We start from the raw sequence: 144179 nt of genomic DNA on the forward strand, positions 1-144179 counted from the left end.
TACAGCCTTATATGTTAAGGAATGAGCTTGGAGTTGGGGAGACCAAGCCAGGAATGGCTTGGATTGGGGTGGGTATTTGCTTAACAATCTGTGATTCTCAGCGACAGAAATAAGTGCTCCACTAGATAAACTCTTGACCTAATCCAATAAGGCTCCTTAAGGCCATCATACATGTTGGTACTGCATAAGTAAATACTGTGCTACTGGCTACTACCCTATTTCTCCAAATTTGAGTATGACGACACACTGACTGGATGGTTGTCAGAGCGCTTTCCTGAGTACTCTGAGCTGTTTTTTCCAGAGAGAAAATTCACAAGTTGTAGAATTGTAAAAGCAGTTTAAGAAAATACATTTTAAACTAAAACAGCTTTCCTCTCTTTCTAATTCCATTAAATGTGTGGCTGTCTTCAAAGAGAAATGCAGATTTCAGAACTTCTGCAAAAGCAAGGAAATTCATCCTTCCCATTAAAAACATGTTTTAAAAATTAATTCAGCTTTTGCTTCCTCTAGTGTATTTTGTAAAGTTGTATTTTACTTTATAAAGTCAAGGTTATATCACTGTTTTATCTAATTATATATATATGTGTGTGTGTGTGTGTGTGTGTGTGTGTGTGTGTGTGTGTGTGTGTGTATATATATATATATATATATATATATATATATATATACATACATACATATACATACACATACACACACACACACACACATACATACATACATACATATATATATACACTACTAACTTTCTCACTCTGTTTGCCTGTTTGTATCTCATATTAGTTCAGATGGTCCATTATATGTTAAATTTAAAAAAGCTGGAACTCATTACTCCTATGAAATTGATAGCTCTGTGATGTTCACACCAGTATGATTTCAAAGTTGTGGCTGCTGCAGCATCCCTACAGTCATGTAATCATGATTTCCTACACTCCCTGCTAGCTTCCCACAAGCCAAGTCAATGGGATAACCAGCAGGAAGTTGGAAGTTGTCCCCACTCCCGCATCATTCTGTTTTTCTGTTTAGGTAATTAAATGCTGACTAAGTATTGTACTTTGTTTGCCAGTACAATTATTTTTCTATTTATGATATATACTCTTCTTAAATGATCATGGGTCAATACAGCAATGGCGTAAAAGAAATATTGTCAGCCTAAAATTTAATATTTATTCTGATCACATCAGACTTCACTGTCTCAAAGGACCCAATGGCTTCACAGGATTCTCTAGTATAGATTAAAATGTAACTAAAAATTAACAATTTAGAATGTAATATAATTCTTTTGCCCGTAAAAGAATTGACCCTAATATTAATGAAACCATTACTTTTATTGGTGGGGGAAGAATTTCATAATTTCATTTTCTTATTTTATTAAATCCCAGTACTGTTTCATAAAGTTTGAGAATTTCTGGCATATGAATAAATGCAATCCATACTTATTGGCAGATGTAACTATCTAAGCATTATGAAATATCAACAAGACAGTTTCAGAATATTTCAGTCCTGTGACACAATGATTGTATCATCTATCCATGAATGTGCTGTTTAAATTGTCTTTCTGGCATCCCCTTTAGATTTTTTTTAAAGATAATAGTTTGAATGGGGATTGTGTTTTCTGTAACAGCACATATGTAGCTCGGGGGTAGGTTTTTATATTGTTGGTCACATACTGGTGAACTCATATAGGCAACTCTAGTTGAGATAAACTATTTTTATAACAGCTATTAATTCTGAATGCCATTTACAATTTTCTTTTTAGCTTAATACTGTGTACAGGGCAAGAATGAGACATTTAGCAATAAGAACTGAATGGGTCTTTCTATACATTTAGTTACAAATAACTAAATCTCATTGAATTATAGAATAGAACTTTGAGAGCTTCAATGACATCTGCAAGTTTTTTTCATTAAAAAGAGCAAAATGTTTTTATGTAGTATTTCTGAAGCTGATGCAACTAGGAACAGAGTAGGTCATTTCACAAGCAGTGCGCTTGTACTAATATTTTACAAATTATCATATGTAACCATATTTTTAATTACAGAAAATATCCCAATTCTAGGATCAGCATTTGAACATGAAACTCAAAATTTGATACCAAAGGTCACTGTAAATTAAAAAGTCCATTTTCCACAACTCCAAAATAGCAGTCCATCAGGTTCAGGCAACACAAGAGGACTGATCCTTTGGAAAATTGCTATTGCTAATCACAGACTCGTGGAACTGTAGAATTGGAAGTTAATTTGGCCTAACTTTCTGCAGTGTGTAGGAGAAGCAATTAAATTATCCATGAGTTGTGGCTGTCCATCCACCACTAGAGTTCCAGTGGTTTTTCCAGGAGTTGGAAAAACCCACAAACTCTATATATTCCCTTGTTGTACAGGTCTTATTGTCAGAAAAGGTCTCTTCACATTTAAACAGTTAGCAGTTGAAAATTATATATATTATTTTTTACTCCGATTTCTGTGGCCATAGTTCTTGATCATCTTCCATGTAGCTTCCTTCATTGGATCAGAATAAAGCTATGTCTACCTTCAGTTTTCATTTCCTCAGACTGAACATCTAAATTCCTCATAGGGTATGTCCTCTAGTCCAACAGTCCCTAATTTTTCCCATTCCACAGACTGGCAGCAGTGTCTGTGGGGGGAATGGTTTTGCATTTGCACCACTTAATCACGTGCAAGCGCAAATGGAGCTTCGTGCACTCGACCGCTAATTGTGCAGCCTGAATCTCAATGGGCTGCAGACCGGTTATCGTCCATGGACCCTTGCTCTAGTACTTCGATTATCTACACTGCTGTCCTTGAAACCCTCGCTAAAATGTCAATAACCTTTTGAAAATTTGATGCCCAGAATTGTACATAGTACTTTAGATGTGATTTCACTAGTTCCATATAAAAAGAAATAATGAAAGACTTCACGCGTCTTTAATACATGGTTTCTTCTAATCAAGACCAGAACAGCACTAGCCCTACCAGCAGCTGACTGAAATTAATGACACATGTTCAGCTTGTTGTCTACCACATCCAAGGTCTTCTCAGATGTGTCTCCCAAGTCATGGAGTTTTATTCCTGTATGCATCTTATATTTTGTGACTAGCCAGCCAGTTGTAGATCCATCTTATTGTAATGCTATCCAAACCACACTTTAACTGCTTGTCATTTATAATTTGGTTAATATCAAAGTAAATTAGTGTCAGTATTTGTTTTCTTCAGTAGAATAGTTACCCTGTCATAGAAGGAGACAAAATTTGCCTCATGTGCTCTATTTTGACAAAGACATGTTGACTCTTAGCATAATAATCTGTACAGGAGGACTGTTAATTGGGAGTTGTTCTCACCATCGTCTGCGCATGTGGAAAGGAGGGGAGGTTCCTGCCAAGGCCAACTGTCTGGCATACCAACCTGATGATGATTTTTGAAGATATCTCCCACCTGACAGCTGTGGAGATATTGGATTGGACTATGGATCGGGGTTACCAAGGGGAGGGGAATGGGTCATGTATTGATATCTAATGCTCTCGCGCGCTTTTGCTCAGATCCGGCTTTGCTTAGCTTCTATTTACTTATAATCAGTAAAAGTACTTTTAGTTCTGCAAAATGGAGTTGAGTGGTTTCTTTCTTGGTTACTAAGTGAAGCAGCAATTGACATTAAGCTGGATCATCTTGCACCCATCCTGGAGCTGACACCTTCCGAGGGGGGTGCACCCAAAACCTGAAGGATGTCCCACCAGGGCAGTGATCAAGAAGAAGATATGGGAACAGCTGCATCCTCCTGCCCTTTGGAGACGGAGCGAATGGCTGGCCTGCACTTGGAAGAACGATCCGTTCGAGCCAGATGGACTTGGGGAGTGGGACGGAAAGAGGACCCCGAAGAACCTTTGACTGGGATTACTATGAGGAGACCCAGAAAACCAGTGGCTGACTGGCGGGACCCTGAGGAGGAGAACCTTATGATGTCCCAAGCGATGAAACCTTTTGAAGGGGCATGGGAGATGCGCCGAGCCCGAGAAGCCGATCTCCAGGAAACAGGAAAGGTATACAGAAACCTTGTCTGATCCGAGAGAAACTGGAGGGGCTGAAAGGGGAGCTGAACAAGATAACCCAGTGCCGACCCCAATCACAGCGGCTAGAAACATTCCAAGAGGGGTGGGCCCGCAGACGCCGGATGGCTAAGGTTCCTCCCTTAAGTGTAAAATATGGAGAACTGAAAGATCTAGGGTTCTTCATTGTTCAAGTATGGAACTATATGCAAATGTACGGTGATGAACTGATTACTGATGAAGCGAAGGTAAGAGTTATTATGATGGCTTTGGAAAATAAGGCAGCGGCATGGATGGTGGGCTTGCATAACGCTGATTCCCCACTATTGAGAGACTATAATGGATTTATGGCTGCTTTGAGAAAACGCTTTGATGATCCCCTCACAGAGTGTAAAGCTAGAATTAAGTTCAAAACTCTTACCCAGGGGAAACAGCCAGTAGCTGATTATATACAAGAATTTCGTGAGCTATCAGCTTTTATGAGGGGTTGGTCTGAAGAAGCATTGTTAGACTATTTCACTGATGGGTTAAACAAAGAGATTTACAAGCATTGTGTGAACCGGAGGCCTCCCCGTAGACTGCAGCCCTGGTATGAAGTAGCTGCTGATGTGGAAATTGACCTGGCCAGGCTGAATTACCAGGGGGAGAGTGAGGGCGAAAAATCCCCGCCTGCCAAACCCCCCTCCCCAGGAGCCCCGAAAGGAGGGAAAAGTGGATCTGCAAGCAAACCAAATCCCTTCGTGTGATTCCGCTGTGGGAAGGAGAGGCATTGTACCATTAATTGCCGTGTCAAAATGACCCAAAAGGGCCCCCTCGGAGAGAAAAAAGACTGGAAAAACCTCCCAGCAAGAGGAAAGAACCTGCCCTGAAGGGGAAGGAACCTCCTCAGTGTTTCAGCCCTGGTGAGAGGGGGGGAGGATACCCCTAGCTCTTCGGAAGAAACTGAATCTGACAATGAACGCTGGGTAAATTCCTGATCGGGACCCATGACATTCCAGTTGAGCTTAGGGTGCCTCTTCTGGTGCACAAGAGAAAATTCTAGCTCTTTTAGATTCCGGATGCACACGATGCATTATGAGCCCAGAAATAGTAGAAAGATTGGGTTTGAAGCTAAAAACTTTGAAAATCCCAATCGCTTTTTGCCAATTGGATGGTTCTATTGTGGGAGGGAGCCCTGCTCACTTTGTTACTGAGCCTATTCAGATGTGGACGGGAACCCACCAAGAGACAATAAGTTTTATTGTAGCCCCAGGAATGGACCGGCCCCTTATATTGGGATTGCCCTGGCTGTGTAAATGGAACTCACACATAAATTGGAGGAAGGGTTGGTTGCACATCTGGTCTGCTACACCCCCTGAAAAGGAAGAAGGGGTGCCGGAACCGAATAAGTCAGACCCCAATCTAGCAGCCAGAGGGCAAGAAAAGATTGAGGTGGAGGAAAAAATCCCGAGAGAATACTGGGACCTGAAAGATGTTTTCAGTGAAAAGTCTTCAGATAAATTACCCTCACACAGGCCCACCGACTGCAGCATTGATATTCTCCCTGGGGTGAAACTCCCTAAACCTCAGATTTATTCAATGACTCCTAGAGAAATGGACGAGAAAATTCATTGACAAAAATTTAGAAAGGGGGTTCACTGAACCAGCTAGACCCCGAGTGGCTGCTCCGGTCTTGTTCAGAGAAAAGAAAGATGGCTCCTTTCATTTGTGTGTGAATTTTAAAAAGCTGAATGGGGTATGTGTCCAAAATCGCTACCCTTTGCCGTTAATGAAGGACATGCTGGCCCAGCTGGGTAAAGGGAAGATTTTCACAAAGTTAGATCTACGAGAGGCCTCGTCAGAATTAAAGAAGGGGATGAGTGGAAAACTGCGTTCAACTGCCCTCTTGGTTGTTTTCAATTTCGCATTATGCCATTTGGACTACAGGGGGCGCCAGCCATTTTCATGCAGTTAATTAATGAAGTTTTGCATGACCACCTTTACAAAGGCGTGATGGTCTATCTTGATGATATCCTTATTGACACGGAAACACATGAAGAACACGTGAAACTAGTTCGCACAGTACTAAAAAAACTTCGTGCAGCGGAACTATATGCTAAATTGTCTAAATGCGAATTTCATCAGGAGAAGGTGGATTACCTGGGATATCGCTTCTCCCACGAAGGGATAGAGATGGACCCAGCAAAGGTCCAAGCAGTCACCAAATGGGCGGCTCCCCGCACCCGCAAACAGTTGCAAAGTTTCTTAGGCTTTGCTAATTTCTATCGTCAATTTATTCCTTCATTTGCCAAAATTGCCCTGCCCATTACGACCCTCCTAAAATCAAAGGGGAAGGCAAAACCTAGACCAGGTAAACCCTTAAACTGGACTACGGAATGTCAAGCGGCGTTCAAAAAGTTAAAACGACTTTTTGCAGCTGAACTAGTTTTGAAACACCCGGCCATGGATTCACCATTTGTGGTCCAGGCAGATGCTAGTGATGTTGCAGTAGGGGCGGTGCTGCTTCAGGCGAATGCTAATGGAAAGTTGCAACCCTGTGCTTAACACCTCTCGGAAACTAACAGAGACTGAGAGACAATGGGCTATTTGGGAAAAGGAGGCTTTTGCAGTCAGGTGGGCCTTGATGATCTGGCGTCATTTTTTGGAGGGGGCTAAACACCCTTTTGAGGTGTGGACTAATCACAAAGGTTTGGAGGCATTAAAGACCCCCTGGAAATTGTCCCCCAAACAAATGAGATGGGCACAACACTTCATTAGATTCAATTTTATGGCTGATGCTTTGTCCAGACTTCCTCAATATAACAGTTCAAAGCTTAGTGTCGTCCAACCAGTCATGCCAACGAGAAGCCTCGCCACTCCGGTCGTCACCAGAAACCAGACCAGTTCCAATTTGGAAGTCACACAGGATCTCGTTACAAAACTCAAGGAGGCCCTTGAAGTTGATGAGTGGTTTCGCCAACATACAGATTAGTGCACCATGAAGGATGGCCTGGCTTGGATTGGAGCTAAATTGTATGTTCCCGCAACTATTAGGAGCCTGGTTCTTCAACGTGCTCATGACTCACGCATGGCTGGACATTTTGGGTTTGTAAAAACCCTGCATCTCATTAAAAGACAATTTTGGTGGCCCTCATTGAAAAAGGACATTGAATCTTATGTAGCTAGCTGCCCCACATGTGCTACAGCAAAGCGGCCACCGGGGAAACCTCAAGGATTGCTCCAAGCAGTGGCCCGTCCTGAGGCACCGTGGAAGGAGATATCTATGGATTTCATTGTTGAATTGCCGGAAAGTCAAGGTAATACGGTCATTTGGGTCATTACCAACTTGTTTTCCAAGCAGGTTCATTTTATTCCTTGTTCCAAGATCCCGTCCGCTAAATCTTTAGCTAAGTTGTTCATTACACATGTATATCGTCTACGTGGAGTACCGGACCGCATCATCTCAGATAGGGGGATCCAATTTACCTCGGTGCATACTTGAGAGACCGCCTTCTGCCAATTACTTCCCTGCGACCTATAAGATCCCATAGACTGGGCCTCCTCCGCATTCCATCGGCCAGCCAGTGTCGGCTGGCAACTACAAGGAGGAGGGCCTTCTCAGCAGTAGCCCCGACCCTTTGGAACGAGCTCCCCGTGGAGATTCGTACCCTCTCCACCGTCCAAGCCTTCCGCATAGCCTTGAAGAACTGGCTCGCCCGTCAGGCCTGGGGATAAGGATAGTTACCCCGCCCGAATGATGAATGTATGTTGTCTATTATTTTACTATATGTTGTTATCTTAATGTCTGTATTTCCCCTTCCCGGTTTTGTGTGAGCCGCCCTGAGTCCCCTTAGGGAAAAGGGCGGCCTACAAATGCTAATAAACCTAAACCTATAAACCTATCCTTGTTTTGGAAAGAGTTTTTGAAGTTGATAGGCTCCACCCAGGACTTAAGCTCCACCCACCACCCTCAAACTAATGGGGCCTATGAGAGGACTAATTCTGTGCTGGAACAGTACCTCCGAAGTTTCATCAATTACCAGCAAGATAATTGGGTGGAATTATTGCCTCATGCTGAGGTGGCGTATAACAACTCGGTGCACAGCAGCACAGGATTTACGCCCTTCAAAATAGTGTACAGACATGATGTTGTGCCTATCCCCAAGGTACCTCGAGAAAACCCACAAGTGCTGTCCCTTTCCGAGTGGAGTGACCAACTCCGAGAGGTGTGGCCTTTGGCTTACTGGGCGTTGGATGCAGCATATCGAGCACATAAAAGACAAGCGGATAAAAAAAGAATGAGGCCAAAGGATTATAAAATTGGTGATCGTATATATTTATCCACCAAGTTTCTCCAGACCTTTCAAAAGTCTAAGAAATTGGGTCCCAAGTATGTTGGCCCGTTCCTGATTATCAAAGTCATAAACCCTGGAACTCCCTAAATATCTCAACCGTGTCTACCCGGTATTTCATGTCAATCTTCTGAAGCCGGAACGTACTTCTCCATTGCGTGGCCCTTTGGCGGCTCCACCCTGCCCCACTTCTGATTGAGGGTGAGCAGCATTTTGAAGTTAAAGAAATTTTGGACTCTAGAAAACATAGAAACCGCGTTCAGTATCTTGTTTAATGGAAACACTTTCCTCCCTCTAATGCTGAATGGGTCGATAATTTCATGTGCGGGGTCCTCGACTCCTCCGTAAATTCTACTCTACCTACCCAAACAAGCCTTGACCTCGATTGATTTCTCCTTTTTTTCCCCTTCCCTTTTTCTTTTATGTTATGTTGTTCATCTGTTTCTCTCTGTTCTTTCGTTTTTGCAGGGATGATGGTCCTTTTTCTGGAGGAGTGCCGGATGTCAGCCTTTTCGGCTGCCATTGAAATGGGGAGGGAGGGCATGGTATTTGGGTGAGGGAAATAATCTGTACAGGAGGACTGTTAATTGGGAGTTGTTCTCACCATCGTCTGCGCATGTGGAAAGGAGGGGAGGTTCCCGCCAAGGCCAACTGTCCGGCATACCAACCTGATGATGATTTTTGAAGATGTCTCCCACCTGACAGCTGTGGAAATATTGGATTGGACTATGGACTGGGGTTACCAAGGGGAGGGGAATGGGTCATGTATTGATATCTAATGCTTTCGTGTGCTTTTGCTCAAATCCAGCTTTGCTTAGCTTCTATTTACTTATAATCAGTAAAAGTACTCTTAATTCTACAAAATGGAGTTGAGTGGTTTCTTTCTTGGTTACTAAGTGAAGCAGCAATTGACACTGAGCTATAATTACTGCGATTATTTTTATGAGGGGGTCAACATTTGCTGTTTTTCACTTGTGTGTATGTGTGTGTTTATATACGTGTGTGTGTGTGTGTGCGTGTTGACACACCTAAGGCATCAATTGCAGTTTTTTTTCAGATGTGATCATCAGCCAGAGGAAACAGGAAGGAAATACAAGTTAATATTTATAACACTCCCTTGTTTCCCAATTACTATTTCTGATTTAAGATAGACTAGCTGTATAGTATGTGTTAGTAAGAGTTTTCCATCTGGAAATATTTTTATTTTTATACATTCAAAAAGAAGGAAGAAAATAAACTTTGCAAGCCAACTAGCAGAGTGTGTCATTTTAAATATAATAACATTTCCTTGGACTTCACTTACTAACCTTTTTACAAAGCCTGTTTTGTTTCTCTTGATAATTTGTAGATAATATTTTTCATTCTTATGAACAATGTCTGTTTACAGCCCAGTAATTTGTGGACGTGTACACTTAAAATTTCAGTCTAGTCTCAGTATAACCTATTCACATTGAAGTTCTAAACTGATGTTTGCAGGGCTTGCAAAGGTTTTGATTCTATGATTACCTGAGAATATTTGCTGCAGAAAGAAGCATCTGAAAAAGTAGTTTTTAAGGATTGCTAGCTGCCTGTACACAAAAACAAATAAACATACTTGAGTATCGAATATGATATATTAAATATTGAAAAAACCTTAACATATTTAAGGCACTTAAATTGACTTAATATTGTAATTGTCTCTAATGGTTTTTGGAAAGCTTATTTTTAAATAGCTTATATTTTTAAATAGTTAATGATCAAGAGTAGACATAATGTATCCTTAAAAACAAAAACAAAATCTCACTTAAATTTGAATGGTGATATTATTAAAAAGATTGTAAATGTTGACAATTTAATTTTAACAAAATCATTTTAATAATCTGATTCTTCTGTAAACTGTAAAACCTGTAAATATACTGAATTTGGTCATATTATTTGTGTAACAATTAAAATTCTATTTGGAGTTATGTTTCCTAATATTACTCTTACATAGTATTGATTTATGTAGTTAGTAAATTATAGTGAGTCATTTACATGACAGCTAAGTTTTTTAACGATACACATTAAAAAAGAAATCTATCTGTTTTTCAAGGTAGCAATTAGTCCACTAGATGGAGAACTTGCATTAAGTTACATTCAACACATGTACTGTAATATAATATTAAGTACTTTACATAACAAATGAATGTTCTCAGATATTATTTTTCATCTGTGTATCACAGAGTTGTAGTGAGATTCTGATACTTGATAAACCTAATTTCTGAACAGTATATTGTACATTAAAATAACCCCAATTAGCTTGAAAAAGTAAGCAGTATCCAGTCAATATAAAACTTTTTAAATATTATTGATTTAAATGAAACTTTTAAACCTATACTTAACATTCACATTGTAATCAGTGGACTTCAAAATGCTTTGCTTTGACTGGATCATATCAGTTATTAGTAGGTAATCAATTAGCAGAATTCTAATTATGAAGCATTCTTCTATTAGCCTGCTCCATTTTAATATTCAGATCATATAATTATTTGCTAAACTTTCAGTGTTAGCAAATAATTATATGATCTTTCTTATTGCATTTTTCATGTGCTAGAATCTTTGTACCGTATCAATTAGTATATCTGAATCATCTAAAAAATCATTCAGAGGGCACCTCGTTTGGCCCATGTCCTTAGACCAATTAGTAATAGAAGAAAATACGATACGCTTTCTGTGAAGTAGGATAGCCTTTGATGTTACACCCACAATGATATGAGCATGCAACCCAGGGGATAGCAGAATTTTGTCCTAAAGTCCTAAAGCATGTAAACATAGTACATGATAAAACAAAATGAAACAAGAATTATTTTTGATCTTTTGATAAAAGCCCCTTTGAATGGCATTTATGCTAATAAGAATCTCTGCCTTGGATAAGCTATGCATTTTCAGCTGGGTCATGGGTAAAAGCTTTTATCCACTTTCTTAAATCTTTTATGTTGAAATTTCAACTTCCACAATTGGCTAATTGGTTGACAATTCTGAGAATTGTATTCTGAATCACTTGGAAAAATAGGAGAAGAAAATTGCTGAGATTTATTTTTAGTTCACTAGGATTTTTGTTGTTTTGAAAGGAATACGTTTTACCAGACAAGACTGATACTAAATTAAATGTGGATTTAAAAATAACAGATTATAGGAATGATTTGGGGGAAAAAATCTACACTTACAGTAAAAGGAATAATACAAAAATCAAAAGAGTGACTTGGATAAATTTCTTATATTGGATTTACAATTGAAACATTAAACCTCTTAAAGCTTTTGTGAACAGGGACAAAAAAAAATCAAATTACAAATGAAGACAAATATAAGTGTCCCAATATAATAATGCAAAGTGTAATCTGGGCCGGTCACCAGGACCAGAGATTTACTCTTCCAAACTTTCAAATTCTGAAAAATCAAATTCTAGAATATTATTTGAAGAAATTAAAGATTAAGATTGTTAAAAACAAAAGGAATATAAAATTGATTTATTTGATCAAGGTTAAAATAGATCTGCAGTTATCACCGGTAATCACACTCAACATTCAGTCCTTAATGGAACTATGTAGCTGGAGGGAAGTTGGTTTCCTCAAGGTCCTGTCTTGGGCTCAGTATTCTTCAACATATTAATAACGGACCTAGATCAGAAGGTTGAAGGGACAGTCATCAAATTTATAAATGACACAAAGCTAGGGGGAATTGCTAATACTTCGATAGACTCAAGTTTCAGAAGAATCTTGACAGATTTGGGCCCTATCCGACATTCAGTGGCAAGAAACATAAGGTCCATAACTACAGAAAAAGCAAGCAAACAAACAAAAAAACAAAACCGATGCACTGGTACAGAATAGGCATTCCTGGATCAACAGTATTGCCTATGAGAAACATCACTGCTTAAATATGAGTCAGCTGTGTGCTGCAGTTGCCAAAAAAATGCAGTGCTGGTTTGCATCACTGGAGGGATAATAACAAGTTCATGTTAAATGATAGTACTGCTATATATTACACTGGAAAGGCCACATTTGGAATATTACATTCAGTTGTGGTCAACACAATACAAAAAGGATGCTGATGCCTTAGAAAGACCAGAGGATAGCAATGAAGATGATAAGGGTTCTATGAAAAAGGCTAAAGAAATTACTGTATTTTTGGGACTAAAAACGTACCGGACTATAAGACACACCTAAATTTACAGGAGGAAAACAAGAAAAAAATTGTTTTTGGCCTCTGCATATTGCATTTTCACCCTCCCCAGCCCCCAGAAGCCCTCTGCAGTGTTCCACTCATCCTGTTTTTTCTTCTCAAGCCCTCTGTGCATTTTGTTTTCGCCCTCCTAGGCCCCCAGAAGCACTCTGCAGTGCTCTACACATCACATTTTTGGCCTGCAGAGTGCTTCTGGGGGCCGGGCAGGTTTTCAAGACTGAACAATCCCATTGGTCCATTATGGTATGAGGACTCCTGCCTCGGGGAGTTGTACTAGAAGACCTCACATTCCTTCCAGCCCTATGATTCCATAATCCCTTAATGGAGTTTTGCTGACAAGAGTTTAAAGGCTCCTCTTTAAACCTTTTAGGATATCTTGATAGATGAGAAATGCAATATGGCTTGTACTTTAGAGAAGATGATAAGTTACTAAAATTGTTTACAGGTTGACTTATGACTTATGAAACTATGACAGACTCCCTGAGAGTACTTATGGCCTAGTTCTGAAGTGCTGATGGCAACCTTTTCGTCACATTTGAAGCACTTGCAGTTGACCTGCTTTTATGGTCGTTTGCAGATCCCCATGGTCATGTGACCATATTTTGCCAAAATTGCATTTCTGGTTTTCAGCAAAACCAGCCCATAGTGAACCATTGCAGCTTAACAACTATCATGACTTATGACTATGCCAGGGAGGCTTCATTATGATTGTAAGCCGAGGACTACCTATGTAGATGTGATGAACAGAGAAGTTGTTTTTTCATATATTTCCCTCCATCTAGATATAGTTCCATTAAGGACTGAATGTTGAGTGTGATTACCAGAGATAACTGCATATCTATTTTAACCTTGATCAAATAAAGCAATTTTATATTACATCCTTTTCTTACCATATTATTTTTTCTTTCTTTTCTATTTTCCTTTCTGCTTTTTTTCTGTACTATTAATTCTTTTTATTGTTTTATTTTTAGTTTGTATTGTTATTAATTATAATTTTTAATAAAATGATCATACAAAAAAGATCTGCAGTTTGTTTTTGAGAATCATCCCTATACATTTTCTTGTTAGTTTGGCAGTTTCTGAATATTGATACTAGTGCAACTTTTACACTTTGTTCTGCATTTTAAAACTAGCTCCCTTAGCATCACCAATTTGATTAACTTGTATTTCTGTATACAAGCTGGAGATATTTTTAACATGCAGTACAACTCTTCTTTGTATTATTTTATAGTCTTTGGAACAAGTTATCCCATTAAAGAGCTTTATTCCAGTCATAAGAATCAGTTTACCAGTTAACCTACTTTCTTACAAAATAATTATGGCTTAATTCCTTTCTTTCTGATACTTTGAACATTAGGATACAGACATCGGAGGCTATAGTCTTCATTAAAGTTCTTCCTAATTTTTTTTGAATGGTTTAATGGGAAAATTCAATTTATTCTGTCTTGAAATGCATAAAGTCCTGTCTGAAATTTTAGTTTCTGGATTTCTGTCTTCGGCTTCCACAGGTTTTAATTTGAAGTCCTGACTGAAACCAGAGTGCTGTAGCACAACACATTCTCAGTCTTTGTGAGACACGCTTTCAGGAGAAAATACCGGAAGAGTAAAAAATGGCTTAATTAAGTAATTTGTTCTTTTTACTAATGCAAGAAATTTTAACAATGAAGACGGCTGTTACAGGATGCAGCAATCTAGCTCTAGAATTTAAACATTGCATTTTACACAATAATTGAAATAGAGCCTTCCAAATTATGTCATAAATATGGGGTTTGGTCTGAGATGACATGCTGAGGAAAGACACTGGTTTCAGAAGATCAGGCAAATAAACAGATGGGCTATCTTAGTAGTGGAGTGAAGGATAATTAGCCATTTTAAAGAAAGGTCAACTTTATCAGAATACATCTATGCCTATGATCTGTGCTACACTACCAATAAAGTCCAAGGAAATTGTTTTCCAAAGCCACTGTAGGGAATGAATGCAGCAGTCTTAGATGCTGGATAGTCAGAAAATTTGTGTAGCAACAAATGTCTACTTTTACACAAGGCCAGAAAATTAGTTTTTTTAAATTATGGGTAGTCCTTGAGAAACACGAAGCTACTTTATAATGGTTCAAAGTTACAACCAATACCTCAAAACTACACACATCCCTGTTTCAAATGTATAATAGCTGCAATGGTCCCACAGCCTCCTAAGCAGCTCTAAGGAATCTCTCTCAATGTGGATTCCCTTTTGTGTGCTTGCTTACTCTCTTGTAATATTTCCCTCCAGTGAATGTAAATACAAACACTAATTTCCCTTTATCAATAATCCCAGAATTGAGATAGAATTCCAAAGAGTGGTAAAGTAGCAAAAAAGGCTTATAAAATTTATTCCTTTTTCCCAGCTTCTCATGAATTGTGTTCAGGAAATCTTCCCCACCATTTGGGCTCACCTGGCTGTTTGGGAGTGGTATTCTTCCAATGCAGTAAGTACTGTAAGTTCAGGGGAAATTTCTTAATAAACCTTTTTCAAAATTTAGTTCCATACTGGCATATCCCTTAATGGTCTTGTTATTTGGTACTTATCATGCAAATTCTAAATTAACCATCAATGCACAGTTTAAAGATAAGTCCACATTCAGAGCCTCTCATTACCTCAACCCTTCTCTTTCATTTTTTAAATCATAAATATTTTATTCATTTTATTCATTCATTCATTCTTTATTTTATTGATTAAATTTTTATGCTGCCCATCTCCCCTACAGTGCCACATGATGTTCATACAAATACACTTATACATAAACCTCATATTCCATTTTAGAAGGAGATATTCACCAATCACATTCTTATTCATTTTTGCATCTCCAAATGCCTAATCGTTTTTTCTGTACTGTCTTGTCTCAGTCCTGCCAATCCATTCATGTTACTTAAATATGATAATTTCCCCCTAAAATATATTCATTTGGAATTTATGCACAATTTTCCCCTCAACTAATTTATGGTTATTCCATTATCACTGTGCACTGAGGCATAACTGAAGAATGAATTTCCAGCTTTCAAATGATTCAAAGAACTGTTACATCAACAACCACTTGAAAAATTTCATCATCTACAATGAAGAGATAAACCTCTCAAAAGTTCATGAAAAAAGTAGTTAAAAAGAACCAAAAAAATTATGCTGTAGTGTATAAAGAAATATAATAGCTCTGAACTGAAACTAGTTCCATTCCTTTTGTTCATAATTAAATTTTCATTCTTCTCTCAGCTGGTACTGGGATTAGAAACCCTGCAGGCAGACACAATTCTAGGTAAGCTAAGTTTACTGCAAAACAAGGAAAGCTGCAAAGTAGAAATCCAGTAATTATTGAGTGTAAACTACAAGCCATATTTATCATGGAACCAGCAAGCAGACAGTGCACTCTTCCATCCTTGTATTATAGTGAGCTAAATGCTTTTGTGCAGGACAGCAATTAGCACTTGTTTCTTATTATTTGTTTATTCATTTATTTATTAATGTATTATTATTGTCCTGTTCCAGTCTAGTAGACTTGAAAATAAAAACATTACAAAGATGACCATAATATTCTTTACCTAATAATCATTTTGAGTTTTGGATGTTTTTCATTATAATATCTTCTTCATCTTTCAACTATCGCTATGCAAAGCTTTCCATTTCTTTTAACCTATCAAACATTTGTTTAGATGAAAATAATTGGGTTGCTTTTCGTGGACTCATATTTTGGACAAAAATGCTCTTCTACTGCAATTGTGTTTGTATGTGTATTCAAAAACAAGTCCGTTGATATGGTGTACAATGTGAAAATTACGTTACATTTTGTATATCTATCCAAGGAAATCCTCTTTATATTCATATATGAATTATTTTTATGAGATGGAGAATGGCAAGCATGTAAACTATTCCTCCAAGTGTTCTCTTGACTGTGCAAAGGATAGCCTTACAAAAACTCTTTCAAAGATAATCTAAAGCTAAATAAACTAAAGATATGCCTCAAATAAGGGTCTAACTGTAATAGAGCTTTGGGGTTATTGTGGAATAGTCATTCCTGTCAAATGGAGATAGTAAATCACAATCCTTGGATATTGGCCTTTCATCTTTCTCCTGAGGGATCAGATATTTTTATTTGTTCATTATCCTTTAGAGGCCATTGTTACCCTATGTGATCACATCTCCTTTAATTGGTCCTCTGCACATTCCTCAACATATTGCAGGTTATAGCGACATCATTTATAAGGAAACTTTATGCCTTCTATTCATGACCTGTATTTGTTTGCCTATAGCACTTGCTGTGCCCCAGCCAAGTTCCCTTCACTACCCCGTTCTTGTGAGGTGAGGGATGAGTGATTCTTTTGTAAGGTTGCTACAAAAAAACACCTCAATGTCAATTGTGTGCAAGATGTTTGTACTCAAACAATTCTAAGCACAAATATTTAAACATTATAAGGTGAGTTCACATGACATTTATTGAACAATATTCCCAAATAGGAATTGTACCTGAGAAGATAGAAAGACTGACAGATAGACAGAGAAATATATTTCAAATGTGCCAATCTATATCTATATATGTATCTTAAATGTAAATGCACAAAGATATGCATGCATGCATGCACAAAACATCAATCGCACATCATCTTAAGTATGAGACTTAATCCCATACATTCTGTTTTATTCCTTTCTAAATATACTGAGCTGTAATAAATCTTATTCTAGCATTTGCATGTCTTTCTTGATTCTGCAGTTTTTCTCACGTATATACAGTTTTTCAAAGGTAACAACAATTAAAGTCAAATGAATGAATGAGTTTCCCTAATTCTTTCAGGAATCCCATCTGGTCTTTGAATCAATTAAATTAGGTTGATAATCTTCCAATATCTCATGATGACAGTTTCATTATGATAAATCTTGATTTATGTTTTTCCATTTTATCTTCCTTTATAATTTGTTCTCTTTCTAGCCTATAAAGATATTGTTTTGTAGACATTCTGTCATCTCATATCTTTAATTATTGTCCTTTACTTCATTAATTCAGTATTATGAGGATCTCATCAGTTTTGGTCTTTTCTTTTTTTAAAAAACAGTCACTATACATATCTTGCTAAAATAAATTTGCCATAGTGATGCCATCAGGATCCCCCCCCCAGGTAATCTTTTTAATTCAGCTTTTAACTTTGTTATTATTTATGTTTTTACATTATATTTTTAATTGTAAACTGCCCAGAGTCCCTTAAATGAGAGGGTGATGCAGAAATGTGATGAATAAATAAACAAGTGCTACACTTTCTTCCTTTAAAAATCAGCTTTGGCAGGAAGAGATTGATCAGGTTCCAATATTACATGGAAGCACTGTTCCTGCTTGCAACTGATAGGAGTTGAGGTTGCTATTGTGTTAGTGGTCAACCAGATTAGCATAATTGCACTAAATTGTGTTAGTTCACTTTAAGTTTATGACTTTCTTGGTTTTATGCAAGTTTGAAAACATGCCTACAGTGGGACAAAGTTCTAAATAAAAATGTTTTTTCAAAAACTTGACTTTGATTTAGATCCGTGTGTGAATACTTTTTTTTAAAATAAAATAAAACCTTTAACCAAATTTGTGTCTTGACAGAATGGGTTGGACTGTCATTAACTGGATGGAGTCATGTTAGAGAGAGAGAGAAAGAGAAAGTGTTCCAAAGCCAGAAGATTAAACCAATTGTTTTGTCTCTTATGGGTAGCATCTGAAAAATCTAGAGAGCACTGATAGATGAGATAGAGAGAGAATAGATCCAAAAGAAAAAGGATAGGGAAGGGAGGCAGGCTATTTCATGCTGATATTATTTTATGATAACTCAGGGATGAACAGGTAGCACTTCTCTTGACAGATAGGTAGTTTTTGTTTAGTGACCACAAGTAGAACTGGCACCTGGTCATTAGCAAAGCATCCACTAAGTGAAAAATCACTGTGACTGTGCTTACAATTTTATTTCAGCTTTCCTTTGCTTTATAGCTTCAGAAAGCTATGACCCTGGAATAGTCTGGTGAGTCCAGATAGTGGGAAAGATCTTTGGGATTTGACTCACGAGGAAACCAGGTAAAAGAACAATCCTAAGCCCCCAAAACAAGAAGCTGGTTGTCTGAAACAAAAAGGTGCAATATTATATAATTACAGGCCCATGGCATGAGTATTCCTGACCACTTAAATTAGGACTGAAGACAGTCTGTAGTTTAAAAAACTAGTAATATTTGTGGGCTTGAAATAATTCTGCTCTGCTACAATGTAAGAATCAGCTATAAACATTCCTGGAATAGGGAAGACCAAGGGGAAAACAAGAGGCTTTAAAAAAACCTCTAGTTAATTCACTAGTGATCCAGGTCACACTTTCCAACTTCCTTTTCACCACATTTTCTAGGCTGCATCGATTTACCCTTTGGCCTTTCTGACATGGACATTTCTTTCCCTAACGCCGTTAACCTAAGCAACGGTGCAGACACAGCTAATTGCGCACAAGCACAAACCGTGCCGTCTCAAGAGAGGCACCGCCTTCTGAACACGTGTCTCTTTGCAGCCAGGTTGCCTGTCTTCACACTGTCCCAACCTAGCAGTTCGCAAAGAAAGCGCCGGCTCCTGCTTTCAGCCCAGGCACCCAACCAGGCGGAGAGCCGGCTTCCGCGCGGGGGTCTTTCTTGTCGAGAACGCCCGCGAAGCGCGGGAAAAGCCGGCAACTTCATGGAGGAACCGGGGCAAGTCGCCGAGAGAGAGGAGAGGGTGGATTGGGGCTACGAAGAAGGTAAGCAGGCGGCGGTCGGGGGGAGGGGAGCTGGGTTGAGTTTGTGGTCTGCGACCAGTCGGAGGAATGGGAGGGAGTAGGACAAGACTGAGGGTAAAGTAAAGCCCAGGCTGACTCTTGTACCCCATCAATATGTGCAGGTAATATTTGCCTTCGTTATCAGATGCTGTCTGGGGTGTTCGATAAAGCAATTTTCTTCCGACGAAAACGAAAGGTTGCCAGGTGAAGCCAGCTTTATCCCAAAGTGAGATATTTGTTTAGAGGTAAAACAAAAAGCTTCAGAATCGCTTTAACAACACGTTGCCGTGTGGCGTTCAAAGCTCAAATACCGAGGAGTTGGCTTGACAGAGTCTCCGCTGTCAACTGCTGTGGCTCCTGGAAGAGAGCTTTAATCTCTTGGTTTTTAAAAAAATAATTTGTGCGTTTCGAAAGGTGACAACACGCCTTTTAAGGCAGCATGCAGCCAGCGTTGCAGATGGGATATTGTGTACACTGATCTGGTGACACAGAACTAAGAAAACAAAATTGCAGGGAATGTGGATTTGCTAGGGACTTATATTATTTTTTCAGGCTTGATATTAAGTGAAAAACTGTGTGTGCATGCAGGAATGGGATGGGAATGGGATAGGATAGGGACCTTAGAGATCTTCTAGTCCAGCCCCCTGCTCAAGCAGAACCTATAACTGTGATTGCCTACCTATGGCACAAGTGCCACAGGTGGCACATGGAGTCATCTCTGTGGGCACGTGAGCCGTTGCCCAGGTCAGCTCTACTGCACATGCATGCACGCCTCCCGCCAGCCAGTCAATTTTCGGGTCTCTGCTGCGAGATGCAAACATGCGCGGGGGAGGGGGGTGCAGTGCCCCCCCCCTGTGCCCCATTTTTGGTCCCAGGAAGCCTTAGGGAGGCCTACTAGCACCAAAACGGGGGTTGCGCATGCATGCACAAGAGGTTTGCATATGCATACGTGGGCCGGTGCCTGCGGGGGGCATTGCATTATGGGTGTCAGCACCACACACATGCTATATCGCGCGCAAAGCGTGCTTTCGGCACCCAAGGAAAAAAAGGTTCGCCATCACTGACCTATACCATTTCAGACAAGTGACTATCCAGTCCAGGGGTCTCCAACCTTGGCAACTTTAAGACTTGTGGACTTCAACTCCCAGAGTTCCTCACCCAGCTTTGTTTTGCTGGTTGAGGAATTCTGGGAGTTGAAGTCCACAAGTCTTAAAGTTGTCATGGTTGGAGACCCCTGATCCAATCTCTTCTTAAAAACCTCCAGTAATGAAGTGCCCATGATTTCTGAAGGCAAGCTGTTCCACTGGTTGATTGTCCTCACTGTTCCGAAGTTTCTTCTTAATTCCAGGTTGCTTTTCTCTTTGAATGGATGCTGTTCTTGTGGTTGTGGTGAAAAATTAAAAATGTACATTTTCTGAGATGATGTGAAGGAAGCATTATACAAAATTAGAAAAGTTAGATTTTATTTGATGAAATCAAGTGATTAAACATCTATGGAAATTCTCAACATCCAGGTCCTGCAGGTCCCAAAGGTTATTTTCAAAAGACTTTCCTGTTTTTTTCATTGAAAAACTGAAGAAGCTTCTTGGATGAGAAGCGAAATGTTTTCATGGGGAGGGGGGGGGGACAAGAAAATATAGTGCCTTTTGAAAAACACACTTGAGAAGATGTTAAACAGGAATTTAATTCCTTTATTCTAAAAAACAGTTTTTATCAACTTAAATGTATTCCCTGTTTTGTGATGCTTTTATTTTTACTGTTTCTTTTATTCAGGCTAAGAAAACTTTATTTTAAAATCTTTATTTCCAGTTTTTATACCTGAATGAAATTTTTATGGCTTAAATATAGAAGGAATTAGTAGCTCATGTGTTATTACAATGTTATTTTAGGATTCTTTGGCTGGTTCCTGTTTAACATATCTGCTGGAATTTTACTTGTAGATCCCTGTCAGGTTATTGCATGTCAAAAATGACACTCTTCTGTAGTTAATTTATTCTATGTTCATCAAATGATGGTCATGTCAATCTAAAGTAGTCTTTGAACTGAATATAATTTTTATTTCTGATCAATGATTGTGATAATAGGAATTGAAAATGAGAACAGGAGCTGTTTTGTCACATAGTTTTATTTTCCCTAAAGAATTTTTTAGCATTTTTATATTATGGTACATTTAATATTCTTAAGAAGAAATCTTTGGCTTGACCTGCTGGCCCAAAGTGGAGGAGAGATTAAATGCATCTTTGCACTAGACAAGCATTTTTGAAAAAATGTCTTCACGAATATGTTTGTATACATTGTTTATTGCTGGTATTGAGCAGGTGGAAAATGCAATCTTTCTAAATATTGTAGCTCTTATGCAAACCATAACTTTGAAGCTGCTATTTGCATATAAAGAAGCAGTCCTCTGGATTTTATTGAATAGTTAATACTCTGACCCTGTTTTGGTCTTGAAATGTGATATGTATGAATAATTTTGGTTCATTTTCCTAGGGATTTTGTCCTACTTCTCTTGATAATGTGATCTAGAAAAGGTAGAAGCTAGTGAAGCTATATAAATCCAGTGACTCCTGCGCTTCAAATGCAAGGCCTATTGATAATGAAATCAAGGTTAAATTCTTGTGTTGCTTCCTTTTGCCTCTGTAGTCTAACTAATATAACTACTTTTATTGGGATGGGAGGGACAGTTTCCACCTGCTGTTGTTTGGACTAATCTGATGTCAGACTGTTTACTTCTGATCTTATGACAACTATCTTCAACAGACTTTGAAAAATGTATAGCAGAACAGGATAAATCTTGTCACAGTCCATTTTTATAATAGCGTACAGGAAAACGATTAATTTTTGTTTCAATGAAATGTGTTATTCTCTTTTCCAGGTGTTGAGTGGGGGCTAATCTTTCCTGATGCAAATGGGGAATATCAATCTCCTATTAATTTGAATTCAAGAGAGGCCAAATATGACCCATTGTTACTGGAAGTACACTTATCACCAAATTATGTTGTATGCCGTGATTGTGAGATCCTCAATGACGGACACTCAATTCAGATCCTCTTAAAGACCAAATCAAGTATGCTTTCTTTACTACTTCCTTCCTTTGTTTGCTTTAGAATAAACTTTATTTATTTATTTATTTATTTATTTATTTATTTATTGGGTTTGTATGGCGCCCACTCTAGAGAGACTCAGTGCGGCTTACAGATAAAAAGGAAAGGGAAACATACAAAAACTAAAAAAAACAACATTAAAATTCCACAACATTCATAGCTTGGGATGGGGCTGGAAAGATCAACAGCCCCAGGCCTGCCGGAACAGCCAGGTATTGGTCGCTTTGCGGAAAGCCGGAAGGGTAGTAAGGGTCCAGATCTCCACGGGAAGATCGTTCCATAGGGCCGGAGCAGCTAAGAGAAGGACCTCCCCCGGGGAGTCGCCAGCCAACATTGACCGGCAGATGTAATCCGGAGGAGGCCCAGTCTGTGGGATCTTATGGGTCTCTGGGAGGTAAATGGCAGGAGGCGGTCTCTCAGGTAGCCAGGTCCTATACCATGTAGGGCTTTACAAGTAACAACTAGCACCTTGAAGCGTGTCCGGAGACCAATGGGAAGCCAGTGCAGCTCGCGGAGGATAGGTGTAACGTGGGTGTACCTAGGTACACCCACTATCGCTCGCGTGGCTGCATTCTGGACTAACTGAAGTCTTCAAACACTCTTCAAGGGCAGCCCCATATAGAGCGCGTTACAGTAATCCAGTCTTGAGGTGACGAGGGTGTGAGTGACCATCCGAAGGGCCTCCCGGTCCAGATAGGGTCGCAACTGGTGCACCAGGCGAACCTGGGCAAAGGCCCCCCCTGGTCACAGCTGACAAGTGAGGTTCTAGCGTCAGCTGCAGATCCAGGAGGACTCCCAGATTGCGAGCCCTCTCTGAGGGGCGTATAGTTTCACACATCCCCGGCTAAGAGATGGAATAGCTGGACCATCCTTGGGAGGGAGCATCAATAGCCACTCAGTCTTGTCGGGATTGAGTGCAAGCTTGTTCGTTCCCATCCAGACCCTGACAGCCTCCAGGCACTGGCACATCACTTCTACTGCTTCGCTGAGTTGGCACAGGGCGGACAGATACAGTTGTGTATCATCCGCATATTGGTGGTATTTAATCCCGTGCCGACGTATAATCTCACCCAGCGGCTTCATGTAGATGTTAAATTGGAGGGGGGATTACCGAACCCTGCGGCATCCCATAATTGAGGGGCCTAGGGGTCAATCTCTGCCCTCCAACCAACACCAATTGCGACCTGTCCGAGAGGTAGCAGGAGAACCACCGTAGAACGGTTCCTCCCACTCCCACCTCTCGCAACTGTCGCAGAAGGATATCATGGTCGATGGTATCGAAGGCCGCTGAGAGGTCAAGAAGCACAAGGATAGAGGAGTAACCCCTATCCCTGACTCGCCAGAGATCATCAATCAGCCCGACCAAAGCAGTTTCCGTGCTGTAACTAGGCCTGAAACCCGACTGAAAGGAATCCAGATAATCAGTTTCATCCAAGGTCCGTTGGAGTTGAAAGGCCACCACCTTCTCAACAACCTTCCCTACAAAGGGGAGGTTGGAGACTGGACGATAGTTGTTCAAAATGGCTGGGTCCAGAGAAGGTTTCTTCAGGTGGGGTCTCACCACCGCATCCTTTAGGGAGTGCGGGAAGGATCCCTCCCGGAGAGAGGTGTTAACTATTGTCTGGAGCCAGCCACGTGTCACCTCCCTGCTGGTCAAGACCATCCAGGAGGGTCACGGGTCCAGTATGCAGATGGAGGCACTCACCGCTCCCATGGCCTTGTTCACTTTCTCAGGAGCGACAAGTTGAAACTCGCTCCATAAAATCCGCTCAAGACCTTCCCCCGGTACCTCGGCTGGTACCGTGCAATTGGAGTCCAGGTCCGTCCGAATCCGAGTGACTTTATCCGTCAGAAACTGGACAAATTCTTCACCTCTACTTTGTAAAGGGTCGTCCGCATCCCTCCCTTTCAAGAGGGAGCGGGCTATTCTAAACAAGGCGGCTGGGCGCGATTCTGCGGATGCAATAAGAGCGGAAAAATGCGAACATTTTGCCGCCCATATTGCCACGAAATAGGTCCTGATATAGGCTCTCATCAGTGCTCGGTCACATTCAGAGTTACTAGCCCTCCAGCGGCGCTCTAGGCGTCTCTTTTGGCGCTTCATCTCCCGGAGTTCCTCGGTGAACCAAGGAGCCCTCCTGGATCCACTACCTTGGAGAGGCCGTAAAGGCGCAACCCGGTTTAGAGCCCCCGCCGCCACTGTATTCCAAGCAGCGACTAAGGACTCCACTGGTCTGTGGATGAGAGCGTCAGGTATTTCTCTAAGTGCCATCTGAAATCCCATAGGGTCCATCAGGCGCCTGGGGCGGAGCCACCTAATTGGTTCCCCCTCCCTACAGTGGGGGATTGTTTTCCGAAAGTCAAGCCTCAGTAGGAAGTGATCAGACCATGACAAGGGCAAGATCTTAATGCCCTTCAAATCTAGATCACGTCTCCACTGCTCCGAGAGAAATACGAGGTCAAGTGTGTGACCCGCTGAGTGAGTCAGAACCCGGATTACTTGGATCAAGTCCATGACTGTCATGGAAGCCATGAACTCCTGCGCCCCATCATAGCGTTCACCGAGCGAAGGCAGGTTGAAATCCCCCAGCACCATAAGCCTGGGGAACTCTACCGCCAGCTCGGCTACTGACTTGAGGAGCGAGGGAAGGGCTGTTACAATGCTGTTGGGAAGTAGGTACGTTAACAACAAGCTCACTTGACCCTCAAGGTCCAACTTCACCAACAGGGACTCAAACCCGACAAGCTCCAGAGCAGGGATCCTACAAGGAACTAATGACCCTCGGATGATGACAGCCACTCCCCCACCCCTTTCCTGGGGTCGCGGCTGATGGAGCACCTGAAACCCTTCTGGGCACATTTCAGTGACGGAGACTCCTCCCTCCGGGCCCAGCTAGGTTTCAGTAATACATGCCAGGTCTGCCCCCTCGTCTAATATTAGGTCCCGGACGAGGGGAGCTTTGTGAACCACAGACCTGGCATTTAGCAACAACAGCCTCAGACCAGGGCCCTGACAACTCTCGCCATCTGGTCCTGGAGTGGAGCTAACAGGGCCGGAAGGAGGGATCACTGTGATGTAGCGGACCCTCCTTCCCCGGTAATGGCTAGCCCTGAAGCTCCAGTCGTACCTGCCCCTCTCAGTCATGACCGTAATGCTCCGGCCCACCCCCGCACCCATAGACCCATTTCCCCCCCCCCCCCGGTAGCCTCCGCTCTCTCCGGCAGGCCATTTATATCAATCATTCTAGGATGGGAGATAGGCCTGGGCCCCCTACCACTTCTGCAATAGCACTCAGTGGAGGAGGCACCAGGCTGTACTCCCAGTCCTCTCAGACATACACAGCCGCTCACCCATACAGTCCCCACATAAGTCAATTAAAAAATACAAACTACAATGATAATAGATTAATAAAGTGGGTACAAGCATCAGCAGTCACACCAAACTAATACCAGCACCCATTGTTTCATTTTAAAATTATGTTACTTATCATTACTATCAATAGTAGCAACATATTGAGAAATATTCTATTTGAATCAGAGAACTGAATGTAGACATTAAGTCCAATCTGCTGCTCATGGTAATAATTTAAAATAATCTGTCAGAATCCATCCTAGGAAGTAGAGGGCACTCCTGGTAATTGGTTAACTATGAACAATAGTTAAATATGTTTATAGAATGCCTGTTTAGAGAATATTGAATTCCTACTTCTCTACTTTCATGTATATAACCCAAGTGAACAGTATAGAGAAGGCATCCTGTGAACCTCATGGAGATATTAGCTACATATTGTTGTAACTCAAAGGTTGCTTGGAAAAGCAGATGATGGCTGATTGCTGGGAGTGAAAGGAATGAAACCTCACTTCACCAGGAAACATATGTTTAATGTGTGTGCAAATAGAAGATACGAATATACAACTTTTATATCTCTTTCAAACAGAAAAGAGCTCAGAAAATTATCCTCTCTAGTATACATTTTAAACAAACATTCCTTTGCCAGCATTCAGAGTTGATTATATCCAAAAAAGTAGTGTTTGTCATATTCTTGGCAATATTCTAAATGATACAAGGCAGCTGGGGTTAGACAAAAAGAAATCTCATTATGATTAGAAGAAAAACTGTCCTGGTAACTTGTAGCTTTGAGTCAGGAAAGTTTTTAAGTCCACTTTAGATATTCTCCAAAATTAGGAACAGAAATCAATGGAAAATTATATCCACCAGACCTCATCCAATTACAACCTGGAGAGAGGCATATGTTGTATATGTATGGATAACTGGATTTGTGTCAAAGGGGGGAATGTCAAACCTAGTGAAGCATAGAGATAAAGGTAAATCCTTTAAAAAAATTTTCCAGAATTGACGCATACTTTGGGTGGTTTGGCAGAAAAAAAACATTTCAAATTTAGGATTTCATCTCCCTCCCATTTTTTAAAGAGTGGTCTTATTACAATATGATAGATGAAGTAAATATACAGTAAATTTCTTGATCTCAAAATTTACAGATTCACCTTTAATTTAGCAGTCTGGTTTTTTGTTGTTGTTGTTGTTACCAAGGGGAAAAAGAGTCAAAACTGTGTGCCCTAAAGCCTATGTTTTTATGTACCAGATCCAAGGCTGACTGATGTTTTGCTTTGTCCATGACCCTTATCTTTTACAGGCTGAAGTAAGATTACGAAGTTCAACATTATATAAATCTATCAAACATGCTTTCCTTCTAAGACAGTTGTTTAGTTATGCAGAATATAATAAGCAAAACTCCACAGGCTTAAAATAAAATAAAAAATACTTACAAATTATATGTGTGTGGGTAATCTCCCCAGAAAAACCTCAAAATATACTGTTTTATAATGTCAGTGTCATTTTTCATCCACAATATTTATGAAAAATTGGTTTTAAAAAATTACTTTCCAAACTTCCAATGAATAGCTTGAGCAACATAAGAGCCGTGGTGGTGCAGTGGTTAGAGTTCAGTACTGCAGGCTTCTTCTGCTGATTGCCGGCTACCTGCAATTTGACAGTTTGAATCTCACCAGGCTCAAGGTTGACTCAGCCTTCCATCCTTCTGAGGTCAATAAAATGAGAACTCAGATTGTTGGGGGCAATATACTGATTCTTTAAATCGCTTAGAAGGTTGTAAAGTGTTGTGAAGTGGTATATAAATCTAAGTGCTATTGCTATTTCTGCGTCTGGCTGGAAAGAAGTAATTGAAGACTAATTTGTTTTTTGTAACATTTGCATACATTTACTATTATATAGTTTTAACACAGGAGAAACACGCAGCTTAAAATACTTATCCCTCAAGTATATTTATATGAAATGTCTACTGAGAGAGAGACCATCTAAACTAGTTTCTCATTTGATGGGGGTCTTCTAAAATTTAACATATTGTGGTTACTCAATACAGCTTTATAGAATGTATGCATCTGAGATTTACTTGCCTCTTGTTGCTTCTCTCTATCAAATAATTTTGAATAGCTGATCAATCTTCATTGTTATATATTAGCAGGACTCACACATGGAGCTCAAGTGTGATGTTTTGTTTACAATTGGTTGAATGAGCCTCAGTTGCTGAAATCAGACAGTATGTAAAGTTACAGCCAACAGATCACATTGTGGGTTACAGTAATGTGTGTTCAGCCACTGCTTGTTACTACTTATTTCATTTTTGTATTCAGATGGCCAAATGTAGTCTCAAGGCAAATGTCACACAGTAAAACACGGACCTCTTGTACAGTATAGTTTCTTTTCATAAACACAGTTCAACATATATTTTTCTCTAAGAAAAATGATGACATTGCAACAATAAAATAATGCAACCGGATACTATTTGCATAGTATAACTATTGCTCTATCAGCTGTATTAAGTGTGAACTCCACTGCAGTTTTCACTTTTGACCTTTGCCCAAAGAGAAGCAATTTTCCAACAGTTTGTTGAGAGGGGTTTTGGAACATTGCTAGCCATGAATATCACTTGCTATAATTTGTATTGTGCTCTTTTCCAGTGTTAGTGGGAGGCCCATTACCTCGGGGCCATGAATTTGAACTTCACAATGTTCGATTTCACTGGGGCAGAGAAAATCAGCGTGGCTCAGAACACACAGTTAATTTTAAAGCATTTCCCATGGAGGTAAGTGTGGTTTCACCTTACATAGCCTTAGGATTTATTCTCTTAATGTTAAATCATTACCTCAATACCAGTTGGTTTCATTCTAACCCAGCATCTTATTGATTTATAGCAACAATTAAAGACAGTTGAGAATCTAAATTTACATGCATAGGATTATGCCTCTGGTGCAAATTCTGTATGATTAATTGATCGTAAAATTAACAAACAGTAGTATAAACTTTGAAGTTAATAATATACTAAAAATACCTGCCACAATAATAATTTCTATGTCACCTTGAGTGACAAGTTGTTTTGCTTCCTCTTCTTAAACTGCACTTGTCTCCCATCTTGTGGTTTGAGGTGACTCTGAGCAGCTTATAATGAGATAAAACATGCAGGTGTCAAAATAATTATGAATATAAAACTACAAAACATTAAATATTTAAACTACAAAACATTAAAACAAACTTTAAAAAATCACAGGTTTGGACTAGAGAAGTGGTGATGCCTTCTCTGTTACTGCTCCAACCCTCTATTGCCATCAGGTTCTTTAGGGCCTCATGCTAGCCAGCATAGCCAAGTTTTAAGAGTTTTCCTGAAGCCCTAAAAAACATGGGAGCATACCTCACCCCCTGTGGCAAGATGTCTCAAAGGATGGGGGACATGGCAGAAATGGCTTTTCCTCTGGATCCACCAGCTGAAATTCCTTGCCTGATGGAGTCCACGCTAGGCCTTCTGCTACCACGAGTGGGGAAAGGGAAGTCAGTCCCATTGCAAAAAGATGGTTCCATAGATATCCTGGACTCATGCTATAGAGGGTTTTAAAAGTCATAATGAAAACTTTGTGTTGGACCCAGACGCTGATTAGCAACCAATGAAGCTCACATAACAGTGATGTTACATGTGCAACCCTAGGCGCCTCCAAAACTAGCTGTGCTGTTGCATTCTGGACCAATTGTATATATTTTCATAAAAGGCTATTTTTAACAAATGAAAAATAATAATGAAGAGTGATATTATTTTAAATTTTGCAAGTGTCTTCAATATCTGGCAAATGATTTTGATTACAGAGACCTCTGAGATGGTCTTGGGAGACCCCTTGGGGTTCTATGACCATATCTGAAGAAGCACTAATCTTGAAGATGGATCAAGTATTCATAATGCTTAGTCTGAGTAGATGAAATATCTCAAATCTGTTCTTGTTTCTGTGATGCTAGTTGCAATATTTAAGAGTTTCCTCATGCATTTAAGTTGATTTTTTTATATATTCAAAACACTTTCAGTACATTTTTGTTTGGCTTTAAATATCATGCTATTACCATATTTTTCAGAATATAAGATGCACCTTTTTCCCTCAAAAAAGAGGCTGAAAATCTGGGTGCGGCTTATACACCGAATACAGCATTTTTTGCCTCCTGAAACCCCACTCCTTCACCAAAATGGCTGTGCATAGGAGGCTTTCAGAGAACTCCTGGGGACTGGGGAGGGCAGAAAGGAGCTAAAAATGGGCTGCTTTTTGCTCAATTTTGCTGTCCCCCAGCCCCCAAGAGTACTCTATAAGCTTCCTAATGCCCTTTTATTGGACAAAAAACGGGCCCGTTTTTGCGAAAAAATGGGCCATTTTTTGCTCATTTTTGCCCCCACCCCGGAACACTCTACAAGCCTCCTAAGGGCTATTCATGCCCTTTTTAAAAAACAAAAAACGGGCCCGTTTTTGCAAAAAAACAGGACTTTTGGGGAGGTTTGCAGAGTGCAAAAACTTTTTTTTAAAAAATTTGCCTCTTCAAAATCTTGGTGTGTCATACTCCAGTGCATCTTATACTCTGAAAAATACAGTATATCTTCATCTATTTATAAATTGAAAAACAGCACATTTTTTCCTTTTTTAAATCTATTTTTTGTAAATAGTTTAAAATCTTCCTGCCCCCACCTAAGATGAGAAATATAGATTTCTTAATCTGATGTTATTGTGTCTCATATTAGCTGTTTTCTTGGCATTCCTTAGTGGTGTATAGTATGCTGACTGGGTAGACCAGTTTGTAATCAACAATTAAATTATGAGCCGTGATGGCGCAGTGGTTAGAGTGCAGTACTCCAACTACTTCTGCTGATCACTTGCTACCAGCAGTTTGGCAGTTTGGGCTCAAGAATGACTCAGCCTTCCATCCTTCTGAAGTCAGTAAAATGAGGATCTTGATTGTTGGGGGCAATATGCTGATTCTGTAAACCACTTAGAGAGGGCTGTAAAAGCACTGTAAAGCGGTATATAAATCTAAGTGCTATTACTATTAACAATACTATATTAATAAACTATATGAATACTATACTACATGAATAAACAATATGGACTATGACTTTTCTGTTCAAAGCTGCAAAACTTTCTGCTTATCTACAGAATTTCTTATCTCAAATCCCCTGTTTCTGGGATGCATATCCTTTCCCTCTACTGTTTCCTGTCAATCATTTCTCCTCTTTCTCTTCACACTTTTCTCTTAGGAATCTCTTAGCTTTCTGTACCTAAGGAGCAACCAAAAAAAAAATCAAGATGGTGGGTGTGACTGAACAAGCAAAGATCTGTTTATTTTAAAATATATGACGATATGCAATAAAAGGGGGCAGGGCTTCACTTACATGGCCATATTGACATTTCTGAACCCTTCTTGGATGGCTCTGTGCCAAAATAATTTGGGATCAAATTCAGGCTTGCAGAATTAGTTCCACTTTATTCTTAAAAACAAACAATAGACAGGTAAGAAAAACTGAAACAGTGAAGTGTCAATTAGATTCCTTTAAATTTTAAGGTCCTTTTTCGTCATTGGTCAATCATATAACAAAAATATACACTATAACATTAATATTAAAGAAGCTGTTCTACGAAAGCACCAGTAATGTACATTCCACTGTACAGTAACTGTTTTTTTATAATGGGTGAATCAGACCAGATAAATCTCTTGGTCTTATTTAGTATAACAAAGAGTCTACAGTCAAGATGTTAAAACCTCAAACTAGTTGTGGAGCATACTGTGGCGCATACTGTTACAATATATTTCTAAAATACACATTTTTCTCCTTAGAACCTGGAATATGTTTTAAAAGCGTAATAATACTGTGAAAAATTTCATGGATAAGATTAACTATGTGGTTTAAAAAAAAAGAGGTTAAAGTAGTCTGTGAATGGCCTTAAAATGAGAATTTACAGATTTAGTTGATGAACAATGTTAATAGATATTTAAACCAAGAATGAATCTGACAATCTGGTTGGCACATGTAGCTTGCTTTTTCTACTAATTATATTTTTCAGATGTTTGCAAACAACTAAAGTATTATCTGTATAGAAATTTTTACAATCAGATTTGTAAAAAAAAAACAGTTTATAAAGTTCAGTTTTTTTTTAAAAAAAGGCTGAAATTTATAGAACATTTGTTCCTTTTGTTACAGGAAGAAGCAACCTCCTATATTTTTAAACAAGACAATGATTAATGTACTGGCAAATCTTGAAAATCTTTGCTAGAAATTTATGATTTAGTATTTCAGGATTAGGATCTGAAAAGAACACATAGTAGAATTACAGATAGTCCTCAGTACCTCCGGCTTGGCAACTGACTCACATTTACAGTGGTTGCAGAGTCACATAACCGCACACAGTCACCATTTGCAACCTTCCTGTCAGCTCCCACCAAGCAAAGCCAAAGGGGAAGCTGGCAGAGAAAGTTGCATGTTCCGGTAAATTGTTTACATTCCAGTGGCTTTTTTTCCTGAGGACCCCGACTTCCTATGCCATCCCCCTGCCCATGGCTGGCACCTGTATACACTGAGGCACCTGGCAGCAGTCATGCCCTGGCACATCCCCCACTCAGTAGTTGCTACTTAACTATCTGCCAACTTGCTTGCAACTTCCCACTGGATTTCCCATTGACTGTAAATTTCACAATCCCATCAGCCAAACCCCAAAGGGTTAGGGTTATTGTATTTCAGGAACAAATCAAAAGGTAGATGCTGTCCTTTCAGCCTCAATCAGCAAAATTTAAGAAAAAATGATTGGGAGATTGTCCTGGCTTTGTTTCCCTTCCCATCAAGTATAAGTTTAATCTTTATTGTCATTGTACTTAAATACAACGAAATTATTGGCATCACCTATGGGAAGGAAAGCATCTTATATATTCTGAATGATGGTAGAAAAAATACCATATTTGTGCTCTCAATAGTGTGATACTTATTGACTGAAATGCGTAAGAGGCTAACTGCAGGGAGGGAAATTCTGCATACTGCATATCTCCTCAAACTTAAACAGTCTACTGTTGACCTCACCCCATTCTTAAGAGATCTGTAAGGGGCGTGCATAAGAGCACCAACGAGCCTACCATCCCTGTCTTACTCTCCCCACTTATTCATATGCATTTCCTGTATTCATAATCATGTTTATATTTATATCTGTTATCTTGACAAAATAAATAAAATAAAAATAAAATAAATGTTCTCCAGGAAAGAGCAAAAGCCGGTCCTCCAATTTAGATGAGGAATATGACAAGGGCAAGGAGAACACATTCTCTCTCCAATTTATAACATGGCATGTATTCAAAAACAAAGACCCATAGATTTAGTAATATAATTAATGCCCTTATCCTTAGAACAGTAGTGGTTGCTAAATGAAAAAATATCCTATAGCAGATATTTTTCAGTTTGGATTAGCTGATGCTAATATAATATTTGCAGACTACACAGATTAGTAAAATTGTTTGTTTTATAAAATTAAGCCACAGAATAAAAAGAAAAAAGTCAACAGATACTGGTACATCAAAGCTTCCCAATTGTATTATTTTCCAATGATAAATTGTTGAGAGAAGTACGTTTGCTTTGCCTGGTTTGTTTTACACAAATGTTCTGTTCATAGGACCTTGACTGCTTTATATGATGTGCTCTTAGAGATCTCAGCTGTGATTAGCTGTGTGGAGAGCTGTGTGTTCTAGCACTTTTTTGCTGCCCCTCTTGTGGCAAAAAAAACCTGTCCCTTTCCACTGTTAAAATAAGGTTCCATTAGCACATAAGTAGTTGAACTAGAGAGAAGCTGCCATTTTGTTATTTGCCTCAGCCCAATACAGAATAAACTGATCTGCTGTCTGAAAAAGGCAGCTGAGAAAGAGACCCAGTCCATGTAATAGGAAACATTATTAAAAGTATTCAGTGTTTATTGCTCTGTAAAACATACAGGGACACGGTGGCTCAGTGGCTAAGACACTGAGCTTGTCAATTGGAAAGGTTGGCAGTTTGGTGGTTCGAATCCCTAGTGCCGCGTAATGGAGTGAGCTCCCGTTACTTGTCCCAGATTCTGCCAACCTAGCAGTTCAAAAGTATGTAAAAATGTAAGTAGAAAAATAGAAACCTTTGGTGGGAAGGTAACAGCATTCCGTGTACCTTCAGCCACATGACCATGGATACATCTTCGGATAGCGCTGGCTCTTTGGCTTTGAAACGGAGATGAGCACCGCCCCCTAGAGTCGAGAATGACTAGCACATATGTGCGAGGGAACCTTTACCTTTAAAATGTATTTAGAATGCCATTTTGGCGTAGTAGTTAAGGCATCATGTTAGAAATTGGGAGAATGTGAGTTTTAATCCCGCCTTAGGCACATAATCAGCTAAATGATCTTGAGCTTCCTCTCAGGCCTAGGAAGGAGGCAATGGCAGACCACTTTTGAAAAACTTTATTAAGAAAACTGCAGGGATTTGTCCAAGTCATTCTGAGAATCAAACACAATTAATAGGAAAAAGAAGTATTTAGCATTAGTGCTAAAAAAGGAAGGAAATACTATCAAAAGCAAGCTAAAGCTTGTTGTAATCTGATGCAAAGTTCTTTATTCTGCTTATATGTAAATAAATATATCCTCCACCTTGGAAAACAAGAAGCATAGTTACCTAGAGACCTGTGCTTCTGAATTTTTCTGGATTATCTAGCAAGAATGCAGATTGCACTTTTCATAGAACCAATTAAATTGGTTATTGGACAAGGGAAAATAGCTCTGGGGCATAGTACACACTTCACATACAAAAGTTGCCAAGTTCATTCTCCAGTTAAAAGAAAGTAAATAACAAATATCGTGAAAAACCTCTGCTGTGGAAAAGTGTTGCCAACTAGACCAGACAATAAGAACTTAATGGACAAATTGCCTAACTTAGTGTACTTTTCTCATATAAATATCTGATCTCATGAAACATCTCCCTTTATTCTATATTCTATTCGATAATAAGGTTATTAAATGTTGTTGGAATGAATTTTCCCCCCTTTTTCAAAACCTTTTTCCCTGCGTGATAAAATCACAGATAAGCTCTTAGCAGCGACCCTTAACACAAAGCTCCAAATCCATTTAACATGGAAGGAAGTTTCATTGATTTCACAGCCTGGCAGTCTGATTTAATGCTGCCATGTCAGCTGCAACAGTACAAAAAGTGCTTTGTCCCAGGGCAGCCCATTTAGCATTCTATCTTATGTGTTGGGCAGATACCATGCAGTTCTTTTTCACTTTTGTCTTAAAAATTCTGTGCTGTTATGTCCTTGGATTTGTACAATTCACAAAAGTTGCTATGCAGCAATTATGTATATCACACCTACAAGAATAAAGAAGGCACCTGCAGAGGGCTAATTATCTTTGTCCAGCTATAGAAGTGATTAGCCATTTTAATCCTCAAAAAGCACTTGTGGGGAAGTGTGGGAAACAGGCATGTAGCACTGACTGTACCAATAAAGGAGAATATTTGTAGCTCAGGTTTGAAATGAGGGGTCCTCGGTGCTCTCTGAGCTTTCTTGTTTTCTTGCAGACATTTCATTACCCTAACTATATAACATTATCTGTGCTATGGCAGTAAGTGGTGTGCAGTACACTAGCATTGATGATGTTAGCTACTTAAGGTAATGAAACTTGGGCAAGAAAACAAGCAAGCCCAGAGAGAACCAAGGACCCCTCATACAGCACTGTTTGCTCATTTCAAAGCAGCTGTGTCCTGCTTGTATGATCCCAGGAAAAGATGCAGCTGCTTTAAGATAATTGCAGAGAGGTGCTATGTTTGTATGTATGTTTGGAAATGATCATCATTACATCTGATGGCAGTGAATTCTATAGTTGAACCAATGGTGGGATTCAAATAATTTAACAATCTGTTCTCTGTCCTAATGATCAGCTGGGTAGGTGGGGTTCAGTGGTCATGTGACTGGGTGAGCATGGCCAGCTCATCACTCATGTCGATGTGTGCTTTGCCTTAGCTGTTACAATGTAATAAGGGTTAACTGGAGAGGCAGTTTTTGTAAGTAGGGCAATAAAGATTAGGCTAGAAACAACACCAGAATATTTACTTCCTGCCTTCCTTAAAGGACTAGCCCGGTAAAGTGGGAAAAAAACAAAATGAGATATCTTCCAACAACCGGTTCTCCGAACTAGTTAGAAAGTTAACAACTGGTTCTCCCAAATAAGTGCTGAATCCCAACACTGAGTTGAATTATGCATTGTGTCCTGCCCTTGATGTTGACCCATTACCGTCAGGATAGTGCTTACAAAGGGAAGAATGGGTTTTGCTAAGAATTCCAGGAGTTGGAAGGCTCCCACATTTGGAAGGTTACATTAAGACAAGACAACTTATGAGTTAGACAGACTAGTCTCGTGCCACTAGCTACCATATCCAGAAGCATAGACAGAACTCTTGATTCTCAGAATCTGCCTAGACAAGTCCCTGCAATTTTCTTGACAAGATGTTTCAAAGGTGGTGTGCAATTCTCTCCTGCCTAGGATGAGTGAAAGTGGTTGGCCCAAAATCACCCAACTGGCTTTGTGCCTAAGGAATGAGTAGAACTCACTGTCTCCTGGTTTCTCGTCTGATGCCTTAACTCCTTTTGGCTTTCATTTATTTCCAATAGTGCTTATTAAACCCATGCTATTCCTTCAGGAGAATTTTAAAGTTTGCACACATTTTGTTAATATTTGATAGTTGTAAAAAGATTATTGCCCACCCACATGGTGGCATTAGCTAATATTGGCTTATCTTAAAAAAAAAATACCCAAGCAGGGTTTAACCTAATAAGTACTTGGATTAGTGACCACCAGGAAATATTAGAGCTGAAGACTAGCTTGGGAAGTAATAAAATGGCAAATCTCTTTCACATTTGGTAAATAACATTAGGAGTCTATACGATCAATGGAAAATGAGCCCTACTCAAATGAGACTTAAAATAAGAATATTAGCTATCAACAGATTTTGGATGCCTTGTTCATATATATGCATATGTATGTGCATACGTCTTGTAGTCTATCTTTTAAGAGCCGTGGTGATGCTGTGGTTAGAATGCAATACTACAAGCTACTTCTGCTGACTGCTGGCTGCCAGCAATTTGACAGTTCAATTCTTACCAGCTCAAGGTTGACTCAACCTCCCATCATTCTGAGGTCAGTAAAATGAGGACCCAGATTGTTGGGGGCAATAAAAATCTATTTGACGCAGCACTACTTCTGTCTATTATAGCAAAATTATGCCAGTACTGCAACCTATGGAGATTTCTAAAGCCTAAAAAGAAGGAATAGAAGTTTACACTTACCTTATTCTAGAAGCATATTCAGTTTTATTTTGCTTTGTGTTTTCTTTCCAAAGCTCGCTCTTTGATGGCCAATGAATGGCTAATGCCTGCCTTCCTTCCTTTCTTTCTTTTGCTATTTAATGCAAAGTATCTTTGTATTAGCCATTAAGACAAACCAGTAGGTTGTTTTCTTAAGCAGCACACATACTAATTCTAGAGTTGTTTATTTTATATCTTTTTCATTTTTACTAGTTTATAGCTGGCATAAATTATTTTAAATCACCTTAATTGAGATTGAGTATTCCAGTTTCACATCGTAAAGTGACTCCCAGACGTGTAAATTCATTATCATTTCACTGTTTTTAGCTCAGCAGTACTTAATCAATTGATTTAGAATAAATGCTCAGCTCACTACACAGATTGTAGATAGCACATTTATTTGAGAAAAGAGGCTACTTCCAACTTAAACTCAAATAAATTGTTAAATTGGTTATAACTGAAGCCAATTCAAATATTTATTAAATGAAATAGCAATGTCTATTTAGCCACAGGAAAGGTCTCTTCAAATTATTTTAGTTTTAATAGCGTTTTATACTTTCAGGAGGATATTAAACATTATACTCATTATATTTCATGTAATTTCTATTTTACCTTCCATGTTTTTCAGTGGTGGGATTCAAAAATTTTACTACCGGTTATGTGGGTGTGGCTTGGTAGGCGTGGCAGGGGACTGATACTGTAAAATCTCCATTCCCACCCCATTCCAGGGCCATGCCACACCCACCAAGCCATTGCAAAATCTCCATTTCCTCCTGATCAGCTGGGACTCGGGAGGCAGAGAATAGATGGGGGTGGGGCCAATCAGAAGTGGTATTTACCGGTTCTCCCAACTACTCAAAATTTCTGCTACCAGTTCTCCAGAACTGGTCAGAACCTGCTGAATACCACCTCTGATGTTTTCTTTATCCATCCATGAAAAATAATTATGTATTGTTTGCCTTTGTTTCTAATAAATAATGGGCCTAGAGGAAAGGGTTAGATTTGTCCCGTTTTTGCACTTAGATGTCCCAACTCAGGTCATGTCATATACTTGCAATCAAGTAAATAAAATCACAATACCCTAAGGGCAAAGAGTAATCAACACTTAAGCACTTTGAATTGAATTAGAAGAAAAAAAACACTTTAGGGGATGAAAACTTTGGAAAAGTTGTGAAGCAGATTTCCCCATTAGTTTCAGTCAAAACAGTCTTCTGAACCACAGGAAATCTGTAGGCTCGAAAGACCAGCAGAAATTTCATGTCTCTGGGTGTTCTTTTTGTCTCACTTTTATAGATGATTCTCCCACCCCCCCACCCCAATCTTAAGCCACTTTTTAGAAGTGTTGCAAGAGGAAGCAAGCTGTGATTTTGTCACTGGTGCATTGGTGCATTGCTGCATGTAGATTTGTCACAGAACAGGCTGCTTTGTGAGTGGCAGAAGGAAATGAGAAAGGCGTTGTGTCTGTTCCTTTTCTTTAGTAGGCGTGGTCAGTAATGCACCTTTGCAGGAAGGAGAGGTTACATGGCAATCTTGACTTTGTATAACTGGATGTCTAGGTTCAAGCATGTGACCCAATATAGCATTTCCTGCTAAAATTCCTCCCCGTTTCTGCTGGTAACAAGCTAGGAAGTCTGGCCCCAAGACTTAATATAATGTTTTTCTTTGATGAACTCTTGCCCTTTGGAAACATGGGTGAAAAACAGTAAATTGTAAAAATATTCTTGTAAACAAAGAGTTTTCTAACTTTGTTCTTTATTTTGTAGGAGAAAACTAACTTCCAAAGACAAATAAACCTTTCTGTATTTTTGAGTATCTGTAAAAAGGACTGTCACCCACTAAACTGTTTTATTTAGATATAAAAGATACTGCTTGGATAAAATATAAAGCATCTTAAGTTAGTCTAGGATCTTGGGCATACCAGTGGCCATATGACTATTTTGTACCCTATTTATGCCCCTTTTAATACACATTGAAAAAATAATAATTTGCTACTTGCTTGCTAGACAAAAGTTAAATGTTTTCTTCAAAATGTACCTAATCTCATGTTTATTGAATATCCATTGTTTATATGTGCATCTGTGCAATATTTATTTCAGGTAGACACATTCTCTGCTAGCTATTGTATTTGATACCTGGAATCCATGTAAATTATCCAAAGCATCACTTGGATACATTTTCTGCTTCTATGTGTATCATCTGACTTTTTATCTTTGCCTGTATTGAATCTTCTTGAATGTTGAATTTTTTTCTTCTGATCAATAAAAGTCTGTTTTATCATGTTTGAATAATAGATCATCATAGGTATAAAAGTGCATACCCAGAGCACCTCCTTTTAAAAAATCCCTCAGCACCAGTTGAAGTTTATATATAGATTAAATTTATATTTAATTTTTGAGGTATTTTAAAAGCTGTGCATTCTTCATTCTCCTTTGTGTTCCCAGTGCCAGGTATAATAAATCATTGATTTTTCTAGCAGTGGGGAAAAAAATTCTGCTCTAGTGCTTATCACTTAACTACCATAAGAACATCAGAGAAATAAAAGGTAATGGTGATGTTTTTTTTTTTAAAGAGACATTGTTTAGGGTTTTTTTTTAAGGTTGGGAAAAAGTTTAATGCCTATGTATTTATATTTGGAAAAATAGAAATCAGCGGTAGAAAGAAATAGAAGAGCAAAATGTTTTGCAAATGCATGTTCACCTATTTGGAAGTTTAAAAACAGTGACATTTATTTAGAGCAACAAAGATGATTAGGGGACTGGAGGCTAAAACATATGAAGAACAGTTGCAGGAACTGGGTATGTCTAGTTTAATGAAACAGAAAGATAGAATCAAGATCACATGAAGTTTTAATACTACTTTATAATGCCTTGGTAAGGACACATTGGAATACTGCATTGAGTTTTGGTCTCCATGATGTAAAAAAAGATGTGGAGACTCTAGAAAGAGTGCAGAGAAGAGCAACAAAGATGATTAAAGGACTGGAGGCTAAAACATATGAAGAATGGTTGCAGGAACTGGATATGTCTAGTTTAATGGAAAGAAGGACTAGGGGAAACATGATAGCAGTGTTCCAATATCTCAGGGGCTGCCACAAAGAAGAGGGAGTCAAGCTATTCTCCAAAGCACCTGAAGGTAGGACAAGAAGCAATAGGTGGAAACTAATCAAGGAGAGAAGCAACTTAGAACTAAGGAGAAATTTCCTGACAGTTAGAACAATTAATCAGTGGAACAACTTGCCTCCAGAAGTTTTGAATTCTCCAACACTAGACGTTTTAAGACGATATTGGATAACCATTTTCTGAAGTAGTGTAGGGTTTTCTGCCTAAGTAGGGAGTTGGGCTAGAAGACCTCCAAGGTCCCTTCCAACTCTGTTATTCTGTATTTTTTAAATAAGCATGAGCCAGATCAAATTGAATAACACTAGTTTGGGCAAGTTGCATATACAAATTTTGTTCAAATAACATTTGACGTCTAGAGGAGCTGCCAAACTCTGATTCCATGCTAATCTATTCTGTGTTGATCCAAAGAGGGCCTCCTTGAAAAAATAATTTTTGTGGGGACATGGACCATTTATTTTCTTCCCAATTAATGTTGCTCAAGATGAATCCAAGCACAAGTGCCTACATATCTGTTTCTCTCAAATATGATTATGATATGATATAAAGGTTGTGTGTTCATCAAAATATAATCATCAATGAGTATAAGTGCAGGGCTTTCTATGTGTGTTTTGGTTTCCTAGTAACCTCATAATGATCATACATCAAAGTCTTAATATTAAACAATTTGTACACAGCCTTTAATTGCTTTCCTGGTGCCTTTAGTTTGTTTTAACAGTATGAATGATGCATGACTTATTGAAACATAATGGCAACATGTGTTTCATTCTTGGAATATGAGTTTGTTCTTTGAAAGAATATGCATTTCTCAGGTCAGTGAGAAATACATATGTATTTCGTTTCAATGTTTATATGCTTGCATTGAATCAAGTTTTATATAAGTATAGATTGCAAACAAAATTATTTTCATATTAGGTGACTAAATGACTGAAAATTGCATCTTTTTCTCTATTAAGGAACACTAAATATGCAAAACAAAGTTAAATATAAATGTAAATAATTAAAGTGAGTTATGCTACTGTATGAAAACTATGAAACAGTATTAATCTCTAATAAGCAGCATTAAGAAGATAATGTTGGTTTATCTCAAGGCAATTACTTGAAATATCTCTAAATTGGATATGTATTTCAGAAATAATATGGCTTAGCTTTTTTATTTAGCATATTTATACAGCCTCGCATTTCACTAGAAGTGATTCTCGGCAGTGTACAACAAACGCTTTCAATGAGATCACAACTATTAAAACACTTAAAACAGTATACATAAAAATAAAGAAGCATGATTGCAGGAGAAAAACTATTTAGGCACAATACAACCTACTCATGGATGCCCACAGGATCTCCAAGGTTTCTGGATAAATCATGTTCTGAAAAGTTTCTGAATGGCTAATTCATCTTGTGGGGGAATCATGTTCCAAAGAGCAGGAGCCACAGCCAAAGGGACATGCCAGATAGCACTCCTTGGTAGATGAGATCCTTAGCATACCTCTCCCTCTCAGCCTAATGTGATGTGTAGATGTCATTAGGAAGGTGTGGTTCCTTAGATAATATGGACTGAAGGGTCAAAACCAACTCCTTGAATTGTATCCAGAAACAAACCAGCAGCCAGTGCAGCTTGTGGAACTGTGCCACTCTAGGATGCACATAACTGTACATGGAGCCACACTCTGTACCAGTTGATGCTTCTAGATGCTTTTCAAGGGCAGTCCCATGAAGAGCACATTATAGTAATCCAGTCGGAAGTTGACCAGGACATGAGTGACTATGAGCAGAACCTTATGGTCCAAGAAGGGGTGCAACTGGCATACAACGCAAAACTGTGCAAAGGCCCTCCTAGTCAAGATTGTCACTTGCTCCTCTTGTAGGAGCTATGAGTTTAGAAGGGCCTCTAGATTGCATGTGGGTTCTGTCTGAAGTGGTGCAACCTCATCCATGCCAAAGAGGGTAAAATCTCAGATAAAAAAGCCCCCAAATCCAGAGCCATTCAGTCTTGTTGGGGTTCAGTTAATGCTTACTGTTTCCTATTCAGATCCCCTCAGCCTCCAGAGGCTTGGACAAGACAGTAATATCATTGCTTAGTTCGCAAGGGATGGAAATGTATAATTGGGTATTATCAGTGTAATAACTCATCCCATAGCAAGAAATGGCATTACCCATTAACTTCATGTAGATGATAAATAGAAGCAGAGAAACTACTGAACCTTGCAGCATCCCACATAATAGAAATTGCAGGTGGGAGCTCACTCCCAATCAACATCAACTGGACTGCTTCATAGGAAGGAAGAAAACCAGTCCAATACTGTGCTATTGACTCCCATCCCACAGAGTTAATCCAGATAGTTATCATGGTTAATGCTATCAAAGGACACTGAAAGCTCAAGGAGAGCAAAGACAAATAAGCTATCAACCAGAAATCATCTCAAAGTAACCAATTTGGTTTCATCCCATGCCTAGACCTGAGTTCTGACTGAAAGGGGTTACAGTAATTCATTTCATCCAGGGCCACTGGTCATGCAATTCAGATAGATGTTCATCTGTTGATTGCTGAAGGTTTATATAAGAGCTCAAATTGGAACTGACATGAGCTAGAATAGTCCTATAGGATACAAGAATCACTTGGGCAACTGGGAACTTTTTCTGGAAGCAAAGCCACAATATTTCAATACAGTATGGGGTTTAGCAGAGAGAGGGTCGGGGTATTGCGGTCGTAACAGGGAGGGGCAGATACGGCGGGGACTTTAGGGCAGGCCATTACCGGGGAAGGAGGGTTCGCTACATTACAGAGATCCCTCCTTCCGGCCCTAGGAGTCCCACTCCAAGACCAGATGGCGCAAGTAGTCAGGACCCTGGTCTCAGGCTGTTGTCGCTAAATGCCAGGTCTGTTGTTCATAAAGCTCCTCTCGTCCGGGACTTAATTTTAGACGAGAGGGCAGACCTGGCATGTATTACTGAAACCTGGCTGGGCCCAGAGGGAGGAGTCCCCCTTGTAGAGCTGTGCCCAGAAGGATTTCAGGTGCTGCATCAGCCGAGAGCCCAGGGAAGGGGTGGGGGTGTGGCCGCCGTTATCCGGGAGTCGTTAGTTCCTCGTAGGGTCCCTGCTCCGGAGATTGTCGGGTGTGAGTCTTTGCTGTTAAAGTTGGACCTCAAGGGTCAAGTGGGTTTGCTGCTAACGTACCTGCCTCCCAACAGCGTTGCAGCAGCCCTCCCCTCGCTCCTCGAGTCGGTAGCCGAGCTGGCAATTGAGTTCCCTAGGTTGATGGTCCTGGGGGACTTTAATTTGCCGTCGCTCGGTGAAAACTCTGATGGGGCGCAGGAGTTCATGGCTTCCATGACAGCCATGGGCTTGACCCAAGTAATTCGAGGCCCAACCCATTCAGCGGGTCACATGCTTGACCTTGTATTTCTCTCGGAGCAGTGGATTTGTGATCTTGGTCTGAGGGGGAGCGACATCATACCCCTGTCGTGGTCAGACCACTGCCTACTGAGGCTCGACTTCCGGAGGCCAAACCCCCACTGTAGGGAGGAGGAACCGACCAGGTGGTTCCGCCCCAGGCGCCTTATGGAACCGTCAAGGTTCCAGACAGAGCTTGGGGTTATTCCTGACACTTTCGCCCACAGTCCGGTGGAGACTCTGGCTGCTGCGTGGCACTCGGCAGCGTCGGAGGCCCTCGACCGGATTGCGCCACTGCGGCTCCTCCGAGGCGGCGGATCCCGGAGACCCCCTTGGTTCACCGAGGAGCTCCGGGAGATGAAGCGCCAGAGGAGATGCCTAGAGCACCGTTGGAGGTCCGATAAGTCCGAATCGAACCGAGCAATGGTAACCACCTGCACCAGGGAATACACCAGGGCACTTAGGGCAGCAAAACGATCTCACATAGCCACCCTGGTTGCATCCGCTGAGTCCCGCCCAGCCGCCCTGTTTAGGATAACCCGCTCCCTATTGAACAAAAGGGAGGCGGGGGAACCCTTGCAGGGCAGAGCTGAAGAGTATGCCCAATTCTTAGCGGACAAAATTGCTCGGTTTCGGTCGGACTTGGACTCCACACCCGCAGTTCCAGCCGAGGCACAGGGGGACCTAGTTGAACAGCTCTGGGTTGAGTTTCAGGACGTTACCCCCGGGGATGTGGACAAGGCCATGAGAGCTGTAAGTGCCTCCACCTGTGCTCTGGATCCGTGTCCCTCATGGCTGGTTACTAACTGCAGTGAGGTGACACGAGGCTGGATCCAGGCGGTTGTAACCGCCTCCCTTCGGGAGGGGAACTTCCCCGCCGCACTGAAAGCGGCGGTGGTGAGACCCCTCCTGAAGAAACCATCCTTGGATCCAGCTGTTCTTAATAGCTATCGTCCAGTCTCCAACCTTCCCTTCTTGGGGAAGGTTGTTGAGAAGGTGGTGGCCTTCCAGCTCCAACGGTCCTTGGAGGAAGCAAACTATCTAGACCCCTTCCAGTCAGGCTTCAGACCCGGTTACAGCACAGAAACCGCTTTGGTCGCATTGATTGATGATCTCTGGAGAGCCAGAGATGAAGGACATTCCTCCATCCTGGTCCTCCTTGACCTCTCAGCGGCTTTCGATACCATCGACCATGGTATCCTTCTGCGACGACTGCGGGAGGTGGGAGTGGGAGGCACCGTGCTACGGTGGTTCTCCTCCTACCTCTCGGACAGGTCGCAGTCGGTGTTAGTGGGGGGGCAGAGATCGTCCCCTAGGCCCCTAAATTATGGGGTGCCTCAGGGCTCGGTCTTATCCCCCCTGCTATTCAACATCTACATGAAACCGCTGGGAGAGATCATCCGCAGGCACGGGATTAGATACCATCAATATGCGGACGATACTCAATTGTATCTGTCCGCCCCGTGCCAACTCAATGAAGCGGTAGACGTGATGAGCCGGGGCCTTGAGGCCGTTATGGACTGGATGAGGGTTAACAAGCTTGTGCTCAACCCAGAAAAGACCGAGTGGCTGTTGTGTTTTCCTCCCAAAGATTTGACTAATATTCCACCACTCAGGCTGGGGGGTCAAATTTTATACCCCTCAGAGAGGGTTCGCAACTTGGGAGTCCTCCTGGACCCACAGCTGTCATTTGACCACCACTTAACGGCTGTGACCAGGGGGGCATTCGCCCAGGTTCGCCTGGTGCGCCAGTTGCGACCCTACCTGAATCGGGAGGCTCTCACAACAGTCACTCGGGCCCTTGTGACCTCTAGGCTGGAATACTGCAATGTGCTCTACATGGGGCTGCCCTTGAAGAGCATCCGGCGGCTTCAGTTAGTGCAGAACGCAGCCGCGCGAGTGATTGCGGGTGCACCTCGATTCACCCGCATAACACCTATCCTCCGCGAGCTGCGCTGGCTACCTGTCGATCTCCGGATGCGCTTCAAGGTGTTATTAGTCACCCATAAAGCCCTACATGGCAGTGGATCTGGATACTTGAGAGACCGCCTTCTGCCAATTACATCCCTGCGACCAATAAGATCCCATAGATTAGGCCTCCTCCGCATCCCATCGGCCAGCCAGTGTCGGCTGGCAACTACAAGGAGGAGGGCCTTCTCAGCAGTAGCCCCGACCCTTTGGAACGAGCTCCCCGTGGAGATTCGTACCCTCTCCACCGTCCAAGCCTTCCGCATAGCCTTGAAGAACTGGCTCGCCCGACAGGCCTGGGGATAAGGATAGTTACCCCTCTCGAATGATGAATGTATGTTGCCTATTATTTTATTATATGTTTCTATCTTAATGTCTGTATTCCCCCTTCCCGGTTTTGTGTGAGCCGCCCTGAGTCCCCTCAGGGAAAAGGGCGGCCTACAAATACTAATAAAACTCTAAAACTCTAAAAAAACATAGTTGAGGACATCTTGAACAGATAAAACCTGTTTTTTTTCCCAGAGTTGCTCAAAGTACATTGTAACTTCATAGAAACCCTATGGGTTAGGCTTGGCTAAGGTTACCTAATAGGTTTTATATGTAAGTTACCTAATAGGTTTTATATGAAAGTGGGCATTTGAACTTAAGTCTTCCAGATCACAATATAACATACAAACCAACTGACTATCATAATTGACAATGCAACCATTGTTAGTCTAGTAATGGTCCTCGGTAATATATGCTGTGGTTTACAAGAATACTTAGAGCAGGGGTGACAAACTCGTGATGACACATTATCATCATATGACGTATCACAACTTCCCCCCCTTCACTGAACTGGGGGTGGACATGACCAGCGCGTGACACATCCACCCCTGACTTAGAGGAAAGAATAAGCTGAGAAGGCCACGAATCCTTTACATTCTTTACATTGAGATCTATCCCTAAAGAAAGTGACATTGCATAGTGCCCCTTTCAGTGTCTGTAACAGTGAAGGGAGAACAATCTAGATTGGCATGATGGGGGAGAAAAGAGGATGCTGACTCACCTATGGACCAGACCTTTAGGAAGCGCTCAAACACCACATACAGAGAAGAAAACAGTTGTCAGAATTAGGGAAGCAACTTCTTGAATCTTGGCCAGGTACTGCAAATCCTTCCCAGGATGTAACTTAGCAAACAGCTATTGGAAATATACACGACTGTGTTGATTCCTGGACTCATCACATACGCGGAAGTAATTCGAGATTCAGAAGAAAGCACAGCTTCATGCCTGATCAGGATTAAAAACCATATATAATTGTATGAAAGGTTCAGTTCTGCAGCCCACACTCAGATAACCAAAAGTGCATCATACAGCACTTTCGATTATGTGAGTGTGGGATATTTAACCTGTATAGAAATAGAATATTTTAAAAGCACCAAATGACTTTTCTTGTGCTTTTTCCTTATAAAGCTGAGGAAGATTCTTCTTAGTTAAGATTAGAGTGAGATGATTTGCAGTAATTTCACAATAAATTGACAAGGATATATTATCATTATATTGCATGTAAGATAACTAATCCAACCAAGCATCCATCCATCCATTCATGTTTAGAGAATGGTTGATTTATCATCTGAAAATCTGATTTCTTCAAAGGTTTCCTGATTAATCCATTGAAGTTGGACAGCTAATGAATACAGAGAGACAGACAATGAATTATTTTCCCAAACAAGTGGGAGGGCATCAAATTTAGGAAAATATCATAAGCAAACTATTGATATTTTCCTGTAGAGATGGCGGGAGTGGCTACAGCTGGGTTTAGTCACAGCCTGATTGGTTCAAAGAATGAGGGAAATTTCTTAAAGTATCCTTCCTTCCTTATTGGCTTCCACAGTTTCCTCTCAGTCTTTGGCTCCATTGAGGTAATTGTTATTGCTATATATATTAATAATTCAATTGATTGGATATTCTAAATTCCAAAGTTTCAACTACTGGCCATAGAGACTGACCTGTCAGCCTCAGAAGGAGGTAAGAGTGCCCTGGATCTCCTATTTCTGGGCCTGCGGGAGCCCTGTCCAGTCCCTGGGTGCACAGGGGTGACAGACTCCCACGTTTGCAGCTGAGATCTTTTCAGAGGCATCAGTGCGGGTGGCGGCTCAGCTTCAGCCTCACAATTCCTGCCTTAGGATTTAACCTAAGGAGCGCTGCGGATTTAAAAGCCTTGCTGTGGCTTCTAAAGACATGTCGCAGCTTCCACAGCCTCGCCGCAGCTTCAAAAGCTGTGTTGCAGGGCATGCCGCTATTTGGAACTGCCGCCGCGGCTTAAAATCAGCGCCGCAGCTCCCAAATTGATTGTCTGGCCGGAGAGACTTAAAGGAGAAGGAATCGGCGCGTCGTCAGGCTGCTGCCTTAGAGCCATTTATACTAGGTGAGCTATCTTTCCACGAGGCACGGTGGCCATTTTGGGATGACCTCGTGGAAGTGGCCATTTTGTACAATAGTGGCCTGCATCTCGGCCATAAATCAAAGCCGGCAGGTGGCTTGCAGCACGGCCACAGTTTGAGGTCGGCAGACTTCCCAAGCAGTTTCCCTCCAGGCACAAGCCACGTGAGTGAGGCATGGCTTCCACAGCCCCTGGGTCAACACAGGCCCCATGGGAATCCAAAATGATGTGGCAGAGAAAGGCCAGGGCAGGCTAAGAACCAGGGCAATGGCCTCTAGGATATTTGCTGACCAGTGCCCTTCTAGAGCGACTGTGAGGATGAGCTAAGGAGACAGAAGGCCTTAGAAAAATGAGTGGCCAGGGCGGAGAAGCAGTGAGACCCAGTTCTCATCACTCTGCTTCATCTCCCAGAGGCTTTAGCCCTTACTCACCCTCTATCTTCCCTGCTAGGCCTTGCAGGCAGATGGCTTCTCCCTCCCCCCATCTCTCCGAGATCATTTTGGGAGGGGATAAGGGATCCGTTGGAGGGGGGTCTCAGGACTATCTCCCGGCTTCACATCTAACCTCCAGGGCCCCTCAACCCTTGGCCCTTCAGAGGAGGACCTAGAGCTACTGCCTGAGAACATCAGGAGGCTCATTTCCTCTGCAATTACTAAGGGCATTACCTCCGGCCTTGCCCAAAGGGAACACTCTTTGCAGGGGGTGCGGAGGACTCATTCTGACTCCAGACGCCCTAGATCTCCATCCTCTTCCCATGGTCAGGATCCTCCTAGGCTCCCTTCTCCATCGGTGGTTAGTGAAGGCTCGGTTTAGGGGAAGGTGCATATCCAGACCTGGGGTTTTCTGAGGACGAGGACACCGTCCCTCCTGATCCTCTAGCCTTTCCCGGGCTCTTTGCACCCCCAGCATTTAAACCTCTTCTGCATAAGGCGAAAAAGACTACTCAGATTGGTACAGGTGCTCCACCTGTGACCCAACCTAGGGATCCCAATCTGGCTATGTTTACAAATCCCAACACGGATAAAGAGGAAGTCCCAGCCCCTCCACTGTTTCTGGAAGTGGTCAAAAATCAGTGGGCTCGGCCTTCCTTTTTGCCCAATCCTGGGAGCAATGATCGCCACTTCTACAATATGGAGCAGGCTTTCTCCCAGGCTACGCCAGTTACAGGACCACATCCTGATTCAAGATGAGCATCTTCACCAAGACCTCACCAAAATCATCTCTGCCACTCAGTTCTCTGCGGATGCCACTCTAGATACTATTAAGTTTGCATCCCGGGCATTGTCCACCTCGGTAATGTCCAGATGTCCTTTGCGGCTTCGCAACTGGCAAATGGACAAGTCTAAATGGAATTTAGCAGCGGCCCCTTACACTGGTCCCAATCTCTTCGGGGAATCGCTTGATCCAATTCTTGTTGAGAACAAAGATAAGAAGAAGGTCCTAACACCAAGAAGCCAGAATCCCGTCCAGCTCCTTACTGTAGACCTTCTTCTTACAGGGCACCTGAACCGGATTAACGCCAACAGCGATACTTCCCTTATAGATTCAACAGACAAAGTCACTGTCCCTTCTATCAGGACAGGGGCAGGTACCAGGGTCAGTCCAAGCAGCCCTTTCGTGGGGGGTGGCGGCTGCCCCTTCTGCAGAGGGAAATGACTCCAAGTCGAGTCAGCCCATTGGTGGCCGCCTAGCATCTTTCATGGATCAGTGGAACCATATAATGTCGGATGTTTGGGTCAAGTCCACCATCAGGGACAGCCTCCATCTAGAATTTCTCTCCCCCCCCCCCAATGCTCTTCAGGACCTTCCCTCTGTTCAGGGATACGGAATGGCGCTCCTAATGAGTCTGGCCATCCAACACTTGCTAGACATCTGAGCGGTAGAACCGGTCCCGATGGAGGAGTATGGGTTGGGTCTATACTCCACCCTATTCATTGTCCCAAAGAGCTCAGAGGAATAGAGGGCAATTTTGGACCTGAAATGCCTCAACTCTTATCTGGTTTACCGGCGCTTCAAAATGTCATCTCTCAGGTCCATACTCCTGGGGATCCAGCGGGGCGACTTCATGGCATCTGTAGATTTGACGGAAGTGTATCTGCACATTCTGATCATGCCTGCCCATCACAGATTCGTCCAGTTCTCATACCAGGGATGCCACTTCCAGTACAGGCTCTCCCATTTGGTCTGGCCTCCGCCCCGCACACGTTCACGAAAATCCTGGTTCACCTTTGATCCCACCCAGTGAGACTCCAATGCTACCTAGACGACATGCTCGTTCAGGTCCAATCACGCACGCAGCAATTCAAGACCTGAACCTGACTATTCAGTTGTTACAGTCTCTGGGGTTCTCTGTCAACTTCCCCAAGAGCCATCTCTCACCCACGACAAGAATCTGTCATCTGGGTACAGTAATAGACTCTATAGCAGGTCTTGTTCGACTTTCCTCAGAACATCTCACAAATCTTCAAGCCTTAGCACGTCACGTCTGCACAAGTCGGTTAGTTCCTGACCTTGTCCCGCTTGCTGGGCAAGATGGTGTCATGCATAGGGATAGTACCCTGGGCCTGTCTTCATTCTCGGACACTCCAGTGGACACTCATTCCTACCAATGCCACCGCATGAGCAACTCACTGCAGACAGTAACTCTATCACCAGGCCTTTGCTGGTCCCTAAGGTGGTGGTTATCTCTGGCCCTGCGACGTGGATCCGACATTTGAGAGCCGGATCGTATCACAATCACGACGGACGTGAGTCTCTATGGCTGGGGGGCCCTGATGGAACCCAAACTGGCACAGGGTTGTTGGACAATCTCAGACCTGCATCACAATATAAATTGGCTGGAACTGAAGGCAGCTCACCTGGCCCTCCTTCATTTTTGGGACTCGATTGTCAATCACCATGTGCTGCTTCTGATGGACAATGTAGCCGAAAAGGCACACATAAACCGTCAGGGGGAATGCATTCCAAGTGCCTCTGGCTGGAAGCTCAGAAACTCGGAGTCTGGGTGGAGAACAACCTGGCGTCAATAACATCAGAGCACATCTCAGGCATAGCCAACCTTCAGGCCGACTGGCTGAGTTGGGCAACAGTCGACTACGGTGAGTGGCAACTGATTCCAGAACTATTTCACAGGATTTGCCGCTGCTTTGGCACCCCATTGGTGGACTTGTTCACGAGCCCAGCCAACACTCAATTGTCCCGGTTCTTCTCCCGCTTCCCAGCACGCAACACGGAGAGGACAGATGCCCTCAGAAGTCCATGGCCTCCAGGCCTTCTTCATGCCTTTCCCCCTCTCCCTTTAATCTAGGGGACCCTGAGGAAGGTAGTAATAGAGAGGGCACACATCATTCTGGTAGCCCCATATTGGCCAAGACCACCTTGGTTTGTGGACCTTGTCCAACTGTCCATATCTCCCCCATGGAGGATTCCTCAGGAGGAGATCGCCCTGTGCCACGGGGTCCTGTTCCACCCAGAGCCCTAGTGGCTCCATCTGACCGCCTGGCACTTGAGCGGTGCCTCCTGAGGGACGCTAATCTGTCAGCCAAGGTCATTTCCACCACTGAAGCCTCTAGGCACCTGTCGACCACACGGATCTATAATTCAATGTGGTCAACGTTTGTTCTCTGGTGTAGGAGATTCAACCTTTCGCTGGCCAATGCTTCGGTCTCCCAAGTCCTTGAATTCTTACAACACGGCTTAGACCAAGGTCTTTCTCATAACACCTTACAGAGACAGTAGCTGCACTGTCCTCCGTCCTGGTGGGGAATGGCCATTTCTCCCTATCACAAGTTCCTTTTAATCAAATAGTTCCTTAAAGGGGCAGCAAACCTGTGTCCCCCTCCGGTGCATCGGTTTCCAACGTGGGACCTGTCCCTATTACTTAGGGCTCTTACGGGGCTGCCATTCAAGCCGTTAAGAACAGTACATCTCAGGTTCTTATCTCTAAAGGTGGCCTTTCTCGTCACCGTTATTTCAGCTTGGCGAATCTCGGAGCTAGGGGCATTGTCATCCAAAGATGACCTCTGTTAATTCCACCAAGATAGAGTCGTCCTTAGGCTGGATCCAACCTTCCTCCCAAAAGTTAACTCCCTCTTTCACAGATCGCAGGAGGTCATCCTCCCTAACTTCTGTTCCTCTCCCTCTCACGAGTGAGAACACCTTTGGCACCAATTAGATGTCCGCCGTGCTTTGCACATTTATCTCAGGCATATGTCTTCCTTTCGGCGGTAGGACGCCCTTTTTCTTTCCTTTCAGCCTAGTACTCTTGGAGCTAGGGTCTCTTCTGCTACTATAGGCAGGTGGCTGCGTCAGGCCATCACAGTGGCTTATGAAGCCTTATGTCAGACTCCCCCTCAAAGGATTACAGCCCACTCTATGCAGAGTGCCGCTACCACAGCCGCGTGGAGCACTAGGGCCTCACTGGAGGATATCTGTAGGGCAGCCACTTGGGCGTCCCCAATGTCCTTTATCCGACACTACCGGCTCGACTCTTTCACTCCTTTGGACATCGGGTTCTCCAACAGGTGGCGACCTCTCCTCCCCCGGGGTCAACATCCCGTCCTGGGACCGAGTTTGGGTATGTTCCAGCTGTAGCCGCTCCCACCATCTCTACAAGAAAAAGAACATTGGTCCTTACCTGAACATTTCTTTTATGTAGAGTGGTGGGAGGGGCTACATCCTGCCTTAGTATAGCTATTAGGGTGGGTGAGGGGTGGTCGGGTGGTTTGTTGTTTTTTTGCTCGATTTGTGTCTTGCAGCTTTCTCCATTCGACCTCGAGGAAACTGGGAGCCAATAGGGAAGGAAGGATACTTTAAGAAATTTCCCTCAGTCTTTGGACCAATCAGGCTGTGACTAAACCCAGCTGTAATCCCTCCCGCCACTCTACATAAAAGAAATATTCAGGTAAGGACTGAAGAGCCAAGGTGGCGCAGTGGTTAAATGCAGCACTGCAGGCTACTGCTAGATCAGCAGGTCAGTGGTTCAAATCTCACCGGCTCAGGGTTGACTCAGCCTTCCATCTTTCCGAGGTGGGTAAAATGAGGACCCAGATTGTTGGGGGCAATATGCTGACTCTCTGTAAACCGCTTAGAGAGGCCTGAAAGGCCTATGAAGCGGTATATAAGTCTACTGCTATTGCTATTGAGGACCAATGTTCTTTCCATTGGCTGGATTTTTTAAAGAGTGGTATGTTGACTAAAGCATTATGCCTGGCTTCCTACTACATTAAGTGAAATTGGTTCTGTTCATGCATAACCAACCGCCAGGCCCCATTATGGCTTTCTATGATAAGTGAACTAAGCCACTTCTCAAAATGATTCTCATTTAAAATAGAAAAGTCAAAAGGTTGAATAAACAAGGGAGGAAATGTTTTTATAAGATCAGGAGGTAAGTTCAACAGGTTGTGGGTTTTTTTTCATCTAAGAAGTAATCATTGTGGCCTTTTCCTCTCTTTTCTCACCAATATAATGCCACAGATGAATCTATTGTAGTCCATGACTTCAGTTAGACCATGGACTGCAATCAAAAGGTACTTATTTTTTTTCTGGAAGTTTTTTGTTTTGGGGAGTAAATTTGTAAAAATTTAATGCAAAAACATACTTCACTGTTGTGACTCAGCAGCAGTATTCTGTGAGTCTTTTCGGGATGCAAGATTAACTATGCAGCTGGGGCTCGTTAGGGGCATCTTCTGGGGATAAAAGGACGGATGGTGCCACGCCCTGGTTGCAGGAGTCAACGTTCATTCGTGCGTTCAACGTTCATTGATCCTCGGTCATGGTTTCTTGGATGGACACTTGGAGAAGTGATTTGATTTCTGTAACCCTGATTCGTAGAGACATTTGAAGAAGTGCTTTGCTTTCTTTTTGTTCACCTTGTGTTGCCGTAAGAGAGATTTGTTTTGCATTCCGTTATCTTCAGGCAGAGACTTTAATTAGGTTTATTTTGGGCTCGTAGCCAGTTTGAGCCGAGGACTGATAAAGAGAGTTCCTTTTAAGTTTGTTTGCCTGTCGTCTGTTAACGAGAGAAGGAGTGGGGACAGAACACTTCACCATGTTTTTTGTAGGACAATGAATCTAGTAAATATATTTGGGGTGATCAGGTACCATCAGTCACAAACTGAACCTGAAAAATTAGTTATGAAATTTGTTTTAAAAATACATTGTAATTCTTGTCTCAATTTGACATAAATAGCTCTTTTTAAAATAAATACATGAAAATTTTCTTTTATTAAAAATCTTACTTCACTTTTCCTTTAAAATGCTTTACAAGCAATATTTTTCTATTTAAGAGAGAAAAAGATCCTTTGTAGCAATTTACCTCTGTATTTGATACTAGCTCTCTCTATGGCTTTATCCGCTAACAGGTATAAAATCACCTGTGTAAACTTAACTATTGTCTTTCATAGCATTGTTACAACTTTCTTTCTTCTATATGTTGACGTTAAAAAGATAACAGTTGGAGTCACATAGAGAGCACTGTTTTCACGATAGTATTTGTGCCTAGACTCTTAACTCTTTAATGCAAGGGTTTTCTTTCTGTAGATCTGTCTGTAAGATCAAAAGAGAAAAATAACTTTTTCTTTGTTTTGTTTTCCTTTTTACTTAATGTGATAGAGAGCACGAGTGCCCTCTAGTGGGGACAATGAGAAAAGCCAATTAAAATATGCTTAAAACAGATGTGATTATTGCAAGGTTTGCATAATACTAAAAAGAAATAGAGACTGAAATGTCAAGACATGATTTAGTATATAAATGAATCATTTAGCATTGAGAGAAAGAGAAAATATCTATAGTTTTAAAACTGACAAATAATTGAAAAGAACAAAGTCAAACAATATTTTTATTCTTTAAATTCACCAAACACATTAACATATTCTGAATGCCAAACTGAGTGATAAGCACCATCTGTCACATTTTATATTGTATAATATTAATATTTCTTTTTTTGTTCTAAAATATATTGATGCTATAAGAAATTGTACAATGAATACATTGTCCAATATTCAGCTAGATAGTAGTGAATGTTTTTGAATTAAACGTCCAATTTTGAAAAGCTGTGCAGTTCATTTAGAATATGCATTTAATTAAACATAATAATATTATTACTTTATTACCTATGCTAACTTGATTTGCAAATTATCAAAAGAGGTTTTTATATGCATATGGTGATTTAGCGGTTAAGATGCTAGGCTCATCAGTTGGAAAGCCAACAGCCCAGGTTGGAGAACTGACAGTTGTGCAATCGAGTGAGGCCCCATTCTTTGCCCAGGTCTTACTTGTATGCAAATGCGAGTAGATAAATAGACCGGTGACGGCGAACCTACGCCACGCATGCCACAGGTGGCACACAGAACCCTCTCTGCGGAAACGCGAGCCATCGCCCAGCTCAGCTCCGCCACACATGTGTGTGTGCCTCCTGCTGCCAGCTGATTTTGGGGTCTCTGCCATGCATGCACTGGAGGCGTGGTGCATGCAGGTGATGCACATGCATGCACAGGGGATGGGGGCTTACATACATGTGCAGAGGGTTGCACATACATGCACGGGGGTGGGGGGAGCACAGAGGGGTGTGGTGTACCCGCCATGGTCTGTTTTTGCTCCCAGGAGGCTGCAGGGAGGCCTACTAGGCTCAATACGGGGCACGGGAAGGGTCACATGCACAGGGGACAGGGTAGCGCAGGGGGTCACATGCCCATGCACGGGGGAGTCACATCCATGCGCAGGGGCAGGGCACATGGGAGTGCATACGCTTTATATTATGGATGTGATTGGGTGTGCTCTCGGCACACAACAATAAAAAAGTTAGCCATCGCTGAAATAGGCAGTACTTCGGTGGGAAGGTACGAGTGCTCTGTGATGTCATGCTGGCTACATACCTGCAGAAACATCTTTGCCCAGTGCTGGCTCAATGGCCTTGAAATGGAGATGAGCACCCTCCCCCCACACTAGTTAGCAATGACTAGCGGAATAAAATCTGCAGAAACTCCTTTACATTTTACCTGTTAGCATACTTAGAATGGTTTAAATTTTTCAGAGGTATATGCATATGTTAAAAGTACAAATAACTGAAGATAAAATGAGGGACTATTAAACATAATAGCAGGATTGGCTATTCATTTCTCTTCTTAATTCATTTTGGAATGATATCCCCTCTGAATATCCCCATCAAGCTCTCATCTCTCAGGCCTTGGAGTAGGAGATATGGGACTCCCCTGGGTATGATTCTTTTGATATGTTGCCTGGATTGCTATCTATCTTGTAATAATTGTCTATGTTTGTTTGTTTGTTTGTTTGTTTGTTTGTTGTAATTTGTTTCTTATTTTATAATTTAATTCGTAATTTATTTCTGTAATTTCTACTTGATTGTTTTTTGTTGCTTTTTAATTTTATGAGCTGGCCATGCTCAGTTGATATCAAATATGAACTCTGAATAACAGCATATCTATATGAATCTATCTAAATATTGATCTCATTGGAAGAATCAGGTAGTGGCTCCTGGAAAATACAATTTCTGTCTGGTGCCTCATTAAATTGGAATGTGTTCCTCTGAAAAATCTACCTGGTATCCCAACAGGTTTCCGAAGAGAAGGCGTGGGAGGAGTAACACGTGGGTATTACCCAAGCCTTCTTGCTTATTGGAGACTGAGGTATTAATCTTTTGGAGCCACACCTCCGTACCTCCTCCGACTCTCCCAGATTACCTCAGTCTTGGCCTGAAAAGGAGTGTTTTTCCTTCTCTCCCTTCTCTTTGAAGACTTAGAGTTTTTTTCCTCAAGATTGGATCAGCGATCTCTAGCTACAAAGGTTTCCGATAAGGACCTTGCCTTTCTCCTCACCTCTCCTCTGCTGTGCTCCGCGCTGCTGGAAAAGCCTCGTTGCAAACCAGCGTGTCCGTGCGCGCCCCGTGCGACCGGCTGGTCGCGTAAGAGAGGGGAAAGAAGCCTCTGCCTGGCACGATCGATCCAGGCGAAGCCCAGGCCTGTGGGAGGCAGAAGAGGACCTGCGAGGCTCGGGGACTTCCAGGAGCTACCCCCTACGATCTCTAGCAGCAGGAGGATAGGTCGGTGGTCGCCATTTTGAAAAGAGCACGTGGTCGAGCACGTGATCGGAGCTTCCCTACGGAGGCCGAAAGTGCTCAGAAGGCTCCAGCAAGCCGGAAGAGGCTTCTTCTAGGCTCTACCCCGCCGGTGATCCGGGGGGTGATCCAGAGCTGGGCCTGCCGGCAACTGATTCAGAGGATCAGCACAAGGGCTTAAAGAGCGGATCCAGCCCTTGAGAGCAGAATCCAACCTTGCAGCCGGCTATAGGAGGAGGAGGTGGTGTGCATCTAACCGTGAGTAATGGCAGAGGCGACCAGGAGCAAGGGCACCAGGCCCAAGGCCCCAGGGGGTGAGGATCCAGGCGAGGAAACTTCCAGAGGTTTTTCCCCAGCACCCAGGGGGAGATCCCCACTGAGGAGGGATAAGGCCAGGGCCCCCAAACAGGCAGCCCCCAGGAAGGAGGCCAGAAACACCAGGGCCTCGGCCAGGGAATTCAGGGTGACCATCAGCCCTTCCCCTTCCAGGTCTCGTTCCCCTCGCAGGGCCCCAGCCCGGGTGGAGGCCCGGGCAGCATCTCCAGCCTCTCCAGGGGGCTCCTTTAGAAGACATAGCTCTTTATCGCCCCCCCTTTTGCCTGCTCCCCCAGTGGACTCCAGAGCGGATCCCTTTGGGCGCAGAACCACCAGCCCAACCAGGCCTTGCCTGGCTCCCCTTTCTCCAGAGCCCAGGGAATATCCCCAGCCGCCAGAACTACCGCCTGCCCTACCTGACTTAACCAACAGTTTCCAGGACATGCTAGCCAGGGCTCTGGCCCAGGTAATGGCTTCTAGCTTAGGTCAGCAACCTCAAGGTTCCAGGAGCAGGGCCCCATAGGATCCCCCTAGGATCCAGCAAGAACGCCCCGGCACATCAGCTGCCAGGGAAGCCAGGTCTCCCTCCCCTTCCACGGCTAGCGAGGCCTCCGACCTAGAGGAAGGAGAATTGAAGGAGGTGGGGTTCTTAGAGGATGAGAATCCCCAGGCAGAGGATGATTCCACCGTGGCAGGGCTTTCCCCCCTTTCCTTATTTAGCTCCTTACTTCGCAAGGCAGCGGCCACAGCCGACCTGGACACCCCCCCCCCGATCCCAAACCGGCAGTGGAATCATCTGACAAGGGTAAGAGCAAGAAGAAAAAGGGGCCCTTCCATAGACCTCCCGTGGCTAAGGAGGAGATTCCCACTCCGGAGATGTTCATGGAAGTCCTTAAATCTCAGTGGGTAAAACCAGGGTCCTTCCCCACCCCAGGTGGGAATGAAAGAAAGTTTTACAACCTTAATCAAACTTTTGCCCAGGCTCTCCAGGTACCGGAGGTGGACAACCCAGTGGCCACTCTGGCTTCATCCTCAACAGTGGTCGCAGGAGACACTGCCAATTGCCTCAAACCTGAGGACAAGAAGGCAGACATTGTCCTGCGCAAAACGTTTCAGGCTATCACCTGGGCTATCAGGGCGGCTGCCTCTGCCTCTTTCTTTAACAGGTCCACAGTCCTATGGTTGGAGCAGCTGAGGGACAGGACTCCGGCCTCTGATGTGCGCCTGCTACAAGACATATCCAAGATGCTGACGGCAACGCAGTTCTCAGCAGACGCCACGCTGGATGCGGTAAAGTATGCGGCCCGAGCTATGTCTTCCTCAGTTGCTTCTAGGCGCATGCTCTGGCTACGTCACTGGCAGGCGGAATCCCGGATGAAGTGGCACCTAACGGGCGCAGACTACACCGGGGAGAAGCTATTCGGGACGGCGCTGGATCCTCTCCTCGTAGAGGATAAGAACAAGCGGAAGGTGCTCCCAACAACAACTAAGCAATCGGACTTCCGCCACGCGCCATACCCCAGGAGGGCCCCGTACCGACCACCCGACGGGGACAACCAGAATCAGAGGTACCAGTACCCTAGATTCCACAGGCAAGGGGATAGACAATTCCAGAGGGACAGATTCAGGGGCCAGCAGCAGGGCAAGCGGCCCTTTCGAGGGGGAGGCAGTCGTCCTTTCCGCAGATTCAGGTAATCCGGGCCTGGATTTCCCCATCGGCGGTCGCCTCTCCCTGTTTGCGGATGCCTGGGAACGGGTCACCTCGGATGAGTGGGTTCTCCAGACTGTAAGGCTCGGGCTACACCTGGAGTTTCGTTCTTTTCCCCCCAGCAGATTCCGCACCTTCGCCCCCTCTACGGACCCGGCCAAGCGGGCCCTTAAGGCCAAAGCCATTAAACATCTACTTGACATCAGGGCCATTGAAGGAGTCCCAGGAGGGGAGGAGGGATCCGGGTTCTACTCGAACCTCTTCTTAGTCCCTAAGAGCTCAGGGGGATGGAGGGCCATCCTGGACCTTAAGCTCCTAAATTCCAGGGTGGTATACCGCAAATTTAAAATGGCCTCCCTAAAATCCATTCTGGAGGGCATTCGACCGGGCGACTTCCTAGCCTCTATCGACCTCACAGAGGCATACTTACACATCAGGATCGCCCCGGAACACTGTAAATTCCTCAGGTTTTCACATGAAGGGCAACATTTCCAATACAGGGCCCTTCCCTTTGGGCTGGCATCAGCCCCCAGGACGTTCACCAAGATCCTAGCAGCAGCAGCCGGTCACCTATGCTCCCTCCCAGTCTGTTTGTTTTGTTATTTGGATGACATCCTCGTCTTAGCCAGGTCTCCCGCCCTGGCTGAGCAAGACCTGAGAATCACCATAGACACCTTTAGGGCCCTGGGGTTTTCCATCAATTTGGAAAAGAGCCATCTGGTCCCTTCCACCAGGCTTCTTCACTTAGGGTCCATTATCGACTCGGTAGCTGGGGAGGTCTTCTTGGACAGCATCATTAAAATGATTCTTGAGGTTCGCAAGTTACGCTCTGTCCCTGTAGTTCTTCTTTCCAGGCTCCTGGGGAAGTTCATCTCGTGCATAGGAATCGTACCTTGGGCCCGACTGCACGCCAGGGAGCTCCAGTGGTTCCTGCTACCTCACCAGAGAGCCGGGACGAGCGATGCTACCTTCAGGATCAGAGTGACCCCCCAGGTACGGCTATCCCTCCGTTGGTGGCTCTCCCCAGCACTGAACAGAGGATGCCTCTTCAGGGAACCGACGAGGAGGATCCTCACCACAGACGCAAGTCTCTTCGGCTGGGGGGCCCACCTGGAGAATCAGATCGCCCAGGGCCGCTGGACCCTGTCAGATCTACGAAACAACATCAACTGGCTGGAGCTCAGAGCCATCCATCTGGCCCTTCGACACTTCAAGGACTCGGTAGCTGGTCAACACATCGTGGTTCTGACCGACAATGTAGCGGCCAAGGCTCACGTGAACCGACAGGGCGGCACCCACTCCAGGGCCCTTCGCGATGAGGCCCTGCGGTTGGGGAACTGGGCAGAGAGGCACCTTCAGTCCATAAAAGCCGAACACATCTCCGGAACGGACAACCATCAAGCAGACTGGCTCAGCAGGGAGACGGTGGACAACGGAGAGTGGCAGTTCCATCCCTCAATCTTCCATCAGATCTGCGAGAGGTTCGGTCATCCGACAGTGGACCTCTTCGCGACCCCGCAGAACGCCCAGCTGCCAGAGTTCATTTCGAGGTTTCCGACCAGGGGAGTCATGGACACGGACTTTGTTGCAGATGCCACCAGGTCTTCTTTATGCCTTTCCCCCCCTTCCCCTCATTCCCGGGGTCCTGAGGAGGGTGGTGGCGGAGGGAGCGGAGATGATAATGGTGGCTCCCTTCTGGCCTCATCGTCCCTGGTTGGCAGACCTCGTGGATCTGTCCACAGCTCCCCACTGGAGGATCCCAGCGGGGGTGCTGGCCCTGCACCAGGGGTCTCTAGAGCATCCGAACCTGGAGTGGCTTCATCTGACCGTCTGGCGATTGAGTGGGAACAATTAAGGGAGGCTCAATATTCCGAAAAGGTCATCAGAACTGTGGAAGCATCCAGGAGACAGTCCACCACTCGCATCTACAACGCCTCTTGGGTGGCCTTCGTGGACTGGTGCCGAGCCAAGGGTCTCCGTCCAGCTGCAGCCTCCGTTCCACAGGTCCTGGACTTCCTCCAGGAGGGGCACGAAAAGGGTCTAGCCACTAGTACGCTCAGGAGGGTTCTGCAGGGGGTTCTGGACTCCCCGGGGGGCTCAGGCCCAGCGAATCCCTCCCAGGACATCTAGCTTTGGTATGTCCCATGTGTTACTCCTCCCACGCCTTCTCTTCAGAAACTGGCAGTTGGACTTACCTGAACTGCATGTTTCGTAGAGATGCGTGGGAGGAGTCACTTCCCTCCCGTCTGGGCGCCCCCGCGCCTAGGGGGGGCCTGAGTGAGTCCAGGTTCAGCGTTAGCTATTAGGAAGGATATGTGTTGGCTGTTTTTTGTTTGTCCTTCCTTTCAGTTTCTGCTACGATCCATCGGTAATCTGGGAGAGTCGGAGGAGGTACGGAGGTATGGCTCCAAAAGATTAATACCTCAGTCTCCAATAGGCAAGAAGGCTTGGGTAATACCCACGTGTTACTCCTCCCACGCATCTCTACGAAACATGCAGTTCAGGTAAGTCCAACTGCCAGTTTCTCTCAACTACTCTGTGAAGACATTAATAAATGTCTTTATTATGCTAAGTGAGCTACAGGTACTAGGTTGTTGTTTTAATTGTAGTTCACTAATTTTTAGGATGTTTGTCAGTTCTTTACACTTTTTGTTTAACTGTTTTCATTAAAATGTTAAATGATCTTAGGTCATTGTGTGGAAAGACAAAATTGAAATGTTTCAAAAACAGTTTATGTTTTATTTATTCTTTAAATAAATCTCCCCTATAATGTGACTATGTGAAAATGATGTTTGCAAGGTTTCTAATCAGCAACTGCTAGGAAACTTCTTTTGTCTTTTGCTACAAGTGATTTCTGTGTATCTCTCTCCCCGCCCTCCCCTTCCCTCTCTCTCTCCAGCTCCATCTGATCCACTGGAACACTACCATGTATCACAGTATTGATGAGGCAGTCGGAAAGAAGAATGGTATAGCCATTATTGCCTTATTTGTGCAGGTAATTTTCCTTCTCTTTGCAGTGATCATTGATTGTCTCTTAATTGCAGTTTCATTGCAATACTGCCTGATGAGTGAAACTATGGTTGTCAATTCCTCCCTTCAACAGTTATTACAGAAACAAAAGCAGACTGTCATTATGTCAGTTATACTCTATGTCTTTTGGCAATACAAGCCCCTTTCATTCAAGCTGCAGATGCCACAAGTTTGTGTTTTATATTTGAATAAACTGAACTTATAAAAGTTGAACTGTGGTGAACTGAACTCATAATTCCTCTTCAAGCTTTTGAAATAAATATATGAAGGACTTTTGAGTCCCCCTGAGGATATTAATTATATGTTTGTTTCAAAAAATATTGATGTGTGTGTTGGCCATACCTCAGGAGAACCAGAATCTTGGTCAATATCCTTGTGGAGGGAGCCTGCATGCCTACAGTTGTGTTCTAAGCTGGTCTCCTTCAATTTGACATTTAACAATCATGAATCAGGATATTGCAAATCCTGGCAGTGGTCTAAAGAATGAGCAAGGTGGTAGTTTTCACAGTCTTTTGCTGGTAGAGTAGAAAGGGCTGTATTTAATTTTTAAAAAAAGATTATGATTTTACTTTTGTGGTAGATTTTGTAACTTGCACTGTTAGCCTTTGGAAATAATCATAATCTTTTCTTTCCCTCACACAAATACTAGGTGGAAGAAAAAAAGTTAGACTTTTCTGTATCTCCTTGGTACCATTTTGTGGTTTTCTTGATTTGTGTAGCCCATGCACATTTAAAATAATGCACATCTTCCCCACTCCAGATAGTCTACTGTATATTGTATTCATTTTTGGGTTAAATTTATGTCAGGGTAATGATGATTTAAAGCTGACCAGCCAATGTAAGCCTGTAACTTAAGATGATGAAATGAGGATGAGTCAGCAGAGGTATTGCTACTTTAAGAAGCTGTCTATATAAGACAGGCCATGTGAGGGCGTCTCTCTCTCCTAGTGTATCTCTCTCCTCATGATTCTATCTGCATTGTAGTTCTCTGTGTAGAGTTGGAGATTGATTGCTTGCCTGATATGTGCCAAGATGTGCATGTATGTGTGTATATGTGCACACTCTGACAATTTATATCCTGTATTTTGTCCAGAAGCTCAGAGTTGTTTACATATATAAATAAAATTAAGAAGTAATATAACTTACTTCCATTTTTACTCACATCAACAACCTTGTGGCTGTTGGGCTGAAAGAGAGTGACAGGTTTGAGTTTTGATGGTTGAGGATAGACTAGGCTCAAGGCACCAGGCTGAAAACCAGAAGACTGTGAGATGTAGTCCCACCTTAGGCATGTAAGCCTTGGGTGAATTTGAGCCATTCATTCTCTCTTAGATCAACCCATCTCACAAGGAAAATGGAAGGAAAAAAGAGAATTAGGTATGTTTCCCATCTTCAGTTATTGGTTTAAAATAATAATAAAGGTGGGATAATAAATAACTTTTGATGCTAGGTAGATGAACCAGGATGGAATTTCTGAGGTTGGAAAAGGTTGGGACCTTTGTTCAAGAAAAGTTTATTACGTTTTTGAATTATCCGTCTTCTTCTTCTGACAAAAAAATTAAACACTCACTTTTCAGAATCAGTTTCATTATGGGGGTTCTCTGGGATCCCCAAACGGGTTTCTTAGTTTTGGGGTTTTGTGCTGCTTCCCAACTTAGAAGAGAAATATAGTAGAAGTTTGGAAGAATGAAGGAATCATGGAACATGTCTTGTCCGGAACTGCTGTACATTTCCAAGTAATAGGATGCTGGTGGTCCTTGACTTCACTTAATTATTAATCATTAATTAATTAATGGTTCAAAGCTAAGATGGCCTTGGAAAAAGTAGCTAATGATCAATATTTGCACTTTAAATGTACCCCATCCCTAGGTCATGTGATCACTTCAGGTTCTTGGCATCTGGCTTATATTTATGACCGTTTTGAAGAATGTGTGGTCATGATTTGCAATATTTTTTTGCCAAATTTTGGCAAAGAATTCCCATGGGGAACTTGAAATTGCCTAATGACCTGGTGATTTGCTTAACACTGACTGAAAAATTGTTGTAAAAATGGTTCTGACTCAACTTATGACTGCAAAGACTGAAAATTCCAATCCGAATTGTGGTTGTAAATCAAGGACTACCTACACAGGGGTGTCAAGCTAACATCATCACAGTGGCATCATGTGACATATCAGGACTCCCCCTCCCCCTTCGCTAAACTGGGCATGGGAGTAGCCAGCATGTGACGTATCCGGCCCTTTGGCTGGGAGTTTGACAGCCTTGACCTACAGTGTAATAGTGGATGGCAAATAGAAATGCTTCTTTATGAACCATATTTGAATGCTTTTTTGTAGACTTCTATTTCTCATGTGTTAGATTCTTGGGAGACTTCGGTGTTTGATGGGAAAGATGTATGGCTCTAGTGCAGAGAAGACTGCTAAAAATAATGAAAATTTGGTCTCCTAAAGGACTATAATTGCTTTGGAAGCTGTTATCCAATTTCTTCAGATCTAACCTTGGAATTACTCAGGAAGTTAAATTAAATTGTTAAATACATCTTTTTTAACTTATTACTCTATTCCATTCTTGGTTCAATGTAATCTTTTTTTAGCAGGGGAAGTAGGTATTTTTACTTTAATTGAAAATACCTCTTCACTTGACTCTTAAGTGCTGCATGTCCTATGATTCAGAACCAATTGGGTAAATGCCAAATTCATTTCATGGAAAACATACACATTTATAAGAACATGTTATACAGTTTATAAGTACATGTTATATAAATGAGCAACTAGGTACAAATAACAATTGAGTATCTAAGATGAGGTACATATTTCCACTTCTGTCAATATATTAAGTCAGTTGTTCCCACAAAAACTACTTTCACAGCTCCAAAATAGAGCGAATGTACTATCACTTCCATCAACAAGAACAAAAGATAATAAGGACACAGCGATTTTGAATGTCGTGGCTGTGAATCAGCAGGAGTGCTCTCTCCTGGTAGAACAAAAGGGTTAATTCCCTCTTTCCCATGGCCCTCCTCCACATCATTAAATTTTGTTCAGGCGGAATATTTTTTTTAATGGTGCTGGAGAAATTTTAAGTACTCTTCAATGAGTGGACTTTTAGAGAAATCTTTGATCAACTGAAGGATATGCCTATGCAGTCTTCTGCCTAGGTGCCAATTATTCACAAGCAACTTCAAGACCCCTCCTCTCTCCTCTTAGGGCTATGTATATTTTAATGAGGATCTGTATAGCCCTTCAAGCAAATGATAATTCACAGTCATGGCTGCCAGAATTCTGCATGGACATATGGTGTTGTATATGTCTGTGGGATATTTAAGAATTGTAGATATTTGAATAGCTTTTTTTCAAGGCTTGAGTCAAAACAGCCCAATTAGATTTTATGCTGATTAATAAGAACAATAATATAATGTATAAATAAAATCTTTAAAAAAATAATAAAATCAGAAGAGGTGAGAAAAACAATAAGTAACTTTTAGTCAACTACAATAATAACAAAGAAATGTTAATGGATAATATTTAATGATACATACAGGTGTGTTATGGGGGGGGGAAATGCTTAGATATCTTACTTAACTGAATTTGTTTTAGAATATGTCACAAAGGTGTAATGTCATTGGAAATCTATTGAAGCTGCAAATGAATGGTGGTTGTGTCTTTAAATATAAATGATTCTAGATAAAAACATGTTTAAATAATGGTAATTAAATGAGAATTGTGGTACATGGATAGTAAAATACACAATTTTTCTTTCTTGACTTAAAATGTACAACTCGATTTGAATGAAGTATATGTAAGGATGGTGGAAGAAACGCACAGAATATATTTGTAACCAATTGATATACTTTCTACAAGATGTACCGAAAGATGATTCTTTTTTTGTGTTTTTGTTTAACTAAAACAATAAAAAAAATTCAAATAATAATAATAATAATAATAATAAAATCAGCCCATCCGGGCACCAGTTACTTTTGCAAAATAAAAACAATAATATTAATCAATGGTTTCTATTTATATGTTGGCCTCTCTGGTATCTATCATTTTCATATTGTGGCTTGGATTCAGAATGCAACTTTCATTCTTATGAATGAAACGCTGTCCACATTTTAGAGCTGCTTCTATCCCATAATCACTTGGATGTATTTGCAGCTCAATTAGTTACATGGTTCTAGTTTTTTATTCCTATGGCCAGACCAAACAAAATCCAATTAAACTCAGCACAGCAAATGGGCAAGATGTTGGTGAAGGTTGTTTAACTTATGCACATGTTTCCTGTCCAGTTAATGCATTTTAAATCAGCTTCCAAAATGTGTTTATATTTTTCATTTTTTTAATATACAAAATTTTGAGAACAACCTTAATTTTGTACAATAATCTGATAAGAGTTTTCAATGTTCTCTCATTTCCCTTCCCAGAGATTGCACACTTTAACCTGAAAAGAATAGAAACTTAACTTCTGAACACATCCAACCAAAGGGAAGCAATTGCTATTCTGTGTAATTGGTTCCATAATCAAACTGTCAAGGACTGCTATGAACTTGCTTTTACTTCAAATACTATTTTCAGGCAGGAAGACAACTACGTCACAAGCATTGTGGGTCTTAATAGCCTATAGTTGTTTATTAATGTTCATTTTTGCTTCTTCAGATACCTTTAATATTATAAAAAAAATATTCTTTTCTCCTTCTTGGTGTCTCACATTAGCTGATTGAACTTGACTTATTAGCATTCCCTTTAACTCATTCCTTGTAACTTTAATTCTTCATGTCTCTGCCAACATTTATTTATTCTTTCAATTTCATTCAATTCAATTCATTCAGTTTGTCAAGTCTGGCCCACTAACAAAGGTTTGAAGTAATAGAAGGACCTTCAATGAAACCAGCTAATTTTTAAAAATCCCGTTCAAACTCAGTGTTGAATAGGTTTTTTTCCTAATTCATACACAGGTATATGCTTGCAATTAAGATATTATAGAATAATGTTATAAATATATGCATGACATGTGTTTTATATACAATTATATAAAAAGGTGGGATTTTAAAAAAATCTAACAATAATCATGATCAACTACCTGTACAAAATTGGGATATATACAATATCTGCATGGAATCTTGCCTTCAACTGCTGATTATGCAGTTACTTTATAGCCTATGTTGCATCATAGATAAGAAGTCTACAACAGTTCATACCTTACTCAGTAAAGAATCATGCAAAGTGTTCTTGGATAATTAAATTACGCTTTCCTAGCCTTCCCGACTCATTGAGTTTTATTTCCTTTTTTCTCTCTTTTGTCCTTTCATAGGATATGTAAGTTAAATGTGGAAAAGAAAAAACAGACGAAAGAAAATGAGACTCAGTGTACCAAGAGTAGTGCAGACTAGGACCTTAAATCCAAGTACACTGTAAAAAAACTCTGGATAACTCTGGTAGTTATTTCCTTGCAACATGTCACAACCCTCTCTGCGGGCATGCGAGCTACTGCCCCAGCTCAGCTCCACCGTGCATATGTGTGCACCTCCCGCTGGCCAGCTGATTTTGGGTCTCTGTTGCGCTTGCAGGACATGGGTGCCCAAGCGCGAGGAGAGCATGGGGGTACATTGCCCTCCTGCACCCCATATTTGGTCCCAGGAGGCTTCATGGGGGCTTGCGAGGCCCAAAACAGGGCACAAAGAAATGTGGTTCCCCCACGGCCCATTTTTGCCAGGAGACTGCAGGGAGCTCTGCTAGACCCAAAACAGGGTATGGGTGGAGGTCGTGCGTGCATGGGTGGGTGAGTTGTTTGTGCATGCACAGGGGGGGGGTGGGGCATGCCAGGGTGTGTCATGTGTACATTGCATTATGGGTGTGGGCATGCACACGCTATTGCATGCGCACATATGCTTTCGGCACGCAAGGACAAAAAGGTCAGCCATCTCTGTAATAGAGGTAAGTTCCCTTGAACTCTTTAGAAGGAAGATGGTTTTTCATGTAAGAAACAACAACATAAATGTCTTGAACTTCACATAAGAATAATAACACATATACATAATGAATAAATAAACTTATTTAACAATAAGTTTTTAGTTTGATATACCCAAGTGTCAGAGAACAATGTATTCTTTAACCTATTTTAGACGTAGAATAACCTTTATTATATTTTAGTATTTATTGCTGGTTTTATTTCAGATAGGAAAAGAACATTCAGGCCTAAAGGCTGTGACTGAGATTCTGCAAGACATTCAGTATAAGGTAAAATTTCAATGTACAATTTGGGATCAGGGACTTAATGTGATCTTAATTTCTGCAGAAATGGAATGTTTAGCATCCATTTATTTAATTTACTTATATTTCCAAAATATTGAAATATCAATTGCAATTATATATTAAAAACATATTTGACATTAACATTAATTAATAAAAAAGGGAAACATCTTTATAATCAAGACAAGAGGCAGCTAAAATGTAAAGTTTAATTTGATAGCCAAAGTGAAAAGGTGCTTAATTTGCAGATATGCTTCCAGTTCAGAAGCCATAAACAGCTTTAGAGATTGTAATGTTTTTAGTGTCTTAATTTTTTTTTTACTATTTTTACTGTTTTAAACTGTTTTTAGGATTTTAATTGTAATATATATTTCTGAATTGTGAGCCGCCCAAAGTCATTTGCTATGGAAATCAATCAAACAAACAAACAAAACAAGCTAAAATTATAAGCATTCCAAAATAGGGACCTGGCTTTACAGGTGTATTAAAACTTAATCCAAAATTAAGCTCTCTCTTAATTCCTAGTTCCAGTTTACCAAGAACACATCTGTCTTATCTGAATTTAACTTTAATCTTCTTGTTATTATTGAATTTAGACAATTATAAATGGTACTAGCATTGTTGGATTTGGATTCTAAAATACTATAGGCCTACTGATTATACCCTTTCCAAAAACCTAGATAACCCCACACCCCATCCCCACACCAAATAGTATTGAACAGAAGGGAGGCAAAATGAAATCATATGGCTCACCATAACTCAGTATCAACATTCTTTCGGAGCTTGGCTTGAGAGAAGGGAACATAACTCTTGCAGACCCCAAAGATCAATCCCTCCAGACAGTCCAAAGGGATACCATTCATGAATAGTCTTCTACTATAGCCCTGTGTAGGAATTTTAGATACTGAACCTGCAGTAAACATTTACAGTAGGGAAGATTTTCCAGATGCTTTGTAACTATATTGGTTTCCATGTTGATAGAATTGGATTATGTAAACCATTTAATTGTATGTTTTGAAAATTCTATATTTGTAGTATTCAAACAGTCCTCTCTAGATCAAGTCATTATTTTCAATTAAAAGTACTACAAATTCCAATCACTTTGATATTGTCAGAGATTGATAGATACCTTAAGGATAACTTCCTTCCTTCCTTCCTTCCTTCCTTCCTTCCTTCCTTCCTTCCTTCCTTCCTTCCTTCCTTCGTACTGCAGAAATTACAGTCCACTTTCCCCTAAATTCATATCCTCTTCGTTTAAAAACTAAAAACAATCTGGATTCTATTAACTTTTCAGGGAAACTCCAAGATAATACCTTGCTTCAATCCTAACACATTATTACCAGGTGAGTACATATTTTTGTATACACTAAACAGTTGCTTCCTGGTTTTGTTAATAATTACAGTCTTTGCATAAAAATGGGATATGAATCAAATTAAACTGCTGTCAAGTTATCAACTTTGACCAACAGTTTTGACTTAACTGAATGGTTAACAAATATATCTCTGAACACAAGACACTTCAGCGTTCTGTAATTTAGTTATACTCTAGCTACATTGAGGCTGCAGCTTCAGCTAGTCATTCTCAGAATTGAAATTCATTCTCATTAAGAGATCATCAGGATGGGAATACTGGTATAGCCCATTATAACAAAAGTTTTGAGGAAAACGTTACGTGTGGAATACTCATCAGGTAACATATTCAATTCTTCACAGGATTGAATCATAGTTTTTGAAGTATTTATTACTGTATTACATCATATATATGTATATGTATATGTATATGTATATGTATATATGTGTGTGTGTGTGTGTGTGTGTGTGTGTGTGTATATATATATACATATATATGATGGAGGACCTTATATATATATATATATATATATATGTTTTCTGAGGTTTTCGCGGGTGTTAGTATGTAGGTCTCTAGTTGTTCGGATTTTCTCCCGCGTAGAATCCCGCCAAGACATCTCTACGCGGGAGAAATATATATATATATATACATACAGGGCGGGGCATAACCTTTTCCTAGGGGGTCACAGCAACACTTGTAATAACAACACAATAATTCTTGTAATACTTGTAATAACAACACAAATGTAATACTTGTAATAACAACACAAATAATTCATACACCATTCGAAAGCCCATCAAAAACTGAGTTTATTGACACGATTTAATAGTCAGTATGACCACCATTAGCCCTTCGAACAGCATTCAAACGAGGTGGATAAGAACACAACAAATCTTCAAACAGTTCCGTTCGATTTTCCAGATTTTTCAACACAGTTTCCAAATTCATTCTCAAAGTTTCAACCGAATATCGATTTTGACCTTGCTCCTGAATCATCAGAGCTTCCACTTCATCCTTAATTATGGCCCCAATGTTCTCTGCCGGATTGAGATCTGGCGAATTTCCCGGCCAGACGTCATTGCCCCAAAATTCGACATTGTTTTCCTTTAACAATTGCTGAGTCGCATTTGCACGCATGCAAGGAGCTTTGTCATGAAGAAAGACAGCCTCACCAACCACCAAGACATTGTCTGGATCGCCCAAATTCGATCGTTCTGGAAATTCGGTTTTCGAATGGCATAAACGAAGAATTCGTCAGATGGCGCCAAATGAAGAAAATCTTCCTCGGTCCATTCAGACAACCAATCGCACAACCAAAGCCGATCTTGAACGTGTGTTTGAGTTTTCAATGGTTTGCAAATGACGTGGAATGGCTTCAAACCTTCTCGTTCTCGATATCGGCCGATTGTCCTTTGATCAACTCGTTTTCCACGAATTTGAAGGATTTCTTGGGCCACTTTTCGGTTTCCTTTTCGTTGTTTGCGACTGCCAGTTGCAATGATGGCTTTGCTTTCTTGGGACAGTTGCAGAGGACGCCCTTCTCCAAATTTTGTGAAACATTCTTGGGCTGTTTTGTTCCAATTATCAGTAACCCAATCCGGATGACGTTTCAATTTGTTTGCAATCCATTTTCGATTGATAAACGTCGCTCCAGCATCGCGAGCCTCTCGAAAGGCAATGCATTTTATTCTGTCAATGATCCTTTGTTCTTCCGAATTGAATTTTCCAGCCATTCTTAAAGCAAATTTAACATTTAATAGCTCATTCAATTCAGTTTTTTATGGGCTTTAAAATGAGGTGTCGCGGAAGTTGTAAACTGCTGTCGATCTTGCTGTGACCCCCTAGGAAAAGGTTATGCCCCGCCCTATATATATATATATATATATATATATATATATATATATATATATATATATATATATATATATATATATATATATATATATATATATATATATATATATATATATATATATATTATTAGTTTCACAGTAGATTTATTCTGTTCATATTCTGTAATTCAGGTTGGAAATAAAGTAAGTTACTGCTCTGTCTATAGACACATGAAATTATTATGAATGGAATGTATGAACTACTTAGCAAATAGGTATCGAGATTCTGAGTTTTACACATATTTTTCACGAACCGTAACTAAGAAATACATTCTTAGAACAATACCCAAAGGATTGCCAAGATACATGAACATTTTGAACTTATTAGAACTGAATATTTTGACTTTGCAAAAAAAAAAAAAAATTACTCAGATGTTATCTTAACAGCTTATGTCCTTTGTTAGTACGTGAATTGCTAAGTTTTCACCACTCCCAGGCTGTGAATGGAATTGAAGAGTAAATCCTAAATAATAATAATAATAAGCCTGAAAAAGTCACCGAAAATCAGATGGTCAAGATCTTGTGGGATTTCCGTATACAAACCGACAAAATACTGGCGCATAATACATCAGACATCACATTGGTTGAGAAAAATAAGGTCACAATCATAGACATCGCAATACCAGGTGATAGCAGGGTCGCCGAGAAGGAACATGAAAAAATCGCAAAATACCAGGACTTAAAAATCGAAATTCAACGACTATTGCACAAACCAGCAGTGGTAATTCCAGTGGTAATTGGCACACTGGGTGCTATTCCAAAAGCACTGGAATTACATTTAAAACAGTTAAAAATTGACAAAATCACCATCAGTCAAATGCAAAAAGCCGCACTGCTTGGATCTGCACGCATATTATGAAAATACGTTATGGCGTCCTAGGCCCCTGGGTGGGGCCCGACTAGTAACCAATGCCAAATCCGGCAAAACAACTGGCCGCTGTGATACAATTGTATAATAATAATAATAATAACAACAACAACATTGAACAGTATCTAATTTTTAAATAACATATTTTCTACTTAAAGCTACAGGGTAGATGATAAAATTGACCGACAAATTCCAACCCTAGTTTTCATCTAACTTTAAATTTTTTAAAAATCTTTTCTAATTTCCACAGTAACACCAATATTCAGATTAATCTGCTCTGTTGTTTGATCTGTAGCTTATAACAAATGCCTTCCTCCTCTTTGACCTTTAGCATTTAGACCTTTATTTGTTTGTAAGGGAAGAACATCTTACATCTGTTTTTAAATTTTGTCCCTATAATTCCATTATTTAAGTGCATTAAATAATTGCATGCCAGTATTTTTCAACCAAACAAGATAAAGCTAAGTGTATAGAAACAACAGTTTTATACATATTTACTTATTAATAGATTTCAGTAGGAATTAGATAACTATTTACATGTGAGGAAGCTATATTGAACATGTAAGGAACTTCAAGAACATATGCAAGAGAAAAATTGTTAGGAAGAAAAGATCATCAGCATTAAATCTGTACACTTGTTTAGGATAATTCTGAAAAGTGAAGAAGATGATTAATACTGGAGCTATTAGCAGAGGGTTGGAAATGAAATCTACATAGGCACAAAACAACATAAAAGTCTATTTGCACAAATACCATGCATCATATCTTGAGTTCAGTGCAATAGGGGAAGTTTGGATAACTGGGCTATTTCAGAGGGTTTTCTTGTTAGAAGATCATATGGATGTCCTCAAACTGGAGGTAACAAACTAGAGGAAGCATTGTGGTTGCCCTACTTTCTGTTTGAAATGTTTCTATCCTGTGAAGAATAGAAATGTTTCTAAAGGAAAGGACTGCTTTTATAAGAACTATCCTTGGAAGCAGATCACCATGTTTTCTGTTGCATTCTGTTGCACCCCACACAAACCTCTCTCTGCTGCAATATGATCTAGGGATCAAATTCTTCAGGTTGCCTTTTATGAGATACTTCCTAGAGACTCTGAACAGTTGTAGATTGCATATGGTAAAATGATTTCGTTTCTTCAAATATGTTTACATTATTGCTCTCAAACCAAGGTATTCATTCCATTTCAGATCCACTACTAAGAGACTTTTGGGTGTATGAAGGCTCTCTCACGGTCCCACCCTGCAGTGAAGGTGTTACGTGGATCTTATTTAGATATCCTTTAACTGTATCCCAAGTTCAGGTAATGGTTTTTCTTATGACCACAACCTGAAATTCTCAGTGAAAGGTTACAGCATGCAAATATGTTGCAAGGCATTATTCTTGCTTTTTTCCTGGAAATCTCATTAAATTGACCAGTTTATGGCTTTCAAAATAAAGGTTGTGTTATTAAAATGGAAAGGTCAGAAATGAAGAACGGTGGTTGCCATTTTGTTCATTTATTATAAAAATGAAAACTTACTATGAAAGAGAGACGGAAACGTAGAGGGGAAAAGAGAAATAAATCAATAAATGCCAAGCAGTTTTCTTTTTTAAAAAAAACCTTTACGCTTTTTTCCCTTAAAATAAACACTAGCAGATGTTTGAACAGATGTGCAAAATAACCTTATTTGTGTGCTCCAGGACTTAATGCAATACTATCCAGTAGTTGCTGGCTAGTTTTGCTCTCCAGAGCCATTTCAACCAGTGCCAGTATGTTCCATAGCTGACACAGAACTCACGTGAGTCTAGAGGACAATTATTGATACATGCAATTTTCTCTTCATGGGAAACTTTGGTTTCTGCCTCTCTGAAAGGACTTGTTTTTTTAACTGTTCAAACATTTTATTTCATTTTCCTTTTCCTTTATACAATCACTTAAATACTGTGCAGTTAAAAAAAAAAGCAATAAACACAACTCATAACACTTCTATCCTTACACCCTTTCTTCTACCCCTCCAACTTTCATTTCTCCCCTCCGACAATCCCCTCTTCTACTTCCCCTCCCCCTCAACCATTCCTTTCTCCCCTTCCCACCATCTCACCCTCCTTACATTCCCTTCTCACACCCTCTTAATTCCTCCCTCTTCTTTCCCTCTACTCCTCACTTCGGTGTATTTTTACTATTCATTGGTCTATTCGTTTTGTAATTTACACTAAAATTATAAGAAAAAAAATTTTTTTGGAAAGAAAAAGAAAAGGAAAGAGAAAAAAAAGCAACAGTATCCAAGTGCATTCATTGTTTTAAAAATTGAATCTATATTTCCACCCTCCCCCCCCATGAACCCCCCTCCCAGACCCCCTTCCGACTTCCCAGATCCCATTCCCGACATCGTTCCTTATCAAGCAAAGTCTGGAGTATATTGAAACCAGATAGATTAAAAGTTAAAAAATAATAAAAAATAAAAAGGAAAAAATAAAGGAAAAAAAAGAAAAGAATAATTAAAAAATAAAAGGGGGGAAACCCCCCCCAAAAAGAAAAATCAATAAACTCTCTACCTTAAACTCAGCTTCCCATCAATATTAACACTTAAACAATGTACATCATTCCTAATCTCAATCAATTTATTACTTGCAGGATTTCAAACTGTTGAAACCAAGTGAGTTAATCAAATAAAATTCTACTCTGGCTAGGGACCTTATCTCTTTATCTAAATATGTATCCATTTCCAAACCTTTAATATATCCCTTTTACCTCTTTCTCTATAAAGCAACTTAAACACCTCAAATATTTCTCTCGGTTTCTGTTCCAACTCCACTCATCCTGCCTCTACCCGTGTCCATATATATATTTAATTATCATCCGTACACCTCCCCTATTTGCTCCGCCTTCCTTCAAGCTCCCTGAATATATTCTTCCAAACTTATGTTCAAATAAAAATTACTATAAAAGTCAGCTTACTTTCTGGCTCAAAATAATCTTTAATTAAACCTTCACTACCCTCCCCTCTGCGCCACCCTTCCCAACTCGATTCAACCTAAACCCCAATCCGAAAGCGTCACAATCTCCGCCTTCCTCACCCCAGGGAACAAAACATAAGCAGTTTATGTAAAAGTTCCAAGTTGTCCATCAAGTCCTTTTTTTTAAGTCCCATACAATATAATTTCCAAGGTGATCAGCATCATTTCTTACAGCCCCAATGTCTCTTGATCGGTATAGGGCTATGCCATTTTCTACAAGACATAGTCACAGAGTGTTATTCAAGTTAAGATTAAGCAAATGTTTTGAAAGCATAACCAAATCCCCGTTCTCCGCTCCGCTGACCCTCCGAAGGGGAAAAACGACAGCTTCCGCCCTGTAGTTGTGTGATTGGTTATTTCTCTTGTACTTCTCCTTGTATTTGTCCAAGTCCGGGTAATTCAGGAAGTCCCGCCTTTAAAATCTTGTGATAAAAATCTCGGGCTTCACAAGCTGAGTTGAGGCGATGTTTCTGATCGTCAAGTGTGACTGTAATACCAAATGGCGCTTCCCATCTGTACTGTATCTGATTATCTCTAAGTTCTTTAGTTAAAAAGGCATAGTCTCTCCTGGCTTTTAACATCTGGGGAGGCACCTCTTTAAAAACAATCAAATCCTGTCCATCAATTCGCAGCCTGTTGTTGTAGAGCTCTTGTAGTATCGCGTTTCTGGATTCTTTTGTAGCAAAATATATAACCACATCTCTCGGAAGCTGTCTTTGTTTTGCTGTCCACGAATTATGGCGATAAATTTTTTGGATCTGCCAATCAAAGTTGAGTCCCGGACCTCCCACCACACGACTGAAAGCCTCAAAAAAGGTCTGCTTCAAATTCTCCTGTTCGTTTTCACGCAATCCCCTAATTCTTATTGCAAACGCAGTCTTTTTATAATTTGTCATAACAAGTTGTCTCTCTGCCTTTTCAACTTCCTGTTGCAACTTTTCAATTTTAGATGTCAGATTAAAATTGTCTTGTTCCAAAAGTTCCAATTTATCCTCCATTCCTGCAATGTAATCTGTCATCACGGTTATAACTCTGATGGTATCCTTCCTTGTTTGGGCAATCTTAGCATCAAGTTTATCACATAGTTCCGAAATAAATTGCATTATTTCCTCTCTAAATTCTCTGAGAGTTTCAAAAAGAAATTCTTTCGTTAACAGATCTCCAGTAGGGGGCGTAGAAGGCAAAGACTGTGGCTTTATAGCGATTACTTGGGATGTATTGTTAAGAAAACGCTTAGAATTTTTTGACTTGGGAGCCATTATAAAATAACAAAAGCGAACAAACAAAGTCTCTGCACACCTTGATTTGCAATAAAATACTCTGAGTAAACTTTGGCAATTAATAAAGAGAAGTCTTCAGAAAAACAGGGCTGATTAAATATATCAACTGCGAAGGCTATAAAATCGCCATTTTGAAAAACAGTAAAAAAAAGGAGTTTTTGTAAAATTGAAGCTGGTATTTTAAATAGTAATAAACAAAAAAGGTTTTCAGGAATGGTCACTGCCCGGACCGATTTTAAATAGCTTAAATTTGTTCGGGGGGGGGGGGGGGAGGACGACCTGCCTTGGGCTGAAAAAAACAGCTGAGAAGATCTGGCTGGAGTAAAAAAAAAGCTCAGCTTTGTGTTGAACCTCTTCTCCGTTCACAGCGAAAAACAAAAGGCTGTGAATTTCAAAGAGATTCTAACGACTGAGCTCCTTCCTGCCCCTTTCTGCCTAAAAGGGGAGATATCTATAGATCTTTTAGATATACAGACCAGAACTCTGAGGGGAGCTCCGTTGAGCCCCCGACAACGACAGCTCCTCCCCCGGAAGTCCTGAAAGGACTTGTTTTTTTGAATGATATAGGCTTCCTTCTTGTTACTATCCATGAAGGACATGTTTACAGCATTGCAAGCGAGGCCAGCAGGCAACAGATAGTTAGGGGCACATGCTGTGTTTAATAGATAGACTGCAGGTCACCTGCTGTTCTTGTTTTAAATAGAGGTGTAGAGGCTACTGAACCAGACCAGGTTAATAGTATTTTTCTTCTTCAAATCGCCTGACTTATTTCATTTGCATTGGTGGCAAGCAACTGTGTGTCAAACTAATTCTCATTTTCTTCAATGACTACCATTTTTATTTCATTAGTTTTTTTAACTATTAGAGGATTTGGGGTTGTTTTTGTTACAAAAGACTAGCTTCTCAAAATGGCTACAGTAGTAGATTCTAATTATATGGAGGGGAAATCCATCAGCTTCACAGGTATTCCTGCTCAGGTAAAGACAGATACCTTACTTTTAATGAAATGTGAACTTCAGGACATTATTTCTAAGTGGCTGCAGATAAAAATCTGCTACAGTCTGCCTACAACGGAACATGCCAAAGTGTACAGAAGGATCTGATTAGCATATTTTAAAGCAAAGAGTACCCCAAAGGTATTTTTTGAAAGTGCAACTGGACTTTCTTCTCATCCAAGAAACTTCTTCAGATTGGATTGTCAGAAGTGCAGAAGTTCTGTCAAAACCAAAGAAGCTTCTTGGATGACAAGAAAGTCCAGTTGCCTTTTCAAAAAGCACCTTTGCAACAACCATGGCATGGATGACTGACAATCTCCAGTAGACAAAGACTGATCCAGTATCAAAGTTTTATATACATGTCTGGCTTCAGTATTTTCTTATTTATCATAAATGACTCATAATAATCTCTATACTATAGAAACTAGTAGTTTCCATTAAAAGTAAAAATCCCATAAACTGTAGGGGAATAAGTCATTACCAAGCATACTCATTCACTAACCTCAGGGATTTTTTAATATATAAAATATGTCCTATATAAAGTTTTGATGCATTAAATTATGTGTACGGGTGTTCCAGACTTCTTGCCACAAAATAGAAAATACTGATAAATATATACTTTATACTGTAGAGTTCTGTACACATTAAAACAATGAGGATATGCAGACAGAAGCATTTTCCTCACTTAATATAAAGGAGATTTAGAAGATCTCATTAGGAACATAAAAGAAAATAGAAAAATCTGGGATAATGTTACAGATAAGAAAGACAAAGGTGTTGTCAACAAGCATGGCAAAGATGGTTCAGTTTTCCTGAACTAAAGAATAGATAACAGTGGAGGAGAGGAGTAATTCTAGGGAAAAGGTCCAAGGCTAAGAATATTGCTGTGATCAGAAAAATCAGAATAGTTAAAAGTAGTAGATTTCACAGTAGCAATATATGGATCTGATAGCTGGATTTTAAAACAGAAGACAAAAGAATAATATTGCTGAGAATTATGAATATGTAGGTAACTACTAAGTGTACCACAGAACTGTAAAAGAACTCATTCATTTTTCACAAAATTAAGCCTGACCTATTTGGGATACTGTATGTGGTGTACCTAGGTAATATTTTAGACAAAAAAATTACAACGGTGGGACAGCATTGAGTAAAGACAACAGATAAAGTAGATAGATGGGATCAAAGATATTACAGGGCTATCTTGGAAGACCTACAAAATATTGCTGAAGATAGTTGAGATAACAAGGATTTGTCCATGCAGTCCCAGAAGAGAGTATTATATCTGTCTGTCTGTCTGTCTGTGTATCCCTCCCTCCCTCCCTCCCTCCCTCCCTCCCTCCCTCCATATATATATATATATATATATATATATATATATATATATATATATATATATATATATATATATATATATATATATATATATATATATATGTTCATTGCTGTTTCTTGTCCTCACTCATTCATTCTGCTGCTGCTGCTTTGTAGTAGTACTGCCATTACCTTCAATACTATTAACTTTACAGTATTCTGCTTTTTTCAGCAAGAAATTTTTCTGTTTTACATAAGATCATTTCTAACAATACTACATAGTTAAATAGACTATTTACAGAATTTAACAATCAGATAGATTGTTAAATAGTAGTACAGCCATCACCTTCAATACTATTAACTTTACAGTATTCTGCTTTTTTCAGCAAGAAAGTTTTCTGTTTTACATAAGGTCATTTCTAACAATACTACATAGTTAAAATAAACTGTTTACAAAATTTAACAATCAGAGCAGATCTTCCCTTCTCTATTTTTTGCTTATAGATCAGTTGATTATACCAGTGTTTTTCAACCACTGTGCCGCGGCACACTAGTGTGCCGTGACATAGTGTAAGGTGTGCCGTGGAAAAATTACTTTATATATAGTCAATATAGGCACAGAGTTAAATTTTTTTAACATTTTCTAATGGTGGTGTGCCTCGTGATTTTTTTCATGAAAAAAGTGTGCCTTTGCACAAAAAAGGTTGAAAAACACTGGATTATACAGTAATGTCTTCTTGGTGAGAAGTGGGACATTTCTTGCTTGGCTAAAAAAAATGTTGCCTCCTGTGTTTATGACACTTTCTATAGTCCCTGTAAGGAGGGAAGAAAATCATTTTACTCATTGACTGATATTTTCTCACTAGTATAACTCAGTAATTCTGGAATAATTTTTCTCCACTTTTCTGATTTGCTTTTTCTCTCCTGAGAAAATAAAAGACCTTGAAACACATCCAAGAAGCCATCTTCATGCATTTCTGATATTTTAATATCTTTTTCCTATTTGAAATGTAACTCCCCATCTCAACTGCAAGGTGAACAATCTGGAACCCTCCATTATGAATCTGAATAATTTCTGGCTAGAATTCCATTAGATTTGTTTTCCAAAATTAAAAAAACCTGATTATAAAGAATTAAAATCTTTATTCAGAATGGCAGGTCCTACTGGAAAAGAAGATATGTTTCAGTAGTGCACTATATTTAACATTGAATTAATAAATGTATTTTAGCCCTTTTCCTTCACTTCAACTCTTTAAAAACTTCCTCCATATAAAGGAAAACTACTAAACTGAAAATAAATTCCATAAAGAAATCTTGTCCTTACATTGTCCTGGTGATTCATTTTAAAAGCATATTGTTCTGTGGAAGACTTAGTTTTGCCTACTTCTCATAAACCCTTTCTTTATTTTTCTGTTTTTAAAAGGTCAATTTTGTCCTGGTTTTCCAACAATTGGGATGTCTCCTTGTGGAAATATAAGGCTCATGTTACGATTAAGCAAGAATAGGCTATCAAAGCTTAGTCTTCAGTTAGAATAGCGAAGTGGCTTTGGTGTAGTAGGTTCATTTCAGCCTTGTAATCATGTCATAAAACAAAGGAATGGAAACCTGTTGAAATGTTGGTACATTGCCAAGTTCATAATGATTTTTTTCCATTTCTATTTTAATCCAATTTTTGTTGGAAACAATCACTAGTTTGATACAGTAAAGTCTACAATGCCTCAAAAGCCTTCCTCAGAAGGTGATAAGAAGATGATAAGAAATTTAAATTTTAATGTGAGAAGAGGTGAAATGAATTAATGCATGGGGAGCATCTGATACACTTTATTTCTTTATTTTAGTTAATTTTAATTCAGTTTAAATGTATTCTTGGTTACATGTTTTTTAAAGCTTTATATGTCATAACAATTGAGATGGTGGGGTGTATGTTAAAGAGAGAAAAAATAAATAGAATTTTAAAAAATCTATATCTTTAACAGTGTAACTACTAATTGAGGGAGTTAAATAACAATGTCCTTGTTTTATTAGATAGAAGAGTTTCGCGGACTGAGGAATCATATTAAAGGAGCAGAGCTCCTAGAAGGTTGCGATGGAAATTTAGGAGATAATTTCAGACCAACACAGCCACTTAATGACAGAGTCATAAGGGCTGCTTTCCAGTAGCAGAGACAAATAATTAAAAAAAGAAAAAGAAATGAAGTCAAAATATAGGTAAGTGAAAAATGAAAATACTGACTTGTATAAAATATGACTTCTGTGCTAACTTCAGCATAATTTCCTCTAAAGACATATTCATTCCTTTTGGAGAAGTGGAAAAGTATAATATCTGTACATTGTGTTTTGACCATATTTTCAATATGATATGAACTCATTTTTAAAGTCAGAGAATCACAGAGCTGAAAGAGGACATTTATACCTTAAATCTAATCTTGCACTCTGCAAAAAGTCTTCATATAAGATTCCCTGGCAAATAACAATTCAGCCTTTTATTTTAGCATATCCAATGAAAAAGGAGCTCATCCCCTTTTTGACTATTTGTTTCCATTTTTGTCAATAAATTGTTCTTACTATTACAATTTTTTCCCTAATATTCCTATTTTCTAATATTTTTTCCAATATTAGGAAATATTTCTTAATATTTTCCTTTCATTTAAATCCATTATTCTGTGTTCTGTACTCTGGAATGGCAGAAAATAAGCCTTGACCTTTGTCAGATGCATTTGAGAATGATGTCATGTTTCTGCCAATAATCTTCTCTTCTCAAATTTGTAATTATTGTTGTTGATAAATTTTAGGACAGGTCCTTATAATGTAACTTATACAGATAGTTCTTGATTTAAAACCATCACTTAACAACTGCTGTGTTCCCTTAACAACCATGGATTCGCTTAACAGCTATGCTGATATATCCTAATTAAAAAAAAGTAAAATCAAATCTGGTCACATGCGTACCTTGACTTTTGATTGCAATGACTTAAAACAAGAAATCTACTCCCAATTGTGGTCATAAATTGAGAACTACTTGTAACTAAAAACCTAAAAGTAATGAATTTTATCATTTAACAGGATCACATAGCATTTTAACTATCTAAGGGTTTTAAGGTTTGGAGAAATAAAACAATCCTTATAGCATGCGTAGCTGAAAGTTAGGAGGCTAAGACAATTGTTTTATGATGGCAGGGCTATCAGCTAAATGAATTGCCCTGTGCCCAATTTTATGATGGGCCAAGCAGAAGAATCTCAAATTGCAATGATAATAATTAGTTTATAAAATGCTAGTCTTATAAATGTTATCGTAATTCATATAATTTTTACTCTCATAATGGACAGAATAAAGGGGATGGCTGAACTATTAAATTTTACAAGATCCCTTTCTTTAATCTTGTTTCTTCAGCAGTTCTGGGTGCAAGAAGATGAGATAGTAGATCTCCATTGTTGCACCATTTTTAAAATTCTGTGCAAAGCAGCTTCAGGATTGCTGGAAATGCATTGGGAGCACAATACTGAGAAAGATGAAAAGTAATGTTTTCCCCACTGCACCTTTAAAAAAATTAAATTCTCTCAGTTGTTGCTCTTTGTTTTATTAGGGAACAAATGTTTCTCAATGTTTCCCCTAATGAGGAAAATAGTGCTGGAAATCGTGGAAAACTGCCACTTAGAAAAATTTGAAGGAAAAGTTTTAAATCTTTTATTCTGGCAAAGTGTCCGTTCAATATGAGATGTTCAATAGTTGATTTTGAAATAAATGATAACGCTGATTTTGGATCTCCAACATATCATTTAGCTTGTTTTTGTCTGAGAAGAAATGAAGGCTACATTTTAGCTGCAATTTTTAAAATAACTTGCAATTTTAGAAGCTTATAATAGACCTGAATATGGAATATATTAATATTCATGGAAGGCGATATTCAGTTAGAATTGTAGAATATAAATGTCAAGTTTTTCATATTATTTTCTCCCACACTGGTTCAAACATTTAACCTTATATCAAGTTGTATTTAGTGATTTTGCATTATTTTGTGTTTTGGATGCACATCACAAACATGCTAGACAAAATTACAGAGTAATGGAGGTTTCTGCAGTATTTGACTGTATCCATGGTTGCAAATTAATCTAAGAATTCATTAGGATATCACACTAAGCTATAACAAAGCAGTAAAGCTGGTGCATGACATTCAGATCATGCTCTTTGCTTACTTTCATAGAGGTAGCTAACCACAAATGGATTTCCTTCTGTAGCTTGCTAACTCTATTGCACAGACTGTGAACTTTGGCTTGTTCAAATAGGAATTTTAATTACACAATGAACACAATGAAAAATATATTAACTATGATATACTATGTTCTTTTTCATCTCCCAGACCCTTGATTCTGATCTAAGCCAGTTGATCTTGTCTGAAGATTTTGTGGTCCTTGGACTTGCCTAAAAGCTATTAAAAAGAGTCACCCTAGAATTCTTTTTGAATAATGGATCACATTGCTGGATACTGAACTGAATTTTTCTAGCAAGGAATATGATTCCCCTTTGAACTGACATATTGACTTAATATGACTTGCTTCAGTAGAGATGGCTGAAGATGTAATGTGGAGCCATTCATCAATTACACAGCGCAAAGATATAATCTTGAAGACTGTTTCTTTTTATCTAAAGGCTAACAATAGTTTTGAGACTACATTGTCGTTTAAGAGCTTATATAATTTTAGGTTTATGTTGGATTAAAGATCTGTGATATTGCACAAGGTTTGGTGGAGCTTTTTTTAATAATCTTCATTCTCATTTTACTATTTGCTTGTTGGCATCTATAGTTTTCCAACTGCTTCAAGTCAATTCCAATACTCTCCATTAATTGAACGTATATTCACTTGGTGTAGGACTGCTTGTAACTGAGTGTAGTATATGTGCACATTAATGTTATTAACTGAATTTAATGGCTTCCTATAAAGGAGAAGTGATTGAATCTATTTCTGTTATGAGCCCTTTTATGTTCTGTCCTAGAAGCAAAGCACAAAGCAGTGAAACACAAGATAATTTGATGTATCCAGTGACAAATAGCAGTGGAATGACTTCATCCTGGAAGCTTGTGTATGTCACGTTGTCACAAATTGTCACATAAAGACGTGATGTGAGAAAAATATTTTGTTAGTTTGTTAGTAATTGATGGTTGTAGAATCTGTTGTGTTAAGTCACTCGTTCTTAAAACACTTCAAAGTGTTTTAATACTTAATTCCTTTTCTACCCTCCACCCAAAATAAGATATGTAGGACACTCATATTTATGTTGTGATATGTGGTATGGATAAAAGATGAAAAGGGATACTTCAAAGGACTTAAATTTACAGAGTATCTTCTTTTAAATATGTATGTATTTTCATGCTTGTATCATTCTGACACCATATAAATTATTCACAGTAATAATTTATCACAATAAAACAGAGAGTATTTTGGAGATTGTAGTTACTGAACATGCACTTACACATGACTGTTTGATATATCTTATGAAAGAAAGCATACCCATGAAGAATTTATGAGAAAGAATGAAATATTCAATTATTTTATTTTTGTTTTCTGGATGTAACATAGCTCCTTCTTCTTTAAATACTGCCCTGAAAAAAAAGACCACTAATTTAGCCAAGGGATTTATTCTTTAAGAAAACAATAAAAAGTTAAACTCAGAAACTTCTTGAATAAAGAAGAATTGAGATTAATCTAGGGATCCTGATTAATGTAAAGATTGTCAGAGGAACTGAAAATCTTGTCCAGTAAAGAAACAAACCTGGAAAATAGAACTAAAGATGCAAGAGAGCAGGATGGGGAGAAAAATTTCCAGAAATAAATTTGCAATTATTCCTGATTTAACAACAGCAATAGAAACTTCGATTTCCATTGCTAAGCAATGCGTTCATAATGTGTGACATCATAAGACTGCATTGCTTAGTGATGGCAATTCTGACAGTTCCTATTGCTATTGTTAAATGAGAATCATGGGTGGTGAAATGACAAGACTGAGTGGCTCACAATCTGTCTAGAAGGTGGCTAAGTGGTTGGTGTGGTGCATTGCGAGCATGGTCATATGAGGTGTGGCTGTTGCCAAGTTTGGAAAGGCACCCAGGTGATTGCTATGGCACAACAGAAGGGGAGAGGAACTGTTGCCTGAGACAGGATTGTGCACAGCTGGCTCACACTTTATAGCTGGGCTCCACAGAAGAAAAAACAATGAGTGGTACTGACTTACAGGAGTGAATTATGACCATTGACTTTGCTTGTAGGAAACTGGCAGGGAAGATTGCAAACAATGATCAGGTGACCACAGGACACTGCAACTGTTGTGTGAGCCAGTTGTCAGAAGCCCAAATTGTGATCACTTGACCAGAACTTTGAGGACCAGTCATAAGTACCATATGTTCTGCACCATCATAACTTTCATTGGTTGCTGAATGAGTGGTTATTAATTGAAGCATAATTGAAAAAAAGTCACTGTGTAGAATTGCAATGTGTTGAGACATTAAATGGAAAGAAATGGAAACTTCTGCAGTGAAGTGTGTTGGTATAACTGAATAAACATTCCCTCTATTGTATTTTATTTGCTATTTGTTTGGGGAAGAATTTTGAAGCAACTTCTGAAAAACTTCTAGTCTTCTCTTACAAGTGACATTTTTTATATACTGATTCTATGGAGCAGAATAATGGGACAAATTAGTATCAATATCAGTATATGTACAAAAGTGGGGAACTTAATTATGCTGCCAGGATTTTCATCATGGATAGTTGTGGACTTCAACTCCCAGAATTCCCCAGCCAGCATGGAGTTCAGAATCAGAATAGAGCTGCAAGGGACCTTGGAAGTCTTCTAATCCAGCCTCCTGCTAAAGCAGGAGATCCTATACCATTTCAGACCAGTGACTGTCCAGTCTCTTCTTAAAAACCTACAGTGATGATGTATCCACAACGCGGGTGTCCAACATGCAATGACATATTATCACATGACGTATCACAACTTTTTTCCCCTTCACTAAACTGGGAGTGGTCTGGTCTGTGAGATTGACACCCCTGAACCACATCTGAAGGCAAGCAGTTAACCAGGCACTGGTTAAATGTCCTTACTGTTAGGAAGTGTCTCCTCAATTCCAGATTGCTTCTCTTTTATTATTTTCCATCCGTCGTTTCTTGTCCTGCCCTCTGGTATTTTGGAAAATAAATTAATCCCCTCCTCTTTGTGGCAGCCTCTCAAATACTGGAATACTGCTATCATGTCCTCCCAGTCCTTCATTTCTCTAGACTAGCCAAGCCCAAATCCTGCAATGGTTCTTCATATATTTTTGTCTCCAGGCCTTTGATGACCTTAGTTGCTCTTCCTTGCACTTTTTCCATGTCTCAATATCTTTTTTATAATGTGATGACCAAAACTGGATGCAATATTCCAGGTGTAGTCTTACTAAGGCTTTACAAAGCAGTACTAATACTGCTTTAAAAGTTGAAATTCAGTTATGACTTGAAGTCCAGATCTTTTAAAGTTGTGACGTTTGAAAAAACAGTGCCTTAGACTGTAAGGTAAAGTTAATGAATATTTGAATGCTGTTTTACATTTTTACATACAGCCTAGTAGAACTGCATGGGGCTATCTTAAAGTTGATTTAATTTGAAAGAGTTTCAATTGGATTACCTCTATAAAACCAACCTTCATATTATTTCAAGGATTTAAATAAATTCTGAAGAATTGAAGAAGCTTTTTAGATGAGAAGCGAAAACGTTTCAAAGAAAACAACAAGAAAGTCCAGTTGCCTTTTGGAAAAAGCTCCTTTGGGTGAACTTATATACTAGTTTGCTCTCTGTCAAATATCCTTTATTTTGTACTGATATATAGATTATTTTTTTCCAACTATCTCATAATTATGTTATTCCTCAGATTTGATGATAGATTTTAGTTACAGCCTTCACATGTTATTCTTCTGTTGCTTGCCATGTATCTGCAGAATCTATCTATTACTGTAGCTTTTTGACTTGGCACTAACTGGAATGCTGATCTAACTTTATATTTTAGTATCAGAAATTCTTGAAAAAGGGAATGTCTTTTTAAGGTAGCTTAGATATTAATACTTCTACCATACAGAATGTCAGCATACACCTTCCCTCTTTCTTAGATACTCTTTTGATCAATTATTATCTGTCTACTGCTGTTCTTTTACATACCAATTCAAGATTGGAGGCTCTTTCTGAGTTCAGAGATCTTTGGAAGGCTTTCCTTGTTTTTTCCTGTCTCTTAATTTTTGATGCCTTTACACATGCCATTGTAATTTACGACAGCTCTCTGAAATTCTTTGTTAAGTTCCTTCACTAGATCTTTGTCTTTCTTGGCCTTGGGTTTCTCTTCTAGGCAATTTCCATCATTTATTCTTGGTCTTTGGCATTCTCTTTTCAAATTCTTCATTAACAGCTTCTTTGATTTCTTTCTGATTTTCTTCTAGTTCTCAATTGATAAGGTTCAGGAATTCCAAGTGTTCTTGGTATTTTTCTTGAAAGTGGTGGGTATAAGATGAAGACTATATCATATCCAATTCTAATGTAGCTAACCATGTAATTATTCTAAGCCTCATCAAATGAAACAGTGTATAATTTAAAAATTGTCAGATATGAACTAAAGAAGCAAGTTTACTGGAATAAGAATACAAAAAAGCCAATATGATTTCAAGTATAAAAGCAATATATTGTTAACCTGATGCAATCATATAACTAAAAAAGAAAATGTAACTACTCCCTAAAGTGTTATTTTTATATGTTAATACAATCAGATATTAATTTTTAACAAATGATTAAAGGAACATACATTGATGTAATAATTTCTAAATCAGCCCAAAAAAAATTGTATTACTTCATTTTCTATATATCTACACTACTTTTAATAAAATTCATTTTTGTTCGATACTTTACAGACAAGTTTCATTTCTTTAATACTGGGAATATATTTCTTACATCACTCCAGCTCAGTTTCATTTAGTTTTATTTAGGAAGGAGTACTCAGCTTGAACAAGTATATAATGTTTAAATACAATTATGGACTAATTAGCTACTCAATCACTCTTACATCACACCAGGGACTGGCAAGAAATAATGGAGCTATTGTACACAAGTATATAAGAGAGCTGTGTTAATTAGTTTAGTGCTAATTGAGGCCGAGAAAGTATATGCTTGTCCTAAGAGATTTTAGCAAAAGCCATTATAATTGTAATGGTGCAGCTTAACTTTTTATATCTTGACATGGAACTTGCACAATAGGCCATGTTCTAAATTAAGTGATATATTTCTGTTTTCTTGTAAGTACTTAGTTAATATTTTCTCAGAACTTTGTTCAGTGATCTCTGGCATTAAAGTTCTTCTACAATCAATAGTAAAATAATGTGCCGTTTACTCACATTAAAAAGTGATGATTTAAAAAGCACAATAATATAAGTGAGCAGAAATGTGCAGAATAGGAATTATTACAGAAACTCAGTCCTATCTAGAAGATACAAAAGACAAATATCATCCCATCCAACTACAGCCGTGGCCAAACCAACAATGAAAACATGTGTTTTGTCTAATGACAATGAAGTCTTTATAAAGCCTTAATAAAATGTGTGCAGTGTTTTGCTTCACTGGACTATATTCATTTCACCAAATTGAAATCTGGTGAGACTGAAAAATTAGTAATTTGATCTAGAAACCAAATCTTTCATGATAGAGAGAAATGCACCTGTGAGTTTTTTGGTCTTTTGCAGGAATTGTTTACCCCACTTCCTAATAGTCCAAGCTTTAATTTAAAAACTGTTTTGAAAATGGCTGTCCTGAAGAGTTACTGCCAAAGGGTGTATTTCCATTTTAGAAAATGTTCTTTAGCCTAATGGTAACCTCACTTCATGTGGGTATGTGTCAGAGAGGAAAATAAGTTGGTGCTCTTTGCAGATTTCCTTACCACACTCATCCTATTTGCCCTCTTGCTATCATCTCTGTCAATCTTCTCATTCAGTTCATATGAATCACCTTTATCTGAGTAAATCTTCTTAGATATGTACACAATTTCTCTGCTGCATGCCACCACTCTGTTGCAAATGTTTTTATTCATTCAATTTCACTGTGTTATTGTTCTTCATCCTAACTTTTTGTCCATACTCTACTTCTTTCTGTATGTGTTGTTTCATCCTTCTTCATCCTCATCCCACCTCCTCTGCACTTACTTTCCTCTCTGTATCAGCCATAGAAATTAGTGGTTGTCCAGAGCCGGTCATAGAATTGGAAGAGGGGGACAACCATTCTTTGAACCACATTGTGCTCCTGGGTATTGATTTCATGGGACTGCCATTGATGGCAACTGGAAATTTAGAATTAAGCCCAACTGATTGTTTCCAGTAACAATAGACTATGGAATATTTTTAGGGCTGAAATAAAACTGATCAATAGTTTGTTATGATAAAAATTTGGTATTCAAAGAGAAAAAATAAATACAAGAAAAAATACTAGGATCACATTCAATTTTCAGTTACAGAAGTGACTTAATGATATTAAAATTAAGACAGCCATTCTACAGACCAACTGCATTCCTATGAATATTTGTTTGCATATCAATAAAAACATAAAGTATTTTGTATGTTTTATTGGTGTGTGTATACAGAATTTCTTATTCCACATATAGTCCCCTTAAGCAAAAACAGTACAAGGAAAAATAATTATTGTTAAAACAGATTGATGTAATCTATAAAGTATTAAGTTGACCTAGGAAGTTGCTGAGGAAATCTGGGTGACAATATATTAAAGTTTGAGGAATGTGGAGACCTGATGACTCAGTATTATTACACAAACTAAACTAATAATCCCAAATGGAAATCTTGCACAATATTTCACAGGCACAGAACTCACTTTTCTAATTTTTTATAAAAGATTTCAGTGATATGTACATTTCTATAACATTTCTATATCCCATTCAAAATGTAGTCTTTTTACTTTTCTGTCCTTCAAAATGGAGACTTGAGATTGCACTTGAAAGATGGTCTAGAATAAAAATCACTAGCTGAAGAAGAAATTTTGTAAATTCCCAAATGAAAAGGTTTTGCTACAAAAGTCAGGAATACATGATCATACGAATTCTACCTTATTTCCATCTGTAGATTTTCTTCTGACTTACACTGTTGTGAGAAAGGACCATCAGATCTGCCCTGCCACAGAAGAATCTGTGTCAAACCTTCTATCCTGCTGTCACGAAACTCTTTTCAGTCTTCACTGTCTCCCTGGCTGGACATAAACAGTCTTTCAAGCTCACTATGGAATTTCACTAACATAATTGTTCCATTCTCTTCTCAGACAGGGGGAAGACAATGCTGCTACAGTGCCCTTGAATGAGAAATGGAACCGCTGGAGGCTCCTGCTTTCCTTTCCTTACAGAGCCTGCTTTGTCTGCCTTCAGCTAATTCAGGAATGATAGACAGCTGTGACAGTTGGCCTATCCACATGGTCCAGTGAAATTCTGGGAATGAGCTTTATGTTACAAGATGAAAACACATTAAATCGTCCAACATGCTTTCTTAACTTTTTATTGCTCACGAGGCTCTGGTTTTGTCCAGCACTCCTCTGTTATGGCCTATACTTTTCAGCATGTTTGATGGAAAAATAATGAACAGCAGCAGGTATATCAGATGTATCAGTTACTTTTTTAAATAGCAGTTTTGAATGTTCAAATCACTTTTATTTCTCCAGAACATGTAAATAAAAATATGGATTAATAGCTTATGAGGAAAATAAGTTATCATTTTTACAAATAAAAAGAGGCTACTTTACCAAAAAGTAGACATCTTCTGATAAAATATCTAGAAAATAAATATGCTATTTCAATTAATTTTGAGTATATAGTAGGACTGAATATATATGTCAAATATATTGCCTATTTATGCTTTTCCTCCATGAATAGAATGAAAATTATTTTCAGAGAAGTGCATCCATAAAACTTACAACTCTTATTCTGTAAATGGAAGTTTGTTCTTTCTTTGAATGAAGCAGAAATGTAGTATCCAAATCATCAAAATGGCTTCATTTTTACAGTCTGTGAAGATTAGTTTTGGATCCACAGCAGCTTGGGAAGATTCCAAATTTTGTTTAAGTACAGAGGCCACTATATTTCAAGTCATATTGTATATTCATTGAACTGAATAATGTCTTGCAGCACTCATTTAAACACTGCTTCCCAAACTTGGGTAAATTAACCAAAATTGGGTAAAAGCATTTTTTCTTTAGGTAACAACATATGAATCCATTACCTGATCATGGCAGGGCCATATAAATAAGGACAAAACTGATTACTGACGTGAATGAAGAAAAATGTTTGGAAAGCATTTACTGGCAATTGCAGTTACCCAGTATTGTGATCCTAAAAACCTAGTGGTGGACCTTTGGATTTCTGTAAAACTCAAAAGAGAGGACTTTACAATTTAAGCTTTATCTCATTATAATTTTTCCTATATCAGTAGCTAGAAAAAGATTGCACAGGTGTCCTTCCCCATATTATCTTAACAGTCCAGTCTTATAGTGCTGATGTTGATGTTGTGGCTGCTAGAAATGTGAAATGCAGCAACCATGGCTTTGTACAAAAGACATACACTACAACCGAAGCAACTGAAGAACTTGGTTTGAATGTCATTGTCCCTTTGTAAGTCTTTCCTTCCCCATTAACTATTTTTTTCATTTCAGCCGTGTATTTATCATGAAGGTTGAGCCCTCTATCATCATTGCTATTGTATTCTATTGTAAAAATGACTGAGAAATAGACCATCTCTACTGAGAAACAAGATTGATGAGAAAGAAAATGATGTATAAAGCCAAAAAAAACCCAACCCTAAATAAAGTCATCAATCTGTTTTTCTTAAGGGGAATTCTTAAGGGAATTTACTTAGAAAAAAAGGAACCATTACTCGTTTCATCTCAGCATGCTTTCAATAACTTGAAAACTTTGTTGGGCTAAATGCAGTATTCAAATCAAGCCTGTATTATATTTTTTCAGTTTCTATAGTTATTATAAACTATAGCTGGTGAAATTAAAAAAAAAATCTGTGCGTTAATAAATGCAAACAATATAGTGAAGGTTACTGAAGGGTTACCAGTGTTAAGGGCAGAATGAAGACTAAGTCCCTGCTGGTTGGGGGTTATTTGGTTATATGTTGTTTTGGGAAACATTGATTGATTGATTTGATTGATTTTACTTTATTTGTATGCCGCCCTTTTCCCTGAGGGGACTCAGGGAGGCTCACAATTCAGGGGGAGGGAAGGATAAACAAGTTACAAACATGAAGACAATACATCGTTAAAAAAAGCGCAACAGTCATACTATTCGAGTGGGGTTCAAGTCTTTAGCCCCAGGCCTGTCGGGACAGCCAGATTTTAAGGGCTACGCGGAAGGTCTGGAGGGTGGTGAGGGTACGAATCTCCATGGGGAGTTCGTTCCAGAGGGTTGGAGCAGCCACCGAGAAGGCTCTCCTCCGGGTAGTTGCCAGTCGACATTGGCCGGCTGATGGAATTCGGAGGAGGCCTAATCTATGGGATCTTATTGGCCTAGTGGAGGTAATTGGCAGTAGGCGGTCTCTCAAGTACCCAGATCCAATACCATGAAGGGCTTTGTAGGTGACAACTAGCACCCTGAAGCGCACCCGGAGATCAACAGGCAGCCAGTGCAGCTCGCGGAGGATAGGTGTTACGTGAGTGAAACGAGGTGCACCCACGATCGCTCGCGCGGCTGCATTCTGGACCAGCTGAAGTCGCCGAATACTCTTCAAGGGCAGCCCTATGTAGAGCACATTGCAGTACTCCAGCCTAGAGGTCACAAGGGCACGAGTGACTGTTGTGAGAGCCTCCCGGTTCAGGTAGGGACGCAACTGGTGCACCAGGCGAACCTGGGCAAATGCCCCCCTGGTCACAGCTAACAAATGATGTTCAAAAGTCAGCTGTGGGTCCAGGAGGACTCCCAAGTTGCGGACCCTATCTGAGGGGCGTAGTATTTGACCCCCCAGCCTGAGAGATGGAACACTTGGCCAATTAGTGGGAGGGAAGCACAACAGCCACTCGGTCTTATCTGGATTGAGTACAAGCTTGTTAACCCCCATCCAGTCTCTAACAGCTTCAAGGCCCTGGCTCATCACGTCCATCGCTTCATTGAGTTGGCACGGGGCGGACAGATACAACTGTGTATCGTCCGCATACTGGTGGTATTTTATCCTGTGCCATCGAATGATCTCGCCCAGCGGTTTCATGTAGATATTAAAAAGAAGGGGGGACAGGACTGAACCCTGCGGCACCCCATATGTTAGGGGCCTAGGGGTCGATCTCTGCCCTCCGACTAACACCGACTGCGACCTGTCCGAGAGGTAAGAGGAGAACCACCGTAAGACAGTGCCTCCCACCCCCACCTCCTGCAGTCGTCGCAGAAGGATACCATGGTCGATGGTATCGAAAGCCGCAGAGAGGTCAAGGAGTACCAGGATGGAGGCATGGCCTCCATCCCTGGCTATCCAGAGATCATCGGTCAATGCGACCAAAGTGGTTTCTGTGCTGTAGCCAGGCCTGAAGCCTGACTGGAATGGATCAAGATAACTGGCTTCCTCCAAGGACTGTTTCTGTTTTTCAAAACAATTTAATTGAAAACTGCCCAAAATTGTTGGAGTTATGCAGCCTATACATTGTTTAAATATAAAACAAATAAGGAAATAAAATGAAAAGTGGCTGCATTGGTGAGTATGATCAAGCGTGGGTGTGGTTCATTTGATTTTCTGGGAAGTACAAGGGTGACATGGACTATTTCCGCTGGCCTCTCAGGATACTGTCAGGGTGTGTTGCAGAAATCAAATCCAGAAAGCAAACACAGGTAACCGATTCAGCAGGATTCATTACATCTTCTTATATATAATATAACACACAAGACATATATACAATACCATGAGTGGTTCTTCCAATGTGGTAGAGAGGAGAAATTGGGTTTTGTTTCAGTTCAGAGCTCAGACTAGTTGCAGCTTTAGTACAGAAGTTAAACTAAGACACACCCAGACTCCTAGCTGTCTCCAGCAAATATTGTTTCAGTTTCCAAACAGTCCCCATTGGCTGACCCAGTTGCCATGTCTATTCATTGACTGACTTTGTTACCATGTCTCTGCCAGTCATGAACTCTCATACACGCTGACAGTTACTCCCTGCAATTGCAGTTTCATTTCTTGGACAGAATTCAGAGGTGGCATACAGCAGGTTCTGACCAGTTCTGGAGAACTGATAGCGGAAATTTTGAGTAGTTCGGAGAACTGGTAAATACCACCTCTGACTGGCCTCAGCCCCATCTATTCTCTGCCTCCCAAGTCCCAGTTGATCAGGAGAAAATGGGGATTTTGCAGTAACTTTCCCCTGGAGTGGGGCGGGAATTGAGATTTTTACAGTATCCTTCCCTTGCCATTCCCAGCAAGCCATGCCATGTCCACCAAGCCATGCCCACAGAACTGGTAGTAAAAATTTTGAATTCCACCACTGGGACAGATCCATTCCTAGGTAACCCTGGCTTGTAAATACCTGCTTCTTTTCTTAGCAGAAGAGTACCAGCATTTAAGCCTCAAATTTATTTATTTTTTAAATTAGAAGCATTTTTTTAAAATAAAGAGATGAACGGGCACTAAGGAAAAGTCTGCACACCCACTGAGGCCCACAAGCTTGGTGGGTGACCTTAAGGAAGTTCCTGTGGTCATTTTTAAGTAAACATCTCATTTTTAAAAATCAGGTTTGATCACAAACCTGAGGAATCTTTGTTCATTTATTTATATGCAGAAGAAAATTAAATAAACACTTATTTTATAGTTTTTTAAAAAATTGTTATTTTAGATGAATTCTAGTATCCTGAAAAGTTTTTATTTAGCGATTGCGTTATGAATGCACCGTCTGGGCCACATTAAACAAATTATGCCCCTGATTCAGAGGGAAAGATTCATAGTTATCCTGGGGCTCTTTGTGGTTGCACATGACAAAGTTTGCTCCAGAGCTGGACCAAAGTGCTCAGGGATCATGCTTGGGTAACATTTAATGATAGAAATAGTGATTTTTTTTCCCTTTAGGAATCTCAGTATCATTAAAGGTTGAAGGATAGAGCTACTACCCTTTTTCCAGTTTGCTTTATAGCTTTGGAGATTGCAGTGTTAAAGTAATAACAGAAACTTCAGTAAACACAGGAAAAGAGCACAGGAAAGGAAAATAATGGTTTCGTTAAAAGGGAGACATTACGTCATTTGCTCAGCAACTCATTCCCCCTTTCACAGCCAAGCTACTATAGGCAATCCTAGATAAGAAAATTGTTTTATCTGGAGAACAAATACAGCTCAGATTCTAGAAGAAAACTGGCTATGCTATTACTTGTGCCTGATTCATTGATCTATGGCAACCTTTTTTAACTGGTTGTTTTCTAAGTTTATTGCCCTTGGAGCCCCTCTTATTTAGGGTAGGCATGCCTTCTCCTTTTGATTTAAGAATCTGGAAGGTAAACTAGGTGCAGAGAAGCATAATTGTCTTTGGGTGCAAGGAATTCTAGAGAGGTATGGTTTCATGCCTTTCCCCTACATTTGACTCATTACTGTTTGCCTATCAGAAGAACCGCTCTATATGTGGTTTCCAATGTGCTTCATCTTAGCTTGGTGCATCTGGAGGAGAAGAATAATCATGTGCGAATGCTGTTTGTTGATTTTTAGCTTGGTGTTCAATACAATCATTCCTCAGCATTTGGTGAACAAACTGGGCCTATTGGGGTTTTAATACTGTTTTATGTAATTGGATATTGGGTTTCCTTGATAGGCCCTAGTTTGGAAGAACAGTTTCCAACTCCATCTCCTTGAAGACAGGTTCCCCCTGGGGCTGTGTCTTGAGCCCACTACTGTTCATCTTGATGACCCATGACTTATGTGCCAAATCTGCTATGAATCATATTGTGAAGTATGCAGATGACAAAGCAGTGGTGGGTCTTATCCAGGACAACAATGAACATGCTTATAAGGAATAGGTGAAGGCTCTGGTGGACTGGTGCAATAAATAATAAATAACCTGGTTCTAAATGTTAATAAAACAAAGGAGATCAATGTATATTTCAGAAAGATCCAGCATAGTCATACTCCACTCATTATCAAGGAAGCAGCTGTAGAGGTGGTCAACAGTATTAAGTACCTGGGGGTACAGATAACAACAATCTGAACTGGTCTCTCCACACATCCTTAGTGAAGCATGCAAACCAGCTTCTGCATTTTCTGTGTTGGATAAGGAGAACACACCTTTCTTCTTCTGTCCCAGCCACTTTTTACAGAGGCACAATTGAGAGTGTTTTAATAAACTGCATCACTGTTTGGTTTGCTGGCAGCAGTGTCTCAGATAGAAAGTCCATACGGAGAATAGTAAGGACAGCTGAGATTATAGGAAGCTCACTTCCTGTTATTTAGGATACTGCTTATAAGCGCTATGTGTTTAGAGCTCAAAGCATTGTCAGAGACCCCACATACCCACTTTACAGTCTGTTTCTGTTGCTCTCCTCTGGGAGGAGATTTTAAAGTATTTCTAGCAGGATTACCAGATTTTGTAACAGCTTTGTTCCCTATGCCATCCTTCTGGTAAATTTTCCAGATTTGTTTTTCTTGCCATAAACATGCATATATCTGAACTGGACTGTATTGTTTCTCTGTGTCATATAATATATTTGGATATATGCATAAGTTTTTATTTATTCATTTTGTCATGTTTATGTAGTCTATATTGGAGGTGGTGATCTTTTGAGAGCTATATGCAATGGAATTTCATTTTAATGTATGCCAATTAGTGTACATTCAAAATGATAATAAAGTTATTCTATATAGACGTCAGAATTGGGTATAATATATTATGTGACTTACAGGTAAATACATGGATTAATTTTAGATGTTGCAGGTGATATCTAATCTTCTCTTCCTGCATGTAAATTTAAACATTGAACTGAAATGATATAGGATCTCCTGTTCGAGTCGGGGGTTGGATTAGACAATCTCTGAGACCCCTTCTGACTCTATTGTTCTATGTTCTACATGCTTCTGCTTGTGTTCAGGATAACACATTTATTCTGCATTAGCAGTCCAAAGAGTACTGTTCTCTGGGGAGAATTTTTTTCAAATACTGTATAATGGAAACTGTTTGAAAGGGAAGGTGAAAAATCTTCCTATGCAAATATGCCAATTGTTTCGTACCGTTTGGAATCTTTTTTGTCATGAGCTACTCAATTCTTTCAACCTTTTTGCCACTTTCTCTGGACTGACATCCAAATATTTTGTCTTGTAGCTCCCTGAATTTTATGAGTAAAGAACTTTGTAATCCCTAATTACCAAAGGTGAGTTGCTCCCGGTTCAGGAGAGAACTGGTAGTAGTGGTGACGGAGGCTCCACCCACCCACCCAGACCCTTCTGAACATGCGCAGAAGCATTGTCCGTGAGCATGCCCAAACCAGAAGTTAAAAAAATTGACAACCCAACACTGCTAAGTACCTAAGGACATCAGTGTCTTGAACTAATAATTTGTGTTTGAGAATGTTCACATCTTTGGAAGAGAGTTAAAGAAGAAGAAGGACTGGGAAGCTGTATAATATAAATCCTTTGTTTAGATCAGAGTGTCAAATTGGTGGCCCGTAAGCTGGATGCATCACGTGAAGGCCATACCCACCCCAGCTCTGCAAATGGGAAAACATTGTGAAATGTCACATGATGGCACCATGACACAGTGAGTTTGACACTCGTGGTCTAGACAATGTGGAACTCTTTTTTTTTTTTAGAAGTGGGAGGAATAATAAAGCATACTGTAGCATACTACAAGTTACACTAGTTTTAAGAATAATTTTTATTGATGCTTTCTATAAAACTCTGAAGTTCCAAAAGTGTAGGTTTGTAAAAAATATTTTTTCAGTTTTCTTTTCCTACATCTAATTATTCATGCCAAATTTTAAATGAATCAACTTCCAGCTGATAAACTATTTCAAATTCACAGGAATTCTAACTCCACCCCAGCTTAAACAAAGAGATTAATGATTAGTTCCTGATTCTGTTTGGCAACTTTCATTTATGGAGCCCAAGAGACTAATCAGAGTTTAACAGGAGGTCACAAAACAATACATTTAATTACATGAACAATTAGCTATAGTTATAATTAACTGCATGAAAAATTGTGCATATCTCTGTCAGTGTTACAACATTAACCAAGGTGGCACAGTGGTTAAATGCAGCACTGCAGGCTACTGCTAGATCAGCAGGTCAGCGGTTCAAATCTCACCGGCTCAGGGTTGACTCAGCCTTCCATCCTTCCGAGGTGGGTAAAATGAGGACCCAGATTGTTGGGGGCAATATGCTGACTCTCTGTAAACCGCTTAGAGAGGCCTGAAAGGCCTATGAAGCGGTATATAAGTCCACTGCTATTGCTATATTGCTATTGCTATTATACAACAAAAGTGATGCATTGATTGAGTGAGCCAATGCTGAGGTTGGATGTGAAGACTGAGAGACATGGGAATATTTTTATTTGTTCCTTGGACATTTATAAAAAATGCTTTTGCTAGTGTAATGTATCAGAGGAAGAATATTTATGCCAGATAAGTGTCTGAGTCAAATCCCCCTACTGTGCTGCAACCATGACAAAGGGAATAGAGGAGAGCGAGAGAGACAGCCAAGCCATTCAGCTGCTTGAGATAGGAAGAGAACAGTGTTTTTTCTTTGGCTCCTTTCTTTGGAATCAGCAGAAATACAACACATCTTTCAGACAGCTAACATCATTCCAATGGATCTCCAGAGCAAGGCACTACAGTTGGTTATATGACTACCTGTAGCATTGGCACAACCACCTCAGTATGCATGTCTCAAAAGCCCCTGTTACGCACATTTATCTGGCACTATAGAGCTATTGAGCAGGCAATATATGATATTCACTATAGAGTGAAATGAGGAGGTGATATGCTGCCTGAGGAAGCCAAGGAAAATCATCAAAACCATAAAAAGCGAAAGTTAGAATATTTTGGACATGTATTGCAACACCCAGAAAAATATGGCATACTTCATTTAATCCTCCAAGGAAAGATTGAAGGCAAACAAGATCCAGGCAGAAGAACATCATGGCTTCAAAATCTAAGGAACTGGTTTGGACAAAACTCAACAGCATTTTTTCGTGCTGCTGTTGACAAAAATAGGATCACCAACATGATCGCCAATATCCAATAACGGATATGGCACAAGAAGAAGATAGAACTATTCAGTATAAATGCAACCAAATTAGTGAATCAAGAGGCAAAAGGTAGGGTGGAAATGGAATCCAGTTTACTATTTGTCTTTTTCACTTCCCTACAAGTCTTTACTGATCTCATTCAAAAAGGAAGTAAACAATGATAAGCAGTGTGGTCTTCAAACTTCTCATTTGCTTGAGAACTTTCAGTTTATTTTTTCCTGAAATGATATACACATAACTCTTTGAGGTTTAGCATAAATGTTGCTTAGAATTATTCTTACTTCTTCAAAACGAAAAATTGTAATACTAATGTAAGAAGCCCATATATGTTTTGTTGAGCTATCTTCTCAATTAATGCAAAGTATTTAATTAGTGCTTTTCAAATCAATATGTGAACTAAACCAAATGGAGCTCTAATTCAGTGTTCATACAATTTTTTTGATGTAGTTCTTAAATCCAAAAATGCAGACTTAAAAAAATACATTCAGGAAAAAAAATACTGCTTTAAATTAAGAGAAATTACATTTGCTTGTATATTGGCCCTTTTTTGTAAACTTCCTCCATCAAGACTCTGGGTATTCAACAGCAAGGCAATCCACACAATCCACTAATAAAAAACAATTCTCAAGTCTTCCCCAAAAATTATCAATAGAATTTGTGTATGCTAATCAAGACTGCATACTAAATGTGCTTATGATGATAAAAGGAGTCCCTCGGATTTTACTCTACTAATCATTGCTAACTTTAGGGGTATGTGTGTTCATGTTGTTTCAAGGGCATTGAACCAGCATTGTCTGAAGACATTTCTGTGTCATATGGCCAGTATGATGTCATGGATTACTGTTACCTTTCCACCGAAGTGGTACCTATTTATCTACTCACATTTGCATGTTTTCAAACTGAGATCGGTAGGAGCTGGAGTGAGGATGGAAGCTCACCCTGTTGAGTAGTGCTCAGGTCTCAAACTCTGGCTGTCAGCTTTCCATTGTGTCTCCTGATGATATGATGTTGATAACCAAACTTCAATGAATATTGGATTTTTATAGACTATTGAATATAAGTAGAATAGAATACAAAGAGAATAAAAGGAATATAAAATTGCAAAGAATGAAGCCGATCAAAACCAAAACTGATACTCTGGATCCAGAAGCATGATCAGTTTCTGTAGAAACACCATATTAATTTTAGTTTTCTCCATTACTATTCCAAAATTACCATTGTTCAATTATTTGAATTCAGAATGTTATAGGTGATAATTAATTTTTATCTTTTCATTCAATTTTTATAGATAGTGATATATTATAATGAAGTATACTTCTTGTTTTCACATTGAAATAATTACCCATGGTGATGAATTAGTTATTCTCCCATTATAATGAAAACCCTATAATTACTTGAAGCACATTTGTTAAAATTAATTTTAACAGTTAATAACTAGTATTTCCTCAGAACTGTTTTGTGTTCTCTTTGAGGTTTTAAATGCAGTTAATCAAATTCTTGTTTAATTCTCCTCTGTCCTTTTTAAACCATTCCTTAAAATCTTTTAAAAGACAGCATAAATATTTTGTATATATGGTTATACCTCAAACGTATTTCCTTTTGGCACATGCTATTTATCTAGGCAGGTTTTTTAAAGGGAAAAAATGGCATTGGCAGTATCCAATCACTTTGAAAGACAATTTTATAAGAAATTGAGGAAATATGGACAGCGCCATACGTAATAACCTGGCATTCTTGATTACCTCTTGCTTGCATGGTCACATATCAGAGATATCCATGCTGTGTGTGTTTGTTCATATGTATATGTTTTCATGTGTCAAAAGAATGGCATCGGACCTGGGTACCTGAGAGACCGCCTCCTGCCAATTACCTCCCAAAGACCGATTCAATCACACAGGCTCGGCCTTCTCCGGGTTCCATCTGCCAGACAATGTCGGCTGGTGACCCCCTGGGGGAGCGCCTTCTCTGTTGCTGCTCCGGTCCTCTGGAACGAGCTCCCCGTGGAGATCCGGACCCTTACTACCCTCCTGGCCTTCTGTAAAGCTACCAAGTCCTGGCTGTTCCGGCAGGCTGGGGGCTGTTGAAGTATCCAACCCCGCTTCATTTGTGACTGTTGTGTATTTTTAATATTGTTTGTATTGTCTTATTTATCCCCTCCCCCATTTCATTGTGAGCCGCCCGGAGTCCTTTGGGAGTGGGCGGCATACAAAACCAATGAACGAAATGAAACGACTCAAGATGGCAGCTGTGAATATATAAATCATAGCATTTCCTTTTTATGTGAGCTGTATATGAAACATACATTAAATAGTGACAAGTGTCAGGCACACACAAAAAGATTCACAAAAGAAAGTTCAATTAAACTGATTTATTACTAAAATCCTATGCACAGGACTCTTCTAAACTAATGGTCAGAGTGGCGTGAATAAGGAGTAGGATGGGGGTTGGACTCAACTAACAGTCAGGCAATCAAGGGGAGATTGGACTTTCTTCATTTGCGGGTATATAAGTAGTCCTTGACTTATAACAGTTGATTTAGTGACTGTTTTAAATTACAATGGCACTGAAAAAAAGTGACATGACCATTTTTCACATTTATGACTGTTGCAGCATCCCCATGTTCATATTATCGAAATTGGTAACTGACTCATATTTATTATGGTTGCAGAGCACTTTGCAGTGACAAGCAAAGCCAATGGGGAAGCCACATTCACTTAACAACCATGTTACCAACTTAACAACTACAGTGATTCACTTAACATTGGCAAGAAAGGTCATAAAATGGGGCAAAACCACTCAACTCCTATGTCTAGCATAGCAAGAAAATTTTTGGACTCAATTGTGGTTGTAAGTTGAGGGCTAAATGCATAATCGTGCTAAATAGATCCCTCTTTTTATCCCTCCTCCCAGCTCTGTAAGCCCTTCTACACGGAACTTTAATTGTGGCTGCATGTGCCAACTTAAACAGAATTCCACATGAACTAAGGACAAAGATGGACAGATTGCTGATGGATTCATATAGGGCATCTCCAGCTGGAGGATACACAACTTCCCTGGAGGCCTGTATATTTTCAGGACAAATGGGATTGAGGCAATCACAAGTCATTTGAAATTAGGGTTTGAGGGAGTGAAAAAGTGTTTGTATGGAAGTATTCTGAGATGAAATAAAAATTTTGCTTTGGTGCTAAAATGGTTTTAAAATTTGTACTCAAGACATGATTTCAGAACAAGAATTACAACTATATTAGTTGGAGAATAAAAAAAGGTGAAAATCCAGGATTGATGAAACAAAAACAATAAACTATACTGCAGGATTCAATATATTTAAATACATAGCTGTTGTGGCCCAGCAGGAGCCATTGGAGCTGCCAATGGACTCCAATAGCGAGGAATCCTATGAGTCTGCTATGGAAGATGTGGAGGACCCTGGGCAGGGTTCAGACTCAGACAGGGGTGGGTTTCAAAAATTGTTCGAACCTACTCTGTGGGTGTGGCCTCCTTTGTGGGAGTGGCTTGCTGCCCATGTGACCGGATGGGAGTGGCTTGCCACCCATGTGACCGGATGGGAGTGGCCTGCCACCCATGTGACCTGGTGGGAGTGGCCAAGATGATGTTATTACTAGATATTACTAATTACTAGATATTATTAATATTACTAGATCATTATTAATGCATAGATAACTGTGGGACATTACACACCAACCCACACCCACAAACTATGACAGTGCTAGGAAAACACCAAAAAAATAAAAATCCCCCCCCCCCAAAAGACTGCCAATGAAACAAGTTTTTTTTCCCTAAGCCTAAGAACAGGAAAGACAAAGTCACTGGAATAAAAACCATCAAGGCAATGTGGAAAATTATAAAGGACAGGCACTCACAGAACCATCAACCACCTCAGAATTACCTAAACAAGTAAGGTGACCAGATTTTCAGATTGGTAAAGAGGGACACCATTGACCGGGGGGGGGGAGCTAGGCCGCGGCAGTTACTGCCAGCCCGCGACCTCGCTAGGGACGTCTGGTCACCTTAATTTTAAACATCCTCTCTCTCTCTATCCATCCATCCATCCGTCTGTCTATCTGCCTGCCTATCTAGTTATGGTATCCCTCTCCCTCTTTCCCCCTCTCTTTCTCCATCCATCTATCTGCTTGCCTACGTATCTCTCTCTCCTTCTCTCTATCCATCTGTCTATCTGCCTGCCTATCTGTCTATCTAGTTATGGTCTCTCTCTCTCTCTCTCCCTCTCCCTCCCTCATCTCATTATCATCTATCTCAGTGTTTCTCCACCTTTTTATAAAAATATTTTTTTTATTTTTTTTGTTACATAGACGACACATACCCACAACAATAAAAACAAAACAAAACAAAAAGAAAAAAACCCATCATCACATATAGCATGTCGTTTGGTTACAAGTGTTTTAACATTTATCATTCTTATACATTTATTATTTCATTTAATAGGTTATAATATACAGTTTGGGTTGCTTTGTTTACCATCCCTTCCTCCTGTTATAACACCACCTTATTTTCCCTTTCTTTTCTCCCTTCCTCCCTTCTCTACTTTCTTCCTTCCTGCTCTCCTTTCCCTTCCTTCTTCCTGTACCTTTCTCCTACTCCTGCTCTTCCTCATCCCCTTCCTACCCTCTCTCCTCCTCTTTCTCTCCTTTCCATCCTCCTCTCCTTACCTCTTTCTTTTCACCCTCCCTCCCTTCTCTACTTTCCTCCTTCCTCCTCTCCTTCCCCTTCCTTCTTCCCTTACCTTTCTCCTACTCCTGCTCTTCCTCTTCCCCTTTCTACCCTCTCTCCCCCTCTTTCTCTCCTTTCCATCCTCCTCTCCTTACCTCTTTCTTCTTTCCCCCATCTTCCTTTCATTCTCTCCTCCTTTCTCCCTTTCTCCCAACTCCCTTTCTGGGAGTTGAAGTCCACACACTTTCAAGTCTCCAAGGTGGAGAAAGACTGATCTATCTTATTAATATAATTATTTCTCCCTCTCTTTTTCACTCTCTTTCCAGCGCACACACGCAAATGCATAGGGCAGCCCACCTCACACACAGGTAACTCCGGGTGGCTTACGGGAAGAGGACAGCCGACCACTCACCCACGCGGGGGGGGGGGGCAGGATTTCGCCAAGAAAAGTTAACTTTCCTGCGAAAGGGGCCGGCAGCCTCTCAGCTCTTCCCGGCCGGGAAGACCTCCCCCCACTTCCACTCCTGCGACCCTCCTCCCGCCTCCTTGGAGCTTCAAGCAAGCTAACTGGGAAGGCTGGGGAAGAAGAAGAAGCGGCGGCGTGAGGTCAGCGGTCCTTGGGGGCGCGGTGGAAGCCCTGCCAAAGCGCCCCTTTCCCGGCTCGGCTGCCGTTGCTGCTGCTGCGGGCAGAAGGGGAGGAGGAGGAGGAGGAAGATAAAGCAGCGGGGCGGTCCCTGCAGCTGCTGACGCGGGAAAGGTGCGCTTTGACAGAGCTTTTACAGCCCTGCCAAAGCACCCCTTTCCCGGCTCGGCTGCCATTGCTGCTGCTGCGGGCGGAAGGGGAGGAGGAGGAGGAGGAAGATAAAGCAGTGGGGTGGTCCCTGCAGCCGCCAAGGTGGGAAAGGTGCGCTTTGACAGGGCTTCCACAGCCCTGCCAAAGCACCCCTTTCCCGGCTCGGCTGCTGTTGCTGCTGCTGCGAGCGGAAGGGGAGGAGGAGGAGGAGGAAGATAAAGCAGCGGGGCGGTCCCTGCAGCCGCCAACGCGGGAAAGGTGCGCTTTGACAGGGCTTCCACAGCCCTGCCAAAGCGCCCATTTCCCGGCTCGGCTGCCACTGCTGCTGCTCAGGACAGAAGGGGAGGAGGAGGAGGAGGAAGATAAAGCGGCGGGGTGGTCCCTGCAGCCGCCAAGGCGGGAAAGGTGCGCTTTGACAGAGCTTCCTCTCCGGAGAGGTGTTTTTTAAAAAGAAAAACCCTGCAGGCACCCAGCAACAGGGGCTAGGAGCTAGGAACCTGGAAGTTAATTACTTCCGGGTTCACTGACGAACTGGATCGCAAGAACCGGTGCGAACCGGGAGGAACCCACCCCTGGACTCAGAGCAGGGACCAGAGAGGCTGGTTGGCCACCAGGAGGCGCCTGAGGCATGGAGCAGTGGGGAAGATCAAAGGGAGTTTGTTCCTGATGCCAGGCAATGTAGGGCGGAGAAACTGAGGGAGCAGTTACGGAGACAGACTCATTAGAGATAATCAAGCCCAGGTGGTTGTCGCTTGGCCCCTCCCAAGAGAGTATATAAGAAGATACTTTGGGAGGAGTCCTTTTGCAGGACACAACCATTTGTAGTAATCTGGAGAACTCCTTGTCTGGTCTGCCTTGTGTTCCCATGTCCGTTGGAATCTGGGTTGCTGCCAGTGAGTTGTGTTTGGGCTTTCAGCCAACAGGATTATAATTGATGTGCATAAAGAGTGGCAAACAGCTAAGCCTGTGTCTGCGTTCATTACTGGATGGAGGGGGGCCAGAACACATAGCTATATGGGTGACCCGGGAAAATTTTTATATTGAAGGCAAGATTAATATACAGATTAATAATAATGGGAAGTTTGTGTAAATTTTCCCTAATTTCTGACAAGAAATGTTCAGTATTTTCAATTACAAAACAAAAATAAGTTCTCTTATTTAGAAGAAAAAGAAAAACCAAAAATTGTTATTTTACATAGCTTATACTAGACACAACTCTCATAATCATGATAAATATAAGGTGTAGAAAGCTAACACAGTGCAATATGTTTATATTATCCACATAGTAAAAAGCATAATGTACATAGACCTTTCAGCAAGGACAAATTCAAAATATTTTTCCTGGATGTTTTGTGTATATGCAGAGGAATGTGTGCTTATCTTCTTCTCCATAATGTTTACTGACCTCAGAAGGAATGAGTGCACTTACTTGAAAACAAGGTAGCAGAAATGATTAGTAGATGACTTATTCAACTGATCTACAATCCCTATTTCTAGTATAATACCATTGTTGATAAACTCAATGGATCAGATTACAATGTAAATATGTATACTCACTGTAGTGTGAAAGATGTCAGGAAGCTCCTGGATATTCACTGTGAGTAATATATGTCAGAAAATATCCTTGTGATCATACAGAATGCCTCCAATGTACGTATGGTCTGAAGTGTTTTTAGCATGAACATAAAATAGATATCTATTTCATTATGGATTCTCAGTCATCCAGGTCATGGTTGTCCCAAAAGGGCTTTTTCAAGAGGCAACTGGACTTTCTTGTTTTTCTTTGAAGATGCTTTGCTTCACTTCCAAAATGCTTGTTCAGCTCTGACTGAGTGGTGGGGGGATAGAAGGATTTATATTATTTGCAGACAGCTGGTCAGTTGCATTCTTTTAGAGAGTTTTGAGGTCACTGGGAGGTTCATCTGTGTCCTCAGGATCACCTGAGTAGTGCAAATAGATGTGGAGCCTTCTTGGAATTGCTGAAAGGTCTGTGTTATAGACTGGAGATAGATGATGTCATATCCCTCCCCCATTTCATTATAGAACACAGCAGGGGTGGGTTCCAGCCGACACTACTGCTAGTTTGCTTGTGTGTGCACTTTGCGCACTCTTGATGTACGCTACAATTAAAAATGTTCTGCGCATGTGCAGAACTGAAAAATAAGATCATGGTACCGATGGCGCTGACCAGAGAACCGGTTTGGGGGCTTGGCAGACCTGGGTCGCTGCTGTTTTCAGCAACCCAGACCACCAAACCACTACCTGTTCATCTGAACTGGTTGGAACCAGTAGGAACCCACCCTGGAACACAGTGAATATCTTTAGAGATTATTTTAAGGTTTTTTGAGTTATTTGTTCATTAGTCTTTTTTCCTGATTTGGTAATGGAATGATTATATTGACTACAGAGCATATCTGCTGCTGAAGGTGCCTATTATCCATGTATTCATATTTATTGACGTATTTATTTAATAGGACAGAAAGAGAAGTCTAGGCGTGGCATCTCCTGCAAAAGCTCCATTGCCCTTTCCCTCAAAACATGATCTCCAACATGATAACTCTATACAACTATTTAAGTTCTCACATTTGCAACTTGTTTTTCAGTTTCAAAAAGGAAACAGAAACTTGGATGGTACAAACTAAGTACCAATCACCAGTATCAATTTCATTTCCAAGAAGGTCTCTAAAATACTATTATGTGTTAAGACTAAGAGGCTGGATAGGGCTTTAGGACTGCAAATTTAACTGTAACTAAATTTAGATCATAGGAATAACACATCTTTTAATCTTTCCAGTTCATCTTCTGGGAACTGGGAATTTATGAATGTTTTGGTGAACTATGATTGCCATTTTTTTTTTGTAATTGATCAAACGTTCCCAGTAGCAGTTATTTTTTTTTAAGAAAAACAATGTCCATGGTGATACAGATTAAAAATAGGAGGAATAAAGAGAGTGTCAGGAGTGTTTTAACAAAGCTACTTTGTACCTACAGAACTTAATGATTTCTGAGTTTCAGTCATAAGAGGAAATGTATATTGCAGCTGACATACATAAGGGAAATAATAAAAAGCCGAAATGAAACCCCTAAAGCTGTAGAAGAGAATAATTATTTTTCTTCTTCTTGCCTCCTAGCATAAATCTAGCAGGGTTTTAATAATGCAAACCTTCTACCTATGAACTTACCTGCCCTATTTGAGGATTGTCTAGCTAGTCTGTTGTTTAACCTGGAAAGCAGAGATAATAACTGGTACAATTATTCCCTGGCAGCATTAATTTTTCCACTCATCTTGATCTTCTTGCCTTAAATCTTTTTCTTGACAAGATTTTGAAAGTGGTTTGCCATTGCCTAAAGCTCAGAGAGTGAGCGGTTTAAAGGTCACCCATCTGGCTTTCTGCCCAAAGTGGAACTAGAATTCAGAGTCTCCTGGTTTTTCTTCTGGAACTTTAACTACCACACCAAACTGGTGTGTGTATCTTTGTGTGTGTGGGGGGGCACACACACACAGATGCATGTATATATGTGTGTCTGTGGATTCCCCTTATAAATTTGGTCTAGAGATATACAAGATGGAATCAAGTGACAGATGTAAGTATGATCAGAGAGCAGAAAGCAGAGAGCTGTTCATACATCCCTTCCCCTCTAATCACTAGTCAACATGTATCTCCCTTGCAATATTTCCCCTTTCCATCTGCTTTTGGTTTCCTAAGTTCCTTTCAACCTATAATTTCCTTTTTTTGACAGCAGCTTCTCACCAGGCTTGCAACAAGATAGAAGACAGGAGAGCAACTCTCTATTATTTCATTTGGGGAATAGGACTCAGATAATTGCACAATCTTTACAGGGTCTGCTTCCCTTTACTTGGCAGCTGTTTCCATCTGACGTTGCCTTCATGTATGTTTTTTTTAAATTTGACATTCATTTCACGTTATTTCAGTTAACTAGGAAATTTCCCAAATGTGATGTGAGAACATGCTGCTAACCCAAAACTATTAGCACTCAGTACTCTTTCCTAAAGTTGACATGAAAGGTTAAATGGCAGTTGACAACTTTTCTGTTAGAAAGTAGAATGATGCCATTTTATAGTTTGTAAATTAAATGCTTTCTTAGAACATGCTTCCAGCTTACCTTACTTTCATTTTGGAATAAAAACGCTTCAATTTTGTCGAAGCAAGTGAAAAGCTAAGTGGCAAATATATTCTTTTTGAAATATAAAACTTTTGGGAGCATGAGTGGCATATATTGGTTCTACTAGTCAATTTTGACTATTTCACTGTAACAAATATCTAAACTTTTTACCAAATAAAAATATAGGGAGTAGATTTTATTTATTTATTTAGTGACTCAGTTGCACCCTTTCGAAATAAAAAGATATTGATTCAGGGAAGTGTTGTTCAAATAACTTGGTCAATTTTATTTCTCTCTCTAGAATTTAAACATGTAATAGTAAACTTGTAGTATAATAGTGCCATCAGCTGGCACTTGAACACACAAGCCCTTTGGATGATTTTTAAGTCTGCAGACCTTTTGGAATTTCCTATGAGAGGTTTCAGTTTTTGTTTATAACATAAAACAGTGTTAGAAGAAAGGGAGCACATATGAATCAAAAGCAGAAGGTGAGGCGTGCTACTGATGGTAAAAAATATGTTTTTACATTATATGCCAATTTGCAAAACTTTCAAATATATATGTATAAAGGGAATAGGGAAACAAGACCCATAGTTCTGGAAAAGAGAGAACAAAAATCACAATAGTTTCCCAAATTTAAAGTGACAAGATTTTAAAATTGGTTAAGTGGGACACCATTGATGGGGGGGGCAGGGGCAGTGTGTTCTTGATTAAAAATTTTGCCGCCCAGCACTGCGGCTGAGATGAAGCCGCCAAAGCTCCCGCTGGCGCCCCCGTCCATGGCAGCAGTGGTGCCACCTCCCCCTCCACTCGGAGCACCTGAGCTGGGCACCATGTTACTCCTGCCCCTCCTCCTCCTCTGCCGTGCTTTTGAGAAGCCATGGGGCCTTTTGTTTCTTGCTCCACTGCCTTCCTACTGGCTCCCGCGGCCTCATGGCTCCTCAAAAGCACGGCGGAGAAGGAGGGAGGAGGAGTAATGCCCAGCTCAAGTGCTCCGAGCGGAGGGGGAGGCACCGCTGCCACAGGTGGGGGTGCCAGCAGGAGATTGGCGGCTTCACCTCAGCCGCAGCACCGGGTGGCAAAAGTTTTAATCAATAACACCCCCCCCATTCCATTCCCAGGCAGAAGAAAGAGACTCTGGGGAGGAGAGCTTGGCCAGTCATTGGAAGGTGTTTGAGAAGGAGGAAAGCAGACAAGGAAACTTCTCAAGAAGTTCCAGAAGCAGCTGCTTCTCCTCTGGGCTGGAGGGAGGGGAGGAGAAGGAAGGAAGGAAGGAAGGAAGGAAAGACGGGAGGGAAGGAAAGAGGAGAAGGAGGCAAAAGGAAGGAAGGGGAAAGGGAGGAAGGGAAGAGAAGGGAGGGAGGGAGTAAGAACCTGGCTTTCCCGAGAATGGTCTGCTCCGAGCTGGAGACGGCGAACCAAGAAGTTTAGATGGGACTTCACTGGCAGTTGCAAAGCAGCCTTCCCCCGATTGCCTTCCCCCAACGTTCCCCAACCCTTTCAAAAGCCAACCCCATCACCAGCCTCTCCCAACCGGATCCCCGCTTGCCTCCCCTCAGCTCACCTGGACCAGGTTGCTGACGGTGGCTTGCATGGCATGGCTGCAGGGAGAGCGGCGCCCAAGAGAAACCACTGCCCTCTTAAGGCCACATCGGGAATGACACTTCAGAGAAATAAAAACTTTTTTTTAAAGGCGTCCTTTTTAAAATTGATGATTCAGCGTCTTTTCTTTCTTTTGGAAAATCGGGACTTTTTAAACATTCCACTGGACATGGGACAAATTATTAAAAATCATGACTGTCCCACCAAAAGCGGGATGTCTGGTCACCTTACCCAAATTCAAAGGGCATGACTTTAACAGAAGCAATGAAAAAAGCAGACTTTCCCTTAAAAATTAAAACAAAAAAGAATTTGTTTTGGCCACAGCAGCAGTAAACTTCCAAACATTACTATAGGCTGCTTTATTTTATATAATCAGTTTAATCAGCTATACACCCAGAATAATATGTTATTCAGATAGTCAGAGCAGGTACTCTAAAAAATATTTGGTTGCCAGACTGGTTACAACTGAAGTAAAAAAAAAAGCCACTGAAATTATTATTGTTTAAGAAAACTGTTGGTGCAGTTCCATTTCAATGAAAAAAATTGTGGTTCTGTAAGAAATGTAATATATAGGTTCTTTTACTACTGATTAATAGAGGAAGAAGAGGACGAAGAAGGGAAAGGAGGAGGAAGAGGAAGAGGAAGAGGAGGAGGAGGAGGAGGAGGAGAAGAAGAAGCAGAAGCAGAAGCAGAAGAAGAAGAAGAAGAAGAGGAGGAGGAGGAGGAGGAGGAGGAGGAGGAAGAAGAGGAAGAAGATGAAGAAGGATCACAGCACAACCTTCATCTTGGTTTCTTATTCAGATCCAGGCATTTCCCATATGTTACCACCAGAGGATGTTCCAAGCACACATTTGCTAAACCAATACATAGAGATTAAGCGCATTTTCTCCCAGGAGTATTTGTTTCTAAAGAGATGGAAAATGTTGAAATTTTTCATGAAAAGTAAAACACATTGGGACATATTTATGCATTAAGTTAATTTACTAATGGACTTAAATCTACATTCCAGTTAGCCCAAGAGTAAACAAATAATTCATCTGTAGTTTGATATTCACTATTATGAGAAATTGCACAGTCTATAATATTTTAATTTATAGGATAGATCAGGCTACAGTGAATGAGAATGATATGTGAACAGGATGATAAGAAAAGGGTACCATTCACTGTATATTCATTTGCGTTCCTCCTTGCTATTTGTCTCTTGGTTCTTTTGTTGTTATCCCAATGCCATGATTTAGATTTTAAACTCCAGAAAGCAGAGAATTCTTTCACACACACCCTTTTTTAAATGTGCTATTTTATTAAATGTAAGGCACACTGCCTCCCTTATAAAACCTCTCTTTCTTCTCTCTAAATGTTCCCAGAAAAAAATTAAGCAATCACTCCTGCCCATATCCCCAATTTACTGATCCAGACAAAATCATTTTTCATTTATAATTCATCTTTGTTGTCCAGCTCATCTTTAATTTTTTTTCCTTATCAGAGAAAATCTTTTAAAGAGAGAAAGATGGAATTTCTGCAAAACCATTCCTTTTTATTGATAAACATTTCCATCTTTGCATCTACTATTAGGGGGTGGTAGGTTTTCTGTACTCAATGCAGGAATGATTTTAGTACATGGTTTCAATATATAGTAAAACACAATTTTAGTAGTATAAAGTGAAAAAGTGATTGCATTCGTGAAGTAGCTTTCATTGACAGTGTATATCAGATTAAGCCACTATTATTTCTCAGCCACTAATATGATAACATAAATCTATATTGGGGAGGGGATGTGACTCTAGCTGCCTTCTATGCATCTACTATTTGTGCTTGCTTCTTATTATGGTATTTACAATTTGTATTTGAGTAAGACTTCTCAAAAGATAAGATGAATTCCGCCGTAGGAAGAAAAGAAGGGCTTTGGATGGAATTCTTTACTGTTTTTACATGTCTTCTACATGTAAAAAAGTGTTATTTAGGAAAAAAGTATAAGAAAAGTAAATAAATAATCTTTCTAGAGACCAGCTTTCCTTAACGTGACATCTACCAACAGCTTGGGACAAGATCCATCTTATTTTAGTGAAGTTTCTGTATGAAATAACAGTGCTTAATCTACATATTCCCAGGCACTTACATATTATAATAATTGCAACAGTCCAGTGCAATTAACCCCAAATGAAATGTGGTCACTGATCTTTCAACCACATGCATAATCTAAGAGAAGAAGAATGGAGAAACAATTGAACACTTCGTTATGTGGAAAAGTGAGAGACATTTTAATTTCAGGTGAAAAAAGTTGGATTCGACAAACTAGGTTTTTCCTGAAGCAAGATGATATATGTTGACTAAAATAGGAATAGCAATAGCAGAGTTATATATCACCTCATAGTGCTTTACAGCCCCCTCTAAGCGGTTTAGAGTCAGCATGTTGCCCCAACAATCTGGGTCCCCATTTTACCGATCTCGAAGGATGAAAACATGAGTTAACCTTGAGCCGGTCAGAATTGAATTCCTGGCAGTTGGCAGAATTAGTAATACTGAATTCTAACCATTGCACCACCATGGCTCCAAAAGTCATCACCACTGTGTCTGCTTATATTTTTTTCAATATTTGAACAACTTTTCTTTCAAAAGGTTACTGTGATTTACCATTCCTTTACATTGCATTTGTGTACTCTTAATTGTGTAGTCCTTCAGCCAATCCCCAACAGAGAATAAAATTGCAAAAATACCTTTCAGACAACTTCAGACAACTTCATTGGTGTTTTTGTAAATATAAGTTATAAAACGTACATCAAGAATCCTGTAGATCCAAACTTTCTATTTTCCCTAACAGAGGGGTGAACAATGTTTAAGGGATTAGGAGTCACAAGTTAGCATTTCAAGATTGAGTGTGATGCTCATTTGGAGGTATTAAATATGGTAACCGAAATGAGAGGCCTCCTAGAAGCAAACTGTTCCTGTTCCCTATCTTCAATTTAGCTCCATATAAGATTATACCATGCAAGTTCACCCATTTTGCTGCCAAATTTCAGCAGCATGTATAGGGATATTGAAGACTGAAAGTGAGGTACTTTGCTGGGGGGGGGGAGATGCTGCTGAAACAAATGCAAAAGAAAGACAGAAGAATCACTTTATGTAGACAGATTGTATCAAGACACTACACACAATAAGGAGTTTCCTCAAAAGCATGATGTATGCATGGTTCTAGATCTGTATTTCAAATCTCCAGAAGTATTGCTTATATTCTCCCTATCTCTTTTTAATTATAATTTGGGAGAACAATACATTGCATTAAATAATTAATCATGTGATCAATTAAAATATGTTCCAGATTAATTTTTTTAAAGGTATTCTTATTCTTGTTGACATTAAACTAAAGCTGGTAGTCACCAGCCTGATGAGGCACATGTATTTAAAAGCTAAGTGTAAATGTTTTTCAGGCAACTTGCTCATTCATATGTAAAACTAATTGATGAATTGACTCATTAATCAATTAACATTTACTCAACTAATAAGCAAATGATTTCTTTAATCAAGTGTCAGCCACACATTATTTCCTATGAGCAAGTGCATTAATCTGCACATACTGTCGTGTTGGGTCATCCCCTTGTCTGATGAACAGCTCATCAGTGACATTTCCAATGAAACGTGGATAAGGGTGTTTTGTTCACACTAAATTCAATACAGGAACATATTGTCAAAACAGGGCTTCTGTCATTCTTTGCAAAACACATATCTTGAAAGATTTGAGCTGATATGAGTTTGCCTTTCCTTCTGCAATAGCGTTGAGAGACCCACTTTTTCTCTTATAACTGCTGCTACTCACAAATTTGTTATACATGGCAGCTTTCAATTAACCTTACAGCACAGTACTTTCTGTAATGGACATCTGTCTAGCTAGTTTCTGATGGTAACTTAATCCACCAGTTTCCTGATATGACTAAGGATTTCAGTGCAGGGCTGATGAAAACCTGTCATCTTACAAGGGTGGTTTCACCCTTTTCACAGTTAACATAGAAGCCTAAATGTAAATATTATGGAAATAATCCAAGGAATTAAGTAACTCTAATACTTGCAACATATGCAAAAGTTAATGCATCAGAACTTAAAATTTTGATTTTAATCATAAACACTTATTCCTAAATTTTATATTAATGGGACATAGCAGTTTTTTGGTTAGTTCAACAATTTAAGTCATTTGAAGCATTGCTTGAATATGGAGAAATGGTGAAGGACACACACACACACACATACAAACTACATATATCCATTTCCCATTCTTGCATTCTTATTGAGTGTCTACATATATCTGGCATAGTTCCATCCACATTATATCCTGGAGAAATAAATTCTTCATTATCACTTATTATGGATTATTAATTCACATGTCAGCTTTGGGATTGTTTGATAAAATGGTACTGTTTAGCATATATTATGGACACCTAGTTAGCTGCTACAGGATCACACTTACTGACTATCAACAAAGACATGACAAAGTAGCAACAATGATGCATTGGAATATCTTTATGAAATAACATTTGCCTGCAAGTAAGAACTGGTGGAATCACAAAACAGACAACGTCATAGAAAATGAAGAAACTGCAGTGTTCTGGGGCTTTAGAAATCAAACTGACAAGTATCTGCCACATAACAGATGTAATAAGTGTTGATAAAAAAGACAAACAAGTGTAAACAGTGGATATGACAATACCTGGAGACAGTAGGGTAGAAGAGAAAGAACTGGAGAAAATAAGAAAATATGAAGACCTGCAAATAGAAGTAGAATAATTGTGGCAAAAGAAAGCAAAGATGGTACCAATAGTAATAGGTACTTTGGATGCAATCTTAAAACAACGGGAACTTGAATACCACTGACGTTGACAAAATCACTATCAGTCAGTTGCAAAAGGCAACTTTACTTGGAACATTCTGTGACTACATCTTTCAGACAATAACATCTATCTATGCCAGGTCCTTTGGAAGGGTTCAATAGACAGATAAAAAATGTCAAATCCAGTCTAAATATCTGATTGACTGTGTGACTAATCATAATAATTTATTAGCTGTATATGATGCCTAATTCCCATTAAGTCTTGTTGACCTGCACTGGTCTAAAAAGTAGCAATAACATAAAGCAACAAATGCCATTGTCTAAAGTCAGAGCTGGGGTAGTGCCTACCCAGAAAGCTATCAATCCTTAGAAATAAAGTAGATATAGGATTAACATCTATGGTTTACTGTGACCTATTGAGGTTAATGCTGCTTAATACAATGTTATTTTTTTCCATTTCTTAAAACACACTATTCTGGAATCTTATTTCAAAGAAATGTATCACTAGCTAAATGGTTGGAGTACATAAGATCATTGCTGGACTCTGAAATGTTTTAGTAGTAACACCAGAGATAAACTGGACAATTTCAGAAGAGAGAGCCGATGTGATAACCCACAGTATCTGCTAAAAGAAAGAACTAAGGGGTACATCTTATATTTCTAAAGCATATGTAATGAACTAGAGAGAGAAATGTGAAGGGCTAAGAGAGAATTCCATACAAAATTTAGGCAGCCTCTAATGGACCTATTACCTCTGACTTCTTCATCAGTACTGTGAAACTTGTAGTTGCTTGCAATGCAAACCAATCTACTAATAGTCACTCCTTAAAACCATCAGAATAGAGTGTTCTTACAATTCACAGTATATTGAGTACTTTCCAAGCACAACCTAAAGATTATTATAACCTTTACATTTTCTTATGAAGTTCATTGTTGTCACAGTAATTCTGTCTCACTTTGGATGAAGAATGTATTTCATTATTTGGAAATTACAAAGGTTTGTGGTACAGTGAAGTGGTTAAATAATTGCCAAGTCACCATAAAGACATGACTCTGTTTAATGCGCACATCTTAAATCCATTCAGCTATAAGCCAAGCAGAACTAATCAAAATATTGAAGATAGGTCCTCACTGCTGCACATCTCTTCAGCATTGCCATTCTAGGCATTTACAAGACCAATCTATGAATTATTTAGTGTTGCATCCTCCCGACGCAGCCAGCAGCCGCACCCAGAGCCTGAGGTCTCTGATTGGCTCTGGCGCGACTGCCGGCCGTCGGGAAACATACACGCCTCCAATTGGCTACCCGCCTGACAGCTGTCAAGTATAAATGGCTGTCAGGTGGGCTCTGCGTTCGTTCGTGTTCTGTTCATTTCAGTTTGTTCCTGCAATAAAGTTGAGTTGAATTCACCTCAGGCTCGAGTTTTAAAACTGACAATGAGGATGAGCGGCACGGACCCCGTCCATGTCCCAGCCTTGGCTCCTTCTTCTGTTTTCACCATGTTCCGCCCTGAGGCTGAATCCTGGGATGCGTTCCTCGAGCACTTCAAGGTTTTTCTTCAAGCTCATGACTTGTCCGACTTGCCTGAGGGGAGAAAAGGGGCACCTTCCTCCACTATTGTGGCCCTGAAATGTTTGCCACCGCCAGGGCTCTTTCAGCACCGACCCTGGTGCATACAATGCCCCTTGACATTCTCATGGCCAGGCTCAAGCTGCACTATGACCCGACGCCATCCAAATACACCCGCCGGCAGTACTTCAGGCGCTGCATTCAACTCGAGGGCCAATCCATCAGCCAGTATGTGGCTGCACTGAGGGCTGCCGCCATACATTGTGAATTTGTTCACCTGGAAGATGCCCTCTTGGAACAGTTCATCTATGGCCTGCTCGATATCAACTTGCATCGCCGCATCTTGTCCTGTGCCGAGCTCTCCATGAAGATCGTGGTGGACGAAGCCCGTGCCTATGAGATGGCTGGCCAGTCCACCCAAGATGTCCGTAGGTTCCCTGCGGTCTGTGTTGCCTTTGCTGCCTCACTCGACTGTCCACTGCCAGATGATGGCTGATGAGCTCCGTGCTGATCTCGACTCCTCCATCGACCGCCTCAAGTTTACGGACGTTCAGGATGGCGGCACTTGCCTCAGTTGTGGCGGCCGCCACTCCAGAGCCTCTTGCCGGTTCCGTAATGCCCTTTGCCACAAGTGCGGAAAGAAGGGCCACATTGCGACCGTTTGTCGCTCGGCTCCTGGAGACTCTCGTAGCCCGAGGCCTCCTTATCCTCCTCCTCCTGCATCAGCTGCCTTCCACCATCCTGCTTCTGGCTCTTCTGCCACCCGCCTGGGGTGCTACACTGTCTCTGACCCAGAGGCTCCTATGTCCGACTGGCTGCCCGACTCCGCTGCCTCTTCTTTTTGGTCCTGGGGTAAGATGCATCTCTGCGTCTTACTGGCCGGCCAACCCCTGCACGATGGAACTGGACACTGGCTCAGCTCGCTCCATTATGTCCTGGGACACTCTCCACGCTTTGCTGCCACGTCTCAAGCTGAGCCAGCTGTCACCTGCAATCTGCCATCTGAGGCACTACCAGGGCAGTCCTATTCCTATCCTGGGTTGTGGAACATTCCCTGTCCAGTATGGACAGTTTAAGGGTTCCTTGCCCCTTGTAGTAGTCCATAGCCCCCTAGCTTCCCTTCTGGGGCTTGACTGGTTCAGGGCTTTTGGACTCACTATTTCTGGCATTAACTCCCTACGTCTCGCCTCCTCCCTAGACTCCCTCCTCTCTAAATTCACTGATGTCTTCTCGGATGCCCTGGGCTGCTACAAGGGCACCCCTATTTCCCTCAATCTGGACCCTATGGTGGCGCCCATCCGCCTTAAGGCATGGTGGATTCCCTTTGCCCTCCGGGCTCAGGTTGACGTGGAACTAGATAAGCTGATCACACAGAGCATCTTGGAGCCCGTGGATCACTCCCCTTGGGAAACCCCCACCATGTTGCCTTTAAAGTCCGATGGATCCCTGAGGATCTGCGCGGACTATAAGGCAATCGTCAATAAGACCCTTCAAGCTCACCCCTATCCTGTGCCAGTCATGCAACATGTGTTGCACTCCTTGCTCCAGGGCAAACTTTTTGCGAAGTTGGACCTGGCCCAAGCATACCAGCAGCTGCCTGTAGACGAGGCCTCTGCCATTGCACAGACCATTGTGACCCACCGTGGGGCCTTCAGGTGCCGCAGGCTGCAATTTGGAGTCAGTGTGGCTCCTGGCATTTTTCAGGGATTAATGGAGCGGGTGCTCCATGGCATCCCAGGGGTCATCCCTTATTTTGACGATGTCCTGATTGCTGTGGCCGACCAATCAGGACTCGTCAAAATTCTCAGGGCGGTGCTGACATGTTTTAGGGACGCTGGCTTGCACTTAAAATGCTCTAAGTGCCATCTGGGCGTTCACTCAGTTGAATTCTTGGGCTATCTTGTGGATTCCAGAGGAATCCACCCCACTACCACCAAAATTGAGGCCATTGTCTCTGCCCCTACCCCCTTCTCCAAGGCGGAGCTCCAGGTGTTCCTGGGGCTCCTTAACTTCTATGCCTCCTTCATTCCCCACAAGGCTTCTATTGGGGAGCCCCTTCACCGCCTTCTCGATTCCTCCGCCCCTTGGATTTGGACGCACCGCGAGGTGCATGCGCTTGCGGATGTCAAATCCCTCTTGACAGTTGCCCCTGTGCTCGTCCAATATGATGAGCGCCTCCCACTCCTCATCGCTTGCGATGCCTCCCCCTTCGGTGTTGGGGCCATCCTGAGTCACTCATATTCTGATGGCTCCGAAGCCCCCATCGCCTTTTACTCCCGCACCTTGTCCAAGGCTGAGCGCAATTACAGCCAGCTGGACAAGGAGGCCCTTGCGGCCGTTGCGGGGGTAAAACGCTTCCACCCCTACCTGTACAGCTGCCTGTTCACTCTTCTGACAGACCACCAGCCCTTTCTGGGCATCCTCTCTGGGAACCGGCCCACCCCTCCCATTCTCTCTCCCCGCATGGGCCGGTGGTCTGAGTTCCTCTCTTCCTACTCTTACTCCCTTCTCTACCACCCCAGAAAGCACATGGGCCATGCGGACGCTCTTAGCTGCTGCCCGCTGCCCATCCCTGTTTCTGATCCCGCCCCGGCGATCACTGTTGGTGCCTTGATGGATGACATCGCTCTTCCCCTCTCTGTGTCTGATATCTCCCAAGCCTCCCATTCTGAACCCCCTCCTCCAGAGAGTCCTCGATGCTGTTCACTGGGGCTGGATGGCGGACACTCGCTCGGCCGAGTTCCTCCCGTTTTTCCGCCGCCGGGAAGAACTTTCCATCCTGCAGGACTGCCTGCTCTGGGGTTCCAGGGTCGTTGTCCCTGTGACCCTCCGCCAGCAAGTGCTCCGCCGCCTCCATGAGGGCCACCCTGGCATAGTGCGAATGAAAGCTCTCAGTCGCAGCTATGTCTGGTGGTCCTCCATGGACGCTGACATTGCTGCCTGGGTACAGTGGTGTCTTCCATGCCTGGGAAGCCCCCTCATCCCTGTGGAATCGCCTTCACCTCGACTTCTTCGGCCCCATTGACGGCCGCACCTTCCTCCTCATGGTGGACGCTCTGTCTAAATGGTTTGACCTCTTCCCTATGCAGTCCACCACGTCCGGCACCATCATCCAAATTCTCGATGCCCTTTTTACCACCCACGGCATCCCTGACATGATCGTATCTGACAACGGTCCGCAGTTTTCCTCTGCCCCCTTCCTCTCCTATCTGGCCAGCCTGGGCATCCGTCATGCCCCGGTGGCACCCTACCACCTTGCTGGTAATGGCATGGCTGAGCGTGCCGTGCGCTTGGCCAAGGAAGGCATTGCCCATCTCTCCCACCTGCCATGACCGTCCCGCCTCCGAACATACCTCCTGGCTCAACATTCTACCCCCTGCCAGGCCACTGGCAAAAGTCCGGCTGAGATCCTCATGGGTCCATGCCTACATACCACCCTTGACCGTTTGCACCCCTCCTTCGCCCTGACCGCCTGCCCCCTCTCTACGCCCCCTTGGTCTTTTCTGGTGGGTGAGGGGGTCTTCGCGCAAAATTATACTGGAGACCCTAGGTGGCTACCAGGGGTCATAACAGATCTAACTGGGCCCTGCTCTTACAGGGTCCAGCTCGACGATGGAAGACTATGGCGGTGCCATATAAATCAGCTGCACCGCTGAACACTGGTGGTGCCGCCCCAACCAGCCATGCCGTCAATACAAGCACTGCAGCCAGGGCCTGCTTGCCCGTCGGCTGCCCAACCTGCCCAACCACGGCCAACCACAGCTCACCAGTCTCCAGCCACCTTCCCCACTCCGCGCCACATCGCACCACCCGCTGCTGCCCGGGACGGTCACTTGCCTTTGAACATTCCCGCTTGTCCGGGGGCCGGGCCTTCATCTCTGCTGCGTCACAGCAACAGACCTCCTCCTCCGATGACAACGGACACTCCTCTGCCTAGGCGTTCCCAGCGCGTGCGCAGATGACCTCCTTACTTGGATTACTACCCATGCGCTATCTGGGGGAAAGGAGTGTTGCGTCCTCCCGACGCAGCCGGCAGCTGCAGCCAGAGCCCGAGGTCTCTGATTGGCTCTGGTGCGCCTGCTGGCTGGCGGGACAAATACACACCTCCGATTGGCTACCCGCCTGACAGCCGTCAAGTATAAATAGCTGTCAGGCGGGCTCTGCGTTCGTTCGTGTTCTGTTCATTTCTGTTTGTTCCTGCAATAAAGTTGAGTTGAATTCACCTCAGGCTCGAGTTTTAAAATTTTATACTCAGGGAATTGGATTTTTTAAAACAGTACATGTGCATGAAATAGGCCATAGTTTAAATGAAACAAAATAAAAGTATTTTAATATAAGGATTTACAGGCTTGAGTTATTTTTTTTTAAAGGTTAATACAGATGAAAGAAAAAGACCTTCAGATCTTGACACTCTCCACTAGTTGATCTTAAATAATTATATTGGGTTAATAAAACTCAAGGAGTTCATTCATCATTATCCAGTTTCATATGAAGGTTTTTTAAAAAACCAATATGTTTGGAATATAGTGATACCAACTGTATTGCTTTTTGTGTTTTAACAGCTAAGTATTAAAATAAAGCGATTAGGGGGTTTCCATTAGCGTATTTTCAAAAAGAGATAATCTTTCTGTCTCTTGCCATTTTTATATATTGTTGTACTCCAGAATGACTTCAGGCAATTCATATTAAAAAGGACTCAAATTAATGAGACCATTAAAAACATTCCCTAAACAACCAAACATAAAATGATTCACAAATAAAATATAGCTCAACAATTACATCCATCCGGCACTCCCTAGTCATGGATGGCATATCAGTTATAGACTAATAGCCTGGCCTGCAGGACAAAGCAAAACAGTTTTTACATCAGCAGTTTGAAGTTCTCTGAAGGAAGAAGTTCCAAACAGTAGGTCCCTGTTTTTTTCCTGGAAGGGGTCCAGAACCTGGAACTTTCCCTTTTATGTTGACCAAACAGGATGGACAAATTTGACTTAAAGACATCATGGTGATATTTGGTAGTCAAGTCACACAGAGCTTTTTGGCACTGGGGAAATTCAAATTTTTTTACTACCAGTTCTGTGGGTGTGACTTGGTGGTGGTGTCCTGTGACTGATTGGGCGTGGCCAACTCAATGTCACTCATGGCCATGCCCACTCAGTCACATGCCCCCACCATTACCAAGCCATGCCCACAGAACCTGAGGCCACCAGGGATTTTTGTCACCGGTTCAGAGAATTAATGCCAATCATTCCTGCTGGTTCAGCCAAACCGGGCCAAACCGGGAGGATTTCACTCCTGCTTTTTGGTCAAAAGCATGCTGCATTCAGGCTGGCTATGATAAGCATGTTAATTACCATTGTCAATACTATCTGTCCAAGAAAATATGTAACTGGTATATAACACAAAGTGGTGCCGAGGTTGAGTTTGTTCTTTGAACTCAGGAGAACCCACAAAATGTAACTCCTTAGAGAATCTATCTAGGAGCCATCAAAAAACAGATAACAAACATACTTGCTGAGATAAGGTTCACTGTGCTTTTATTTCAGCTGGCTTTTATACCCAGTCTCCAGGGATCAGATCAGAGCCTCTACTCTATCTCTGCTTAGTAATAGGTAGCAATATATTACTCCATATCTTCCATATATTGGAGATTCTCATTCCAAATTTATAATGTTTCACAGAGCTATTTAAAAACAGAGATTGCCAAGAAATTATTTTTGTCCCCCTCCCCCCTCCATGATATTTGTCTCAACAAAGAGCTTGTGACGGCTACAGGGGAGGACCTTCTCACAGCTTTCTCCAAATTTCATGTTGCAGAGACATCTTCTGTGGTGCCCTGGGCATGGGCTAGGTGAGTGCTGGGTATTTGCCATAGCTTCTTCAGGCATTTTCATGAGCTGAAGGTAGCTACAGAACAAAATGAAGCCTAATCAAATGTTGAAGGTATGAGACACTGACTCTGGACTTTGTGAACTATGCAAATACAATTAGAAATGTAGGACTAGAAATTAATAGGTAATGATGTTTGTTTATTATAACATTTGCATATGGCCTGAAGCATTAAACTTTGGGTGACTCACTGTCATAGAAAATAATTGAAACCTGTCTATGCTCCAAACTTCCTTAAAATAACCATAAACCATATATAATTATAAGCTTATCTACAGTCCTGCCTCAATAGCATAACACATATTTTTGAAGCTTACTGACGGCAGAAGCACTTTGCAGCTGGATGCGACATTTGCTCACATTGTGGAACAAATAATGATTAATCAAGTTGCTATGTTAATGGCAAAACAATGCAACTTATAAAGCATATTTACACATTTATAATGGTCATATAGCCACACCACTAGCTTACATCACTAGAGGATTGGTTGTCAGCCTTTTTGATTGCACTAACTCATATTTGGGGGACATGAATTAATTTATAGATGATTCTGCTCCTTTTTATTGGAAATATTTTCTTTGAATGGAAGAAGTCCATAGCTAGTACATAGCTAGTAGATAGACCCTTTAGGACCTCAAACTTACTTTAAAAATAAAGGGGAGATTTTTACAAAGTATAGATAGTTAAGGAATTAGTCAGAGTCTATTTCTGTTGCTGTTAATTTATTTATATATCCTATCATAATTATTTCTATAAACGGCATAAAAAAACTGAAGGTGTAAACATATGCAATACCTCCTTCCCCCTCCCAGCAACAACCACTCTGTGAAGTGAGCCCAAGGTCAACTATGAATTTGCTATTCTAAGGTCACTTTTTCCACATTTGTTCTCTCTCTCACACACAAATGCACACACACACATACACACACACATGCACACATATACAAGCATACACATAGACAAAAGGAGAGAAAGAGAGCAGTTACATGTTCTTGGGCTCCCTTTCTGGTAGCATGTAGATGCTAAACTATAAAATATATGGAAAATTATTAACATACTAAGAGACCAGATGGATTTGAAATAAGATTTTAAAAATAATTACAAGAGTCCTTCCTATGGGTTGGTTAGAATTCTAAAATAAAGATTTTAAAATTAAGTATAAGAAATGTTCCTGTAGGAAAGTGCCATTGATTAGAGAAAAAAAAAAAAACCAAGATGAGAGGATTAAACAAATTTATGAATGATGAGGTCTGAAGTAATGGTTAAGATGCTGGCCTACAAACCAGGAGACAGTAAGTTCTAGTCCCACATTAAGCACAAAAACTAACTGGGTGAGCTTAGGCCAGCCACTCTCTCAGCTGATCACAGCTCACAGGTTATTGTTGTGGGGAATATAAGACAAGAAAGAATAGTATGTATGTTTGCTACCTTGTATAACAATCAAAAAGCGGGGTAAAAGAAAACACTAGATGCAATATTTGCTTTTATTACCAATTTCTGGCCAACATATTGGAAATAGGTTGTTACACTTAGTTTCTATTTGTGGGTTTTCTATGGGACCTTATTAACCCCAACAAGATGCTAGACTAGTTGGCCTTTGGTCTACTTCAGTTCTTCTGATGTTCTTTTGTTCTATATTTTGCCTTGTTTGCAGTGATAAGTTTTAAAAACTTCAAAAATTGGTTTAGAAACTGAGCATCTTTTCTGAGTATGAAATAATTTTTGAAAATGGAATAAAACTAGTTCAGTGGAAGGGGATAAATTTCACAGTTACAAAAATCCTTTTATGGTATGACTTATGGGCTTGGTGACAATTACATTCATCAGAACTGTTTACAACAGATATGGATATATACCAGAAATCACTGGTGGTTTTCTCAAATCAAATAAGTCAGTAATCATAGATGCAATACCCCATATGATTTTATAGCTGAAATTTTCTTCCATATACCTATCCTGACATTTGAAGGGGAATTTTCAGCTTGTTCTCTTGGTCAAAATATAGTGAACTGGCATATTTAGGATGAATTGGATGGTTCCAAAGAGGTTTTTTAAATCATAACTAGCACTTGAAAAGAGCCTAATGCTGGGAAAGATTGAGAGCAAAAGAAGAAGGGGACAACAGAGAATGAGGTGGCTAGATGGAGTCACTGAAGCAGTAGACGTAATGGATTCCAGAGGATGGTAAATGGAAATGAGGCTGCTGAAGCACCTAAAAACCAAGAAGTAAATATTGAATAGGACCACATCACCTTCCTTGTCTCACTGGTATTTGATAATGTATGACATCTGCTCATTAATCAATAACTAAGTCATGGAAAATGAAATTGCTGTTTCTTCTGACCTTCCCCTTTACATTGGCAAATCTATTTAAATAGCATGTCTTTCACATACAGTTTTCATTGGCTTTTAAAAACTTCTTGCCATTATGTTTTTTTTCCTGTAAAAAGTTGCAACGGCTTTGACTTTTTCTAGTATATGGATAAACCAGAAGCCATAATGATGGTTTCTATGAGCTGAATAAAATGTCAAGTGTTGATGGCTGTGCAAATGCATTTTTCTAGCTGCAGTTCTTATTTAAGTCATATATAATGAAATTTCTCATTAACATTGTTGATCCCAAATGAGAAGAAGCTTCTATGTAATGTTAAATGCTGCTTATTTCAGAGAGAAAAAAATGAACAAATTTTAATAAAAAGAGATGGATTTTTAAGCACATTGGACAAAATGTACTGCCGTTTTAATTAATTACTTTTCATTATAATAAGAAATACACATGTCATGAAAGAATGCCATACATTCTGCTCATCCTTAGTTGAAACTGCTAACTTGTTTCATACATGTGATAATGATAGACATATTCACAAACAGTGCATTATAACTGGAATATGAACCAATTGCCTTTGCTTTTACAGTAGCTCCATTTGCAGAAGAAACTTTGCTATTATTAGACCTGTTAACAGCAACATTGTTTGACTGAACTTTGCTCAATGAAAAATAGGACTGACCATGAAAAGCATCAATATTATTTCCATTCCTGACATGCACTGGAGTATTATGCACACAAATTGGAGCTGATAGCTTATTGTAGAAATGCAGAGACCCAGAAAATGTCCAGTTATTGACACCACACAACAGAAGGACAATGTTCAATTCACAATCTCAGTATAGCAAGGTTAGAGAGTGAAACATGTTTCACTGTCATGAACACTGTCATGAACATCAGATTAGTTCTGATGAGATGCTCCTTAGATTGAAGAATTTGGAATAGACAAATCCTTTCCCAGAATTCCCTACCAATCATGTTGTTTGCAATGCTCATAGGTGCAATTGAATTATTAAAAGCAATAAACTTGAGGAGTCATAATAATATAAGAAGGCTCTGTTGGTTGAAGCCAACAGACATCTGGTCTAGCATTCTAATGGTCAATACAAAGTTTATGAAATGTAGTTATTTCTAAATCTTGGTTTAGCTCATTTTTCTACTGCTAAAAAGTTTTATTAGCATGTTTTAGGAGATGTATTTTAGCAACCAGATATCCTGCAGGTTTTCTGAATGCTTGCATGCATAAAACATAACCTGCATAACCATCATACAATTCCCATGTGGGGTAAGAAATGCTCTTCTGCAGAATATGGAATCACAACCAATTTATTCTAAATGATCAACTATAACTCTCCATACTTTCAGATTCCTGAAAACTGCTCTTGTTTCCACCACCTCATGCATTATCCCTTTTTAAATTTCTCAGTTGTTTTTTGAGGATCACACTAACACTTCCTATTACAAATTTCTTTTTCAATCCATTCTTTTTTCTTTCATATCTCATGTTTTATTTTTCAATTTTGTATTCAGTCCACAATCATTTAGCACCCATTCATTCTTGCCCTATCTTTTTTGACTTACCAGACTTGTTTCTTAAGTAACCCATTCCTACTACATTTAATTAACTTTTATACTTATTCTGACATATACAACTCTCCCTTTAAACTAACAAAGTGACCAAAAACACATACTTAGGCATACCATTTCTGATTCATTTGACAAGTATACATTCCTCACATTTAATTTATTAGTTTTATTATGATCACCCACTACAGAAGAATCTGGGCAGCTTACAAAATCTCCCCTAAAAACCAACAACCCAAGTAGAACAATTAAAACAGTTACAATCCACATAAGCAGGCAGCCCAGACTAAATAACTAGAAGTATAAATATTACAAAAATACATCATTATATAACAATTACATTAAACCTGACCTGGGAACATAGCCAGGTCTTAAGAATTTTCTGGAACCCCATCTGTGTCTCGGGGGAGATGTTGTTCCAGAAGAACTACATACTTTCTATTACCTTCCTATGAGTATTCGTATATTGTATCTTAACAATTTTCCACTGATTTTCTGACCTGTATTAAACATTCTACCAATTATCCAAATTCACCTATGAATGTTTCAATTTTTATAAATAATGGAAACATTGTGGACTTAATTATCCTTGTAACATTATCATAATTTTAGGATTCATTTGCCTCAGTGTATCTTTCAGTTTTACAACATTCTTCCAACATTCATTGGAAATCATTTGGTTTTGCAACCAGCACAGTATAATCCACATAAAAAACACATGCATATTACTAACCCAAGCAACACACTTCAAGTGACATCACAAACATTTTTATATTTGTCCATAAATGCATTAACCACCAAGACATTTTATTTCCTGCTCAACACTAAACTATTTGCTACCCAGACAGGCTTTTCCATACATGTTATAATTTCATCATTTACTACAGTTAATGCATTCAGCAGCCAACTTCAACTCTACATTACATAAACATTCCATTACTCAGGGGTATTGGTTTTTTATAAGTTTTATCTAAATCAACAAATGCAAAAGAAAAAAAATATAAAAATGTCTTTCTGGAATTTTAATATCTCAGTGACTTCCTGAAAAGCAAATATCTACATAAATTGCCCAGCAGAAAACCACACTGCAGCTGTCACATTTTGCTCATTGTCATCTCTTGTACCCCTTTCAGATCCACTTAACAAAAAAACCCTTGTATAGTTTGTGTATTCAATCTTTTTGTTTTTCCCTTTGAACAGGAAAAGAATTGCAACTTTTTGGTATGTTTTTCTTGGACTCTAACAATAGCAATAACATTTAGTCTTATATACTACCTCATAGTGCTTTACAACACTTTCTGGATAGCTTAAATATAAATATTATTTGCATATTGCTCCCAACAATCTGGTTCTTCATTTTATTGACCTTGAAATAATGGACGGCTGAGTCATCCTTGAGCCCCGTCAGGACTGAACTCCAGGCTGTGACCAGAGTTTTCCTGCAATACTGCATTTTAACCACTGCAACACCAAGGCGCATATACTTCTACAGTATTCATTTTGTTCATTGCTGTCATTCTCATACAGAACCATAAAGTACTACTTCCTGCATTGGCTTACCCTGCATTGTTTCATTCTTATGCTTTTATTTATTCATTCACTGATTTGCTTGCTTGCACTATTGGTTAAAGGCCCTGAGAGAGATTACACAAAATAAAAATGGAACAAAATAAACCACTGCAATATCAAAATGAACTATTAGAACAGAAGGTTGTAAGACATTGTTGTCCATAGGTACATATCATGATTTTGATCAATTGAGGAATGCTGTTTAGTAAGACAGAGAAAGAGAAGACTAGGTTACCAGTCTTAGTCATATCCAAGCAGTGATCTCTGCTAAGGGTAAGTTACAATATGAATTTAGACACAAGTTGGACAGTATAGCAGAGTACAACCAAAGCCCAGTTTTCTCCAATTGTCATTTTGTGCATAGAGACTACCTTCATAGAATCATAGTGTTGGAAGGGATCATATCATTTATTTTAATCCCTTGTTCAGTATTGGATCCAATGGACTATCTCATGCCAATTTGTGCAAGTTAGGATTTCTACTCTAGAAATGATTTTCATAGAATCATAATATTACATAGTGGACCTTAAAAGTTTTTAGTTCAATTGCATGCTCACCATTGGATCAAATGGACCATCTCTGACAGCTTATTAAGTCTCTTTGAAGAACTTCACTGAAGGATAATTCATCAGTTCATGTGGCAGTTTGTTCTCCTGTCTGAAAGCTTATAGAGTCAGGATTTAAAAAATAATAATTTTCAATCCATTCCCTTTTGCTATGTGATTCAGTGACCTTTGAAATATTTAAGACTGCTATGTCATCTCTCCTGAGTCATTTCTTTTGTAAATTAAATATATCCATATGCCACAGCCATTCTTCACTGGTCTTTCAAATCAACAAGCTGTTGCCCACATCCCACCAACTAGAAAACACAAGTACTGTCATACCTGTGGAAGCAATGTTTTGCAACTCCTGAATTTTCAAGGAGATGGAATGGGAATTTTGAGAATACTTTTTTAGGGCTTTTGGAAAACATTATGTTGTAGAATATTGCTTTTGAATTTTTAATAAAAATACACACACACACACACACACTTGACAAAAACTCTATTTACCCAAATTTAAAAGTTTAAAGCCTAAAAAGACAATTGGTCTCATACTTTGCTGACACCCAGTGATCCGTCTTAATAGCCCTTTTGTTATGTAATAGCAACTTGCAGAAACAAATTTAGAGAATTCTTTTCCTTATTATTTTGCATAAGGAATATAATATAAACCATGCCATCAGCATTGGTTATCAGGAATAATACTAGACAACCATTCTGTACCATTAAGCCTTGGCAAAATTTTCATATAAATTGAAAGTAAACCATTCTAAGCCATTTCTGAAAATATTCTTATTTTATGGAAAGACCGGTCTCAGGGCTTCTATAGTTTTGCATAATAATATTATCTCATTGTGGAAAAAGTGTGACTTGGATAGACTTTTATCAGTCAAGGGAAAAGCAATCTGTTTCCTCAGCATATTATAGCCATACTTAGAGGAAGATGGAATGAGGAATAAAATGAGAAAAACCTGAGCAACAAACTTCCGAATACAGTGACCTTACTTATAATACAGTTTCAATGTTATAAGTGGAACAAATTCAATGTTAGTGCTATTAGTGAGGATAAAAATACTCATTTATTTTGACAGGTGTCTAAAATATGCAATTTCATTTGTTAGGCTTTGAATATTAGTCTTTGATTTCTGTTTTCAATAGGTAGCTTGGAATATTATTATTGTTAATAGTATTTTTAATATAAAAACTGCTTTGTGCTAAAAAAAAATATCTAGCAAATTCAGGCCAAAGCAGGTCCAATCTTTAATTTAACTTACATTTTCTCTTTGTTCCCTGGGATTTTTTTTTTAAAAAGCACTTTGACTAATTTCTAGTTTATATGCTGACAAGTAATTACTCCCCCCGCTTCTAATAATATGATCTATTAATTGGATAAACTCTGCTTATCACCAGACTGTAGACCTGGTTTATGATTCTGTATGGAACAGAAAAGTTACTTGGATTGTAATGCTTCTGCTACTTGATGGAAGCAGAACCATCAATCTGAAAAAAAAAATCATTTAACCTAGTAACCTAGAAGCAAGCAGAAATATATTGGCAAAACAATTAATCAGTGGAATAAGTTGCCTCCAGAAGTTGGCAGATTCCAGAATACTGACACAATACTAAAGAATGGAATCTGATCCCTGGACAATAACATGGTATTATCTCCCTTAATTTGGAAACTTCTCCTGATGTGATATATGTGTTTGCCTTTTCTGTAGTTCCATATCACACTGCTAATTCATATTCCCACTTTACCATTATAAATAGTCAGATACTTCTTTTTAACTTAAAAGCCCCACTTTGCTACTGTACTCTGTTAAATTTCATTCAGTTACCTTTGGTTCTTCACTGTAATCCACTAAGGCCACTGTAATCCATGTTGAATTTTATTTCTGTCTTTTGGGGGATTAAATATCGCATTCCTTTTCCTGATATCTACACATCTGATAAGCATTATCTCCAGGTTTAATCCAAACCTGGCTATTCCGGCAGGCCTGGGGCTGTTGACTTCATGAATGAGGTCCAGCCCCACCTAGACGGAATGTATGGCGTGTTGTTTTTAAATTTCTTTTTCTTTTTCTATTTTTAACTTTTATCTTTTATCTTGTTTTTGTAAGCCGCCCAGAGTCCTACGGGATTGGGCAGCATATAAATTTATTAAATTACTAAATTACTAATTACAAGTCATTTTTAAATACAGTGACAAGTACAGGACCCAAAACTGATCATTATGATGCCAGCCTGTCTATATTTAAATAATGTGTTAATCAGATAATGCAGTGTTTTGTTCGATATTTTGCTGTAATTAAGATGTAAAATTTCACAATCCACTAAGGAAGCTAACAGGTTATAATACAGCATGAAATCATATATGACAAGCCCACATTGATTTCTGGAAATTATTAGTCTATAAACTGATCACTTATGATCTTGTATCTTCAAGACAGCGATGTCCACAAATGGGAATTCCTACTGATCCTTGTATCTCCATATCTCTTTTATAAAGATAGAAACATTTGCCATTATAAAGAGTCCAAAGTTTGAGCTTGACTATACAAAAATTAAGAACTCTAGCATTATACAATTACTTTCCTCTAACGTTTTTGAGCCATCACCTTCCTCAACTGTTTTCCATATTGGTTAATATAAAGTCACTGATCTTTCTAATATGTTTTCCTTGTGAAAAAGAAAATTGTCACTATGTTAGGAATTTCCTGGAATGACCATGCTTGGAAGAGTTTGCGTTCCGATAGATATAAGTAATTGAAATGATCTCTATTTCTACATACATCTTTGAAAAAACATCTGCTACTTATTAAGTTCAAAAGTAATATTAGAAAATATTACTTCACAGAAAGAGTAGTGGAAGCTTAGAACCAACTTCCAGCAGGGGTGGTGGGTCAGTCATCAATAACTAAGTTTAAATACGCTTGGGATAAACATGTGTGCATCCTTCGACAATTAAAAAAAACAAAACCCCCTCAAAGGGCAGACTTGATGGACCACTAGGTCTTTTTTGCCATCAAATTTCTATGATACCATCTCCTGGACATTGTCCTCCATGGCCATTTTGCCTTGGCAGCTACCACTGATTCTCATCAGAGGCATCTGCCTACACAATGCCTGACTTTGGAAAAAAGAAGCTGTAGATTTGTCCGTTAAAAAAAGTTGGTTGTTTAGTTTAAATTGCAAATGTGAGCAGTTGCTGGTTCACATACTAAGATCATACTTTTTATATTTTGCTATTTTGTGAGTTGGGATATAAAGATTCTGCCTAGTCCAACATAATTTTGTCTTTCTCCTTTTTCTTTCTTAAGAATAGAAGTTGGATTCATGCACACTATTATGCCGTTATTTGCTTTAACCCTTTTTAGAGTATTAAAAATATTTTGCAGACATTCAGACAACCACTGAAGGGTATGGTCAAAAAGGGCAAAAGGCAACCACACTGATACAATTGATGCCCCATCTGGTTTTTTAAATGCAACTTTGGTTGTATGATTGTGTCAACCATCTTGACTTTCATGACCACATCTTGTGGATAGCCCTGGTTCATATTATGAACTTTAAGCTGAAATGTGAGATATAAATTAAATTGTAAAGTCAACCAGCAACACTACATCTGAGCAGGGCCTAGGCTAATTAAATGTTCATGGTAGTCTATCTTTGCTCAACATGGGTTTTCTTTAGGATGTTTTCATAATTAGCTGTGAATTGCAATGGCTTATTCTCTTGATATTTGTATGTTTCAAAACACACAGTTATTCTATGAAAGTATATATTTATTTTATGATAAAAAAGAGTAAAATATTTACTCTTTCAGTTAATTTCTGAATACATCTAAGGAGGAGAATGGATCATTTTTGAGCAAATATCCATTATTTGGAAATCTGAAATAGCTTGTTGAAATACTACAAGGGCAGTTGCTGAATTCTAGGATAATATAAAAATGTCTAATATAAAGTAGTTTGCTTTTTTCATGCTTTTTAATAGAATATATTCATATTGTTTTCCCATTTGTCTTTATGTTTCATTTTCTTTTGGAAACTATTTGAATCCAAATGCATATTAGCACAGTACTTCATTATTTATTTGGATGATAATGTGCTACTTTCATTTCAAGTAGTGCTGGCAGTCAGTGGAGGGAACAATAATTCTGAGCATTGTAGTTGAGCCATTTCAACTTCCTTCAGCTGTCAGCAACAAAACATACAAATCTAGGTTCTTTTTCCTTTGGTTGGTTTCTCTGCTTTATTTTTCTAAAATGGTTTTATCTTATCAAGTTTAGTGATTTTAGGAAAGAAGCCTTTAAGAGCAAAGTAGAGCTTTTTAGACTATTAAATGTGTTGCCTTTTGTAAAAACATAATAACTAATTCATCTTTGTTCAGTGATGAATGGATATGTAACTTATAATGCATAAATTAGTTTAGCAGTTAGCAGTTAGACTTATATACCGCTTCATAGGGCTTTCAGCCCTCTCTAAGCGGATTACAGAGTCAGCATATCGCCCCCACAGTCTGGGTCCTCATTTCACCTACCTCGGAAGGATGGAAGGCTGAGTCAACCTTGAGCCGGTGAGATTAAAACCACTGAACTGTAGATAATAGTCAGCTGAAGTGGCCTGCAGTACTGCACCCTAACCACTGCGCCACCTTGGCTCTTTTAAAAAGAAGTTTAAAAGAACTAGTGAGAGATAAATATTTTCACATACATTGTGGCCAAAGACTTGAAAAGAATAATGACTCTAGCATATATACAGTAAATTTACTGCAAAATATGAACTTTATAAGAATGCAGTTTGCATCTGGAGTGTGGTCATTTTAATTAACTACACTATGTCAGTGCACAGTGGGATGTGTTTATTACCTTTGAAATTATTTTTGCTGTTACTTGTCAGGGGACATCCAGAGTTATTTTTAGAGCAATCATACATTTATTTATTTCTGTGATTTCTATCTTGCTTTTTAAATATCTTACTTAAAACAGAGAACATATCTTATACTGATACTAGTTTCATGGATGCATTAGACTTAAACATTTCATATTTAGACTGCAGTATTTGTATCCTTATATTTATCATGCTAGAGGAGTGATGCTGTGGTTCAGTGGCTAAGGCATTGAGCTTGTCGATTAGAAAGGTCGGCAGTTTGGCAATTTGAATCCCTAACACCATGTAACTGAGTGAGCTCCTGTTACTTGTCCCAACTTCTGCCAACCTAGCAGTTCAAAAGCATGTAAAAATGCAAGTAGAAAAATAGGGACCATCTTTGGTGGGAAGGTAACAGTGTTCTGTGCGCCTTCGGCATTTAGTCATGCCAGCCACATGACCATGGAGATGTCTTCAGACAGCGCTGGCTCTTTGGCTTTGAAACAGAGATGAGCACCACCCTGTAGAGTCGGGAACGACTAGCACATATGTGCTATGGGAACCTTTACCTTATTTGTATCCTTGTTCGGAAGACCCTCTGTGCACATATTAATTGTCATATTTAATTTCCTGGTTCGATTGAAATTTCAGCCAGATTAATGTAATAATGCATTTATGTGCATAGTCCAGTTAAACATTTGGAAAACTACAACAAAACATTTTACCAGTAACAGCAATGTGACAATATAGAGGTTCAATGGGAGGCTTCTTTTACTTTACTTGCAAATGATTATCACCATTATAATCATCATAATCCCCCTTTCAGATCTACAGTCAAATGTCTAGAATGCTGTTAGGACAAGGGTCTGATCAGATTGTTGGAAAAAGCACATGGTAACTGTATAGCTCTGACAACCTCTCTCTTCCCCCCAAATTACTATTCCAGAAATAATTGATTTTTTAAAACAATTGATATTTTTAAGCTTTGGAAATGTATTTACACACTGCACAACAAAACCTTATGAAGAACAAATGAAACACATACGAAAAACAAATCTTGAGAATTGTGGTACTTTATATCTGCACAGAAAATTGAATATCTAAGGCACTAAAGTGTCTCTAAATTGAGGATTACCTATTTGCTTTTAATCAGATTACATGTGAAATAGTATTCATTCTTTGGAGCCTATGTTTTATTAATAATTTTAAAGCTTCCACAAATTATATGTTTATGTAAAATTGTCCATTTTATTCTTTGATATATTGAATATGTATCCCTGGAAAAAATGTCCTGTGGGAAAGAACATAATTGATTTATCATTTTCTCACTTCAAGTGAGCCTCTCTTGTACATCTGATGGATTATGAGACTTGTTAGAATGTTCTCAAATGATTCAACCGAACAGTGAGAAACCTCACTGATGAAGCAAGAACAAACTAAAGATAACAATGAATATTTTTCTGGTTTCATAGGAGTAAAGTTAAATTTTGCACTAATATTTCTCACAGCAAAACTCACACTGCTTCTTGTGTCCTCTCAAAATGTGTTCTTGTGGTGTTTCTTCCCTCATGCCATAGGGCAATTTCATTTCCTGATTCTATTATAGACTAAGTGGCCACCTGAACCTCCCAATGAACTTGTTCTATTGTGTTTTTCTATTTTTAATCTTGAAAGAGTAAACACATTTCTCATCAGATGTGTTACAGACTGCTATACATTGTAGAGATTTATGAAGGTGCCACAGGGTTATTACACAGCCATTCATTTATAAATAAGTATCCATTCTGAAAGGAAGCCAGAAATGATAGCAGCATTTTCCATCATTTCAAAAATCTATATTAAAAAAAGATGTACTTTTTTTTAATGGCAGCAACAACTCTATTGCTGTAATTTGTACTTCATGCTTTGTAATGCCTATAGTTTTTAGAAGTAATGTATGAATGGGGAGCCGACTGCCACCACCACCACCTGCCCCCAAAGAGAGAGAAGATGCATTAGATCCTGAGGAACATAGGCTGCAAACAGGAAAGCAAAAATGACGGTTTCAATATTCATTTATAAAATGCAGACTGCAATTTGCTGCCTTGTTCACTATGCACACCAAACTTCAAATAAATACTGCAAAACCTGTGGTGAACTTTACTGTAAGATAATTATTTAAATATTTTTCCAAACAATGATATTGCAGCTGAATTCTTTGAATGCATATTTTACATTCTAGAGTTCATAAATAATGTGATCAAACCAAATCTTTATAGAGCAGCAAAAGTAGGGTTGGGTTTAGTCAATTAAAAAGCATAGAAGATACATCACATTAAAAAAAAATTATTAAAAGCTAAAAGATATAAAATATATACAGTATGTATAAAAGACAAGTGACTAAATGAACTTTAAAAAAAGGGAGGTAGGATGGATAGGAGCATTAGATGGGTATAAGGAAGTATAAAAGTTAGTTTGTGGGAGACTACAGCTATCAAATTACTCATATTATACAGCACTTTGTAGGTTTTCTTTGCCATATGATTGTTGGTTTAAAGATGGTTCAAAATTACAATGGCCTTAGAACAAATAACTTACCACCAGTACTCACACTGATAACATTACATCAGCCCCATTCAGATGATCACAACTGGGGTATGTGCAACTGGCTCACATTTTTTTTAATTTTTAATTTTTATTACCTAAACCACACATACACACAATAATAAAATAAAAAAACACACACAGAGGCAAAAAGAAAACCATCATCACATAGAGCATGTCGTTTGGTTACAGGTGTTTTAACATTTATCATTCTTATACATTTATTATTTCATTTAATAGGTTATAATATACTGTTTGGGTTGCTTTATTTACCATCCCTTCCTCCTGTTGAACACCACCTTATTTTCCCTTTCTTTTCTCCCTCCCTCCCTTCTCTACTTTCTTCCTTCCTCCTCTCCTTTCCCTTCCTTCTTCCTGTACCTTTCTCCTACTCCCGCTCTTCCTCTTCCCCTTCCTACCCTCTCTCCTCCTCCTTTCCATCCTCCTCTCCTTACCTCTTTCTTTTCACCCTCTCTCCCTTCTCTACTTCCTTCCTTCCTCCTCTCCTTCCCCTTCCTTCTTCCCTTACCTCTCCTTTGCTCCTGCTCTTCCTCTTTCCCTTCCTACCCTTTCTCCTTCCTTTTCTCTCCCTTCCATCCTCCTTTCCTTTCCCTTTCTCCCTCCCTCCCTTCTCTACTTTCCTCCTTCCTCCTCTCCTTCCCCTTCCTTCCCGTACCTTTCTCCTACTCCTGCTTTTCCTCTTCCCCTTTCTACCCTCTCTCCTCCTCTTTCTCTTCTTTCTCTCCTTTCCATCCTCCTCTCCTTACTTCTTTCTTCTTTCCCCCGTCTTCCTTTCACTCTCTCCTCCTCTCTCCCCCTTTTTTTCTATTGTTGTTGATGTGTCTATTTTAAATCTCAGTTTATGTTTCCTTGGGATGGTATTTCCGCCAACCCAGACATAATTTAGTATCATTTCTTATTCCCTTACTTTTGCTAACCTGTCCTAACTATACTTTCCCACACACACACTTTGTATCTCTCTGTTGTATATATTCTTATATACTTGGTACACACAACAATAAAAACAAAAAAAAACACAAAAAGAAAAAAAACTATCATCACATATAGCATGTCGTTTGGTTACAGATATTTTAGCATCCATATTCTCAAATGATATTTACCATCTCAGATTTTCCATCTAGTATAACTTAATACCTCCCTTTCATTGGACATTATATATTCAGTTACCATTAGTATTATTTTTTCCAAAAAATCATGCTTTCCATACATTCTTGATTATCTATTTGATAACAGTTAGAATTATTATCAATAACAAGATATCATTGTAGTACATTCTTAACGTTATATATTATATCACCAGTCCTCTTATTGAATATACATAAAATCATTATTATCCTTATCCTTTTTAAAGCAAAAAGTTCTAGAGTATTCAATTCATCGATATATTAGTTTTCCATTGTATCATTATTAATTTATTTCACAGCATGATTGTGTTATCATTTAACTCCTTCAGTTCAAGATTCTTCCCTCTTCCACTGCGTAGATTAATTTTGCTGGAATATTGCCTTTAAAATAGAAGATCACTCCTCTTTTCTTGCAGTTCGCCAGTATTGAAAAAAATTTCCCAAGCTTTGGTTGAATTAGTAGATGTTCATTTCTCTTTTGGATCTGCACTTCTTGTAGGCAAATTATGGCAAGTTTTAACTTCTCTAATTTATAGAATGTTTTTTTTCTTTTAGTTAATTGTAATCATTTTTTCCCCTCCATGTTTATACTTTATATACAGGGTTTATAGTTCTAGTAGATCTGGGTTCTCGTTTTTCTCTACGGCTTACATCCCCCACCGCACCTTCTTCTTTCTCAATTCCACCTACAGCTCCTTCTATTTTTTCAGTCGCAGTTGTGGGTGATTCCAGTAGTTGTACCACAGAACCATCTTTCCCAGTTTTCTCAGCCATTTCTCTAAAATATTTCTGCATAAAAAGCTTCTGCCTTCTCAGTTGTTTCTATCCTGTGTCTTTGTCCTTGCCATGTACATAGTAGACCTTCCGGTATGAGCCATCTGTAATTAACACCTTTTTAAATCAGAAGTTTGGTCAGGAATTGGTATTCTCTTCTCCTCTCTCTCACCTCTCTTGGGATTTGTTTGAGGACTACAATCTCCTTGCCTTTGTATTCTAATTTTCTATCTCTCATTTTCTGTAAGATTTGTAATTTGGTTGTTTTCTTAGTAAATCTTACATGCGCTTCCCTTGGAAGAGCATTCCTCATTGCATATCTTGTATATACTCTAAAGGATTTGTCAATCATATCTATCATCTTATCTTGGGAAATATCTAATGCATCTATCAGGATCTTGGATATTATCTGAATAATATTCTGAATTTTTCTTAAGATTTCAAAACATAGAAGAAGAAAAAGGAGAGAACTTAGTTCAACTGGCTCACATTTATGACTGGTTAAAGTGTCCTGAGGCCACATGGCCATGATTTACAACATTTGTTGTCCTGTATAGGTATTTATGCAGCAGGGACGTGCAATCATGGGAGGCAGGGAGGCAGAGCCTCACCACTGTCATCATGAAAAGAAAAAAAAATTAAAAGGAAAAAGGCTGAGATAGTTGCTGCCAGAGTCACAGTGGATGACTCTGCTTAGTGCTTAACTGCAGGAGGAGGCAAGAGAACCATGTGCCTCCTTTAGTCTATCTTTATGATCACTTGAGCAGAGTTAAGCAAGGGTTAAAAGGTGAAACATTTCTTATGCAAAGGAGGCATGTGGTTCTTTTGCCTCCTCCTGCAGAGGGCACTTTTGTAGAGGCTTTTTTTAAACAGTTAAGCAGAGTCATCCACATGGTGACTCTAGCAGCAACTAGCCCAGCCTGGCTTCAGCAGCTCTTGCCTTTTTCTTTTTACATTTTCACATTTTCATCATGGCAGACAAGAGCAGAGTTGAAATCCTCTGTGACACAGCTGGAAAAGGTATGTGGATTGGAGGGACGGGGAGGAATTCAAAATTATTGTAATTTGTAAGTAATTTTTTATTGTAAGTAATTTGTGTGTGTTTGTTTCTTTACTTCACTCAAACAAACTCTCTCTCAATTTGAACAGCCAGGACTTTAGACATGCATAGCCACTTCTGTCTGACAGAGAGGTGCCCCGTGTCCCACAGCTATGTCCAACACAGCTGGAACAGGATTGAAAGCGTGGAACAGGATTGCGTGCTTCTCTCTCCATAAGAAAGAGGCATTGCCAGTGCAATCTTGTTAAATAAGAGCAATCCCGATCATCGGAGGAGGCAGGGGGGGGCAATCCTGTTCCACGCTTACAACTAGATCACCTTTGGGAAGAAGAGGTAGGCTGCAGCCTTAAGCCCTGTCACCTGGTATAAATGGCTTCAAGCAGCCTCCCAATAGAGAAGCTGCCTTCGTGGGAAGCAGTGGCTGGATTGGGGGCACGACTGACACCTCCTTCCAGCTGACCGGCCTGAGGCGTGGCCCTTTGCAGAAGCGGTAGCCTTTGCAGTGGCTACAAGGTGAGGATCGCGCAGGAGACAGCTGATTTTGGGTGCGGAGCCTGGGCGAGCTGGAGCCATGGTGCAGGTCTACAACTTGCACCCCTTCGGGTCACAGCAAGTCGTCCATCTGAAGCAGGAACTGGCGCTCTTCTGCTGTGGGTGGGATGTATTCCTGGTGGCCTATGGCTCCGGTGCCTGCAAGGTGGAAGTGTTTGCCCTGTGGGGCGAGCAAAAGCTGAAAGAAAGCACCCCACCGCTTCTGTGTGACATAGAGGTGTCCCACACCCCACAGCTGGGTCGGACATAGCTGTGGGGCGCGAGACGCCTCTATTTCAGACATAGCTGCGGGGCGGGCAAAAGCCGCTTTCTTTCTTTTTGCCTCACCAGCCATAAGCTTCACTGCACGTCACTGTTATGAAGTAATGGTGGAATGAGGCTGGTATGATTGCCTTTGTAATGCAGGCACAGAGAAACACATTTTCAGAGGGGCATTGTCTCTCCAGGTAAGAAATCTTCCTTATATTGGTCTTCAAGGATAGTTGAGGGGAGGGCGTGCCATCATGCCAAAGTAAAAGATCTTCATTATTTAGCTACTTTGAGTTTAGTTAAATAGGGAAGTTGGAATACTTTTTGGATTCTTTGACAATAAATGTTGGGACATACTGTGTTTGTTGTATGCTGTTTAATGAGTGCTTTGGCCAGAGGATCTCCCATGCTGAGTAGAAGAGCTGAAGAGAAACCAAGGATGACATTTTATTGCCTTTTTCCACATGGCTTGAAAAATTGTTACTCATAGTTAATGGATGAAGGTCAAGGGGAAAAAGGTTAGTCTGAGTCAACAGTTCAATATGGTTACTCACACCCTAGCCTCTACTTTCATGATGTCTGTCTCTAGACTTGAGGTGGCTTTATAAGGACACTTTGAGACTTGAAGAGCTGATCTTAGAAATTTGGATTGTAAAAGGTGAAAGATTTATACGATCTAAATACAATATGCACAAAATTGGAAAAAAGAAAATACACCATCAGAGCTAGATATAATCAGAAAAATGTTGCCTGTGTGGAAGCAGATAGGCTCATTCTTGAACTTAAAAATAAAGGAGAATCAGAATATTCTGAAGTCTGGAACAGATTTTATGATTGGTATAAGACAAGGTGACAAGACTGGAACAAACTGTATATATTGTGATTGGACAGAAGGATAGACAATGTATTAAGTAGGCTAATAGTTAATGGTTGATAATAGTTGTATATAATGTGAATGTATGGTCACTTAGACTTCGGGGTACTGTATTGTTTTAAATGTAAAAATAATAAAATATATTCCAAAAAAAAACCACCCAAAAAAGAAATTTAGATTGTACAAATTTTAATGGAACAAAAGTGAAGAGGCCTAGCTGTAAAGAAGTTGTGTTATTGGCTTGGCTTCACATAATTTGAGCGCTGCAGGTATGTATTGACTACTTCTTGTCTTAAAAAAACTTAAAGATGGCAGAAAAGAGCCTCTATGCAATGTTTCATCCGTGGGCTGACCAACAGCATGAAGAATTTGGAACAGGAAACCTTCCAATTTTGTGGCCATCTATGCTCCAGGAATGGCTCTTGGTCTTTTTGGTAAATGCCATGATTTACTGTTATTAAATATTACACTTAAAAAGGTCCAAACTAATACAAATTAAGAAAAAATATTGAAAAAATTGAAAGTGTAGAAAATAAAACCAAAAACAGAAAAGAAAGAAATAATAAAACTATAGTAAAGTAAAAGAAATATATAAAGAAGTTATTCTACCAACACAAAAAGTATATAGTATTTTAGTAATGAAATAGAGGGACGGGATACTTATGTGCTATTACAACTGATCAGCAAAAGACTGTATTTGCATGTTCATACCATGTTTTATTGTGCCCTCACATGCTGAAGAACTGAAAACAGTGGGTAGGCAATCTGATTCATTCCAAATATTTTGGACTAATTTTATCCAGCTTGCATAGCCAAAGGCAAGAGATTATAGATGCTACAGTCCAAGACATCTGGAGGAAATAGTAACCTTATTTTAGCATCTGTCCATAGACTGATTATATTGTTGCTAACAAGCAATGAAACGAAACTGATAACTTGCATATGTTGTTGTGGAGATCCAACTTTACAACTCTCAATTGCAGCTAACTAGCAATATCTCTCTTGATTTAATCTTCATGACTTGATATTTGCTTTAAATGATACTTAATAAAATTAACAGTGTAATTTGGAACTTTAAAGCAATTTGAAAGTAAACAGTAAAGACCTAGGCCAATTTAATAGTTCTTAGATATGTTTTCAGATGTGTGTATTCTTTCTGAAGAAGTGTAAACAAAAAGTATAAAGATGGCCACACTTGTTTTAAGATGGGAATATTTACAATGCCATGTATGCTAGTTCCAGATGTTTTCAGAAATTGACTTAAAAACAAGACACCTGGGATTTATTTGGGTTGTAATATTCCTCCCTGCCAGTATAAGCCATTAGGTTCATTGTCATTTATTGTAGTAGTTTCATCACTACTACAATAACACACATCAGGTGGTGGCCTTCCAGCTCCAACGGACCTTGGAGGAAGCGAGTTATCTTGACCCCTTCCAGTCCGGCTTCAGACCTGGTTACAGCACAGAAACCGCTTTGGTCGCATTGACCGATGATCTCTGGAGAGCCAGGGATGGAGGCCATGCGTCCATCCTGGTTCTCCTTGACCTCTCGGCGGCTTTCGATACCATCGACCATGGTATCCTTCTGCGACGACTGCGGGAGGTGGGAGTGGGAGGCACTGTTCTGCGGTGGTTCTCCTCCTACCTCTCGGACAGGTCGCAGTCGATGTTGGTTGGGGGGCAGAGATCGTCCCTGAGGCCCCTAACTTGTGGGGTGCCGCAGGGTTCGGTCTTATCCCCCCTACTATTTAACATATACATGAAACCGCTGGGCGAGATCATTCGGAGGCACGGGATAAAATACCATCAATACGCGGACGATACGCAGTTGTATCTGTCCGCCCCGTGCCAACTCAATGAAGCGGTGGACGTGATGAACCAGGGTCTTGAGGCCATTAAGAACTGGATGAGAGCTAACAAACTGGTACTCAACCCAGACAAGACCGAATGGCTGTTGTGTTTCCCTCCCAATAATTTGGCCAGTGTTCCATCGCTCAGGCTGGGGGGTCAAATTCTACACCCCTCAGATAGGGTTCGCAACTTGGGAGTCCTCCTGGACCCACAGCTGACTTTTGACCACCATCTGTCCGCTGTGACCAGGGGGGCATTTGCCCAGGTTCGCCTGGTACGCCAGTTGCGACCCTACCTGAACCGGGAGGCTCTCACAACAGTCACTCGAGCCCTTGTGATCTCCAGGCTGGAATACTGCAATGTGCTCTACATGGGGCTGCCCTTGAAGAGCATCCGGCGACTTCAGCTAGTCCAGAATGCGGCCGCACGAGTGAGAGTGGGCGCACCGCGGTACGCCCACATAACACCCATCCTCCGCGAGCTGCGCTGGCTACCTGTTGATCTCCGGGTGCGCTTCATGGTGCTACTTACCACCCATAAAGCCCTTCATGGTAGTGGATCTGAGTACTTGAGAGACCTCCTTCTGCCGATTACCTCCCTTCGTCCCATCAGATCGCACAGAGTGGGCCTCCTCCGAGTTCCATCCGCCAGTCAGTGCCGACTGGCGACTACGCGGAGGAGAGCCTTCTCAGTAGCAGCTCCGACCCTTTGGAACGATCTCCCGGAGAGATTCGCACCCTCACCACAGTCCAGAGCTTCCGCACAGCCCTTAAGATCTGGCTATCCCGTCAGGCCTGGGGATAAGATCTTCATACACCCCACCCGAATGTTGAATGAATGTTGTGTTTTATTGCTATTATTATTTGTACTCACATATTATTTTACGTTCTGTCTTGCACCCCCTTCCCATGAGTTGTAAGCCGCCCTGAGTCCCCTCAGGGAAAAGGGCGGCCTATAAGTGACAATAAAATACTAAAAAAAAATATACTAAATCACGTAGAGCAGAAACATAGTTCAGTGTTGTCAATACACCTACTTATTTAATTTGCAATTTCAGATGGAAAAATAGGTCATCTGAAATGAAAATGCAAAACAAAGACTGTGGTTGGAAAAAAAAGACTGCATTTTTTTGGACAGTGAATTACTCTTCTTAAACCAGTTCTGTAACTAATGATGCCATTTGGAATATCAACATTCCTCTTCTGCAAGAAAGAACAATACTTTTTCAATTAATACAACATTCCATCCAGATGAGATTATCTAGGAACTACATTCAGATATGAAGCTGGCAATTAGCAGAAACATAGCTAAATTCAAGAGATATTAAACTCCA

At 40.1% G+C, this 144179-nt stretch overlaps 1 protein-coding gene across 3 annotated transcripts; it reads left to right on the forward strand.

Annotated features, from left to right (window-relative positions):
- Positions 1-19122: 19122 nt before the first annotated feature.
- On the forward strand, positions 19123-88017 carry CA8 (carbonic anhydrase 8 (inactive)). 3 transcript variants are annotated; one of them, XM_087707033.1, is made up of 9 exons: positions 19123-19335; positions 22229-22420; positions 28458-28582; positions 62053-62148; positions 68354-68416; positions 69723-69771; positions 73731-73843; positions 81155-81337; positions 83488-88017. In XM_087707033.1, exons 1-8 carry the CDS (start codon positions 19275-19277, stop codon positions 81287-81289), a joined length of 834 nt encoding a protein of 277 aa, XP_087563159.1. In that variant the 5' UTR covers positions 19123-19274; the 3' UTR covers positions 81290-81337; positions 83488-88017. The 3 variants fall into 3 exon arrangements, with proteins under 3 accessions (XP_087563159.1, XP_087563157.1, XP_087563158.1); XM_087707031.1 differs by having other exon boundaries at positions 19127-19335; positions 84123-88017; XM_087707032.1 differs by having other exon boundaries at positions 19127-19335; positions 84126-88017.
- Positions 88018-144179: the final 56162 nt, after the last annotated feature.

Source organism: Thamnophis sirtalis, unplaced genomic scaffold, assembly GCF_051295495.1.
Source record: "Thamnophis sirtalis isolate CommonGarterSnake01/CBP01778 unplaced genomic scaffold, rThaSir2_p1.2 scaffold_2, whole genome shotgun sequence".
In the NCBI taxonomy this organism is placed as follows: domain Eukaryota; kingdom Metazoa; phylum Chordata; class Lepidosauria; order Squamata; family Natricidae; genus Thamnophis; species Thamnophis sirtalis.

Excerpts from the sequence above, each read along its gene's own strand:
- CA8 (XM_087707033.1), top strand. The coding sequence starts at position 19,275 with ATGGAGGAACCGGGGCAAGTCGCCGAGAGAGAGGAGAGGGTGGATTGG. Across the intron at positions 19,336-22,228 it reads GGATTGGGGCTACGAAGAAG|GTGTTGAGTGGGGGCTAATC; the intron begins GTAAGCAGGCGG and ends TCTCTTTTCCAG. Across the intron at positions 73,844-81,154 it reads TAACTGTATCCCAAGTTCAG|ATAGAAGAGTTTCGCGGACT; the intron begins GTAATGGTTTTT and ends TTGTTTTATTAG.